General features: G+C 39.4%; 2 protein-coding genes across 6 annotated transcripts in view; both read right to left on the bottom strand.

Moving 5' to 3' along the window:
• Window positions 1-22,069: 22,069 nt before the first annotated feature.
• On the bottom strand, window positions 22,070-84,365 carry Npnt (nephronectin). 5 transcript variants are annotated; one of them, XM_070022397.1, is made up of 14 exons: window positions 84,133-84,363; window positions 82,155-82,255; window positions 70,890-70,940; window positions 60,017-60,109; window positions 54,889-54,981; window positions 49,907-50,026; window positions 48,351-48,470; window positions 46,538-46,672; window positions 46,120-46,242; window positions 44,490-44,885; window positions 33,685-33,771; window positions 33,131-33,229; window positions 25,161-25,417; window positions 22,070-23,536 (listed from the first exon to the last, which is right to left on the bottom strand). In XM_070022397.1, the coding sequence occupies exons 1-14, from the start codon at window positions 84,201-84,203 to the stop codon at window positions 23,441-23,443; spliced, it is 1,842 nt and encodes a 613-aa protein (XP_069878498.1). In that variant the 5' UTR covers window positions 84,204-84,363; the 3' UTR covers window positions 22,070-23,440. The 5 variants fall into 5 exon arrangements, with proteins under 5 accessions (XP_069878498.1, XP_069878502.1, XP_069878499.1 ...); XM_070022401.1 differs by lacking the exon at window positions 25,161-25,417 and having other exon boundaries at window positions 84,133-84,365; XM_070022398.1 differs by lacking the exon at window positions 70,890-70,940 and having other exon boundaries at window positions 84,133-84,362.
• Window positions 84,366-116,372: 32,007 nt separating this feature from the next.
• Gstcd (glutathione S-transferase C-terminal domain containing) overlaps window positions 116,373-128,579 on the bottom strand; it is a 75,893-nt gene continuing 63,686 nt past the window's right edge. The window contains exons 8-12 of the mRNA XM_070022396.1: window positions 127,526-127,654; window positions 123,967-124,100; window positions 123,439-123,469; window positions 121,111-121,180; window positions 116,373-116,984 (exon numbers count right to left, since the gene is read on the bottom strand). Coding sequence (XP_069878497.1) covers window positions 116,848-116,984; window positions 121,111-121,180; window positions 123,439-123,469; window positions 123,967-124,100; window positions 127,526-127,654 — 501 coding nt within the window. The 3' untranslated portion in view covers window positions 116,373-116,847. The remainder of the gene's footprint in view (window positions 116,985-121,110; window positions 121,181-123,438; window positions 123,470-123,966; window positions 124,101-127,525; window positions 127,655-128,579) is intronic.

The following is a 128,579-nucleotide window of genomic DNA, read 5'->3' as shown; positions in this document are numbered from 1 at the left end:
TGGCCTACGATTCCATGAAAAAGTAAGAATAGAGCCCCTGTGGGCTCCAGGTTGGGGCCCCGGTCTACCTGTGCATGCTCACACAACACAGCGGTGCTCCTCGGAGACTATGGAACCTGGGTAAGTTTCCAAGCCTCCCACACCCCATTCACTCAGCAATCAGGTGTGACTCCAGTGTGCATGTCTAGGGTCGTATGAGGATTGGAGCAATATGCACAAAGGTGGCTCACATACGGTGTGGGCTCATTGAACATGCGTGGATTCCTCAGGATGCTTTTGGTTGCCAGTGATGGAAAAATCCCAGGGCAGCTCATTTAAACAACTGTGCGTAAGCTGTCAAATAAGAAGACTGAAGCTCAGAGATTCCGAAGGGCGTGGCAACTCCCACATCAGCAGTTCCTGAGGATTTAACTTTCCTCTGCCAGCCTCAGACGAGAACCACACCTTGGGGGCAGGAATTTGAGTTTACCAGAGGTTAAAGGGATGTGTTCACATGCATCCAATGCAGTCATTCACTCTGTAACAGGACAATCTGCCGGGACATCTGGCAGGTCCTGTAGGGTCATTACTCAGTCTCCTCCCTTGGTCCACTCAGAGCACAGGCTAGGTAGCAAGTGCTAGCAAGGTTTCTATTCCTGTTTCTTGGAGCCATCTCCTTCTCCCTTCTTCTAAAGAATTTCTTTGTACAACTACAGGAGGAGGAAGAGGGGGAGGGGGAGGGGGAGGGGGAGGGGGAGGGGGAGGGGAGGAGGAGGAGGAGGAGGAGGAGGAGGAGGAGGAGGAGGAGGAGGAGGAGGAGGAGGAGGAGGAGGAACAACAACGACAACCCTTTGCCTCGCAGACTTCAACTAGGGTGCCCTTTGCTCCTGGAAAGTGCCCACTTTGTAGTGCCAGAAGATTCTGGCAAGGTGCTGCCCTTGGCTTCCCAGGGGAGCCAGCTAGTCTGCAGCTAAGCCATGGTGATGGGGAGAGGCACTTCCCAGGAGATCACGTCTTTTTGAAATTGTTTTCACCCAAAAACACCGATCAAGGTAAAAATTCCAGTCACCCACACAGAGTAATAGGATTCACATTTAAGCACTAGGAAACTGAAGTTTGTCTTTTTTTTTTTCTTGCATGCTTATCTTATCCTTAAAGCAAAAAAAAAAAAAAAAAAAAAAAAAAAACTCAAACCAGGAAAGTTTGAAGAGCCAGAAAAACAAAAATAGAAAGCATAGAGCAGCACAATGACACACTATTGAGAATTCTTTAATATATGCTAATGCTTCTGTTGTTGTTGTTGGAGTGCTAGGTAAATGTTATTCTCACACAGAATCGTGCCTTTTAGTCCGTTTGGTAACTGCCTGTTCGTTTTGTGCTAGCCCTAAGGCTTGAACCCACGGCCTCATGCTCTTGCTTGGCTTTTTCACTCAAGGCAGGTGCTCTACCCAAAATAAAACCTCTTGTTTTTGGTTTTGGTTTTTGCTGGTTCATTGAAGGTGTCAGTCTGTGTGAGCAAAATGAGCTCCCTTCCCACAGCTTAGCACGCTCCTTCCCCTTTCCACAGCTTAGCACGCTCCCTTCCTAGGCAACACTAGCCCATGTAGTAAAGGCAGTAAATAATCAATCTCCAACCCCCCTTTACCTTGGATGGCACTCCTCTAGGGCAGCTACCACCATAGAAGGAAACAAGAGCCCCTTAGCGTGACCTTCAGGTCTGGGCAGCTGCAGGATCCCTTATCTACTATTTGGATAGCAGCCATAAATCCTAGTCCGCCATGATGAAGCCCCTGGCCCACACGTCCACACCGGGGTCTGCCTCCTAACCCCTTCTAGCCCCTCCTAAACCTCCTAGGTTGCATAGATCACCTCAGACAATATCCCATGCTTCTTCTGACTTCTCCCTTGTGAGAGGGGTCTTGCTGGTCCCTTTCCTGGCAATAAACCTCTCTTTGTTCTCTGTGCCTGGATGTCTGCATGGTTTTCTGGCAAAGTCCAAATAATCTAACAGTCTGTCACAGACCTTCTGCCTGTGATCCTCAGGGCTTGGACTCTTGTGAAGCTATGCTTACAGGTGTGAAGCTCTGCTTACAGGTATGAACCCAGAGCCCAGCTTAAGTTAACAGCTTTTCTACCTAAGCAATGTAATCTAAACATTCTTTTAAGTGAATACCTCTACCTTTATTAACAAATGGATTTCAGTGGCCACAGATGTGGTATGGATATGGATATACCACATGCTTCAGAAAGTCCCAGTGATTCTACAGTGTCCTGTCACTGCAAACAGGTGACGCACATTCCTTTAGATCTCATCGTAAGAGGGCCTAAACTTTTGCCTATGCAACTGAATAAAGAAATTTTGTCTTGAAATTTGCTTTGCGCCCATTAAAGTGGAAATAGAGCCTGGTGCCAGTGGCTGATGGATGTAATCCTAGCTACTAAGAAGGCTAAGATCTGAAAATGGATGTTTAATGCTAACCAGGATGGGAAAAGTCCATGAGACTCTTCACCTCCCATTAACCACCCAAGAGCCAGGAAGCGGGGCTATGGCTCAAGTGGAAGAGTGCCAGCCTTAGGTGACATGTTAGGCCTCAGTGGGATTCACTCCCAAGGCCAAAGCACTTTAGCTATGGAGCTAGCGTTCCTGTCATCACTCCCGGGAACAGCTACCTTAAAATATACTAAAATGAGGGGTTCCTGTGTGCCCTCCTTCAGAGAACCCCTAATTGAAGACAGCTGGGGAATTATAATACAACTGCTTATAGAAGAAAATTGCTGGGATTAGAAGCTTCTTCCTCATTTGATTTTCTCCTACTTTCTCGATATCAAGTCCAAGATGTCTCCTCTTTTAGGGGCTCAGATGTATGGACAGGCCAGCTCATGAAGGCTGGCTTTCTCCTCCAGAAACCCCAGTGTGTGAGCCGACTTGGGTGCCCTGCGTTAACGTTTAACCGGCGGAACAAGCCATCAGTCTGTGTCAACGGCTGGCTGGCTTGACCTGGAATGTAAAGGTCTATTTATTTACCAGTTCTCTGCTGTGTGCGGGTTGTTACCAGGGGCCATGCTGTCTTGCTGGAAGGAAATATGTATACTCTGAAGCCAGGGCTTAATGTCAGGGCCAGAATATTCTGACTCTCTAGAGTGATTTTTTTCCCCCGTAACCCAAAACAGCTACAAAGATACAGCAGCAGCAGAGCCTGGAACATTCGACATTCACTTCCTGTGGTGGTGCCCTGGTGTTCACTCTCTCCAGCCCGCCCTCTCTCCCCTCTCCTCCCTGCAGTCTTGGGGTTTGAACTCTACCTGGCTTGGTAGGAAGAAACTTTCCCACATGGCCCACGTGCTCATCTTCTAAATTCCTTTGGCACTGAACAGAGGGTGGCAAACATGGTTGCCACTAACCTGTCTTTCCTATTAATGTTTCACGCATCTAGGGTTGGTCTCTCCAAATAAACTCTCTGCTTAAAAACCTTTCACTTAGCCAGGTGCTGGTGGCTCACACCTCTAATCCACGCTACTCAAGAGGCTGAGATCTGAGGATTGCCAATCCAAGCAGGAAAGTCTTGAGAGTATTATCTCCAATGAAGCAGCAAAAAGCCAGAAATTGAAGCTGTGGCTCAAGTGGTGGTGTTAGCTTTGAGTAGAAAAGGAAAGAGAGGAGATAAAGAGGAAAGAGAGAGGAAGAGAAGGAGGAGAGAGGAGGGGGGGAGAGGGAAAAGGGAGAGAAAGAGGAGAGAGGGAAGATAGAGGGAGGAGGGGGAGAGAGGGACACAGAGCAGGAAGAGAACGCAACCTCTGAGTTTAAGCCCCAGGACCGGCAGAAAAAAAAAAAACAAAAAAATAAAAACCTTCAAGCAAGCACAGAGTTCATATTCAACATAATCTTTGGAAAATTTGATTCCGGGCAGGACTGACTCTTCTTGTTCATATTTCAATTCACCAAGATTGAAGTTTGTTCAAACAATCAAAGATTGTTCAAATTTCAGTCTACCAAGATTGGGTTTCTATGTTCCAATAACATGTGTGTGTGCGTGCATGTGTGCTTGAACACAGGGCCTGGGCACTATCCCCGAGCTTTTCTGCTCAAGGCTAGCACTTTACCATTTAAGCCATAGCTCCACTTTTTACTTTTTTAGTAGTTGATTAGAGATAAGCATTTCACAGACTTTCCTGCCCAGGCTGGCCTTGAGTTGCAATCCTCAGATCTCAGCCTCCTGAGATAGCTTGGATTACAGGCTTGAGCCACCAGTGCCCAGCCTCTAAGGACTTTTTTTTTTCTTTTTTGCTGGTCATGGGGCCTGAACTCTGGACTTGGGTACTGTCTCTCAGCTCTTCAGCTCAAGGCTAGCATTCTACCACTGGAGCCACAGCGCCACTTCTGGCTTTTTCTTATGTAGTGCTGAGGAATTGAACCCAGGGCCTCATGCACGCAAGGCAAGCACTTTACCACTGAGCCACCTTCCCAGCCCTCCAATGACTTCTGAAGCCACCAAATAGGGCAGCATATACAACAGAACATAGCATATACAGAACACCAGGAAGGAATAAATTAAACAGAGAGCTGTCTGCCATGATGTATCTCTGTTATTTACTAGCATACTTTCCCATTCAGTGGACGTAAGGTTGCTTGAGGAACATAATTGCCAAAAGATACAGAGACTTAGAGGACACCAGCAGGAACATGACATGCATGACTCTTATCGCAGCACAGAAAGGTTACTTGTAACAGCAACAACAACAACAACAATCAGAAAGCAAGTGAAGGATAGGTGTCATGCTCTAGGTGAATGGGTGCTAATGACTCATCCAGTCCCCAGGGGATCTTTGCTGGGGACTGTCATCCCAGGCACCTGCTTGGCCACTCTCCCAGCATCCCTTGCGGCTCTCACCTCCTGTCTATCATACCTGCTCATCGCAGGATGCCAAGTTTTCACAACATACTGGCTCTGTAGTTTACAGCACATCTGAGCTTTTCCTGTTATGCAATGCTTTTTACTGGTGCAGCCATCGATATCACTTTCAAGACACATTGTAGACACCAAAGTGCAATTTTTTTTAGGGCTGGGAAAGGGGGAGGTCTTAGGCTTGAACTCAAGGCCTCAGTGCTGTCCCTGAGCTGCTTTTGCTCGAGGCTAGCTCTCTACCACTTGAACAGCTCCATTTCTGCCTCTTTTGGAAGTTTATTGGAGATAAGAGTCTCATGAATTTTTTTTTTACCTAGGCTGGCTTGAAACTGCGACCCTTAGATCACAGTTATAATATATAATATTGTACATAATATATAAGTATAATTCTCACATTGAAGGCCTAAGCTACCAGTGCCCAACCTCAATGAATATTTACTGTGCAAATAAACAAAAAGTACTTAGAAACAAATGTGTATCCCAAAACAGCGCAAAAAGGTTACTGATGGCATCATTGTCTTCTTTACTCTACAATTGTACCTGCCATACATTAAGATTAGCCTCATTTAAAAAAAAATGAATGGATAAATCTATGTCCTGCATCTTCATGATATCAAAGATTTGTAATTATAAGAGCTAAGGGATTCCTGACACTCTTTTCTCTTGCACAGGAAAGCTCTGGCCCAGAGACCATTTCCAGGCATCAAAATCACAGCCTTCTATGCATAAAGGTATCCAATTGTTTATATTCCTCAATAACAGATGCTATAAAAATGGCATCGCTCAGTAAATTACATGTCAGCCTCCATCATGGTAATAGACTCTAAGAATTTAATTCCTTAATTACATAGAAAATCGTGATTAAGAGTTTCTCAGGAATGTTTCATAAGACAACTCCCTATATGGTAAAGAATTCACCAAAGAAATAAAAGTTCACTGAAAGCATTCTCTGAACAGCCCCTCCCAGAACGCTTGCTGTGAGAATTAAACTCAGCCCTTTTTAAGGTAATACGAGATAGCTCAAAAGCCTGTCAGGCAACTGCTGATGCTCTCAGACACCTCCTGCTAGGTGGGACCAGCTGTGACAAACATTTTGTGCACCAAGGAAAACCATAGGGGCAATATCCACCGCAGGCTGGGTTTCTGGGTTGCACTGAATGATGGGTAAATACTTTGACTGTTTAATCTTGCAAAGTACATTTGTGCTATTCACACCAACACCCCATTGACTGAACCTTTGTCTGAGCTGAAGCTGGGGGTCGCCATTATGGAGGAAGTGCAGATCATGAGACCCGGAAGCTGCCCCGGAGGACAAGGCTCCAGAAACAGCCTGACATCTCTGGCTTGTGTAGGCAGAGAGATATTTCTGGATTTAAGTAAGACTTGATCCAGTGATACAGACACCACTCTTGATGACCTGGACTCTTTTCATTTCCCCACTCCTCCCCCCCATGCTGACAGTGAGGCCTGAATTTAGGGCCTTGAGCTCTTTTTGTTCGCTCAAGCTGGTGCTCTATCGCCTGAACCACACCTCCAGTTCCAGCTTTTTGCTGGAGTTACGTCTCTCTCAATTTGTTTTCTACCTGGGCTGATATTGAACCCTATCTTCAGATCTTAGCATCCTGAGTGGCTAGGATTATAGTTGTGAGCCAAGGGGTCAAATTTAGCCTGAAGTGCAAAAGTTCTTGTGCCATCTTTTAGACCGTCTAAAAGATGGGTTAGTGGCTGTCACCACTACCCCACACAGTCCAGGGGAAGGACGTCCCTGGGAATCTTATCAGCATTGTTGGGGGGGGGGTTGCCTGGAGGTGGAGGACACCCACCCATTCCAGAGAGCCAGAGAGGGCTGGAGAGTCCCCATCCTTTAAACCAAGTAGAGCCGACCCTCAGCTGAGATGGGGAGAATTCTGCCTAAAGCACTGGTTGGAAGGGGAGAGGGGGAAAGAGGGAGAAGTCTGCCAACCACTTGTCAAGAAAGAGGGACAGTAGAGGAGAGAGAAAGGGAGAAAGGGAAAACAGAAGGAAGAGGCAGAAGGGATTGAAGGAGGGAGTGACAGGAGGGGAAGGGAGGAGATGGGAAAGGGGAGGGGGGAAGGGAGGGCAAAACAGGGAGAAAGGGGCAAAGATGGGGGAGAGGAGTGGGAAATGGCTTAGCCTTGGCATTTACCCTCCATGGAAGGGAGTACAGAAGGTCCCTGTGCTACAGAAGATGTGTTTCACTCTAACTGAAGTGCTGGACGCTGGGGCGGCAGCCATCTGAGGACATCAGATGCCAGGGCTGGCGTCCATCCATCTCTATCCAACTCACCTATGTGTGCTGTGAAGCGCCTTCCACACACAACGCCAACATTCATAATACTGGCAAGGAGGCTCATGAGGAAAGGGTGAGATACTACCTCTCAAGAGAACAATCTGAGAGTGGACTCCCAATTTTCTATCCTTCATAGTGCATTGGGGAACTTTTGGAGGGAACCCCTGAACCTGCTAGTTCCCCGGACAGATGGCGGTGTAGCTCTGTTCTCTGCATCCGGCTGTGCTCTAGGGACAAGGGCAGGCTGGCCAGCATCCACAGCTGGCAGGAAGCCGCAGAGGCTAGCTGCTGTCATTTGATGACTTCCTGCTTCATGAATGGTGACTTTCTCTTCCAGCGTGTGAGGATCAGAAGCTTGATAGCCTTCCTGTGGAATGAAGGTTGGTTTCTTTTTTTTGGGGGGGGGGAGTTTTCAGAGAAGTCACCAGGAGAAAACCCCCCAGGCCTTGGGCCTAGTTCCCTTCCAGGAGGGTTTTGCCCCATGGAGGAATCTTACCTGTCCATTCCTGCCATATGCCACCAGTGTGGGCAGGGTTGTCGAGCCCACTGGGGAAACTGATTTCTGACTCCTCCTATGTGATTATGGACAAGCTACTCAAGACTCTCTTGAGTATCAGTTTCTATATTCACAGAGGAAGGTGTGGCGATGAATACCTTACAATATGGGTATGGGGAGAAGCTGAATGAAAAGTACTTTATTCTTGGATTAGAAGACTAGTAAAAAGTGGTTTTGTTGAGACCACCTTCGTTTATTGTATCTCAGGATTTGGGCTCAGAAAATGATACTCAGCTATCTATCAGCGTATCTGTCCTTCTATCTATCCATCTATCTATTCATCTATCATCGTTGTCCTAAGTGGTCACTCTACCACTGGGGCCATCTCTTTCTCCATTTTCACATTATTTTTCAGATAGTGTCTAAAGCTTCACATCTGGCTCAACATCAGACTACTATCCTCCTACTTATCTCTCTCAAGTAAGTGGGATTTCCAAGTGTACACCACCAGATCCAGCTTGATAGTATTTTCGATATGAAATACATTTAAGCTGAAATTTATTTCATGTTGTCTTAATAGTGAAGGTGCTCAAAGACCGCTCTGCAGGGTGGCTGATGGGTTGCAGATCAAAAGGATTTGAGTGTTGAATGGACTGCTCAAGAAGCCAGTTGCAGGATATTGAAGAAGAGAAAATCTGTCAGGTGCTGGTGGCTCACACCTGTAATCCTACCTACTCAGGAAGCTGGGCTCTAAAGATGATGATTCAAAGCCAACCTGAGCTGTGAAACTCTTTATTTCCAATTAAGCACCAAAAGAAAGTTGGAAGTGGAGCTATGGCTCAAGTGGTAGAGAATCAGCTTTGAATAAAAAGTCAAAGGGATAACAACCAGGCCATGAGTTCAGCACACATGAAAGAAGAGAATATCCAAGAGAGTGTGTTTAAGGGCATTTCCATACTTATGCATTATTGTGGTATTGTCTATAGAAAAGATCAATCATGGAGCTGATAGGATGAATAAGGACATGTGTGTGTGTCTGTGTGTGTGTGTGTCTCTGTGTGTGTCTCTGTGTGTGTGTGTGTGTGTGTGTGTGTGTGTGTGTGTGTGTGTGTGTGTGTGTGTGTGTGTGTGTGTGTGTGTGTGTGTGTGTGTGTGTGTGTGTGTGTGTGTGTGTGTGTGTGTGTGTGTGTGTGTGTGTGTGTGTGTGTGTGTTCTGAACTCAGGGTCTAGGGTGTTGTCCTGAGCTTTTGTGTTAAAGGCTAGCACTCTAACCCTTGAGCCACAGCTCCACTTCCAGCTTTTTATTTTTGGCAGTTAATTAGAGATAAAGAATCTCTTACACTTTTCTGCCTGGGCTGGCCTTGAACCAGAAGCCTCAGATCTCAGCTTCCTGAGTAGGTTACAGGCATGAGCCACCAATGCCTGGCTGTTTAGATTCTTTTTAGATCTCACTTTCCTCATCTCCACAATGAGAAAAACATTTCTTCATAAAATTGTTGAGTTTAAGTAGAACAGAATGTGCAGGCAGCTTGGCCCATTGTGAGCATTCAAATTGATGGTTCTTATTTTTGTGCTTTTATGGTTTTAGTTTCCTGGTTGTTGTTGGTTGTTGTTGTTGTTGTTTTCTTAAAGCAAAGGTTGGGTGTGTTCACTTTGTTCCTGTACTGCCTTTTCAAAATGAGGAATGTCTTAACTCATTTTTAAAATAATTGTCTTGCCCAGTGGGTTAATGATTTTAGTTGGTTCAGATGCCAACGGTCTATGCTCTTTAGGAATCCGAGCCTGTTCATCCCTGTCCAGTTAGGTTTGAATTCCCTAGGCCTTTTGACTCACAGCTATGTTAAGATGCTCCTCTTTCACAGATGAACAGTTATGCCCTTGTAACCTCTAGCCAGTGCAAGTCTCTGCCCTAGATCTGCTTCCTGAAGAGGATTCTTGTCACAGAAGGCCATTTCCACCTGCATTCTGCCTCCATCAGGGAGAATCCCTAAATCCTTTGTGTCTGATCTGTATCTGTACTACAAACACAGGAAATTAAAACCCAAATCCTATTCTTCTATCCCCACTAGTTGTAGAAAGGAATATTTTCACTGTATGATGATTTGGTCTGTTCTGAAAATAACACATATTTCTTATACATAATACATGTACTCGCTGCCCCCTAGAATAATTGGTAGTCATTTGAAGATCTTTCTCTTTGTAGTCAGGAAACTGGAATCTGTGGGAATAATGCCTATTTTGTGCCCCTCCTATAAATATATTGACATTAAGCAATTGAAATAACCCACACACGATACTAAAAGTACTCAGAGACACATGACTAATGAGCATAACACCTTCCTAATTAATAACGCCTTTTGTGGCCAATACAATATGCAAACAACTCTTCATTATGAACTACATGTAAATCCTGTCAAGGAAGTTCTGTCTCCCTTGCTTTAAGATGAGGAAAATAACAGCAAGACGATGCTGAATAGAGTGTCCAGGTCATGGAGCTGGACATTATTGGGTTGTAAAAACAAAGGTTGACCATGAGGGCCACTGATCCAGGAGGACCTAATGGAACAGGGGAGACACTGCTAAATAGATGTGAATGGGAGCACAGTTCGCACCAGAGAAGCAAACTCCTTTCCCTGCTCCCTCGACCCTGTCTCCACGGGAGCAAGGGTGGGGTGGGCCACAGGAAGGTAACCTAGGTGACAGGCCAGGGATTCCATCTTTGTGGAACGCAGAGGCCTGACTGAAGTCCCCAAGAAAACACCTGGACCTTGGGGCTTCTCCTTCCATAAACTCTCTCCCATGTCCAAGTAAGGGTATAATAAAACCTCGCTTGTCTTTTTCTTCCTCTTCCCACATCTCATCGTTCCTGAGCCAGACCACACAGCCAAGCGGAGCCAGAGGTTGGAGGAGAATTGTTCGGGCTGAGTATTTTGGGTGGTGCAGGACATTTCTTCAGGGGTGATAGTTCTCCATACCTGCCCATCAGCCATACCTCTTTCCAAGTTGTGCTGGGGGGAAGCCCTATGTCTTCCTTCTCTGTCATGGAGTCAGGGCTAGGCAGTCTCTGCATGCAAGCCTCAGTTTGCCACAGTCATACTTTAAAAATAATTGTTTTGTAAAGGTGGTGTACAGAGGGGTTACAGTTACATAAGTCAGGTATTAAGCGTGTTCCTTTTTGATTTAGACTATAATACTTGAGGGACACATGTGTGCTTCCGCTTCCAATGAACTGGAAAGCACAGGACTCAAGCTGAATCAGCTGATTTCTCAGGGGCCACAACCAGCTGTCCTCTTCTGTCAGCATGACTCAGAGACCATGTTCACCTTGGGTTCGCTTTCACTGGTCCCAGGCCACTCACCAGATATGGCCCGAGCATGTTTCTTGGGCCTGGCTTCCTGCCCAGAGTCTCCACCGGAAGTCTGACCTGGCTCTTGTGTTTGGCTGAAAGCAGGAAGAACTAAACTTAACTTAGTGGCCCTCATGCCAAGTGCCCTCATTTCACAGGACATCCGGGCTTTTTGTCTGCCTTCCTGACCAGGCCCTTTTGCCCCAAGTTCTGTGCCCACAAAACTCCTGTTCCCTTCTGTCATGTTCCTCTCGGTACCAGGAGAAGAAGAGAGCAGAGCCAGCTTTCTAACACTGGATTGATATTTGAGGATCTGGAGTCTTTCCTCTTCTTTTCCTTATTTTTAAATAAGGAATTAGCTGAAAAATAAATCCTAGGCAACATCCAAAACACTAGTTAAGTTACTGTGAAAGCAACCTTTGAAAAGCTGGCTTAGGCCTACAGTCAGGATGGCTCTCTACCCATTTACCCATTTACCCAAGTTATGGACTTGGCCAGAGCAGCTAGATAACGCCAGGACTTTTAATTCTCTCCCTCACACCGAGGCAATGTCTTTGGCTTCCATCTTGGAAGCCCTCCAGCAAACAAACAGGAGACCAACGGGAGGTAGAGAGGCTAGTGCTGCTCGCCTCCTTCCAACAGGGAATCACAGGCCAGGAACAGGGCTGTATAAAGCATTTGCATTCCCCTCTCCTTGGGGTAGGAGGAAGAGAGAGGAGAGAGTGCAGCCAGATCACTGATCCCTTAAAGAAGGCAGACATTCTGAAAGTCACACTGGTAGAAAGCTAGAGAATGAGGAAGGGACAGTCATCCCCCTCTACACACACTCCTCGAGAACCAACACCCCTACACCATACAGGGTTTGTGTGTTTGGATAATGAAGTCTCAAGAGCCTCATGAGAATGGGAGGGAAAAGTATGAGAATGTGCATGAATCAAAGGCAACTTTAGGAACACCCAAGGCCAACTCAGACATCTCAGTATTCTCCACCCAGTTCTTCACATTGCTTCACACTGTACACTGTGACCAGAGGAAATCAGAGAATGGTTGCCACTCCTTACTCATCCATATTCCTTTTCCTAGCTTTCCTCAGAGGATTTTTTTTTAAAATCACTGATACTGTTTATTGATGAAGCAAGTAAAAAGCCTTGTGGGATATAAACTAAGATCACACCTTCATTATTCAATTAGTTCAAGTTTTAAAACTCAACTAAAATATCTAAAGCCAGTTTCCATCTTTTCTTCTCCCCTGAAATGGTGGGAAGCAGCCTTGCCAGGTCAAAGGGAAATCTTATACTTGGGACAGAATAGCTAGTGATCTCATATCAAGAGCTGCCAACCACTCCCTCTAATGAGAGGATTTCCTTCTTACCCAGGGAAATCACGGGGTTTTCTATAGCGGGTGACCGGGAGGGTGGGATCCTAGCTAGCAGTTCACCCTGTGCCCTTGTCCCCCAGGAAGTTCGAATGAGTCCACAGAAACTCTGAAGCAGAAAAGAACTTGTTTAGGACAGCTGGCTAATCTTCTTGGATTAGTCAAGTTGGAATCAACTTGACAAGATACAGACCTGTTAAGAATAGCAGTGAGTACTTAGAATTCCCTCATTAATGCTATTTTTAAAAATAGCTAGAGACTTAACATTTTTACCAAAATAACTTGGGAGTCTGAATACAAGTGTGACCCACTTAGGGAGAAATTGATGGTAGCTCCATTCTTTGATGAGCTCATAAACAAGAGATACTTGCTTTTGCATATAGGGCACCAGCTAGCCTATCAAAGAGGAAACAAAGCCTTGAGCGGCTTTTCTCCAAAGACTATCATTTCCTCTTTGAAATCAGAAGTTTCTCATGATCCTGGAGGAGACAGGGGAAGAATTCAAAGTTCTTGAGTCCTAATTTGATTCTAGAGTTAGAAATTAAAGTTTATTTGAGGGGGTGACTAAGGACACTTACTGCCTGTTACAGATCAGATGTTTTTACATGGGACATTGTGTTATATATGTGATTGTGTTTTATAAGATTGTAATACTCATTTGTCTGGGTGTATTTCTCATGAAACTTTGAAATGCTGTTAACAAATGCCAATTTACCATGTAATTCATTTTATTTTATTTTTTTTAATTTTATTTTATTTGTGAACATACTGTACAGAGGGGTCCATGTAATTCATTTTAGATCAAAAGGATATTTGTTACATCTTTCTTTGTGTGTGTGTGTGCGCCGCTATTGGGACTTGAACTCAGTGCTTGAGCTCTGTCCTTTAGCTTTTTGTTCAATGCTGGTGCTCCACTTCTTGCTGTTTGGTGGTTGATTGTAGATAAAGAGTTTCACAGACTTTCCCGTCTGACTGGGTCCAAACATGGATCCTCAGATCTCAGCCTCCTTAGTAACTAGAATTACAGGCATGAGTCACTAGTGCCCAGATTTTTCATTCTTTAAAACAGATAACAGGGCTGGGAAAGTGGCCCAGTGGTAGAGCGCTTGCCTTTCATGCATGAGGCCCTGGGTTTGATTCCTCAGCACCACATAAACAGAAAAGGCTGGAAGTGGCGCTGTGGCTCAAGTGGTAGAGCGCTAGCCTTGAGCTGAAGAGCTGAGGGACAGCGCCCAGGCCCAGAGTTCAGGCCCCACGACCGACAAAAAAAAACAAAAAACCCCAGATAACAAACTTCTTTAAAACCAAGTCTCAATGGTCATTAATTTTCTTTGTTAGCAACTGATGTGACATGGACTGATTAAAGAAAAATGTCTGAGGCTCATTTTCTTTAGTCTAGATGGTTTTCTACCTCTGTAGAGCATGACTTGTCAGGTGAGTAGTGTAGACAGAAGTCTTTTGGAGCAAGCTTATACAGTTGCCAACAGCCCTGAACAGCCCATAATAATGAGAGAGGGCGAAAGGAGGAGGAGGGAGAGGGGAGAGATGGAGAGAGAGACTAAGACTCAAGGAAAGAAGGAAGGGAAGGAAAGGGAGAGGACAAAAGGGAAGGAAGTGAGAAGAAGAAAGGGAAGAGAATGGAAGGGAAAGGAGAGGAAGAGAGGAAGGAAAAGGAAGACAGGTTTATGAAGATAGGTATATAGGCTTAGGTACCTATATGTATAGAGAGACACACAGATGCCAAAACTTTAGTTTCATTTATGTGTGGGAGAAAAGTTGGCCAAGCTTTTATCTTAACTCAAGTGTAGTTATTTCATAGAACTTTGTTGCACTTGATTTCCAACTGGGGAACTGTACTTTGGGCTTGTATAGAGAGAGGCATCTAGTTAATTTGGTGAAATCCACCCTCCCTGTTCGGGAGAGAACTGAGTGAACTGATCAAGACCACCTTGAAACTAACAGGGCACTAGCGTTTATGCCCAGAATCCCTAAGGCTTTGCCAAAGTCAGATAAATCTTTGGAAGAGCACTGCTTAGAGGTCAAAGTACCAGCACCTGCTCAAAGACAGCCTAGGGGTCCCCGAGTTACCAACTAGCTCCAGCCCGCTAGGAAGCTACCCAAGTGTGGTAAGAGGAAGAAGTCTGCGGATGAACTGTATCAAAGGATGCTCTATGATGGGCCGGTGACACCAGCCAGCCACTGTGAGAGCTGCCTGAAAAGTCACTTGAGGAGCATCACAGGAGTGAGCCCGTCCCCCCCCCTCCCCCAGCCATTCCAACTGCTCATATTAAATGCACATTCTCAAGACTAACCATTGACACATTTCCAAGCCAACTAAGCGAAGATGTTTTCTTTTTGCTGATTCGCTTTCAAATATTACCTGAAATCCCCTTGAACCGGTGACAATGTTATAAAGAATTCACTCAGTATTTAATCCTAAACCACACAATCTTTGCTGACTTCTAGCATTCTTAAGAATTAGCTGGAACTGAATGTTATCTTCAAGCAAATCCAATTAGCAAAGACACCCAATCAAGCCCAGTGCCTGTGGCTCTTGTCTGTAATTCTAGTTCCTTTAAGAAGCTGAGATCTGAGCGTCCAGGTTCAAAGCCAACTGGGGAAGGAAAGTCTATGATACTCTAATCTCCAATTAACCATCAAACAGCCAGAAGTGGAGCTGTGGCTCAAGTGTTTAGAGCACCAGCCTTGAGCAAAAAAGCTAAGGGACAGCATGCAGACCCTGAGTTCAAATCCTAGTACTTGCATTAAAAAAAAAAAAAAAAAGATACCAAGTCACTTCAAGACCTAATTTCAGCTTAATTTTCCCAGGACTGTGATAGTTTGGCACTACTCTGGCCACGAATTTACCTAGTTTTGGTTCAGACATTCTGTCTTCTTTGCTAAGCTTCCAAAAATGAAGCCAAGCTAGCCACAAAGATATCTGAAGTATATGCTAATGCTCTAATGCTTTAAAACTTAGCAGGAGCTTAAGAGCAGCCCATGCAGACCTAAAATCTTCCATAATTGCCTTGCTAATTCCCCTTCCACGGCTGGCTGAGCTGCTCATTCTTTTGGGTAGTTTTTTTTTGTTGTGTGTGTTTTTTTTTAATAAAATACCATGGATTAAAAAAAAAAAAACCAAGATCCCAGTTTCTTTATGGTTTGTGTTTGTATAGGATCATCAAGTGCCCACGCCTGGCTTTTCTGACCCTCTAACCTACTGCACTACATTCCAGGCCTCCAGGGAAGGCTTCCATGCTTGGCTGAAGCAAGTGAGAAAAAAAATAGCTAGCAATGACAAACAGGCTGTGAACCATTTCCTGCAGCGTAGTTAGGTTTCTGGAATCTCAAAAGGGTATGTCTACAGAGCCAGTCCAAAGTTCCAGAGAAAGCATTTCATGTTTATGCTGTATCCATCCCATAGAAAACTATGCAGCCATTAAAAGGAAATCAAAAAGTAGGTTCCTCTTCAGCAAGAGCTTTTCATGAAGTGTTGCTAGTTGTAAGTAAACCTTTATCTACAGGTTTAGATATAATCCATCAAAACATTTCCTGGTTGAGGTCTGAGTTTTTCTCTTCCTTTCTTCTTCCTTTCTCAGTTTTCTCCATAGGCTACAACAAACATTCACTGTCTTTGTGTAGTTGCAAAGATGTTCATTAAGTTTCCTGAGTCCCAAGCAAAGGCTCAGACCTCATAAGCCTCTTCCTGATTCCAGCATTACTCCCCTCCCGTCCCCCCGCCCCACCCCTAGTCCTGTCAGGCCCTCAGGACCTGTCATAGGAAAGAGATGAAAAATCAGACCTACATTCAAAGCTCAACACCAGCACCCACTACCCAAGTGACCTTTGCAATGTAGTTAACTCAATGGCCCGCAAGCTTCTTGTCTAGGAAATATGGGACATGTGGATACCTACTGCCAAATAGGGGGAGTTATTCTCACCAAATGAAGTATTATTAAAGGAAAACTATTTGCAAATGACTACACGATCTCCAGCTGCTGTCCACACAGGACAAGTTCGTGAGGAGCAAGGCTGGTTTGGTGCGACAGCTCCTCGCCGGCTTAGCCGGGTTAGGCTCATTCACAAGCATCGTCACTCACTTTTGACAGAAATGCTATTATTGAAATTGAATTGCCTTGCTTGTCTCACTCATGGTCTTTCTAGTTAACTTCCCAGTCCATTATTTAAGCAAGAGCCTTCAAGAAACACACACTTGCTCTGAAATATGAGGAAAGTGGTGTACAAGGAGGAGCGGTTTAGAAAATGTCCTGCCAGGGAGCCCAATGTGGTCACTGGCTCCAGGGTTGGAGGATTATATAGGCCCAGGGTCAAATTGGCATGATGAAAGCCAGATTTGTGGAAATCCACAGGCTTGCTTGGTAAGAGACTGGTCTGCCTGGGGTTAGACTATAAAAATAGAAACTCAGAATTAGCCATCCCCCCCACCCCCACCTTCCCAAACCCAAGTTTGAACTCAGACTCTCACTACCATTTGAGCCACAAGCCTACTCCATTTCACTTGAGGCTCACTGTAAATCTCCATCCTTCCACATAGGCCTCCCAAGTAGTTGTCACGCATGTCCACCACCACATCCAGCTATCAAGATGGGCTTCCACCTAACTTTCAGCCTGGGCTGGTATTGAACCAAAAGTCTCCCAAAACTTCTACCTCTTGACTAGCCTGGATTATGGTACAGGTGTGAGCCACCATGCCAGGCCTAGAAATGTCCTTTTGACAGTGAATTATTGACCCAGGGAAGCATATTTGCATAAATGAGGAAGCTTTACTGCAAAATGAAAACAAACCTGTATCTTCATCTGTCATCTGTTCCCTATTTTCTCACATGGCAGGCACAGATACAGTCTCGTCAATTTATGAATTGATTCACAGAAGGCCTAAAAACAGAATACAGGGGGGAAAAGTAGATCTAATCTACTTGGACTCAGAGGTTACGTGTTGGTAATTTTCCATTTTTCAGAAAAGTCACCGCAAAAGTCAAAGATCCTTCATCCACATCCACCAAGTGTTACCAATTTGCCCTATTTGGCATTTTCTCAAATCTCCCAATAGTTGCTGCCATTATGATTAGGCATTTAAAAAACTGTAGGTTAGAGGTGTCTGTAACTCACTTTGTCTAAGGTTGAAAACATTTCAGGAGCGGGGGGTTAGCTGTATTTGAAACCTCTTGTAACTAGCTTTGAAAACAGCAATCAGACCCCTTAGCAATTGTGCATTTGGGTTCCAAGATCAGCCCAGTCTCTTATGATTGTGCCCTTTAGAGACTCACGTGAGTGTTCACACACTCACTTATATCTATAGCCCTGGATCTCAGTGAGGGCTAAATGAAGCCTCATGGAGAGCGCGTGGTCAATTGCAAATTTTCAGTATAAGAGCAAAGCGTCATTATGCATCGTAAAATAACATCAAGCTGAGTTCCACTAATTCTGAGTTGGCCCCAAAGTGCATTGAACGCCTCGGATCTCTTACCTTTAGGTGCTGCACAATAGCTTCAGCAGTGCTGGTACTGAGAGCTGCTCAGGAAACTGAGGCAGGAGCCAGGGCACTTTGGTGAGAGTCTGAGATGCAAAAACGCCTTCTCCAAAGTGTGGTTCTCAAACTAACAGTAGCAGCAACAGCAGCAGCTAGACGGCTGCTGATAGGGTGGGCCCCACCTTTAGAGCTTGATTTCTGAGGTCTGGGATGGACCAGAGAATCTGCATTTTTAACAAGCTCCCAGGTGATGCTCAAAGTGCTCATTCTAGGGCCTGGCTCGGAGTACCTGCAGGATGGGGGCAGGTTTGTTTCACAGGGACCCATACATCGGAGAAAGCCAAACTGGGTAGAAAATCTTTGTACTCTAATAAAGGAGTACACTGCAAACCTGGATGGAACTGGGAATCACCTAGGAGCCTTGCTATGTAATTGGCTTCAGCTGGCGGGAGGTGGGAGCGAGAAGCACAGGTGGTGTTTGTTGCTGGGCCTCTGGCCATGCTGACAAACAAAGCCAAGCATACAACTGGCAGCTGTGCGTTTGTGTCCCATTTGTATTCCCTGTTTGTGGCTCAGTCTCCCTAGCTTCGCGTTGCCTCTCAGCCACTGCTCTTCAAATAATTCAGTGACTTCCACCCTGCAAGAACCAAGGGGTTTTATTGTTGTTGTTGTTGTTGTTGTTTTATTTTATTTATTTATTTTGGGTCCGGTCATGGGGCCTGATCTCTTGGCCTGGGCGCTGTCCCTCAGCTCTTCAGCTCAAGGCTAGCGCTCTACCACTTGAGCCACAGCGCCACTTCCGGCTTTTTTCTTTTTGCTTATGTGGTGCTGAGGAATCCAACCCAGGGCCTCAGGCATGCAAGGCAAGCGCTCTACCACCGAGCCATCTTCCCAGCCCCTGTTGTTTTAAAATCTTTTAGAACTATGTAATAACCAGGTACCAGTTGCTCACACCTATAATCCTACCAGAATGAGATTCGAGGATGGGGGTTCAAAGCCACCCTGGACAGAGACTCTTATCTCCATTTAACCACTTAAAAACCCAAAGTGACACTGTGGCTGAAGTGAGCACAAAGAGGCCCAGGCTCTGAGTTCAAGTCCCACAAGTGGCACATGTATGTGTGTGTGTGTAATAACAGATTTGAAAGAGCTTGCCAAAATGCCCACACTATAAAAACAACTCTCTACTTGGCATCAATGGCTCTTACCTGCCCAAAGAGACAAAATGATTTGAGCATGACTGGTTACCTGCTTCCATCATGAAGAGCTGACTCTTTTCACTTTAAAATTAAAAAAACTGTTATCCACAATGTTTGTGAAGGGGTTGGTTAGAACTATTTCAGTGGCAGAACAAGTTTTCCAGGGGGCAATTGGGGTAGAAGAATGGTGTTGAAATTCAGTGTGAAGGAGGCCATGGTGATAATAGGGTCCTGGAACTTGCCCTTACAAGTCAAAGGGGTTAGAACGTAGAAATAACAATGAGACTTAATCTCGCACTGTGGAGTTGGTTATACCGCAGGTTTGCTGGGCCCTACCTGGAGTTTCTCATCTTCTAAGACAAACATGGAAGCCAAGGATTTATATTTCTAACACATTCCCAGTATTGATGTTGCTGGTTAGGGGAACTAAACGTTGTGTATTTATTAGCTTTTCATTACCCTAACAAAATCTCTGAGATAACCAGCTTTGTAAAAAGAGGAAAAGTGCATTAGCTCATCGTTTGCTTTTGGGCTCGTGGTGAGGCAGCAAATCAGGAGAGCGCATGTGGTGGAGCGGAGATGCCTCCCCCTTCCAAGGCAGGCAGGAAGTGGTGGAAAGGGAGCCAGGAAGGACTCCAAGTATCCTCTTCATATCAAACCTCAAATAAGGCCCCATCTCTTTGTTTTCCCCACTCCCCATAACACCAAGCTGGAGATCAAGTCTCTAACATGTGAGCCTGTGGGAGCTGTTCTAGAGACTGTCACTCTTTGGAAAGCATTGACTTAGATGAACTTTTCTCAGTGTTAGCACTATTGAAACTCTTGGTAAGAACACTATTATGTGGAACTGTCCTGTGCTTTATAGAACTTGTATTTTAAAACAAGATATAACATTCTACCCAAGTAGATGCCAGTACTGCCCAAATGGTAATAACCAAAACTGCTTCCAAGTATCGCCAAATGTTCCTTGAGGGCTAAAACTAGCCCAGTTGGGAGTCACTTTAGATAACATATTCGTTAAAGCAAGAAGATTCAGAGGAGGGGCTAATCTACAAAATGAAGATGGGCATTAACTCACAGAGCCCAGGCCCCAGGGTGGGGACCTATACTGTCAACAACTTAATGCTCAAAAATCTCTTACAAAATCAATGCATGTCACCCTGGAAGTTCATACTTAGCTAATTTTCCCACCTCACATGGGCTTTAGCAGAGGTTTAATGTCTTACCATACTCTGAAAACCTCAACTTTCTCAGATCTCTGAGGGATGATTAGGAAGAATCCTTGAGGTTAAGATTTCTTTTAACTTGAATTATTTATTTATTCAAGATTTGAGTCCCCTGGCCAATAAGAGCTCTCAGTTGTGAAGAAGGCATTGAATGAATTCTTTCTAGTTCAGATAAGGACTAAATTCTATTCTTCCATGATTTCTTGATGGTTTTTTTTTTCCATCAAGAAAAGGTACTGGAGTATAAATACAATGTTATAATTGAACACAATCATTAGTAAAAGCCTTTTCCTCTATAATGAATACATATTTGTATATTTTACTTTTGAATGATCTTGCCTTTCCATAAAAGAACTTGAAGCAAATGTCTATAATAAAATTATAAAAGGTAAGTAATGTGATAAAGAGGATGAGGATTGTACTTGAGGTCCATCAGCCTCTCTTCCTGGCACATGCACATACACACAACAGACAACGACTTTATTAACAGAGTTTTTATTTACAAAGAGTTGTTTTTATTTTGGCCATTTGGAAAACCACTAACATCTTTCACTTTAGAAAACATTAAATAATAAGTATGGTGTTATACAGTACTTTGGATAACTTCTTCCATCAATGTAGTGCAATGCATTATTGGCACCTTACAAGGGAAATTTTCAATTCTTTTCCTCTTCCATCTTCAGCTGTGCAGTTATATGACCAAAAAGGAAATGAGTCATTAAACACGGACCTAAGACCATATTTGCTGGCCTGTATTCAAAGGCCCAATGATTTATATTCCTCCTTTAGCCTTGCCTCTACCAAGCAAAATGACAAAGGACCTTCCCCGTGCCTTATTTCCTTGTGGACTTTGGGAGATTCTAGTTAAAGATTGATGCCATTGAAGTGAAGGGACAGTCCAGGGCTATTGTGAATGACAGACACTTTGCAGTAGCCAAGGTAACACATCATACACAAAGCAGAGAGAATGCACCTGACAAAATTTTCTCTCCTCTCTGTTCCTTGGTAGATAGAAATGGAGATGGGTATCTTAACATGATCTCTAGAGCAACAAAAGGTTTACACCTTTACTAAGGAGGAAAATAGTTTTTAACATCTCCTTCACGTAGGCCATTACTAAGATACTCAAAACCTGTCCATCACAACCTCTGTAGAAACAAATAGCTCGGGGGTCGGCTGAGTTTTAACAATTATTTATTTTTACTAGTGACTTTGCCTTTTAATACTGCTGGGTTTGCCATAAAGGAAGAGACATTTTTAACGAGTTGGCATTTTCCCCTTTTGCTGCTTTTCCACTAGCAGGTCAAAGGGGAAATGCCTAATTTAGAGTCTACCAAAGATTACTTAGCTCTGAGGACTTGCATTACATATTGATCACAGGGTCACAGGATCAAAACATCTGGAGGATTTTGTAACCTTTTACTTTACCTTGAGGTAAGCATGTTTTAAATAAGATTATAGATAGTTAAAGCAGAGGGAAAGCTGGATCTTCACTTTTCTTAGTAAAGGATTTTAATTTAACAACTGTCCATACCAGGAAATGCTTCCTCACCCTCTAGTCTAGGCCTGTTTCCTCTTGTTCTGTTGTCAGTACACACTGAGAACAGACGGTGGCCACGGCCCCTGTGCCAACCCTTCATATACTCGAAAACCATCAACGCTTTGCCCCTCAGTCTTCTTTTCTCCAGGCTGAATAATCCCAGTTCCTTTAATTTTTCATCATAGATCTTTTTTTCCAACCCTTTAATCAGCTTTGTCATTCCTGGCAAAAACAGCAGAAAATGGTTTGGATTACTTAATCAGAAATATAGAAAAGCCCTAAGGAGTAACTTTTTTAAAAAGCTGTGTCTTTTTTTAAAAAAATAGAAAAGCAAAATGTGCAAGGAGAATACAGAGTTGGGGTGCACAGACAGAAGTTGAGTGTGGGACTCTTAGCCCAATACATCCAGTGCCTCTGCGTATGGGCCTGCTTCATCTTCTAACTGGACACAGAGTCAAAGTTGGGAGCTTCACTGGCTGAAACTCGTGCAATTGAAAATTGAGTGACAATTGTTCTAGTGGAACTCCGGCTACACTTCCTCTCACCTGGCCTCCATAGATAGGATTTTTCTTCTGAAACAACCACAACATTTACAAAGCTGCTTAGAGATGATCAGATGGAGAGCCATGTTGTGATCCGACAAGCTGTTGGTGTGGAAGTATAACATGAAATAATGGTGGGTTTCTGTATTAACTACAGTCTCTTGTCTCCTGAAATAATTTACTTTCCTGGGTAGATAACATACTCAAGGCCAGTTAAACAAAATTAATCATTCCAAAGTTACAAGCTGACACTTCTGCTGGTTCTCTCCTGCTGCCAACATGAAGTCGTGGGACTGGATGAGATTTCACCATGGAATTTTTACCTCAAGCAATCACAAGCTGCCTTTTACCTTGCAACTAGCGTCTGTAAATATTAGGAACACGTAAATACTTAATATTAATAGCACACTTACACAAAACACTGTAATACTAACGGGGGATTCCATGCCCATTCTACATAATTTGTCTTTGAAAAAAAAGTAACAGGTAACAGGAGTAAATGCATTTTGATATGTTATACACACCCTTCCTTTATAAAGTGAATGGCAGTAAAAGTCAAAGTTCAGGTCAGGCCAGCCATGAGGAGAACAGATCAGTCTCACAAGTGCACTGTACATCCTATCTTAAAGTCAACACTACTCTTGGTACAACACTAAACAGATAACAATGGCTATTTGCACAGATTCCTTCTGAACACTTCTCCCATAATTTGCTATGAATAACAAACCAGGATGAAGGACCAATATAGGTCATCATGCACATCAAAGGCCTTCCTAAAGGAAACACAACACGGAAGGCAATACCCCCCATGGCCTGGACGTGGTTAGATGTCCCTATATGGGAAGGGTGGGGAGGGGGTGTCACTGTCCATTGGGATTGCACAGAAGCAGGACAATGAGATGAGGCTCACCATCCAGCCTTCCTCCTGACCCACTGACCCACTCTTCCCCTGGGCCTGCTAAGAGGGAAGAGAGAGGAGAAGGTGAGCATTGGAAAAAGAAGAGGGAGCAACATAGAGTTCTGGAGCTGTTTAGCGTTCTTCTGAGCAGTGGCCTTTTTTCAAGCTCACATCATCCAATCCAATCTCCCCAGTGTGACCACGCCTCTTTTCACCTTTGAAGATGACCTAGGGAGAGAATGCACACACCAGTCAAGCCTCCTCTTTCCCTTCCCCATGCCTGCTCATTAACAGGAAAAGGCGGCCCTTCCCCAACGCTAAATATTCAACTTCGTGGACAGGAGAAGTGATCAGAGCACACTTGCCAGTGGCGCCAGGGGCTTGTCTCTCCACAGAGATTTAAATTATCAGCAACAATTTGTTCCTCAACCACAATACTCTTAATGAGTTACTCTTTCAAAAAGCCATTCTACACTGTACACATAAACTGCTCTGGTTAAATGGCAAAAATTGTTAATATAGCACCTAAAATTAAGATACGTAAAGGAAGGGGGTGGGTTGGGAGGGGTGGGTGAGAAAGTTGAAAGGGGTGACATTGATCAAGAAGCACTGTATTCAGAAACTGCTTTGGCAAATGGCAGCTCCTTGGTATAACTACTTAAAGATACTAAGACTATTCAGAAATAAAAATAAGACACACATAAAAAAAGCCATTCTAAATTCTGGATGAATTAGAAGTGGCCACGAAGTGGACACTTTTGCCAAAGATAACCAAAGAGAAGGAAGTAGGCTGTGAGAGAATATAAGAGCACAGAAACAGAGAGCCGAAGATGGAGATGATCATAGTCATGCAGCCTCCGTTAGAGATTTCTTAATTCTTCCTCTGGATTAGTATAGATTTACTCATTGCCACAAATGAAACCAACTCAAACACTCATGCTGTCTATTTAACCTATGTAAAAACCAAATGTTTCCACTACTCTTGTATTGCATCTTCCGCAGAACATCCTTGGGCCATTTTAAAACAAGGTGAACTTTTCAGTATTATGGTCTGAAATGATTTATTTTCCTCCTCTAATTCCCCCAAGGAATATAAATAGTAAGGGGGGAAGCCTATGTTTTTTAAATCAAAGGGTAAAACAAAACCCAGGTGTTCTATTAAGAGCTGTACTAATGGAGTCTCTCTGTTTCTCAGTTTCAGAAACTATGTCAACAAACACAGATGCTTCTTTGTAGGAAAAGTTCTAAAATCATCAACATAAAGACGACAGGTTTCCAAACGCAATCATTGTTTGGCACCTCCTCCTAGATCATTTCTTTGCTACCGATCACTATTTTATTATTGAAAATAAGATGTATTCGTTCAATCAGAGCTTTCCCCCTTCCCATACGGGGTCCCCCTACCGGGGCTGCTTAGCTATGATCTCCGAGGAAGGTGGGGAAATGGACTTTATAGAAACATTTAAAACCAGAAAAAAAAATAGCCTTCTGCACAATAATGTATGATGATAAAAGCTGGAAGATGAAGGAAGCAAAGGAAAAAGAAATGCAGGTACAAGGAAGCATACCACCCACTCCCTTTGAAGTTCCTGTCAATTTTTTTAAACCCCTCTATTTCTAAATTTGATTTCTATTGCAATGGGCCTTCAATAGAGAGAAGGGGGGAGGGGGAGCGTCAAAGGTTGCAATGGAGGCAGATGAGGCAATGGATGAAGTCATCATGCCCAGAAAATCCCATGAACCTCTGCCTGTGCCTGAATTCACAGAGCAAGGCTTCTTCCAACTCACACGCCAGGGCTCTCCTATGAAAGGAAAACCTCCCCGGCGCTGCCTCCTTTCATGGACTACTTACGCTCTTGATGTCAGCCCCTCGCAAGGTGATGTGTGTCTGCCTCCAGCCATGGCCTCCGTTTCTTCCCCACAAGGCTGCCCCGTGAGCACCGTGTTTTCTCACAAACACTTGCAGTGTGCCGGAATGCAGCCCAGTCACCTTGTGCCTGAACGACAGGCACAGGTCCCCTGAATGCATGAGGTGGCCCAGAGGTAGCACCAAGCGAGCGGCTTTTCCCCCTGGGGCTTTGGCTGCAGATACTGTCAGATACTGTCCACCTGCAATGGGAAAAGCAGGGTGTGCGTGTGTGCGCGTGCGCATGCCAAGATCCTTTCCTCACACAAACAGCATGGGCAGAACTTTTTTTCCCCCTTTCATAATCTTCAGACTGTAGCAATCATTGGTAAAGAACTCTATACAGAGTTTGTAAGGAAATACACGTGATGGTGTGTCTGCCCATCTCTAATTCTATGGTGTTGACAGAAAACACTCTGCCACAGAGAGTAGACATTATGCCAAAGACACAACAATGAAGAATTGAAACCTTCCTGTGGATATTGCAATGAGCTACGATTGAGCATATTCAGCACCTTCTGATCCTTAACCAAATTATGACCATATTGTTCAACACCCCTGACAGGCTGCCTGGATAATCTGGTAGCTATCATCTTAATTTCTGGGGACAATTTTCTCTGTGTGGATCACTAACCTCTGGGAAGTAAAACACATTGTCATCTAAAGAGCAGAATATCTGTTTATTCTCTCTTCTTTCTGCTTAAAAATCAAACACACAAAAACCAACTCTCGGTAGAGATGTAATTCTCACAAGGGTGCACTGAACTTCTGGGTTGATCGGAGCCCTGAGAAACCCCCACACCGTCCAGCAGCATCTATTTTATTTGGAAGTTAGTGCTTAGATTAAAACAAATTTGTAAGTCTGTTTTACTCACAGATCCTACCATGTATTAGTGAATACAAAAATGGTAATAAAATCTTTCACTTTATGGAGGTCACTCTGCTGGTGTATCTTCCTGGGCCTAAGTGTTTCCTTCCCTCTGTTGTTAGGAAACTGCAATTTAAAAAAGAAGAAGAACAAGAAGGGTATCGGTAGCTTACACCTGTAATCCTAGCTATTCAGGAGGCTGTGTATCAAAACCAGATTGAGCAGGAAAACTTGTGAGTCTTATCTCCAATTAACTACCAAAAATGCCCAGGGGAAACTGTGGCTCAAGTGGTAGAGGGCAGGCCTTGAACAAAATAGCTCAAGGCCAATGCCTAGGCCCTGAATTCAAGCCCTAGGACCATCACACACACACACACACACTCTCTCTCTCTCTCTCTCTCTCTCTCTCTCTCTCTCTCTCTCTCTCTCTCTCTCTCTCACTCTCTCTCACACACACACACACACACACACACACACACACACACACACACACACGCGCGCGCATGCGCGCGGCTAATTTAAGCTGCTTCTTCTGAAGGGAAAGTTAGAAAGCTAGCAGAAGTATTCTGAAATGTAATCCAAGTACAAATGACAGTCCCTCCAGGCAGTTGTTTTTTTTGTCTTTTGTTTTGCTTTTAAAAAAAAATCTCAGCCAATTCAAAACACATTGTGTTTCAACCCAGATCTGTCCACAGGAAAAATGTGGTCAGTATTCTAAACATATCTACCTGCTTTTGTAGAAATTTCATGTACTTTTCAGTTAAAAGACAAACCATCTCTCTCTTTTTTTTTTTGATTGTGTGTGTGTGTGTGCGCATGCACACACTCACACACTAGTACTGAGATTTGAACACAAGACCTTAGAGCTGCCCCTGAGCTTTCTTGTTTAAGGCTAGGTCTCTACCACTTGAGCCTAATTTACATTTCTGGCTTTTTGCTTGTCAATTGGAAATAAGAGTTTCACAGACTTTTCTGTGCAAGCCGGCTTTGAACCATGATTCTCAGATCTCAGGTTTCTGAGAATCTAGGATTACAGGTGTGAACCACCAGCAGCCTAGCCCCCCCCCCTCCTCCTCCTTCTTCTTCTTCTTCTTTTGCTGGTCTTCGAGTTTGAACTCAGGGTCTGGCCTCTGTCCCTAAGCCTGTTTGTGCTCAAAGCTAGCACTCTACCACTTGAGCCATAGCACCACTTTTGGCTTTTTTGGAGTAGCTTATTGGAGATTAGAGTCTCAGGGACTTTTCTGCCAAGGCTGGCTTCAAACCATGATACTCAGATCTCAGTCTCCTGGGTAGCTAGGATTACAGACATGAGCCACCAGTGCCTGGCTCTCATCTCCTTTCTTAATCCTTCATTTATACAAGACCTGATAAGGTTCAGGATATCTTTTTTTTTTTCCTTTTTTAAAAATTTTATTTGTGAACATACTGTACAGAGGAGTTACAATTACATGGACAGGATAATGCATACATTTCTTACCAAGCATTGCAGCCTCCTCCTTTGTTTACCCTTCACCTCCCTTCCCAGCCTCCCCCCTCCTCCCCTACCCAATCCTTCCCCCCACCCCCACCGACATTGAACACCAAGTCACCTTTAGGTAATTACCATGTGCCACTGTAGGGAGCAACCTTATAGAACCAACCTGACCTAGCACATAGTAGGTATTCAAGGTCATTGTTACAGCAATGCTATTCCAAGAATATGTCCCCAAAAGAAAGAAAAGATCATCTTTTCTTCCCCCCCTTCCCTCCTCCCCTGACCCCTTTTCTCCCACACATGAATCCAAAACTACTCTAGGCCAAGATATTTACATGAAGTTTAAATGTCTACCTATAACTCAGGTTTTGAATCATCACAAGGACTCAGGTTAAGACAAAGATATAAGATTAGCAGTGAACCTTCACGTTCTAAGAAAATAAGGATTATCTTAAGTCCCTGTGGAATGTATACTAATATCATTTTGCGAGACACTGCACGCAAACAAAACCACCCAACAAGCCACCGTATCCTGAGAAAGATCCCAATAATCCTTTGTAAAACTCTGAAAGTTAGGTGGTGTTGATGGGACTGTAAATGCTCCACTGATCTGCACCAGGGGGTCTTTCTGTCACCAGGAAGAATTATTCTCTGTGTTATCAAAGAAAGTGTTTCCAACTTGGAATAGTAGCTAAAAGGAAAACATCCCAAATAACCTATTAAATTAAAATTTCACTTCTGATGCCAAAATGCTGGCTTAAATGTCAAATTTTATTCAACATTTTTTAAACAGTTAAAAGAATCACATCTAAAGCACAGGAGAAGTAGGTACAAGTACCAGGAAGTGGGAAACAACATGAAATCTTATCTGAAAAAATGGAAGTAAAAAGGGCTAGGGGTGTGATTCAAGTGGTAAAAGCCCAGAGTTCAAATCCCTGCTTCACCCCCCCCCCCCAAAAAAAACAAAACAAAACAAAAAATGGGGGAAGGGGAGTTGAAGTAAATTATAGATGCTCAACTAAAAAGCTTATCTGTTAAAATTTCACCTTACTTTTAATTCTATACTGGTTGGTATCTCTATAGTTTTGGTGGTTTTTTGTTTTTGTTTTTGTTTTTTTTTCATTTTTATGCCTGTCCTGGGGCTTGAACTTGGGGCCTGGAACTGTCCCTGAGCTCTTTTGCCTAAGAATAGTGCTCTACCACTTGAACCACAACTCCACTTCTGGCTTCTTTTTGGGACGGGGTGCTTAATTGGAGATAATAATCTCACACTTTCCTGTCTAGGCTGCCTCTAAGCAGCAATTCCCAACTCTCAGCCTCCTGAGTAGCTAAGATTACCAACATCAGCCACAGGGGGCCAGCTTACAGTTTTAATTTACAAAGAAAATAACCTACTATCCATTACCTTATATGTTTTCTGTGTGGTTAAAGATTCAGGAAATTAGACTAAAACTGTATTTCTATATTACAGTCTGGATAAGAAATTGCTCAGATAAAGTAAATCCTAATGCTGAACCCAAAGGTAATTTTCCTACGTAAATGCATGTATGTAAATATGCATTTCTGAGTGTGCAGTAGTCCTGGAGATTGTACTCAAGGCCTTTTGTTTGCTAGTCTTGGTCTTGTCATGGCTGGCCATTTCCCACCAACCACCTCTTGCATTGCTGGAACAACAGGTCTGTGTTACCATACTTGGCTTATTTCTGGCTGATATCTTGATAAGTTTTTGCCCAGGGTTGTCTTGAGACTCAGTATTTCCCATCTCTGCTGCTTGAATAGCTGGAATTACAAACTTGTGCCACCAGACCTGGCCGAGTATGAATTTTTTTTTTAAAAAAAGAACTACTATGTTTACAATTTTGTGGCTTGCTTTTTTTTCATTAAATATAATCACAAGTATTTCTTTATGTCAGGAAATAATGATACTTTGCATAGTTCTAAGAAAGCCATTAATTATTTAGCCAATTTCTTATTGGAGCATATTTAAGTTTCTAAATTTTCACTTTTTAAAAATAAAAAAAGCTATCAAAGACAAAAAATTTAAATAATTGCAATACACCAAAGCGGAATTTTTTACACAAATGAATTTTATAAACCCAATACTAAAAACAAAAGAAAAAGGGTTTCACAAACAATGGTTTTTAAATATATGAAGTTATGGCCATTGGACAAAAGGCATACAAATTAAAATTCATACTAGATGTCTTTTTACCTATTAGCTTCCTATTTACCTATAAGTTTTATGTTTGTGTTGATACGGTTCTGAAATTTTGTTGATGGGAGTAGAAGCTGCTACAACCCTATCAAAATTCAAAGTGAAAAGTCCTTTGGTCTCAGCAATTCTGCATCCAGGAATCGATTCTACAGAGATACTCAACAGCCATGCAACAATATTGGCATAGGGCTACTCACTGCAGCATTCTCGGTGCCTCAGTGGATGGCTAGTTAGATCCCCTGTGGCATTCAACGAGTTAAGGAAGTACAGCCATTGCTGGAATGAAGGTGCTCTGTATACACTGATCAGAACTGTATGGTAATGGCTGACAGCAAGGGACTGGAAAATCTTTGAAATATGTAAGTTTAGCAAACGCCATTGATTATTCCAATTTAAGTCATTTGCTTAAACTCATAGCTAATAAATTGTGGTGCTGTTTCAACTCAGGCATTCTGGTTTCAAAATATAGGTCTTCTCGTTAACTCTTAAGACCATATCGTTAGTTCAAACAAACAAGGGGAAAAAATTTCTTGAAGATAATGAAAAAAGTTTAAGTAAGTTTTCTGATCAACCAACCCTTATCTGATATTGAAACCTTTCACCAACATTTTGCCATAGGCCACCCAGTCAAGTGCTTCTACCAACAGAAAGCTCATGCCTACCATATCAGCCTGTCCTATTTTTAATCAATAACCATCTCCCCAGTTGTCACCCACTGACTCTAATTCTCATCCTTGTGTGATCACAGTGAACACTCTAACCCTGGGTCAATCATTTGCAAAGCAGCTCAACTCTATTATTTCTTTTCTAGGTTAAACATTCAGATTTTCTGGCTTGTTTCTCACTCTGCGATATCTCTCTATGCAAATCATTCTCTTCTGAATGATGTACAATTAATTCTATTTTTTTTTTAAGATTCAGATCAGAAAGAATCCCCCAAAGTGGATTAAGCACTTAACCATTTCCATTCTGGAAAAGTACCGTTTTTCATACTTAGTGCTTAGTCAGTTCTCCTTCGCACAGCTCTGAGGTTGGTTTCTGGACTATGAATTGTCACCCTCATTAGATTTTATTCTTCATTGTGGCCTATTAATCTCATCTTTTGGATTGTGGTTATGTCAGCACACACAATCACCTTCCTTTCTAGCTCTGAGTGGGCCCCAGTGAGGTCAGTTTATCTTCACTACCTAAGTTCAATAACTAGTTTATCCAGTAAGAACTTGGACCCACCCTTGAAAAGCCAAAGCAACTTCCAAGGGCCAAAAGCGATCATAAGGTGTCATCCCAACACCCAGGCACCTGCTACTTGCTTTCAATTGCCTCTCTACTAACACTATGCCATGATCCTTTCACAGTATTTTTTTATTAACTCTTCTGATTTCCAAATCAATTCTCATTTTTATAGCAGAGGGCAAGGGAAATTTGGTTCAACAAAAACTTAAACATTTACAAACAATAAAGGATACTCCAAATACTACATTCATTCTAAAATACAGTGTTTATCTTCTTAAAAGAATCACTCTAATCTATTTTACAAAGACCATCTACAAACATAGACTGTCTACATGGAACTTCAAAGAATTCTACTGAGTTTTGCATAAGTTACTCATTCAGAAGAGTTATTCATTATTGCCATGACTATTTTTCATGGTCTTATCAACCAGGACAACCCAGCATCCTTCTTGCAGCAAACTACTCCAGAGCAGTAGGCCTGGTATTCTTAATTAGAACAGGCATGACACCACATGTTTGGGACCATCTGCACAGTGATACAGATGTTTGGGCCCTGAGCTGCCCAGGAAACCACATGGGAAGTGTGAAAAGAGGCCTGAATATATTTTTGGAAGACTAAGATGCAACATTACATTTCACCATGCTTTAGTTCTACAGCCTTAGGAAACTCTCTGAGCATCAACCTTTCCTTTGTCCTGCTCAAAGTTAACCTTGAGTGAAAATAACTCAAGAGAATAAATGGCCGTGTACTAGAGGAGATGTTATGTGATATCTGAAAACCCATTAGAATGTACTGAATATTCATTTTTTAAGTTTACCTCAAATTTTTATCTTAAAATGCCTATCATGATTCAGAATTCAATCTTAACGTATCTAATAAATACAGCTGGGAGTAAGTATTTAATACCCTGCTACTCAATATGTGCTGAGGACCAGTACCATAAGTTTCCCTAGGAAGCCTATTAGAAATGCATCAAAATCTGCATTTTAAACAAGGCCCCAGATGATCTGTGTGCCTGTAAAAGTCTGGAGAATAACTGCTTTAATAAATCATAAGCTTCCTGAAATTAATTTCCATGTTTTTTGTTGTTGTTGTTGGTTGTGGTGGGCCTTGAACTCAGGACCTGGGAGCTCTCCCTGAGTTATTCTGCTCAAGGCTAGTGCTCTATCACTTTAAACCACAGAATCACCTGGAGTCTTACAGACTTTCCTGCCTGGGCTGGCTTCAAACCACAATCCGTAGACCTCAGCCTCCTGAGTAACCAGTATTATAGACATGAGCCAGCAGCACCCAGCTCCACGTGTTTGTGCTCTCTCTAAATAGCTGGCATAGTACTTAAGAAAATGGGCTTCTAAAGTGAACAAAATATTTTTTGTTTATATTTGGTATCTTTTATTCCTAGAATCTCGAGTCAGGAAAACAAAAAAGGAAAAGAGAAACTAAATTCCTCACCTTTCTTCTATTAAATTTACTCACTCAGAAAATATTTAATTACTGAGGGGAGGAAAGAAACAACATGTAACTTTGCTTCCCAAAGCTAGACAAAACATAAGTACAATTGAAGTGTCTATTAATTTTACAAGAGTCTATGTCTAAACCTGCCTTTCTGATAACTTTCTGCTATGGAATAGTTGGTGGCAATTTATAACTGCTTCTCTAACATCTAACAGAGATATAGACACAATTTTATACAAGTCTCCATTGTCTCTGTCTTCTACAGATCTTTGTTTTAAAAATTAAAAGGGCATAAATGTGACAGCCAGCAGGGTGATTAGCATGGCTGATTTATGACTATGTTACATATGCTTTATTCCTGGGAATGAGATATTACAAATGCCTTAAAAATTGCTTGCTAAAATGGGTCTAAATATTTAATTTAACAAGAGTTTTGAGACAAATAACCTAGCTTTCAGACTACGTACTGTATCCCATAATATAATTCTGGGAGACTGATTAATCAACCTGGTTCACTAATTGAAAGATGATAGTCTAGAAATACTGAGCATGATGTTTTTTGTAAACCACCTTTATTAAATAAACATTGAGGCACATCACAATATATTTGATTAGAAGACAGGATCAAACTGAATGCGTACTAGAAAGAGTTCAATGAGATGGGTTTTACCTGCTGGGTCTCTGATCGGTTCCCAGTGTAAGTCACTGTCTTTTTCCCTGATCCATCCACAAAGTCCATGGTCAAAATTACAGCTGTGTACCAGAACACCTACAGGAAATAACCAGAGCAGATGAGTAGCTATACACACTCAACAAATCACAACAGGTGATTGTGATCTAGGACTATCTGTATACCAAGTGTTCTCTCCTGTGCACACTTAATAACCCAGGCTTTTGATCCATGAGATCAAAAGGAAATTACATGAATCATTTCCCAGCACCATTGTGCATGCCTGGCTCAGCTGCAAAAATAGAACATGCAAGTGTTGCCAAATCATGGCCTTGTGACATTACCACTTAGAAAATATGATTTCCTTCTCACCATTCAAATATTACTTTATTATATCTTAAATGGGGATGACTCATGGTTCTCTTTGCTTAATTTAACCAAGTTGTGAAAAATAAATAGAAGACAATATATAATCTTCCAGCATAGACCAAACGAGGAGCAACATCCGTCATTTCCATGAAATGGATGGAACAGAACATTAGGAGAATTCCTACCTGGGTCATCCTTCGCCTCATCATCCGCACTGATTCCTCTTTCTATCTCAAATATTTCAAACAAGTCATTCGACGGCTGTCGTGGAACTACGAAAGAGAGGTGATTTTTATTCTTATATTTTAAAAAATAAAATCAGGTATGGAGAATTCAGCATTATCTTTAATAAGAGGCCGGGGGGAGGGAAACACCTAGATATTACATCACAAATAAAGAGGTATGAAATAATTTTAATGTTATAACATCTGGGTACAATTTGGACATATCATATACAAAAGATTCTAACAATTCAACATAAAATTTAAATAAGTCTATCTGAAAAATAAATTGTAAAAGATTTCTTCCAAAGAACAATTTCTCTCTCTGAATTCATCTTGATGGAAAATGTAAATTAAGGTTTTTTTGCTAATTGAAAATACTTATTGCTGCAGTGAAAGGTTGGGTTTTCTAAACACAGCATCTACTTCTTCCCAAAGGACACTTGCCCATTGTTGGGCACTAACACATGTGTATTATAGCCTTCATCTCTTAAGCAGGTCCCTGGCTCCTTTAAGATCAAACGCAAACTTCTCGCTGCAGGATTTACAACCCATCCCATCAAAACACACACTGCTATCCAAACATGCCATTCATTTTCATGTCTGTGACCCCAGTGCTGTCTCCTGCTAATTAACCTGCCAAACTTCCCCTTTTTTTTCAAGGCCTAACGTAAATAGCATTGATTCCCAGCAAACTCTCATGCCCTAGGAAGAAGTAAATTCTTTCTCCTTGTCCACCAACAGCTCTGTGTACACACCTCTCTTGCACGATTGCACGAAACTATAGTTATTTACACACACACACACACACACACACACACATGCATGCGCGCGCGCGCCTGTCCCCCAGCTAGTTTCTGAGTTTCTAGAGGGAGTGGATCACATCTTATTCATGAGGCATTTCCAGGGCTTGACCTGGTGACAGGCACTAAGTAAGTGTTTACTGAGTGAAGGCAAAGATCCTGTCAGAAACCCCTGTTCTTTGTCATCACACTCCCTTAAACAACACAAGTGGGCTAGAGCTTAAGAATCCACTTAACAGTAATTGGCTCATTTAAATCACATATTTATTCATTCATCCGATATATATGTGCTTCAGAGCAAATGCTGATGCCTGCGGTGGGTACTCGGGGGATGGGGTAAGTAGAGCCGGCAAGCCCAACAGGACATGGGTCAGGGCAGCTTGAATTGTGGTAGGAGACGCAGACATTAAATGTGGAGAAAGTGAATACTACCATCCTGAATTTTGAGACGGGCCAGGACAGAGACAAATGCCAAAGGATGGCGTGGAGCACTGGTTGAAGAGCAGGGGAATCTGTTGAGAATGTTCGGGGTAGTGAGGGACATTCTTGGCCACAGGCCAAGGAACACTCCCTTTTCTTTGCCAGACCTTAAATTAATTAGCTCTATTTTTATAAGGCAGGGAGTCAAAGATGTAGAATGCCATGAAACCCACCGTCACTCAAAGGGTTCTCTTCTCAATGTTCCTATTATTTTTAGCAAGAAGGGTTTCTTGTTGTTGTTTTGTAAGTTGACAATCCCATATTTGCACTTAGTGTTTTTAGCTTACCACTTCTGGTATATTGTTTTTTCCTTTTTATTTCAGAAGTTAAAATGGTGACGCTTCTGCCCATTTTACAACACATAGTCACAAAATATATTGTCACAAATTACATAGTTGTAAAAATACATTGCTAGAAGAAGAATGGAGAAAAACAGAGATACTAGGATAGAAGATAGACAAGCTCTAGGAACACACCTCTTCTAGTACTTACTGTACCACCAATGGCTAACCAACATGACACCCAATTACAGCTTTCCTTCCTTAACTTGGAGACTCTGAGAGGGAGAATATGTCTATATTTATGAGGAATATTACAATATTGTGGGGAAGTATGCATCATTTCTCATGACGTACAAAAACGTAAAAAAACATGAGAAAAAACATGCTTTTGTTCTCTTCTCCAGTAACATACAAATCATCTCTGAATATTAACAGCACAATTGTGGCAGTACATATTCTAAGGGCAGCATGACAGTTTTCTAACCCCTTTTTCTTCCCAGATGAAAGAAAGTTAAGTGACAAATAAAGGAAGGGGGTGTGTGTGTGTGTGTGTGTGTGTGTGTGTGTGTGTGTGTGTGTGTGTGTGTGTGTGTGTGTGTGTGTGTGTGTGTGTGTGTGTGTGTGTGTGTGTGTGTGTGTGTGTGTGTGTGTGTGTGTGTGTGTGTGTGTGTGTGTGTGTGTGTGTGTGTGTGTGTGTGTGTGTGTGTGTGTGTGTGTGTGTGTGTGTGTGTGTGTGTGTGTGTGTGTGTGTGTGTGTGTGTGTGTGTGTGTGTGTGTGTGTGTGTGTTTTGCTGGGAATTAAACCCAAGGCCTATGTACAACAGCCAAGTGCATAAATCTACCTAACACTGAGGTATGTCTCCCCCTGAGGTATGTCTTAACCCCAAACGATCTTGGTATGGATGAGAGGAGCGCATCGCACAAAGGGGTCCAGGCACCAGGGCTTATCCTATCAGAGGTGACCAAGGAGGCTCTATGTGAGTAAGAACCATTTACACTGAGCGAGGGAAGAATCAGAGGTTTCTGAGCAGAAAGGATAGTACTGGGATCAACTAAAAGGGAGGGCTTCAGGGAGCTAGTGTTGAGAAAGTGCTCTGGGCATTTACAGAAGGTGTTGATTCTGGCTGGAGGATGCTGAGATGGACAGAAAGGCTCAGAGGATAAGGTAGAAAAGACCGGAGAGGCTGAGACCAGACTTCTCAAAATGAACAAACTGAAAATATCCCCATGTAGAAACATACAAAGCACCAAATGCTTTGTAAAAAATATAAAGCTAAAGAAAAACCTAGTTTCCGACAGCTACTTAATTTGGCAGTGGCTGATCATGAATACATTTACTACAATTCACTGGGACACAATCTAAGGATTTTAAAGACCTGTTCATTATCTGTTACTTTGGGCACTGGTTTATTGGAGATAAGTCTCATGGATTTTCCTGCCCAGACTGGCTTTGAACCTTGATCCTCAGATCTCAGCCTCCTGAGTAGCTTGGATTACAGGTGTGAGCCACCGGTGCCCTACTGGGCTGTTTCTTTTTTTGTGGCTGCTGTCTTCCTCTGGGCCCTGAGTTCCATAGTCATGAAAAGAAGCTGAGTCCCTCAATCTAACATGTTGTAAACACACTGCCTGCTTGCTTTAAGAGCTGCACACTCCTATTTAGTCATGCAAGTACCTGAGAGGTGTAATAGACATGGATACTTTTTGGTGGATGTAACACTGACCAATAGAAAAATGTTGAGGAAAATTTTAAAGTATAGCAACATGTGTGTATATGTGTGCGCAAATGCATGCACATGCATGTATGCATACTACATGCCAGTATTGGGGGTTTGAAATCTTTAGACTTTTTTTTCAAGGCTGGTACTCTACCACTTGAGCCACTTCCAGCTTTTTGCTAGTTAATTAGAGGTAAGAGTCTTGAACTACCATCCTCGTGTCTCAGCCTCCTAAGTAGCTAGGATTACAAGTATGAGCCACTGACGCCTATCTTCATTCTTTATTTTGTTCATTTTAATCCTAAATGCCCCATGAGACCCACTTTCCTCTTCTTCTTCTCATGTTGCAGAAGAACGATAATTTTCACATGCATACCTGATCTTGTCACTCTGCTGTTAAAGCCCTCAGAGGTTTCCTGTTTCTGTTTCTGAGAGGATAAAGTACAACACACCAACAGGTCTGCATGCATCTCCAGTTTCATTTGGTGCACTTCTCATCCACTGCTGCTTCTCCTGTTAAGTTCTGCACTGACACTGATGGTTGTCTTTTCATTCTCCTGGGCCCTAGCTCACAGTAACTCATCTTTGATGTGTCAGTATAAGCAATAATTTTCATAGATTTTTCAACATTCATCCTCCCTGGACTAGCTGAACCAGTCCTCTACTCCCCACCCCATATCTGAATAATCTTATACTCCTTCTTCAAGGCATCCACTATCTGAGGAAATTGGAAAGTGTCTGCCTCTAGAATGTATGTAGATCCCATGAAGTGAACAGTATATTCATTGTTTTATAACAAGCTCTTTTTTTGGGGGGGGGGGAGGTCCAGTCGTGGGGCCTGAACTCTGGGCCTGGGCACTGTCCCTCAGCTCTTCAGCTCAAGGCTAGTGCTCTACCACTTGAGCCACAGCGCCACTTCCGGCTTTTTTCTTTTTGCTTATGTGGTGCTGAGGAATTGAACCCAGGGCCTCATGCATGCAAGGCAAGCGTTCTACCACTGAGCCACCTTCCCAGCCCTTACAACAAGCTCTTGAACTTGTACTTCATCCTAGTTGTTGCTGGTTTTTTTTTTAATTTAGTTACTGTTATTGTCAAAGTGATGTACAGAGGGGTTACAGTTATCTAAGTCAGCTAATGAGTTGCTGCTCTTTTTGCTGATTATACAAGTGGATAAAATGGAAGGAGGGAAGTATGGGACTTGGGTCGTTAGCATTGCATTTCTCGTGTGTGTGTGTGTGTGTGTGTGTGCATGTGTTTGATTGTGCCTTGAACTCTGGGCCTGGGCACTGTCCCTTAGCTTATTTGCTCAATGTTATTATTCTACCACTTCAAGCACAGTTGTATTTCTGGCCTTTTGGTGGTTAATTGGTGGAAAGTGTCTCATAGTCTTTCCTGCGTGGGTTGGTTTCAAACCTCAACTCTCAGCCTCCTGAGTAGCTGGGATTACAAGTATGAGCCACAAACATCCAGCTGCTCTTATTCTTCTTTGAATCTCTAAAATTAGACCTTCTGAATCCTATTAACAATCCAGCTATAAAAATATCTAATACATTTTAATGTGCATATTGTACATTTAAACTGAATATTAGCCAAAAATGTGCAGTATAGAATAACTAGAGAAATTGTGTAGCACTGTCTATCTCAATGTATTGTCTTTTCCCTTCTATTTTTGGTACTAGGGATTGAATCTAGTGCCTCATGCTTGCTAGATAAGTGCCACACCCCTAAGTTCTTTGTTTGGCATTTTACTCTTAGATATGATCTCACTCACTGTGCCTAGGCTGGTCCCAAACTCCAACCCTCCTGCCTCCACTTCCTGAGTAGCTGTGATTACAGGTTGTGTGATCATGCCCAGAATCCTTGTTGTATTTCTGTTTTCCGGCAAGATATCATTAATTAGTTAAGTAATTTGTCAAGGTAACAGATTTCAGCACACACAATTGTAAAAAGTAATAGATTTTAAGAAAAGTAATAGCCGGCACCAGTGGCTCATGCCTATAATCTTAGCTACTCAGGATGCTGAGATCTGAGGATCATGGTTCAAAGCCAGCCCAGGCAGGAAAGCCCATGAGACTCTTATCTCCAATTAAAACCTGAAGTGGCGCTGCAGCTCAAGTGGTAGAGCACTTGTCTTGAGCTGAAGAGTCAGGGACAGCGCCAAGGCCCAGAGTTCAAGCCCCATGACCGACCAAAAAAGAAAGAAAGAAAGAAAGAAAGAAAGAAAGAAAGAAAGAAAGAAAGAAAGAAAGAAAGAAAGAAAGAAAGAAAGAAAGAAAGAAAGAAAGAAAGAGCACGTCTTATAAGAACTTCTTATTAAATATATTTCTCCAAGAAATACGATAATATTAATATATAATCTATGTTCACAAAAAAGTTTTTTCAAATGCCCAATTGTCTATTTTTATCCAGAAGACTTTAAAAGTAAGCACAGAACAGAGAAGTAATGTAAATATTACCATATATACTTGCCACTGCCAAAATGCTTGCAAGAGCAATGATAGCAAACTGTAAGCACTATTTATTAAAGGTAGCTTTGCAAATTCAGTTACTGTTCTAAGGTAGTTCCTATGACATTATCCAGACTAGTTCTGGCATTTGCTGTTGGAATAAAATGTTACAGATACCACTTTCCTAAATACCTTCTAGACTTACAAAAAGAGAAAGGTCCATATGGAATTATCTTTACATTTGAATGGCTCTTTCAGATGAAAAACAAACCTAGAGTTTTTAAGACTACAGACTGGAGGATAGAGATGAATGATGGGTTTTATGAGACAGCATTTCCCTTCTTCCCTCCCTCCCCTTTCTCTCCTTTCAGATTTAGAACTTTTGCCGAAGAAAATGGGAAGACTAGAAATGAGCTTCTGTGATTTTTTTTAACCACATTAGAGGAAATTCTTAGCCATGTGTTGATTACTAGCAATAAGGTTCTCTGAACCCCACAGGAATAAGATCTTGTTATCGTTATTTCCATCCCATAGAAAGGATCTACAGAGTTCAAAAGAGTCCTTGCCTGGGAGTGGTGACAACTGGAAAAAGAATCAAATCTCTGATGAAAGATGGAACGCAGACACAGTTACGCAGTCACAAGCCTGATCTTCGTGACACAACTCTTGCTCCTTTATGTATTGTATATATCTTCCATAAATTCTCAGAACAACCCCATGGCACTGCCTAGCAAACATCCAGGAGAACAGGATATATAAATGATGCGTCTTCTCTAAGCATGACCAGAGGACCAGACTGTAACACAACTTCTCTGGTTCAAGAGGACATCCAACAGCCTTTTCTCTCTTTCCCAGTTCAAAACCAAAGGGAACCATGAGGGTTCGCTGTGCTGCTAGGACTAAGTGGTTACCTGCACACAGGTGTCATATCAACACTGTAAGGCTCTTGGACTGAGTACAGCACTAACTCCTTGGTGGGTTAGAAAGAGGCATGGAAGGTTACCATGCAATATGGATATCAAAGCATCCACAAAAAGAATATTTAATGAAGAGGGTCTGATGAATATCAGACCCATCGTATTTGTCATCTGAACAGATTCATTTCTGAGAAGGCAATTGTCATTATTTTCCCAGAAAAGAAGCTGAGGTGATAGTGTCTCTATTTTAACATCACACTTGCTTAATGTGGTGCTAGAAACATCTAAATGAAACACAGTGTTCCAATTACTTGGTAATAAACAAGGGACATACAAAGTAGTACATTTTCATATTTATTTTTTTCTATTCATTTAATAGCTCATTCTTGCAAATCAATTTGTCTCCAAAAGATGTTTATCCAAAAATAGTATTAAAGTGATAATGAGCCATAATAAAAAGCATCAGAAAATAAAAGGATGCTTAAGGGCTTGGAGTGTGACTCATGTGGTAAGAGTGCCTTCCTAGCAAACATGAGCCCTAAGTTCGAATCCCAGTACTTCCAAAATACATATACATATATACGTACCTTCAGATTACAACCCAAAGTTATTCTGAATGAGGAAATGCTATCCTTGCTATACAAATGACTTCAGCTTTACTAGTTCAACAGGAAAATAAATATTAAATCATGTGTCAAGGTAAGAATTTCACATGTACGTTTCCATCTAATTCATACAGCTATCCACGGAGGTGTATACCATCATGATTCAGGATTTGCAAATGAGGAGACCAAATGCAATACTTTATAGCCAAATAAAGGTTCAACTTAAATCTGTATATTTTCTGGACAGAAATGTGTTTTTTTCTTTATCATCCATTATAGGATACAATGAAAATATAAATCAATACAAATTTTGAAAACTTCCAGAATTCACAGCACTAGATCCTGACCTAGACGCAGTGACAATTCACTCCTTCAAAACACTTGCAGAAATGTAATCTTCACGGAGATGTCAGGCATCTCCTCAGGGTCTCTGTGGGCCTTGCTGTTTACAAGAGAACAAACTGGTTTAAAGACCTTTTCACCTCTTAGAAGAAACAATCTTTTCACTCATCACCACTGAGAATCAGAAATAAGAGACCACAGTATTTCCACAACTAAAAACAATGGAAACAAACTAGCTAGAGACTACAAACTCTGTAGACGGGAAGAGGGGAGACAATTTCATTGATCATGCAGCAAAGTACAAATCAGTAAAAAAAGAAACTTTTTTTCCTTCTTATTGATTGGTTCTTGGAATTTCAATGCATTCTCATGTTCTGCAATAATATAGCAACTGAGGCTGGTGACACATTTCCTCTAGTTTGTATGATTCAGATGAATATATGCATAGGCACATTGTTATATTTTACATCTACCTAATGCTGGCCTTTTAAACTTCTTTTTTTAAAAAATATCTTTAAGTCTTTTCTCAAAGGACAACACAAATGATAGAGAAAAACTCTATTTAACAGGCCTTTCACTGAAAAACATCCTCTTTACAGGAGCCTGTTAAATTATAGACATAATTCTAAAAACTTACAAAGCAAAGACAGCCAAATTCTTTTCTGAGATTTGAGAGTTGTGAAGGGTACCTTAAGAAGTCATCTGAAAAATAATCCTCAATGAATAAAAAAGTTGAGGTGAAATATCGTTAGGTTCTTTTTTCTGTTCACTGTGAATACAGACTAGTCATGTTTTTCTGAATTAAAAGCCCTTCCCTTATTCAGAATGCATGCTCTAACCACAAGATGACAAGTTAAGAAGTGTCCAGAATAGTTCCTTGTGTGCTCAACTTAATGAGCAGCTATGGCTGAAGATGAAGTGAGAGTGGAATTTCACTTCTGGCAGGCATGTCTAAAGGCAGCACCACTATCTGCGGCATGCAACAGCCTTGGCACAGGACCAAGCTAATCCTCTCCCAGGCATGTCTTTAAGATCACACTCTCTTACAACAAGTGCCCTTAAGAATCACTGAAACCCTGCATCTCCCTAAATGTATCCTTCTAACTTACCATTATGTGAAATTCACTTATGTGTAGCTCTGGATAGGAATAATGGAGAGGCTTTTAAAGACTAATATTTAACCAAATGATAAATGTATTTTTATGTTAGAACACCTTTTTACCTTAAATTGCCAAATAATCTAAAAATTATATTGATTCCCAGAAATGTACATGACCACAACAGAATTAGAGAATCTTTCATCTCTCTTTAAACAGACAAAAGCCTAAAAGGGAGAAAAAAATAAGGGTTTTATACATGTGAACGGCAGCTTCTATTTTTCTTTTTTTTAAGAATTAAAACATCAGTATTCTATAAAATATGAAAGGCACAAAATTTGATTCCACCATGGAAGGTCTGGGTAAAGACCAAGAAGAAACTGATATTATGTAAAAAAAAGAAGAGGGAGGGAGAGAAGTAAATATAAATACAAGTTAATAAAAATGAACAAAGTAATACAGAACAGAGGAATACATACCGGAACCAAACAGTGGATGAAAATACAAATTTTGTCTCTATAACTTCTCTTCTCATTGAGAATGTGCCCTCTAGCATGACCTCCCTTTTAAATGTGGGAGTCTTGGATATAAAGTAGCTCCAATCTAGAGCTAGTCACAATTGACAGTGAATACAGTGGGAGCTGTCCCCCCTCTTTTATCTCTCCAGGATGTGATCCTCTAAGTCACTGCCTATGCAAAAATGCTTCCTTCTTCTGGGCCTTTCTTGTGCTAGCTTCATTAACAAGGCCTCCATTTCCTCAACCCCCTTTTCTCCTATCAGGAAGTCTCCCTTCCCCTGAATAATCCATACCCAAAAGCTGACTGGATATTCCTTCTCTCCCCTCCCATAATGTCCTACAGGAATCTCATTCGTGAACAAAGTACCAGGTATTTCCTCTGTGATTATTTTTCTCACTGCACTATAAGTTTTTCTGTTTCATCTTTTCAAGTCCAATGCCTACTTTAAGATGTGGCACTCTAGTGGACAGTGGAAAATGTTCACTGATGCTGGGTCTGGTGGCTCATTATCTAATCCTAGCTCTTCAGAAGGTAGAGCTCAAGAGGACTGCAGTTCAAGGTCATCCCAGGCATAAATGTGAGGCCTGATTTTAAAAATAACCAAAGGAGAGGAGCAGAGGGGAGGAGAGGAGAGGGGAGGGAGGGAACTGGGTTGTGGCTAAAGTGGTATTTGCCTGACAAACAGGCAGTTCAGAGCCCAGTGCTACCAAAAAATGTCCACTGAATGAACATTGGATTAAAAGATACACTAGCCACTAGTAGCTCACACTTGGCATCCCAGCTACTCAGGTGGCCGAGATCTGAGGATTTGAGGATGGTTTGAAGGCAGTAAAGTCCATGAGACTCTTATCTCCAATTAGCAACCCATTTTTTAATAGTCATAAGTGGAACTGTGACTCAAGTGGCACAACACTAGTGTTGAGCACAAAAGTTCAGAGACAGTGTCCAAGCAATGAGTTCACACCCCCAGGATAAGCACACACACACAAAAGAGTTAAATAGTAAGTTTCTCATCGCTTAAGAATTTTCAATACATCTACCTCTGTTAGAATAATTCCCATATTGGACTACCCTATGATGATATCTATTAGTCTATCCTTCCTTTCTTCCTTCCTTCCTCCCACCCTTCCTTCCTCTTTCTCTCTTCTTTCTCTCTCTTTCCTTCCTTCCTTTTCTCTTTTCCTTGTGTATGTGTGTGTACACACATGTGCATATGCATACACCCGTGCGCACGCACGCGCGCGCACACACACACACACACGTGCCCATGCACTAGGGCTTGAACTCAGAGACTCATACTCTCATTTGACTTTTTTGCTCCAGGCTGGTATTTGAGCCACATCTCCACTTCCCAGTCTTTCCATTTCTATACACAGTCCTTCCTACTTCCTCAATTCCATCATTTCTTTACATAGTTCTTTATAATATTTATCAGTAGGGATATATGGCCTATCTAGCGTTTCTCTTTATCTGTTTCTTATTTAAGACAAGGCCTAGGATTGAAATGTCACCACAAAGAGCCTATTAAAAAAAAAAAAACATAGAAACATTTGTGTAACTTACTAAACACATCCCCTCTGGGTTTCTGAGGATCTGTCTGAATCCTGTTGTCAACTGTAATCCCACTTGATGTACTGGTAGCTGGCGCAATGGTTGTCACTCTAGTGGAAGGCCTCTCTGGGGTAGGCGGTGGTGGAGGTGTTAGGAATTCTGTGGGGAGGGGTGGTGGCGGTGGTGGTGGAGTAGGTTGTCGTGTTGGCTTTGGTGTAGGTCTTGTTGTTGGTTTAGAAGTGGGCCTGCTGGTAATGACAGGAGGAATATACGGTGTCTTCAGAGGCCACCTTGTACTTCCAACATCCGGAATCCAATTTGTATGTCCTCCATCACCCTTTAAACCCGTATTGTTTCCCATTGGTACGTGAATTGGACCTGATGGTTCAATCATGACTCTGGGAATATCTGAAAAAAATCCATAGATTTACGTTAGTATGTAATCATTTCTGTCTAAAAAGACATTATACTATAAAATGCATGCACCCACAGAGAAAGACCACATGCCAACTGGTCTTCCCACATTTAGATTATTACCTATTGTGGATCCTGTTACCTTCCTAATAGCAAATGTGTGGGTGAGAAATTCAATGTGTGCAAAATATACTGGGATTTCTATAAGGAATATGTATTACTTTTTGAAATACAAAATGTTTTAAATATTTGTGCAGTGATAACAAACATCAATTGACAAGATTTTGAACAATGCAGACATTACTAGTTCCTTCCAATCTAAGAAAGGTACAGAGTGAAGTTCACCTATGCTACATGCATATTATTAAATTGTGTTTAGAATTTTCTAAAGACTAATCCTTTTCATACCTACATTCATATAGATAGACAATTCATGACTAAATGTTCTACAGATATTTTCATAGTTGACTTTCCTTTCCCCTTACTAATTTATACAATTGCTTTCTACATCGAAAAATTCAGAGTTTATGATAATCATCTATGGAATCTTTTCCCTTGGCAATCTTCACCAAAAACATCAATATTTAATCTGCCTGGAATGATATACCTCAGCCTGGTGAAGGCTACATGACCCTTCAAAAGCCCCTTTAATCCAGATGGTTTTATGCCCCATGGTTTTCAGTAAATATTTTACTTAGGAAATTTTAAAAATTATCTAGTGCTATGTGAAATGTATGCTGAGTGTGGCCCTGGGTTTGTAAAAGCTTTCATCTTAGTGTGTATTTTTTTCATGTTTATCTAATCCACTACTCCAAACATAGCTTATAAAAACTTAAGCAAAGCAGTCTTGAATGTAGAGGAAATTATATTAGCATTATTTTTCAATAGTAGAGAAGTGTAGAATGAAGGAACAAAAATGAAGAACATATTCAAACTAGTATCATAATATATAGCTATTTATTTCTCAGGGAGGACTATACCATGCTTTTCCTGCTAAAGGAAGCAGCTGAGAGTCAAAAAATTCTATAATTTTAAGATCAGAATATATTATTGAGACTTTCATTTTAAAAATACTGTAGCAAGTGATTTTGCTGTTTTTAGAAAACATAGACTAATAGCTTTAACTATGAACATTATATGTCTTTGATAACTAATACATTCTTTATCTTCCCCAGCAACGGCATTTATGTAATCCTGTATTTCCTGCTGGGAAACAAGTGTTACTCACACACACAGTTCCATCCATCGCCTTCATAGCCATCTTTACATTTACACTGGTAGGATCCATGTACGTTGTAACATTGTGCAAAGCTGCTGCACTGATGCTGACCAAGAGAGCATTCATCTACATCTGCATTCGCGGGTAGGAGAAGGAGTAATTTCATTAAGAAATGGTGTGATGACATGCAAAATCACACACACGATCAAAAACGATTTTTTTCCAATGCAAAGGTCCACATAAATCCAGCAGATAAACAAGAAAAAAAATAGCATAACATTTGTATCCAGAACTACCTGGACATTGGTTGGTTTGTCTTAATTCATTGCCTATGCCCTTTCCCCATCCCTAACATCCCAACCATCACTGTGGCTCAGAGACATTCCAGTGATAGAACAAACACAAAACAATGATGGAGTTTATTTACCATGACATTGATATTTGCCTCCAATGTACATGAGGTCGAAGCCTTTATGACACTTGCAGATGTAACTTCCAAAAGTGTTGACACACTGCCTAAATCTGGGGCAGGACACTTTCCCTGTAGCACATTCATCAACATCTAGAAACATAAGTTAATTACATCTTAGTACGCATGAGGGCATGTTCAGACAGTGTAGGTTTAAGACAAATAACTGACAGCCACTGTTGCCTGACACACAGTAGCTCAAAAGCAAACACAAATTTCATATCTCCAAATCCCTGCATCCCGCTAATGCCAGCTGTGATTTCTCATACCCTGAATTAGAACATACACTGTGTCTACACAGTTGAAGCAAAGGTTTTAACTTCAAGGAGTCATCCTTTACAATCCTCATTCCCTTAACTCCCAAATCATCAAGTTCAGTTAATTCTACTTCTCAACAATTAATTATTAAGCCTGTGTAACCACTGCTATAACCCTATTTCTAAGCCACAGTCACCAGCCACACACAGTTGGAGGAATCTCCACACTGGTCTTCATGCTGCCAGTCTTACCTTCTCCAAAGTATTCACTACCAAACTATCAAAATAATTCCATTACAACATGAGGTCATTATTATGCTTGAAACCTTTTAAGTGTTTTATTCACTTTTTGAATTAAATTTATATTTGTCTCTATGTCATTTTGGAAGACCTACAATAAATATTCCTCATCTATAACTATGGCTTATGTCTCAAGACACCACCTACTCATGCTCTTCAATTAAGTGACTTACTTCTTTTCAAACCTCACAAAGGCCACGTGTGGCAGTGGACATTTGTAATCCTAGCACTCTAGGCTGAGACAGAGTCTCAAGAGTTCAAGGCCAGCCTGGGCTACTAAGTGTCTGTCTTAAAAAGAAAACAAAATAAATTTACAAAATCCACACTCAAGCCAACTTCTTTCTTACTGCCGTAGCCGGCAATATTTTCAACTGTTGGCAGATTCTCCATATGTGTAAGGGGCTTTCTTTGACCATTACTTTCTAAAACAGACCCTTTCTAGGGGGTTATTCTCATATTGCTTCATGTTAACATTTAGCCCTGAGCATAATTTAAGCAATTCTTATTTCTTTTGTCTAATCACTGACTAGAATGTTGATTTCATTAAGATCCACTCTATCATTACTGTATATCTAGTGAAATGCCTGGAAGGTAGAAGCTGCTCAGTAAATCTCTTGATTACTTAGTACCTTCATGTCATCTTGATCACATGCTAGGTACCGTACTAGTCTCTGAAGACAGGGTCTCATCCAGTGCCCAAAATGGTTCTGTACAGCATGACTTTAATAAAGAGATGCAAACTCATACGCAAGAAAGTTCCTTGCCTAACTAAAGTTACTTGTCTAGATCTAGCGGAGCCAGGTTTGACACTGTAACAGACTCAGCCACAGTCTATACTGCCATCTTAATTTCCTAGGAAATAAATCTAACCCCTGTGGTGTAATAGATAATTTAGCCCCATCAATCTCTTCAGCCTGGCTACTTCATTGTTCCCGCTTGCCTCGGACATTCTAGAAATACTGGGCTCTTCTTGACTTCCTATACATTGTACTTTGTTGAATCTCAGGGCCTTGGCACATGTGATTTGCTCTGCCCAGAGTTTCCTCCTGTCCTCCATTCCTGAGGAAACAAGGTTCCTATGGACCATTCACAGAGGTCCTCTGTGAATACATCTGGCAGCTAGTGTAAGGGAGTGTCTTTTCCCTTTCTTCAACCTTCTGTCTGCCTTTGTCCTGCAGAGACTGTGGACAGAAGGGCTTGCTTCTTCAACTTACCCACACAGGTCCGCCCATCCGGAGCCAGCTGCAGGCCAGGGGAGGGGCACTGGCATCGGACTTGTCCTTTCAGCACATCGCAACCATACTGACAGTTGGCCATGGAGCACGTTAGTGCACCTGAGAACAGAGCGACGGCTGACTCAGAGGGCTAGGAAACAATCTGTAATTTAAATAACTATGTGCTTCACCTGTCCAGAGTGAGTAACAATGAATAAATAATGACAACAAAGAGGCCTCCATTGACGAACCTTCTAAAAAGAGGGAAAATGGAAGGAGATACCAGGAGTGGAAGGCAGGTCAAGAGACAAGAGTGTGGGGGAAATATGGCAAGCAACTTTATATATATATATATATATATATATATATATATATATATATATATATATATATGTATATATGCATAGATACATGACAATATAATAAAATCCAATATTTGATGTGATTAACATATGGTAATAATTGTTTAATCGTTTAAAAATGAACAAAGGGCAAGACTTCCCATTTTGTAAGAAAGATTAAGAGGTGAGTTTATCATCACCATCATCTGGAGCAAATTCAAATGTTTTAAAGAATTTAAAGACACATATAAGACTTCGAACTCACATAGATTATCTGGAAATTTTTTCAGTGGCCAAGGAAAGTAGAAAATTGAGGTATCCTTCCAGATTACTCAGTCTAAGTGCTGTTCTTAACCAAAACATCCAAATAACTACCTTAATCATCCATGAAATCTCTCTGGAGGGCAGATGTCTCAGTGACTTGCTGTATCAGAAGGCTTTTGTGTTCCTGCCACATAGTGCTAAACACGCCATTCCAAAACTGTCCTTTGTTATATATAGAGAGCGATAAGTACAATCTGCCAGTCTTTTTTACTTTTTTTTTTACTTTATAAAATATAGCCTCGTTAACGGGTCATTTGATAAAAATAAAAATTAAGTCATTAATTGTTGAAGATGATAAAAACACAAGCTCAGTTCATCCATCAGCTAGGCAGAGTTGTAGATTATTGTCCATTTTACAAATGCATTCTAACATTAGTAGGAAAATCTACTTCTTTTTGTGAAAAATATACAGCAAATCTGCGTTTATGATATATGCATTTCCTTTGTTCACTTCTGAAACTTAAAATCTTCAGACTATTACCAAAGATAAAAATGAAGTGAGAAGGAATTTATGTTCATAAACACACAGCCGACCCGATAGATTCTCTCTGAGCAGTATCTCAATAATCAGTCATTTAAAAAAATTCTACCTATAATAGCTCTACATACAAGTAGAACACAGGGATAAACACATTGCCCTCAATTTTGCGATCTCTATTCTAACCATCATTTCCAAGTCAATTCAAAATCGGCATCCACAATAAAAGAATGTCACACATCTAAAATGGGTACCTCTTATTCTGAATTTCAGTTCCTTAGGCACACTTATAAACACATACACACATCCTGTTTGGACGGACCCAAGAGGCCATGTTCCCAAAGGCATGCTACCAGAGCATGCTACAATTCAAGCCCGAAGCCCTTAGAAAGCAGTTAAGATTCTTGACATACTTGAGCAAGAGCCATCCGGCATAAGCATATATCCGTTGAGACAGTAGCACTTGTAGCTGCCGAATGTGTTCATGCACCTGTGCTTACAGGGCCGGGGCTTCAGGCCACACTCGTTTAGATCTGAAAAGAATGTGGGTTGATGCAGAAAAACAAAATCACAACTCCTCAACACTAACACACAATATTTCAAATGCTTCCTGATATAGAGACATAAAGGAGAAAAGCAGTTTGAGGACTTTTCTGGAACCATTATTATGTGAGAGAAAGCTTGTTCACGCACTCTTAACTGTTCTCTATACTAATGGTGGCCACATGTCACCATGACCTTTGTGATTCTCTGTTCATAAAGGACCATTAGGAAGAATCTCCTGACCAGTATGCATCTGCCTCTTCACCCCTAGAAAGAGAGCATACTTACCTCCTCATGGTTAAAGGATGCTCTCTCAATCATATCTCCAGCTGCAAATATGCTAAAACTCCTATGTTCTACTGCGAGATCTGTGTGGGGGGGAGGGGGGATGTCTGGGGCTTGAACTCAAGGCCTGAGCATTGTCCCTGAGCTGCTTTTGCTCGAAGCTAGTGCTCTACCCCTTGAGCCACATCTCCTCCACACTTCCTGCTTTTTGGTAGCTAACTGAAGATTCTCACCAACTTCCCACCCACACTGGTTTTGAACTGTGATCCTCAGATCCCAGCCTCCTGAGTACTAGGATTACAGGGTGAGCTAAAGCCTGGCAAGATCTGTTTTTGATAATCATGTTACTTTCAATTTTTTTGTCTCTTTAAAGAAGTATTATATGAGTATAGTTTACATCACAAGGTAGCTATATTAAACATTAGACTGCTTGATAGTCTCAAAAAATGGCTATGTTTTTCAGAGGATAAAACTACATAAATTACAGTAATCATTATTGTGGGATTTTTGCGGTTGTTCAAATTTGGAGATTCTATACTGATCTCAGATTAAAAAGGAAAATTCAGTCTATTGCTTTAATATGCATTCAAGTTACAAAATAAATTAGGAAAAGAAACCTGTAATTTATTTTCACTATGTGGCAGTTAAAGGAGACTGTGGAAACACTAATGGACAAACATAATGGACTATCAGAATACATTTTTATGTTTATTGGCTTAAATATCAATATGAAATGGATTAATGAATTCTACATTATAAAAGTTTCTAACTCAAGTTGAACATTGCCTCTAATGAACATAAAATTCACAATGACATATGAACACTGACATAATAATGCCCATAATATAAACTTCATTAAAAAGAAATGTGACCACATGTTTATTTTGTCTGGAAACACCAGCATAAGTACCTGATTAGCATAATTCAATTATCAATTAATCCATGTCACTGAGTAAGAAATAGAGCCAATATATTTAGTTAAAAAGTTGTCTTCAAATTGGGATTGGGGGGGAGGGGGGAGGCTGGGAAGGGATGTGAAGGGTAAACAAAGGAGGAGGCTGCAATGCTTGGTAAGAAATGTACGCATTATCCTGCCCATGTAATTGTAACTCCTCTGTACAGTATGTTCACAAATAAAATAAAATTTTAAAAAAATAAAGCTAAAATGGGAAGAAAAAAAAAGTTGTCTTCAAATATAATCGAATTTAAACCTAACTTGTTCATGTTTAAAATCTGCATATTTTACTGCAGAAAATCACTTAGTTTCAATATGTTTTAAAACCACTAAATAAAGAATGGCTCTAAGAATATTTTCACACCATAATCACTTTCTACATGGTCTTTTTTTTCTACTCTTAACACAAATATAAGCAAATCTTCAGCTGGAAAAAAATTCTGGGAAGGTAAATTAAAGCAAATATTTTTGTTGTTTCTTATGCTTTCTTCAATTCTCTATTCTATTGTGCCTTAGTCAAGGCTTTTCAAAACAGAACATTTTAAATATTTCAAAATGTTTCCTTCATAGAAGGGGCTTTGCAGATTGCAGAGCCAAAAAAAAATAGTTTTCTCCCTTTGTTAGATCAATAATCCAGGAGAACTGACTGAGCAGAAATTCTCCTCCATTCTCAAGTTGCTCTACCTGTATGCAGTATTTATTAAAAGTATGAGTCAGAGAAATTTGTCCCATCTTCTCAGAGGAGTTCATTATCACCACTAACACTGTCCTGCAGTCATACCTGGCTTTGATCAATCCATGATTGATACTACTGGAAGTAATACTTAAATCTGAGTATAAGAGAAAAGCTTTGTATTTAAATTTTTTCTCTGCAACAAACAAAAATGAATAGAGTAGAATCAAGCAAAAAAAGATTAAATTGTAAATTTTTAAAGCATACTAATGGATTTTTGAAGTATGAATTTAAAATCCCTAAGCGTATTTTAGATGGTTCTAGAAACTTCTGTAGATGCCTGATGGGAACTAGTTAGATGTTTACAACTTCATGTAGCTTAGGAACAAGGAGTATTCACACTGGTGAAAATCTCTTCAGACACTGCTTCCTTTGGACTAAAGCTGACACCCAGTTGAGGCAGCTTTTTTACCATCTGGCTCCAATGTTAGCCAAAAACAGAGGCCCCTTAGCTACTGCTATGAGAATCCAGATTGGGGCTGCCAGTGGTCTTAGAGACTGGCTTTAATGAAAATGTATCCTGCCCTTCCCATAGGAAAAGCACTTTGGGGCTAGGAGTCTTGAAATTGAAATAAAAACCAACAGTCATCATTGGGAAAAATCTAGGACTTACTTTATGAAATGATATGGGAAATGAGTGCATGTAGAGATTTATTGGCTATTTTACCTGTTATTAAATATGTACATAAGTATCCAAACATATGGAAAGCAATTTGAGAAAGCGGCCTTCTAAGAGCCGTTGATGGACTGTATGACATTCCCTGACAGATGCATGGTATTAATATCCCCAGTGACTGCCATCATGGCCCATCAATCTCACACAAGTGTCTCCTAAAAACTGCACAATGACTTTTACCAAAACTACTGTAGCCATGACAAAATAGGATCCACAGTCATCCATGTTTATCGATATCTGTTAAAATATCAGTTTTCTTTGGGCACTCCAAAACATTATACACATTTGATATCCTGGTAAGTAACCTCACTGCCTGCAATTTCTATAATTATGTTACCTATTTTCCAGACCTGAAGGCTTATAAAATTGAATTAGGGTGTTCTGCTTTCGATAAATGCTATGCTTGTTACTACAATTTATCATACTATAAACTAGCAACAATGTGCTGTTATCAAAGTAAGTCAGAAATTGAAAAATGGCATCTCCAAATTACAGTAAATGATTGTATAAGAAGAAGGAAATAAAAACCATGAAAATTCTCCTTGATACACACTGTCTCAAGTAAATCTTAAAAGTGAGTAAGAGACCTTATACTCACTTTTAGGAAACAGAGGTTGAGTTTTTTTTTTTATTTTAAACTTACTTTAATCTTGCTCCTTCTGGGAGTTCATAATAAAGCATAAATCATCAGGGAAAGATCTATGATAAATTTAATAAATGCTATCAGGTACCTAGCTGACATCAAAGGATAGAAATTTACAATTAAACCACTTACATTCAAATATTTTAAGTATTTGAATATAAATATTCAAAGTATTCTGAATTCTCAATATTTGAATACATACATACATGTAGCTATATGTATGTACATATCTATGTATATATACACATATATACACATACACATATGTGTATATATACATATATTCCTAAGGAGCATTACCATCAGAAGTACATTTAACCATATTGGTAAATTCAGAGCTTGGTGAGAACAATGATGGTGGGGCGAGGGGAAGATAGCAAGAAAGGAGTTGGTTCACAACAGAATTGCAAGCTGCGTAGCATTATTACTCTTGAAAAAAGGATCAGAAATTTTATGAGCATGCCAACACTAAAAAAGTAGCTTGAAAAACACGGGAAGAGATCTGCTGTAAAAGATACCCCAATGTAATTTTAAGGACAATCTTTCAGTAATTTTAACACACCTAGACTTTTCTTTCTCTCTGAGGCATACACTTGTCAATATTTCAGAAAAATGATTTCAACTTTACCTTATTCGACAAAGGGAGATCATGGACAAACAGATGACAGTATGTCAACTGCCATACCTGGAATAAATTATAAAGGACTGAAACTAATCCCACTGTTCTGATTCCTTGGGCCAAACATGTATAACTATATCTAGTTCCCTATTGGGCCAAACATGTATAACTATATCCAGTTCCCTATCAGTAGAGAAAATATTTAACACAATTGTATTTTATTTCAGTTCTGACATAAACTGTTATAAGTTCTTAAACCTATGAGTGGATATGAAAATAAAATCTCGTAAAAGAACTATAATCCCACTTACTTTTCTACAAAATTTTCCTGCACAATGAAAACATTCATCATTTTGTGGTCCTACAATGATACTAATGCTCCAAGCCAAAAGGGCAAGAATTATTGTCCTGTGATGCCAATGAGTTTGCTGAGATCCAAATACTTTAAATGGTTTCAAATTAGCTATTTGAAACCAGAAATTAAGGTTTATTTTATTACAAGATGCATACTGAAAGAAGCTAAAGTGTAGTTAATTTCTAGATAAAACTAAATTTCTATGCCTCAGCAGAGGAAGGGGAGGAAAACTAAATTATGTCTAACAGCTACCTGGAAAAAGGAACCAAACCCTTCATCTCAGTTGCTTTGAAATTCCTCATTTCATCTACTTATCTTGCGACCCAATATCTGGATAATATTTCGAAACTCAGAAAAGAAGAAAAGTGATATATGACACAGTAAAAGGAGAGGAAAGGCTCCATGCTTTTCTGGGCACAGAGAATCAGCACTAGGTAACCATTTGGGCTATTTGCTTCACATGCTCAGGCTGAAGGCTAGCAACTCCTAGGCTAGTCTTCAGAACATTTGCAAGAAGTAATGTAACTGCAGGAAGCCGTGCAGGTGCAGGTGGGAAGAGCAGACCACCTAGACAATGCACGCTCACCCCTTGAAGGTAAACTTGTGGCTTGATGATCCAGGGGTTGGAAAACAGGCTGCTCACTGCCTTGGTCAAAAGAAGGTGGGTAGAAGGGCTGGTCTTCACACCAGGAAGAAGGTAATAAGAGTCAGCTTTGAACTGATGTCATTTTTAGCCCTAAAAATCTTCACAAGTATATATTAAACAATTACATAAAGTTGATAAACTTAAAAAAATAACTCTTTAGACACTTCACAATTTCCTTATTGTAAATTTCCTAAATATTTATGCAGTCATCTCGCTTCTCCAAGACTACATGAACATTATATGTGAATAGTTCATCATTCTCATATGATTTCTAAAAACAACAACAAAGAAAGGAGCACTTTTAAAGCATGATTTGGGTCATCAACAGAAAGAGAAAACAAAAGAGTAATATAAATATTGATTACAATCAACCTGCTCTGTTCAAGAATACTAAAGTCTTAAATGAGAGACTTATTTTTCCTGTATTGTTACAACATATAACAGTGCAAAATTATGCACCATTTTCTGATTTTAAGTTGAAGCATGACAGATTATCTATGTTTTCATTAAATAGAACATATGTCATATTTAAGTCACATTTAATTAGAACATATGTTAAGTCAGAAGCTTTATGCAAAATGTGTTCACTATTGCCTTTATTAGTTTATCAAACTACTATAAGATGAATCCAATTCAAAGCAGAGATCAAAGAGACAATCATGTTCTCTTTTATTAACCAGCAACACATCCAAATCAAATAAGCATTGGTTTCTGTGGTGGAAATCATTCATCTTTCAGAAAGTGAAGGGTATATGTAACTACTAAAGTTAGGGTAAGACACTTGAAGTTGTACCACTAAAACAGTCAAATTTTGGATGTGATGAGTACAACAAAATGTAATGTCTGATTCTATGCTACCAAATACTGATTCTTCTCTTAGAATGAGTAACTAAGAAAACGTAAGAAACATGCGAAACAAACTATGTGAAAACATTAGTAATTGATATTTATAAATTGTTTCTTTAGGAATCCTTGTTAAATATGTGGCAAATTCAGAAAATCGATTTATTTCTAAAACTACATAATGGTATATTTCATGCTAAAAATAAGCCCCCAGTGAGAAAGTTACAAAAAGATTATTATCCATAGCAGTAGTCACATTTTTTGGAAGGAGAAGACATTTATATGGGTAGAGATGGTAAATAAAATTACCAGAAAATGTAAAGCAGGAAACAAATGATTAACAATCATCTCTCCAAGTTGGAGTAGATTTTCATCTACTTTGAAAGGTATCATGGGCCTGACAGAGTAATGTCTAGTCCAAAACTATGACTTTATATCTGATCTTAGCATAACAGACCCAGAACTGACTCAGGGAAAACAAAGTCCCCAAGAGAAGCCTAAGCCTGTGGCAAAGCTATTAAATAAAGCCAGCTGCAAAGTGTGGCTTGCCCTCCTACTCTGGCAATGCCCCTGGCAGTTCTCAAAGCACTGGATAGACACTTGTCATTTATTTAAGCGGTGTTCTCTGCCAACTATGTTTCTCCAGGGTTAGCAGTTAAAAGTATGTAACTAGCAGAAACATTCTCAGCAAATACTTGCCTTCTACCCAAACCTATTTTTAATCAAAAGCTAATTTCCCCTTCTAGGAAATCATTTCCAATTCACAGCTTCTTGACATTTTCATCCTGCAGAAAACATATTCTGTTTGACTGTCCATATCTCTGAGGCATGTTTTCTACTTTATTAAAAACATAAGGGTCTAGATAAAACAAAAAAAAAAGTCTGATGTAATTTGTTATATAGTAGCCATGGACAATTTGCTGTGACAACGTTTATGGTCTCTCAGCAAGGTCAACACTCAAGTCATTCACCACAGCCACCCTCCACCTTGCAGGGCTTCCCCAGCCTATGAATCCAGAGACTGTCAGAGCTCTGGCACCAGACAGTTCCATGGAACCCTCTCAAGTTCCAATGGTATTTAGCGCCAACAACCAGGATACAAATCATTCATTCAGTTCACAAATACTTAATATGCATTTTGCCTATGAAAGTTACACAGAAATGGTTTTCAGAAACCCAGGAAAGGATGCATGGGCTTTCCCATCAGAAACATGCCACAATTGCTTGTTTTGTAATGGATGATTAAAACACGTGAGGGTGTTTTAACTTGGGATTGTGTTTTCAAGACTGGACTTGAAATTACCAATAATGTTACCACTATTGGTGCAGATTTTAAAGTCATTTGGTTACTAATAAAAACCCTTTTCTCCCTAAGGAATAAGGGTTGGGAGGCAAGGTTTTGACTTAGAATATTCTGTTTTCTTTTCTTTTCTTTCTTTCTTTCTTTTTTTTTTTTTTTGGTCGGTTGTGGGGCTTGAACTCTGGGCCTGGGCGCTGTCCCTCAGCTCTTTAGCTCAAGGCTAGCACCCTACCACTTGAGCCACAGCACCACTTCCAGTTTTCTGAATGGTTTATTGGAGATAAGACTCTCATGAACTTTTCTGCCAGGGTTGGCTTTGAACCGCAATCCTCAGATCTCAGCCTCCCTGAGTGGCTAGGATTATAGGCGTGAGCCACTGGCGCCCAGCTCTATTTTCTTTTCTAATAGAAAAATAGAAATGTGCTACAGGAATAAGAGTTGGTTTTCTGAGAAGAAGATATGCTGAGTGATGAAGCCTTGTTCCAATAATAACTTTAGTGTTTGTGTAGAATTAATATAGCTCCTGTAAATAAATTTAAGTAAGTTTTCTGTCATCTCCAAACGTGACTATTTAATAGCCTTCTTTAATATAAGTTCTCGGTATTAATACATCAGGTTTTATAGTGTCAAAACATTCATGAAACCTCTGATGGTTTTTATGTACCACTTTAAAAAATACACTAGGTTTTAATATAAACTTAGGCTGAGAAAAAAAGATAAAATGGATTTTTAGAAGATTAAACTGAGATAATAAAAAACACTACTTATTCCAGAGACTACCATGTTCATTTGATTAATTCCAAGTTAAAAATAGAGTGTCATAAGATAGAAAGAAACGGCTAGGCGCCAGTGGCTCATACCTATAATCCTAGTTAATCCTAGGTAATCAGGAGGCTGAGATTTAAGGATCATGCATGGTTCAAAGCTAGCCTGGGCAGAAAAAAGTCTGTGAGATTCTTGTCTTCAATAAACTACTCAGAAAAAGCCTCAAGAGACACTGTAGCTCAAGTAATAGAGCACTAGCCTTGAGTACAAAGAGGTTCAGGGACAGTGCCCAGGCCCTGAGTTCAAGCTCCAGGTCTAGAGATGATGATGATGATGATGATGATGATGATGATGATGATGATGATGATGATGATGATGATGATGATGATGATGTTGGTGATATAAAAGAAACTCAAGTTGGGGCTGGGAAGGTGGCTCAGTGGTAGAGCCCTTGCCTTGCATGCATGAGGCCCTGGGTTCGATTCTTCAGCACCACATAAGCAGAAAAAAAAAGCCAGAAGTGGCGCTGTGGCTCAAGTGGTAGAGCGCTAGCCTTGAGCTGAAGAGCTGAGGGACAGCGCCCAGGCCTAGATTTCAGGCCCCACAATCGAACCCCCCCCCCCAAAAAAAAAACAAACACAAAAAATAACAGATTAGAACATATTTTAAAATAATAGCTTCTCCTACTACTGGAATATGTCACATTTGGGTAGCATAGATTTCATCTAATGAATAATTATTTATATTTAAAATGTCAATAGGGAGGCTAAGGAAGATGGTGAGAATGACTACTGTCCACGTAGATTATTTGAATAAATAAAAATAGAACAATGAGACTTCTTGAAATTATTTTAAGAAGGGGGCTAGGGCAGAATGGAGAGTACTAAAGAAGATGAGACTGGATGAACTATGTTGTAAAAATGTGGCAATGTAACCATGATATTCCTCTCTGTATAACTAATGGAAGCTAATAAAAACAAAATAAAGGAGAAACAGGGTGGGGAAAGTAATAGAATAGATGAGTTTGATTTGAATATATTGGAATACATTGTTTACATTAGAGGAAATGTTGAAATGAACTCATGTGCCTATGTGTGTGAGAGAGAGAGAGAGAAACAGAGAGAGAGAGAGAGAGAGAGAGAGAGAGAGAGAGAGAGAGAGAGAGAGGAGAGATCTCACATCATCCACTTCATCTGACATTTAAAAGTGACAGAAAATATGATTTTATTTTTTAAAAAAATTTGGTTACCTGACTTATGAAACTGTAACCCCTATATAACCCCACCTTTATAATAACAACACATCTTTTTCTTCAAGTTATAAAATCTAAAGCTAACTTTCCTTTATTTCTAGCTTTTTTTATACCTAATAGTTGAAATTCATGAGCAAAATTAATCTGACTTGTTAGAAAAGTCAGGGGGTCACATTTCCAGTTGTATTTTCTACATCACAAACTAATATGATAGCAAGGCTATGGATTTCACAAACAGTAAATTTAAGTTGACACATCAGTTCTTTTACCAGCTAATTCTGTGAAACTGACCAAGATATTATCCAAAAGCTTTAATCTCTTCAACTGAAAAAGACAAAACAATTGATAAATTATTTATTCCTTGTTTATAATAAGGCCTACTGTCTAGTGGTTTATGATGATAAAAATAGATAATACATATAAAATTCCTATGAGACTGTATCAGATACAAGTTTGCTTATATAAGCAACTGATGTTGATTCTTCAAAGTTGTTTCTTAAGTTAATCTCAGAGGAGTATTCCTAACTCTTCCACATTGTCAATGGGCTTGCTATTGGAAGTGATCACCAAATTTTAAGTCAAATGCCCTGAGTTCAGTATTCAAAGGGAGCACAAACTGAGTCTGAAGTTGCCAAAGAGGACCCAACTCCTTAGTAGAAGAACAAGCCCAATGAGTGGTAAGAATCCTACCACTGCAGATAAAACGAGGCTCCTCTTCAAAACACATTTTAATTGGTGTTAGAGAATAAAGGGGCATACCAACATTCAATTACTTTTGAGTATTTTATAAAATTATGAACCAAAAAGTGGCAGCTCACATATCTGGGAAAAATAGCTCGACTGGAATGAGAATGTAAAACTTTATGTCAAGAATCAAGGTTTGAGATGATTTGCAGGTGTCTTCCTACCTTGGTTGCAGGTTTTTCCAGCATAGCCAGGATGACACTTGCACTTGTTTGGCCCAATACATTCTCCATGTTTGCACTGAGGTTGGCACACAGCTGTGGAAAAAGGATATTGTACATTATATTTAGGTCAGCATCATGAGACCCATAAAGCATTCATGCTATCATCTATGTGGTAATTAAAGAAAAAAAATGAACTTACAATGGAATGGCAGAAAGATATAAAGTCCTTATTTCCTACAGAACCTGCATACAGTACACACAAACATAGCATATATGTGTTTATGTGGATGTTTGGTGTAGATATCACTTGCGTATAAAAAATGAACAAGACGATTTATAAAGACAAAACTATGCACAATCCTAATTGATATTTGTCAACAGTTAGAACTTTACAATAACCTGCACATAGAATCTCAAACTCATTCTATCAAATATACTTCTAAAAAGTAGTTCCTTGCTCAAAGATACTGAGAGCACATGAAATTAAGATAAATGTCTGGGCTGGGGATGTGGCTCAGTAATAGAGTACTTGTCTAGCATGCAGGAAAGGCCCTGGGTTGGATCATCAGCAAAACACACTTACACGAAATTATATATACATATATATTTGCATATACATATATATGCATGTGTTTATGATTATATAACTATATATACCTAAAATTTAAAGCTTTAAAATTTAAAGCTTTAAAATTGATATGTAAAGATACATATATGTATTACATATATATTCAATTAATAAAACATATTCTTCGAAATCATATTCCAAGTACAAAATGATTCAAAGTGAAATATTGTTTTCACTGTCTTGGTCTTCATCCTAAAATGTACTACAAGGGCTCTTCAGTTTGTAACAGCTTTCTGTGGCTTACCAGAGCACACAGAAAGGTCTCAGTTCAACATGTACTCTATCTTCTACACTTCCCTCAGGATCTCAAATTACTGTATGTCACCTTAGTCCTTTTATTTTAAGCTACTCATTCTCTACTGGACATGGTCCTGTGTTTTGAAGACATTTGGCAATTTCTGGAGCCATTTTTGGTTGTTACAATGGGGAGCGATGCCAGTGGCTAGTGGGTGGAGATGCAGATGCTGCTCAACATACTGCAGTGCTCAGCTGTCTCCAGAACAAATGATCCAAGCCTCACTGGCAGCAAGACTGGGAAATTTGGCTTGGTCCTGCACTAGATATATATGTTCATTACATTATGCCAGATACCACAATAAACAAAAAAGAGATAATTGCACAGTATGGTTCCTGATTTATCTAGATTACAGGTTTGCAATCTAGATAAAAACAAAAGATGCTTTCAATTCAAGGCAATATTTATTAGCAAAATGGGTAGCACATATGAAATTTATGAAGAAATCACCCCATAAGCAAATCCATCTGGATTTGTGCACAAAGTCTAAGATACTTGTGTTAGACCATGAAGCATGCAGACACAGAAAGGAACTGTTACTGGAGGAGAAGTAAATTACTTAGCATAGTTGATCATAGATAAGTCAGAGGTCACACAAGAGACTTGTATGGGTAAAAGGGTGGATAAATGCTGATGGGAGGGTGATATCAGAAGATCCTGCTCCGGAAGTTTCAAATGTTAATATACAGTTCCTATGCAGGAAATGCTTTTTAAGTTTATCATCATCAGAAGAATTAGTGGATCAAAATGAAAGCTCTGGGAATATCAGCATAATTATATTCAGAATGGATGGAAAAACATCTAGAGGCAGAAAAGGGAGTTTAAAGACAAATGAAATCATTCACATCAGACATGAGGGAGGCATGGTTTGTGTTGATGACAGGAGGAGACGCGCTTCGGTGAAAAGCTGATAGGCCTTTGAAGACTCAGAGAGTAGGAGTTCACCATGGCCAAATGTTTCAAAGCTTTAGAACACTTGCTCCTTCTCCTATCAGCCATGCCAGCCTCCATCCTGGGATGTGCTCCCAATTTCCTCCATCTTTCCTTTCCTTTGAAAGTCTTGCAAGTTCACTATAGGTGTTATATTGTTTTCTAAGTCCCTTCACTCAACACTCACTAAGCCTCCCTTACATTTACAAAATTATGTGGTAATTTTACTTCCTGTCTGTTCCACCAACTTACCCCAAGTCCCTACAAATGCTTAAGATATAGAAGCTCCAGAAGTATTTGACTAAAAGGCTTGCAAAAAGGATGAACAGAGTACCTGATAGAGAGATGAAGTTGGAAAACCCTTAAGATCAGATTTTGGACTTGGCATTTAAAAGGAAGGAATTGTATTCAGTTTTGTGAGAAGAAATGAGCTGTCTCAGAGGGGCTCCAATATCACCTACAGTGGATTAGACACATGGAAGATGGTTTATACTATGGACAGATGTTTAAAGTAAGTTACAGAAACAACTACTCTATATGTAACATTCTAATCTTTAAAAAGGATAATACATAAATATATGAATGCAACTTGAATAATTAAATAACACTGAGGTACTCAGAACGCCATATTTTGAAAAATGAAATAGATACCTTAAATTTTATTAGCTATAAGTCACGGTATTATAGTCCTTTAGAATAACTGGGATTTAGAAATCTTTCTACAAACACGAAAAAGTAGCTCAGAATATATCACTTAAAAGCATGAATAAGTGCATTTAGAACACTTTGTGCAACAAAGATGATCCCCTCCCCAGGCTTTCTTGCCCTCTGACCCCTGACTAGCTCTATGTCCATCTATTTATCAGGTGTGCTCTGGTAACTAAAGAGTTTTGTTTTTAGTTCTCCCTCCTTTTCTTGTTATTTGTTCTCAGCAGAGTGCTCTAATCTTGGGCACAGCAAATACACACATTCCAAGAGGTCAAGCCTGTTAATGTGTCTTCAGTATTTTAAAGCAAACTGCTAACTGCAGAGTCTTCATTGAAATAACCAATAATTATAGATTGGCCAATGGTTATTCACAATGCTGAGTAGTTAGTTTCTTCCTAGAAATGGGAAACTTTGTAAAATTTTGCACAAAGGGCTTTCTCTTATTATCTTGTTGTCTTTATATCAGAGATAAAATTCGGTAAATATATATGGAATACTTATCATGTATGATGTATTATGCTAGACAAATGTGGGGAGAGTCACAGAAGTAATGAAAAATAAAGTGTGTAGCTAATTTAGTTTCATCTGTGACAAGGTAGGAGAGATAAAGGAACAAAGAAGTGTGGGTAATTACAGCTACAGATGCTGGAGAGGCCTCAGCTGAGACCTGTGAGCTGAGCGAGTGTTAGAGGTAAGAGGCAGCTGGGCTTAGAAGGAAAACCTTCCAGAATATGAGCAAAATGGGAGGGGGAGAAGTGAAGGGGCTTCTGGTGAGTGCAAAGTGTCTGTGGGCTGTGCTATAAAGTGATTCCAACAGCAAATGTATCAAAAGGAGATTGAGATAGATCATAAAAGCCCAGCTGAATTCTTTGGATCTTTACCAATATCGATCTTTCCCTTTTTTCCTGCTTTAATACACAATGACTTTAGTATTTTTATACTTTTTTCTTTAGTGCAGAATTCATTAGCAATGGGAAACTACATTTCCTATCCTCCCTGGTAGCTACAAGTAGTCAAATGACTAAATTCCAGCTAATTTACATGTAAGCAGAAGTAATCAGGTGGGATCTTTGGGATGGTACTGACAGGGGAGGGGGCTGACCTATATGCTTGCCTCTGGATTTCTATCTAGAACTCAAAAGGCATGGCTGAACTACAGTGGTATTTCATGATCATGAGACGATCCTGAGAATGCAAAGAGCAGCAAGAGGCATAATGTTACTCTGAATTCTTTGTGCCATTGTTATACCCAGCCAAGTATCTTTGAGCACTAGGCTGTAAAATCTGGACTTAATCTATGTATTAGCAAGCCAACAAAGTGTGTGTGTGTGTGTGTGTGTGTATACATGCTCACACCATGGATATAATATATATATATATATATATATATATATATATACACACTTATATATATATATGTGTGTGTGTATCATATTTTTCATAAACATATATATGTACCTATATTTACTATAAAAAGGTCCAAGTATAGAAATAGAATTCATCAAATTTATTTTATATCTACAATACATACCATACCCCCATGGGAGTATAAAGGAACTTCATTTCTACAGCTAACTAACTACATTAGAAAAGATGCATACCTATTTTAAACCATAGAAAAATGGCTCCTAACTTTGGGGTAAACTGGCCTTCCTTCTAATAAGTAATTTGATTGTAACATGGCTCTTAGAAACCAGCAAAATCAACCCTTGTAAGCATTTCTCTGTGAACAGAAGGTCATTCACCTGCCCTTAAATAGAAAAAAAAATTAAAAAGATGATCTATTCTTGTTTAGTAGTACACTTCTAAAAACATCAACTATAGATGATACTCTAAATTTGGAAGAAACAATGTGCCTGTGATTGCCATAAATTAATCAGAAAAAGCAAATTGTTTCTTGGCTTAATCAGAGAAATCAGAGATTTGGGCCATATTGATGGCCCACTATCACTAGCTCAGTAACTAAAGGCCAAGCTAAGCTCACAGATATGACAGTTTTGTTTTGATTTCCAAAACCAGTTACCAGAACTAAGCCCAAATAGATAAACCAAATTCTAAACTTCCTAACATTCCTGTAGCATAATCTCCAAGATGCCCTTAATGTAACCTTTATGTCATTGTTTTAACTAGAAAAAGAAACAAGTCTCAACTGGCAAACCAAACATAGCCCTTCATATCACATGTCCAAACTTCTATTTGCCTACAATCCAAAATTCTACTCGGAAAAAAAAATCCTAACAGATGTTTCTAGGAACTGCACAGTGTTTTCTACCTCAGATATAAGTACTAAGTGATCAAATTAGCTATGGAAAAAGTGAACTCCAACACCCATTCTACAGTGTTTTATAAGTAAGCTAATCACACTGGAATGCAATTGCCGAAGTTTGAAAACAAGAACATATTGAAAAGCCTGAGTTAGGGAGTCAAGAAAGTGACAAGGAAAAAGCCAACTCAACCTCAGGCACTATTCATAACTTGAGGAGGCATTTCTTCACATAAATAAAAAGTCTTCAAAATTCTAAGAATCTTTTGTAGATTTCTCAATTTACATAATGTTGTTTTCAGGTACAGTACTACTAAAAGCATAAATAAAGAACCTTGTCTTGCCAGGTGTTGGTGCCTCATGACTATAATCCCAGGAGGCTGAGAGCAGAGGATTCTGGTTAAAAGCCAGCACAGGCAGGAAAGTCCAAGAGATACTTATCTCCAATTAAGAAGCAAAATGCTGGGAGTGGAAGTATGGCTCAAATGGTAGAGTGTGAGCCCTTCGTGAGAAAGCCAAGCAAAAGTGTGAGGCTCTGAGTTCAGTGCCCAGTTTGGGGGAAAACAATAAAAGAACCTTGTCTCCCAGGTTATCTTGCTTTAAAAATAAAGTGACAGAGAAGTAAGCAGTGGTAGGGTAGAAGAATGAATAGATTAGATAGATAGATAGATACATACATACATACATACATACATACACACATGCATGCACACATACATACATGGATGCATACATACATGGTTGCATACATACATACACACGCATGCATGCATGCATACATACACACATACATACATGCATGCACACATATACATACATACATGGATGCATACATACATACATACATGGATGCATACATACATACACACGCATGCATGCATGCATACATACATACACACAACAAACAAACAGTACATCCAACTAGCACCACAGAATTCAGGGGCTAGATTCACTTAAGAAAAACAAACAATGAGAATATCTTTTTCAAAGAGCACAAGTGGCTAAAAGCAGCATGAAATAGCTCACTCCTCTATTAATAGGCCCTGGGAGCAGGGGCAGAGTTTTATTGGCATCCAGTGGAAAGGGCCTTAGGACAACACATCTTACACACAGAACAAGACATTGGATATTTTACTGTTCAATATCTCTATAACAGGACAATTCAGCTTCCCCCAAATTCTAGTGTCAAATTCTAGCTCATCCAAATCTAGGGTCAAAATTCTGTGTTGATTCTATGATGGTCAAATTCACAGTCCTGCTGTAGCGAAAGTGAGGAAGGGCGAAGGGGGAGAGGGAGGGAGGGAGGGAGGGAGGGAGGGAGGGAGAGAGAGAGAGGGAGGGAGAGAGAAAGAGGGAGGGAGAGAGAGAGAGAGAGAGAGAGAGAGAGAGAGAGAGAGAGAGAGAGAGAGAGAGAGAGAGAGAGAGAGAGAGAGAGAGAGAGAAAATTAAAGTGCTTTGGACCATTATCATAGGCTGCCCACTAAATGCTTCATGAACAAAACTGCAAACCATTTCACATGGCTGACTGAATTTATCCTTAAGGCATCCAAATAAGGCAGAAGTGAGCAGATGTTTCACCAGCCCACATGGAAAGCACAGAAAATGAAATCCAAGCTCACACTACCAGCTCCTCTGGTGTTCTGAAACAGAGCAGAGCAACCTCAGCAATTTGAGGGAATTTGGAAAAGAGGAGAGTAGGGTTAGAGCAAAATAATAAGCAGAAAAGGAGAAAGGAACTGACATTGGTGGCCTTTGCTTGTAATCCTACTCAGGAGGCTGAGATATGAGGATCACAGTTCAAATCCAGCCTGGGCAGGAAAGTCCATGACACTCTTATCTCAAGTTAACCAACAAAAATCTGGACATGGATCTGGGGTTCAAGTGATAGATCATTAACCTTGAGTAAAAAACTAAGGTGCAATGCCCAGGGCTCTAAGTTTAAGCACCAGTACACATGTGCACATATGTATGTATGTATGTATGTATGTATGTACACACACATACACACAGAGATAAAAAGGGTAGAGAATGGTAATTAAACCTATTTAAATTACATTCTCATGAAACAAAAGTTGCAGTGAAGAAGGGAGGGAGGGAGGGGGGCTAGGGAGGGAGGGAGAGAGAGAGGAAGGAAAGAAGGAAGGAAGGAAGGAAGGAAGGAAGGAAGGAAGGAAGGAAGGAAGGAAGGAAGGAAGGAAGGAAGGAAAGAAGGAAGGAAGGAAGGAAGGAAGGAAGGAAGGAGGGAAGGAGGGAAGGAGGAAGAGGGGGAAGGCAGGAAGGAAAGAAGGAAGGAAGGAGGGAGGGAGGAAGAGAAGGAGGGAGGGAAGGAGGGAAGGAAGAAAGGAAGGAGAGGGAGAGAGGGAGGAAGGACCTAAATAAGAGATGTTGAGAGAGAGAGAGAGAGAGAGAGAGAGAGAGAGAGAGAGAGAGAGTGTGTGTGTGTGTGTGTGTGTGTGTGTGTACACACACAGGACTTTACTCAGAGCCTGGACACTTGAGTCACATCTCAGCTTGTTGGTGGTTAACTTGAGATAAGACTCTTATGGACTTACCTACCTAGGCTGACCATCTGAGTAGCTGGGAATACAAGCATGAGCCGCCAATGCCTGCTCATCATCCTCAATGCTTAGGATGACATTCAGTACTACATTTAATGATCTGACTACTGCCTATCAGCCAGCCTCATCTCGAATCACAAGTACATACCAGCTAATCTGTAATTGACAGGAAGTAACCCTCTCTGATACCTCCACACAGTCAGAGGGAATGCCACTTGTCCCCTTCTCAACTGGAATTGCATCTAGTCAGGTTTCAATACTTATGTCAACCATTACCATACCAAGGTATGCTTTAGCTCCTTGTATAGAGTGTATTGTTCTCCCTGGTGATTTCATAAGCCTCTTGTATACTTCTTTTTTTTTTTTTTTTTTGGTCTGGTCATGGGGCCTGAACTCTGGGCCTGGGCGCTGTCCCTCAGCTCTTCAGCTCAAGGCTAGCACCCTACCACTTGAGCCACAGCACCACTTCTGGCTTTTTCTGCTTATGTGGTGCTGAGGAATCGAACCCAGGGCCTCAGGCATGCAAGGCAAGCGCTCTACCACTGAGCCACCTTCCCAGCCCCGCCTCTTGTATACTTCTATCATGAACTATATATACACATGTTGATATTTATACAAGCATACCTCATGCTACATATTTGTGGGGTTTAAATCCATTTCTTTAAATACACAATACCTCTTCTGGAATTCTTCTGACAAGGACAGCCATGACAGGTGTATAATGTATTAAAAGAATACAGAAGACAGAATTCCGTTACAGGGAAGGAGTGGAACAGAGGCAAGGAGGAATTGTGAGCTGAATCTTAAAGAATGAGTAGAAACTCACAAAGATAACAAGTGAAGAGACTTTTACTCAGATGAGCAGCATAAACAGGCAGGAGGAACTGAGGGTCTGGAACGCAATGGCAGGATACTGTGACATGGGCCATTCAACACCAGCAGCAGCAACAAAAATAACCATTTAAATAGAAGGCAGTTAGCCTGAAAGATCCTTGTATTAAAGAGTCAAGTGTCTACCGGAGGTTGTGAACAGCCAGCAAAATATCAACAAAAGATGGCACAATCACATTACACTTCTGTGTTTCCAAGAATGTAAACTAACTTCTTTTTAGAAGCTTAAGAAAGAGTTAAGATCCATGATATAGGATAAGGTCAAAAGACAGGCAAATACCTTTTCCCAGGAAGCTTCCTTTCCTAGAAACTATCAACCATTCATTAAGATCACATTTTTATCATAGTTTTTATTCCTTTTATATAGAAATGTACTCTTTACAAATGTACTCAACTGGCTAGGCACCAGTGATTCACACTTGTAATCCTTGCTACTCAGGAGTCTGAGATCTGAGGATTGTAGTTCAAAGCCAGCCTGGGCAGGTAAGTCCTTGAGACTCTTATCTCCAATTAATCAGCAAAAAGCCTGAAGTGGAACTGTGGTTCAAGTGATAGAACACTAGCTTTGAGCAAAAAAGCTCAGGGACAGCACTAGTAGGCCTTGAGTCTAAGCCCCAAGACTGACACAAAGAAAAATAAAGTGTACTAAACTGACTGGATATAAAGATGTGTTCTCCAGCAGAACCAATGATTTCAGTCCACCAGAAACCACAATGGAGAGCAGTGTGAAATAGGTTCCACTCAAGTGTTACAACAGGTAGAGAAGAGACTGTGAGAGTTAGGATGGCTTTCAGGAGAAAGCAGCAAGGAGCTATTTTAAATACATGTGAAGCCAGATACTGGTGGCTCACTCCTCTAATCCTAGCTACTCAAGAGGCTGAAATCTAAGGATCATAATTCCAAGCCTGCTGGGACAGAAAAATCTGAAGGAGACTCTCTAACTCCAGTTAACCTGCACAGAGACACACAAAGTGGCTATCCTTTCTTTACAAGGATTCACTCACAGTCAAACATTTGCCTAGAAATAACAATGACACAAAATAAAAAAACAACAACAACCAAAATGGACAAAAAATATACGGATTATAGAGATAATATTTTTCTCCAGCCCTTGATTTAAACTAATGTAGTAATCTCCTTTTTTCAACTGTGAGGCTAAAGGGTAAACAAGAATTTTTTTTCAAAAAATTACAATTATTTCATCCAAGGCAGACCATAATACTGTGGCAATCTCATGTTCTTCTATGTTTAAAGTCGATTGGATATGGTTCAAAATGTGGATTGAAATGATCAATGACAGTGCTTATCAGTGCTCAGTAAAGAGCAGAAAGGAAGCAACTATGCCCTCAGATATTGCTCTGGGATTCAATAACTTATCAAAGCTTTCCATTTCCAAGTTACACAGAATTGGAGTCATCACCCCCACCCTCGCCTGTGTGGTTCTCTAGCTAATCAAAGCACAGTTAAAGCTCATCAGGGCTTTAATTCCATCATCCACTCTCTACATCAGCACCACTACCTCTACAGCCATTTTATTGAGTGGGGAGGGGCCTGGGGGGACCTGAGCCACTCCCTGAGCTACATGCTATACCTGTTTTCTTATTGGACCCTCATTTTTTAATCCTATAAGGTAAGACTACATGTTACCAAATGTTATCAAATGTTATCTACATGTTACCAACATGAACTCAGGAAACTCAGAAAAGTTAAGTTCCTCAAAAACACAATTTGTAATGTCAGCTCTCTCTGTCCCATCAGTCCCCAGATCCTATGTTAATTTCCAACCTTTCTTTTTAGTGTTACTTACTCAGTTTCCTTAACTTTCATTTCTAGTACTATCAATTTTGATCCCAAATGTTTTCTATTAAAATTCTCCTTTAAAAACATTCTCTATGATACATATGATAATATCTTGCACCAGTTATACAAAAGAACATTGTCTTCTTGGAACCAATTCCATTTGAACATCAGAATTTCATGTACTGCACCAAAGTTTTCCACTGAAATGTCATAAGGTGATTTGTTAAGTGGTATATATTCACTGCCCCAAATATTTCAAACAAGGAATGCTTTACATAGCAAAACAATAGCATGTAAACATGTATGTGCTATTAACACAACGTGTATATTTTTATACAATAAAAATGTTTCTTACCTGAATTGTTCCATGAAGAATTAACGAATATGAAACACATTTCCCTCAGGTAAATAAGAAGGCTGCTGTTAGTAATTTCATTTGGTGGACTTAGTTTTTTGGGGGTGTTTTGTGTGTTTTTGCTTCTTTAAATGTTAAAAATTTAAAGTGTCCTTTAGGTTAGGATGGAGGTCAATTTATTAGATTTATAAAACAAGAGAAAGGAATTATAAACTGAAAGGGAAACGTATATTGTAATAGCTGAATTAAAATTAACTTAGTATAATTAAAAACAGAATAAACACATCTCTAAAGAGAACAGTCTCCCCTCCACCCCCCAAAAATGGAAGTGGAAAACAACTAAGGTTAAGTGTTGTTGTTTATAGCTTTAGAGAGTTATTATTTAGACGTTATGCCTTCAAGACATAGATTAGCCGAAGTATTTCAAGAAATAGGTTCATCTAACCTTTGAGCTGGCATCTTATCCTTGCTATTCTCTGCCTTAAGACGTAGAAAGCTGCAAAACAAATGTCCAAAAAAAGAAATTCCAGATCTTTTCTCTGTAAGGAGGCTGGACTTGGGTATTTATCAACTTGTTACATTCCCGGAGACTTACACACATTCAACTTTCAGTGCTTTCTGAAACAAAACAAAAAATCTAGGACATGTTTAAAATAGTAATATTTTAGTCACCATTTTGTTATTAAAAGCATTTTGTAACAAAAAAAATTAACCAATAATTGAAGTTCTGCTATTCTTCTATAGTTGAAATCCGAGTGAAATATCTCAGACCTTTGGTGACACTGGTATCATCCAATCAAATTTTTCAATTCCAATTTTTGACAATATTAAGTTTGGGTTCCTAGAGACAGTATCCTTTTATTTAAATGAGTGTTGGACAAGACATCTGAAAAAAATTACAATTTTTGAACAATTAGCAATCAGGGTTGGTAGTTGTTAAACTAACAGATCTTTACTTACCTGCCTCTCACATATTGTATTTTTCTTTTTCTCCAGCCTTGGGAAAGAACTATTAAGGTTGATTTTTTTTCATCCCTTTCATAGGATTTTCTTCTTGCATGGCTGCTTTGGTTGTCAATAGCAACAAGAATTAACCATGAAAGCTCAGCCACTTTACTTGAGGATGCATAAATAAACCAGTTACAGGAGAGGAAAGGGAAAAGACTTGAAAGACTAGTAAGCATGGTCAGTTTTCAACCTACCAAGATTCTTGGAAGGAAAGCAGTGATTTTATTGCTTCTCTTCTGGAATAATGCCTTCCTTCTATAAAATATGAAATGTCTACTTTAACATGTCATTTTTGTGTATTGATTTAATTTAAATATGTTAATGAGCATTGGTTGTAGGGGAAGCTAATAGAAAAAAATTCCATATCCAATTTGATTCAGTAAGCGTAATATTTTAACTAGTGATAGAATGATTGATCCATAGTTTAAAGGTATAAATGGCATATGCCCATGTTGGCTAGGTTTGCAACAATTAGTGGTTTTATTGCTGTTTTCCACTTTGAAAGAACTCACCATATCTTGGTATTGACACATTTATTAAAATGGAATAATGAAACAAATCAAATGCAATCTAATTATACAACTAAAAATGAACCGAAGGATAAATTACACTCTGGATCACATATTAAGGAAAAGTGTTTATGCATGGTAAAGAGAAAAATTATAAAAGGATACTGTTTCTTTACATTTTCACTGCCAATTTTGAATGAGCTAATTTATCAGGAAAAGTTTTACCCAAGGTAAAACAAGTATTAAAGAATAGCAAACATCATTATTTTCTAACTACCTATCTTAGTTCTATGGAACCAAACAGTTCTATATTGTTTACTTCCTTCTTATTCTTAAACTTGCATCACATTCTTCCTACCTAACATAAATTAGCCTGGACACAACCACAAATTTTACTGTGGAAATATGTATATCTGTTGAGGCTTAGCATAAAATTTTAGTCCGTGTCCCATATGTTAAAAATTTGCATTTTCAAGCTATACACAACTACATTTTAAAGAAATGTTAAACTTGGAACAGATTGCTTCCAGAAAGTTTCTATACTCTTTATTGATGAATCAGGAAATATCCATAGACCGTTATCATGACAATTTTTTGACAAGTTGCCAGAAATAAATGGGGGAAGGGGGGTATGAGGTGCCCCAAGGTAGAATTCATTAGCAACACAAAACATTAAAAAAATCAGTCCCATTTTTTTCCTAAAAATGTTTTTCTACAGCTGTGTTAGCTGGTCACTGGAGTCAACTCAGACAGCACTGTCAGCAAAGCTATGCAGTTACAACTTACGACTCTAGGACTCTCTCACACAACTGTCCCCAGGACCACTTTCGGGTTTTCTAGAACCTCCAGCTGATAATATGTGCTTTACTATTAATAAGCACTCTGATCATTTTATGAAGTTACAGCTCACTCAAAAATTAACAAGCACTCTGATAATGTTACAAAATTGTGACATTCAAATCAGAGAGATAAAATCATTCAGATTCATTTTCCTTGCCTCTATAACTAACTACAAGCTTATACTTTGGAGACAACCTTGAAGTTGGGACTACTGAAGAAAGGAGGGAATGTAGGTTGGTGATAGAGCCCTTGTCTAGAGTATGGGTGCCCCTGGGTTCAATCTCCAGAAAGAAAAACAGAAAAGAGTTATAGCTAGGTGTATTAGCTTACCTCAATACTACCAGCACTCAGAAGGCTGAGGAAAAAGAATTCTAAGTTTCAAGCCTACACAGTGAGACCCTCTCAAATAAGAAAGAGGGGGAAAGGGAATGAAGAGAGAAAGAAGATAGAGGAGAAAGAGGAGAGGAAGGAAGATAGCAGAGGGGGAAGGGAAGAAGGGAGAGAAGATCAGAGATCTTAAGGCATTAAGTCCTTTTCTGTATCTTCTTGGATATGGTATCATTTGCTGTAAAAGATTATAAAAATGGCCAAATTCTAGGCCAAGTAAAACGTTAAAAAATATAAAAGTGTTAAAAGACTGTGATGGCTGATGTAGTTACCATAGGACTCAGACAGAGGCATATGGCCTTTTAAGCAAGAGGCTCCTCCCCACAGGTGACAAATGCCAGGTACATACAAGAAAGGGAAAGCTCTGCCCTGACATGTCCTTCCACATGCAGCCCTCACTATCAGCTAGAAGGAATAATAAACAATTGCTCAATGTCTTAAATTTTATGCTTGTCATTGTCAAACATCAGTTGCTGTGAGTCTGCTAAACTCAATTCCTTACTACACAACTCAGTGCATTTGATAACACCAACCTCCACATTCAGGAAAACAGATATGAGCAGCATGCAAAGCGCTCAGGTGACTTCAGTGTACTCTTTCATAGGAATTAAAAGGCATTGAGGAATTCCTCAGACCTCAAAACAAGTACTGAACACATCTATAGTTACAGTTATTTTTTCATTTTATTCTTTTCTTCCCCAGAGTGTCTCAAAAACCATATCTGTCTTAGTTAGAAAAATATACATCAGAATATCTTAACACATAGCTACCCATTGACTTCAAGATACACTGAATAATTTGTCAATAAATTTAAAACCAAATCAAGAACAAAGGCTCTCAATATGCTGCTATCATTAAGAAACACTATGAAAATATATGAAAGCATGTGAATTTGGACCAATTTATCCACTAGAAACTATTAACATAAGTTATACTCATATACCATAATCTCTAAACACATATATTTAAACATACTGTGAATGCAGTCAGAATACTCAATGTATATATGTGAAGATGGAACTGGGAAAATTGAAGGAATTGGTGAGGTTGGGAGAGATGGGAATAATTATTGATCAAGATGCAACTGTACTCAAACTGACATGTTGAACTGAAACCCTTCTGTATAACTGCTTAAAGACAATAAAAAATAAAAAATAAAAACAAATGCTGGGCACTGGTGGCTCACGCCTGAGATCCTAGCTACCGAGGATCTCGGTTCAAAGCCAGACTGGGAAGTGAAGTTCTTGATATTCATCTCCAATTAACCACCGGAAAACCGGAAGTGGCACTGTGGCTCAACTGGTAGAGCGCTTGCCTTGAGCTGAAGAGGGGAGGGGCAGTGCTCAGGCCCAGAGTTCCAGCCCCACAATCAAAAATAAAACAAAACAATAAAAATACTGTAATACATAGTTGGAATTTGTTTTTCTATTAATGAGCAATGGAGTTGCCATTTGTTGCCATACAAACATTTGGTAAATAATTATCAAGTCTTTAAAAAATATTAGTACCAAAATAAAGTAGAAGGACCCAAAAACTGGAAAGATATTTTGGGTGACAGAAACTTAACTGTCTCTACCTGTAGAGACAGTTTCTGTAAACTTAGCCGCATTCTTCTTTGACCTTAGGGAACTTTCATTGCAAATGAATTCAAATCTCTTAATTTGTGCAAATAAGCCTCTTTTGAGGCTTTTGACAAAGTATATCTAAAGCTACGAACTGCTACTTCTGAAAATGTTCAAAAATCTGCAAATATTAATAAACACTGGCTGTCTACCAAGGGCTAGAACTTAGTAACAGAATGTTACTAACAGGATGTTAAAAATATCTGTGCTTGGGGTGACACTGTTCAAAAGAAATGCACTCATTACCCAACTTATGAAATGGTAACCCCTGTGTACAACAGCTTAACAATAACGATAAAATTATATTAAAAAAAAATGTCTGTGTGGGCTGTGTGCCATTGGCTTGAGACTATAATCATAGCTACTCAAGTGGCTGAGAAATGAGGATCAGATTCTCACCTTAAAAGCATAAAGGTAAGATGGAGGTTGGTGGCTCATACCTGTAACCTAAAGATCCTGGTTCAAAACCAGCCCAGGTAGACAACACCAAAAGATTTGATCTCCAACCAACCAGCAAAAACTAAAACTACAAAGGTCTGGTTCACGTGGTAGAGTGAAAAACCTAAATAAGAGTAGGAGGCCCCTAGTTCAAGCCCCAGTACCAGCGTGTGCACACACACATGTACACGGTGAATTCTACAGATGAAAAGCACCAAATATAAATGATGAACATTGGACATGTCACAGGAAGATGGGGAAGGGGGGAAGTACCCACCAGCTTTCAACTTGATAACTCATCAAAAGTCTTTGAGGAGCAGACAATGTTGTTCCTAGGACCCAGGGTGTACTTTCAGCTGCATAACCTTCTGTTTGTTCGAGGGCAGGATTAGCAGCTGAACTTGCAGGGACTTGGAGTGTTTCCCTTCCAGCTTGAGAAGTACTAAAATTTCTAATCCAGAAAGGTTAAGGGCTGCCCAGATTAACTGTATGAGGAGATCTCAGGAAATTAGTGGACCTTAATACTCTTATAAAAATCGATTCTAATCGGGCAAAGAATGAAAGAACAAAGTCATTTCTGTGAAACTTATCTTTGAAGACTACATATGTTCAAAAAATACCTGTTCGAAAAAGGTCAAGCTTCTTCAAAATGGCTTTTAGCTTGAATTCCAAGACCACTTGAAGTCACTCAAAGTACATGGTGTTCTTAAACAACCTTTCAAGGGGAAGTGGAAGTTGAGTAGTTTTCAGAAACTTTTATTTCCTAAGAGCTTAGGGATTCAGGTTCACTGCCAAAAGTCGTTATAAAATTATCATTGCCTTGCTTTTAATCATATCTCAAAAAAGAGTAAGTTCTGTATCCTCATTCCAAAATTAGAAAAAGAAACTAATAAACTTAGGAAAATGAAATATATGTATTTTTTATCAGTTGTAGGAGTTGAACCTGGCCCGGGCAATACCACTCAGCTCTTCAGCTCAAGGCTAGTGCCCTACCACTGAGCCACAGTGCCACTTCCGGCTTTTTCTGTGTATGTGGTACTGCAGAATTGAACTCAGAGCTTCATGCATGCTAGGCAAGCACTCTACCACTAAGCCACATTCCCAGCCCTTTGATATGGTTTTAAACAGCAAAGTTTCCCAGTTGCTACTAGGCTGTATACTACCATGTAAGTGTATATAAAATACTCATTCATGATCAACACAAGTTGCTATAGTTGTTGACTACAAAGTTGGCTACAAGTTATTTCAGTAGAAATAACTTCTCTGTGAGTGCAACAATACTCATCACCTTCCAGGCTGACTTCAAATTTTCTAATTTAAGAGCTAAGGTCGTAGCTTGGGGTTAAGAGTGCTTGCTTAGCATGCGAAAGACCCGTGGTCCTACACCCAACACTGCAAAGAGAAAATAGTATGGATTTACTCTCACTTTTAAAAAGAGAGCATTCAGATATAAGTATTAAAGTAGCCGGGCGCCAGTGGCTCACGCCTGTAATCCTAGCTACTCAGGAGGCTGAGAGCCAGTCCAGGCAGGAAAGTCCCTAAGACTCTTATCTCCAATAAACCACTAGAAAACCAGAAGTGGCACTGTGTCTCAAGTGGTAGAGTGCTCACCTTGAGCTGAAGAGCGCAAAGACAGCGCCCAAGCCCAGGGTTCAAACCCCACGACTGACCAAATAATAATAAAAATAAATAAAAAACAAAGTAAGATATAATCTATGTAATTTTGTGATAAGGGGCAGGAAGTCAATGTCTAGTAGACAGTAAATATTAAAAAATCATATTCCTTTTACAAGACTAAGCTTGGGAATCTAGGCAGATACAAGGAAATTAAGTGTGAAATTTAAATATTTCATTTACCAAATTGAAAATCTATGCTTCAACTAATGGTCTTTTTCATATAAAATACAGAAGGAATTCAATTACTTTCTCATCACTCCAACGTCTGCAACCATTAGCCAGCAATATACATGATCCAACTAAAATTACTAAACAACTCCCAAAATAGCTTCAGAATGAATGATTATTTCATGGTTTGTTTCATTGACCTATAAATTCATCTAAAACTTAAAAAGAATCTTAACAGTTTACATGGCCTCTGTACGTAGCTGTTACTTCCTGCAGGGAAGAGAGAGAGAGCAGAAAATAATGTTCAGAAGTAAAAAAGCAAAATCAGTCTGTAGCTGTAAGTTTCATACTTTTCCAAAATCTCCAAAAAAAATAACAAAACACCTTCAGTTTTCCTGGTATTACAGATAAAAGATACAAAACCATCCTAATTTATATCATTTCCTTAAGAAACCACAAATGTCTCACTGCCAAAGAACTCAGAAGGTGAATAGCTTCACTGAAACCTGAACTAGCTGAGATTTTATTCCTATTTCTTGAGAATGCTTTCAATTTTACAAATGCCATTGATATAAGTCACACATACAGCCAAATCTTGAAGTAAACAACCATACAGTAAATATAGTGTCTATATATTTTATATATTCTTCTCTCCATTAAAGAAGTTCTCTGATATAGTTTAGAGCTACAATCTGTCTTTAAAACCTGCTTGTAAAACAATAGTGTCACTAAAACATGTTAACTAGCTAATCAGGGAAAATGTCAAAGGGTAAACTCAGTAATCCCAAGTTATCTGGTACTTTTAGTTAAGAATTGTTTCAATAGTATACCAAGAGCCTTTTTAAATGAAATGTATAAACACTGAGAAATCTCTAGTACTTCATTGGTAAGAGAGAAAATGTTCATAGAATAAAAATGTTTCATTAAGATGATGAAAAATTAAAGAATACTTTGTGTCCATTACTAAGTAAGTAACTGAGGGACTGTGCATAGTAAAGATGCACCCATGAATCTGTGAACACATTTCATTTGGCAATAAAGACCCACATTAATATTAAATATTACTATTATAATATCATCTATATTAATAATTATAATAGTAATATTCAAGATTAAAGTGAACCTCCAGACAATCAGAAAAATCAATTCGAAAATCAAAATGTAAATTTTCAGCATTCAAGAGCTTTATGGATGAATCAAGAAGACAAAATAGAGAATCAAAGAGCACAAAGAAGCCAAGGGTATGACCTATGCGAGAAGTATGAAAACACAACCTACCTAATTCTGGAATGGGTTGTACTTCTCCAGTAATGCTGGAATGTGGGGACAGAATGCTGAGTGGCACAGGCAGGAAGCAGAAGAACAGACTTAATTCCCATTTGGGTTGCATCTCTGATCCCTCCTTCCTTAGTCCCAGAAGGATGGCTGGAAAGTCCCTCAGCTGAATATGGCCTTTGGGGCTAAACATAGTGACTCATGAAGGGAGGTTTCTTGACACTAGGGCCCTGCAGGTCTCTTCAAAGGAGTCCAAGAAAAGGAGACTAGCAAGTAAACATGAAATGCAGTATGCTTTGTGTACAAATGTATATCTGACTCACATGACTAGTAAGTCAAAATGGCTCAGAAGTGTTTAACCAAATGGAATAGACCCTCATCCAAAGTATCACTGCCCAAAGGCCATACAATCTCTTAGAGAGCACAATGAAGGCACCACTTTCAACCAGCCCCTTTTCTAAGGCATGGACCCAGAGGATCTGGGTACAGACAAGAATCACTTCCTTTTGTTTTGCTCTGGTTAATTTCTTTCACTTTTTTTTGAAGGAAAATTCCAAAGTGAGTCATTCAGAAGAAAAGATACCCAAGAACATCTTTGATAAGGAAGAACAGACCTCTTAGAAGAGAACTCTTGAGATTATTTAAGGGTAAGAAAGCTAAAATTATGTTTGATATTACATTTCCTAAAAGTTGTATGGAATTGTTGTTTGTAGCCCATTTCAGATTTAATTATTATAGAATGGCAAGGAAATTTTCCTTGAATAGATGTAGTTACAAGCTTGTAATTTCATGAAAGTGTTCTTCAAAACATAATCAGGAAGGTTCAATGTATTCTATTCACCTCTTTGGGGGGCTGTTCACCCCTTTGAGCTGACCTCTTGGCCCCACATTCCTCAACCTGTTTATATCAAAACAAAGAAAGTCAGGCAGAACTGAACTGACAAGAAACATTTGGACCATAAAGATTCTGGAGAAACACACTGAAAAACCTGTGAATCTTTCAATTCATTTTTTACATTCTTGCAATCTTCAATATTAGTGACAAAGCAGCATTTGGCCCTTTTTAAAATTTTCCAGGAATTTTATTTTACTGAAATAGAGAATGCGAGAAGTATTTTTAATTTTGGCAGTAAATATACAAAAAGTACACTTATCATAGCTAATGAACAAAGAATATAATAGCACAGATTTGTCCTTCCTCCAATACTGTCTTGGTAGCTGTATTCCTTTACTTTTTTTCACTTTTCTAAATATGTATGTAGTATTTACTCAGTACTGAGAATAGTCTCAAGTGTTCTACAAATTCTAGCTCTTTTAAAATGTGGCAGGGTCTTTGAGATATGTACTATTTTAGGTTGAGTTTAGAAATGAGGAAAATAAAGCATAGAAAAATTGAAATACTTGCTCTAGGTCAGACAGCCAAGAGGTCAAACTGGAATTTAGTACCATGCCATCTAGCCCCTCCACTATGCTTGCTCTCAGACCTTCACTGAATCTAAGATAAGCTGAGTCTTGTGCAGACATTGTACATATTTTATAATGTTACCATTTCAATAATTAACTTGTTCCATTTGGCAGTTTCCTCAGATTACTGAAGAATAACAAGATGGAAATGATAAATACTATCCAATATTGTAATCTCTTTGCATTCTATCAGAAACAAAATGAAGCCATAAAATACAGTATTCTATATGTTAGGAAAGCTACTACACGGAAAGTAAAATCTCTTAGATGATTAAATTTCTATAATGCCTACTGTAACTACAAAAAAGTCCCTGTACTCACTGAAATTCAGAATTGCCAAGCTAGTACATATTGGGGTGGGGTGGGGGGACTCATTATATGGTATGGAAATAGACAACAGCTCTGAGAAGTGTTTCCTGGGGAATTCCACAGTTGATGAACCACTCGTCTGAGGAGATTTCTCTTTGGAATTCTTTTAGCATACCTGGCAGACAGCCCCTGTGCCCCTAATCTCTGCCTTCAAGGGAAGATGTACTCACCATGGCTCCCAGGGCATTTTGCCAATGAAGCCTTCTCCTGGGTGGGGCTAGGAGACTTGTATAGACCTCAAAGCATTACAGCATTAGATTTGTGAGTTGCCTGCAAATTACAGGAGCAAGTAAGGAGGAAATTAACTCCTTACCTACAAAGAGACACCCTTTATCTTTTTCATCTGAGAAGGATAGGCCAAGAGAAGGATCCATTCCTCACTGCTTGGTTAATACAGGCTGGTGGTTCATCAAATTTCACACCTGTTAGCCTTTAGCTACAAAGACTTCTGACACTGTGATATAAATGGCAGAAGGCTACATTCCACAAGAAACTACCTACTCTTAACCATCTCCATTTAAAAATAATATATAATAGACTAACCAGTAGGAGTACAACAGCATTGCCTAGTTCTTCCACTTACTGGAAATGGGAGTTACCACATTCTCTTTAGCAGCAGGAGGAGTGCACCTAGTTAAAGGGTTTAGTCTAGAGACCTACATGAAGAACACAACAGTCAGCTTCACCTTTTCACCTTCCCATCCCCCATCAGAGACAACAGCATGTGTGCTACTCTCTCCACTTCACAAAGGGAAGGATAAATTCTCAAAAGCAAAAGTAGTGGAGGAAACATCTTTCTTGAGCATCAAACATCATCCATTCATGTCTAAGGTAGGTTCCTTCACCACTAGTTCTAGCGTCCTTAAGTCTACTTCTCTATTCGCCCCATCTCACCAGAAGTGTTCGATCTAATGATGCCTTGGAAATTCGATCATTTGGAGTCTTTATTTTTTCAAAAAGGAAAAAGGGAAGTGGGAGAAAAACAAGGGAAGGGGAAAACAATGTCCAACCAGAAATGTATCCACACGTTATATATAACTGTAACCCTTCTGTACATAACCTTGACAGTAAAATCAATTTTTTTAAAAAAGGGATACAATTTGAGATCCAGGTCAGATTTGGGAACAAACTTCCTAATTTCTCAAATATTTATAATATGACTATAAATTTTAGCATTAACATATCCATCTTGATGAGGGGGGAAAAAAAATAAAAGCCAGGGCACTGAGTACATGGTTTTGATTAATTACAAAGCTTGCAAATGATGTTTTTTTCCAGAGATTTTTTTTTCTCTGATTATCTTGTGTGGTCTACATAAAACACTGGAAATATAATCTTTTTCATAAAAATATTCACAAATGGAACACTTTATACGAGTTAGAGTGAGGATTTTATAAGTAAAGTTCACCTATGTTGAAAATGAACTATACAACTTATGGGTGGGAATGGGAGGTAAAACCAGAGAGAGAACAAGGGAAGGGGGGATATTGTCCAAAAGGAAATAGACTCATTACCTGACTTATATAACTGAAACTCCTCTGTACATCACCTTTATAATGACGATTAAATTAAAAAAATTAAGTAAAGTTCTCTGCTTATTTAGTGTAAATATAGTCTAGACTCATTATCTCAACTCCATCTCACAGCCTGGCATAAAGTAAGCCTTACAGAACACAGGAGTTAGAGATAAGAGGAGAAATGCATCAATGAACAGCAGTCCAGGTGGCTCTCCATGTGTGTCAACGCTGACACCTCAACCCAGGTGACTCATGGTAGAAAGGAGCCAACTAAGGGCTTGGGCACTGCATCTGAAAACCCGGGTCAGCTCTATCCAGCCAAGTTTTTGCTCAGTCATGATGAGCTCTCTGGTGTGTCGCTGCATACCAGGTCCACTGTGGGTCACTGTGGCAAGTCCCACCTCCCCCGGGGGAACAGAACTCCTCAGATACTCACGTTGACAATGTCCCCAGGACTGGCGGGCCCAGCCCCAGCAGCAGTCAATCCTCCCTCCATATCGACATAGGCCAATGGAGGACACTATTTGCCGGGGCCACCTAACAACAACAAAAAAAAATCAAACGAAGATACTTGAGATCAAACATAAATTTCTCTTTGTTATGGGGGGGGGGGGGAGAGAGAAAAATCACTCAACAACTTTCTCCAATCTCTTTCATGCCTGCAGAAACGCAAGGATAAAAACACCTTTGCAGCCCAGTTCTGCTCTGATCTAATTTCAAATTGCAGACAATTAAACAGACACACCTCCAGCACACAGGGGGTGAGGTGGGAGGGTGTGGGGGAAGACTCTTTCATAAGTAGAAATTGTGCCAAAGCTGCCATTCACAGGGTGATTTCTGAAGCTTGAAATAAAACAGATTCCTCAAAGACTCACACCTGTTACTGCAGGGTCAGGTGCCAGTTTTTAAGTGAAAAGTATTTAAGAGCAGTCAAAGCAAAAACAATCCCTGCCTCATATCGAGGGCCTATGGGGAAAGAGGCAAAAAGAAAGGCGGATCCTGAAAGAAAAAAAAAATCCAATGAAACAGGACCCTTTTGAGAGATACAACAGGAAAGAGAGGAGACAGAAACAGACATAGACACAGACACACACACGCACACACAAATCTAAATAAAACCAAATAAAGTTTTAAAATAGCTAAATCTCGAGTGTCCTCGTGGTTTGAAACGTGCCTGCATCAACAGTTCATATTATTTCCCTCTCAACGAAAATAGCGCCTAAAAAAGTAGATTTATCCACCAGATGACTCTTTGACACCTAACGTGTTAAACTGTTTCTTTGTTTAGATTCACACCTCAGTGGCTTTTGCCTTCCTCCAAGATCATTTTGTCTGTTTTAGACATCTATTGAAAGGGACACTGACACTGTGGTCCTATCTTGATGCTTTTTTTTTGGTTGTAAATGTGTGCAAGAAACGCACGATATATCCAAACGTGGACATTTTTTAAAAAAAGTCTAGTCTTTGGCTACTACCCACTTTTTCCTTGCTGTTTTTTTTGGGGGGGGGGTGGCTTTACCTGCCCTTCCTGCCCCGCCCCACCCAAAGTACAAAATAACCCCCAAGTGTCCGTCTCTGCCCAGCAGGTGGTGAATTCCTCTTCTCCCGAGTGCTCCTCCGGTTGCCCTCCTCTCTCCATCGCGGGATTGATGGGTTACAAGACTGCAGGAGAGGCAGGTGCGCCTGCTCCGGGGTCCTGCAGACATCCACCAAGGGGTGGGGCGGAGATGGGAGGCGCTGGAGAGGGCGGCGGGGCGGCGGGGTGAGGGGGTTAATACCCCAGCTGCGGCGGCGGCGGCGCGCGGGGTGCGCGCACCGACTCCCCCGGAGCGGACCCCGCGGCGGCGGGGCGGAGCCGCTGAGTGACAGGCGAGACAGAGCCCCGAGGTTGGGACCTGTCAGAGCACGCCGCCCCGCAGGCTCGGCCGAGGCTCGGGGAGTCTCGTGGTGCGCACCCCCTTTCCCACCGTGGCGCCCCAACTCTCAGGTCGCCCTCCCCTCGCAGCCCTTATCCCTCTGCTCAAGAAAACCAAGCGGCAGCCAACAGGTCCCCAATCCAATCGCTCGCGCCCTGGCCGGACCCCCCCCCCCTCCCTGCACGGTCTCCAAACACGGCTCCGGCCGCGGTGCCCTGGAAGGTTCTCCTCTGGGGCAAGGGGGGGAGGGAGGAAAAGGTCCAGGGTGCAGCTCAGACCCAGGCTCGAGACCCCCGCGTCGCCCGGCGCGGTGTCGGGTGGCGCGATCGCCCCGCCGCGCCCCACCTCGGGGCAGCGGAGTCGGGGCCGGGCGTCCCCGCGCCCGCCGCCCCGCCGCCCGCGCGCTGCCCCAACTTCTGCACCGGGGGAGCCGCCACCCCCGAGTGCGCACTCCGCGCGGGAGAGAGGCAGAGAGGGCGCCCCGGGGCCCCAGCTCACCTCCCGTCGAACTCGGCGGCCGCGGGCAGGTAGAGCGAGCCCAGGAGCGCCAGCGCCGCGAGGAAGTCCATGCCGGCCGGAGAGGCCCGAGCGGCTGCGGGGCAGAGCCGCGCGCGCGAGGCACACGGTGCGGGGTGCCGGGCACAGGGGTGCGCAGCGGTGGGGTGGCGGGCCCGCCTCCTCCTCCTCCTCCTCGGCTCCGGGAAACCCACCCCCCGCCCCAGCCGCCTCCGCCGCGGCCACTGTGCGGCGGGGCTGCGCGGCGCAGGTCTGCAGCGCGGCTCGGCCGAGCCCCTCGGTCCCCTCCGGCGAGGGGAGGCGCCGCCCGCGGGGAGGGGCGCGCGGGGCGCGGCGGGAGGGCGCGGGTGGGGGGCGCGCGCGCCGGACTCGCCGCCCCGGCGGCCGCAGGCGCCGGCTGGGGGCTCTGGGCCCCGCCCCAGGGGCGGAGTGGGGATGGGGAAGGGTGGGAGGCGGGGGGTGCAGACGCTCCCACAACTCCCGGGCGGGGCCGAGAGCCCTAAGCTAGGAGGAAAGTTGCCAGGCTTTCCCGGGAAAGGAAAAAAAAATGGGGTGCTCAGCAAAAAGTGGTGGTCCGGAAAGGCCAGGTTCCGCCCCAACAGGTGGTGGCTGCAGTGGCGAACCACAGCTTTCAGCCCCGGGCAGAGAAACCCGCGGTGGGAGACGCTGGTCTGTGGCTGGAGCCGAGCAGCGTCTGCAGTCAGCGAAACCGCAGCCGGACTGGGACGGATGAGCCAAGGCAAACCGGGAGTTCGTTTCTCCCGCAGAGTTGGCAAAGCTATAGATGTGATTTTTTTTTTAATTTTGTAACCAACCGAAAGAAATGTTTGGCTCTCCGGTGGAATTTTGAGGAAGAAACGTGCACGTTGTTTCTCTCTCGTCCAGTTCATCTACAAGCGCATTTGGGTAGGGCTGGCCCAGGGCTAGTAGTGCCCGCCAGAGAGGCCGGGTTGGAACTTCTGAGAAGTGTGTTGGTGTCTGATCTTGAGGGGATCGTTTAGAAACCACCGTACGTAACCATAGCTCTGTGGTTGCAGAGTGAAATTTAACTAATTAATTAATTAAAATACTACTTTTGCCAGACACTGGTAATCTTAACAACTCAGGAGTCCGGTTGGAAACCAGCCTAGCCAGGCACGCCAGTGACATTCTTATCCCCAATTAACCACCAAAAGCACCAGCCTTGAGTGGAAAATCTAACGCACAGTGCCCAGGTTCTGAGTTCAAGTCCCTATACTGGCACACAAATAATAAATAAATACTGTTTTTAAAGGACTGTGTTCAGATGAAAATCCACCACTGTCCTAAAATGCAAGTTCAAACTTGCTTCTCATCCAGTCATTCCTAGTCTCAATAGCTCTTCCTCCCACCCCCACCCTTGCCCTGCATCTTCTACCCTCCTTTTCTTTCCAGGCGTCCCCTTCCCTTGTGGCTGGCCGTAGACTATTCCTGCCTACCCTATTCTATTTGATGCATACCACTTGTCTTCTATCTTTCTGTGTAACTTGCTTATTTTTCCTTTGCTTTATTTTTTTTCTGCTAGAATGCAAACTCTCCCCAAGGGAGTTATCTTTCATACAGAGTAGTGTGCATGAGTATTTGTTGAATGAATTTGCTATATTATAAATATTTTCTCCTTCGTTTGTTCCTTCTTTCCTTCCTTATCCTTCCTTCCTTTCCTTCCTTCCTTCCTTCCCTCCCTCCCCCCCTTCTCTCTTTTGGTTACTCCAGCTTCAAATTGTAAATGGAAAGTCCTGTGGTGAGACTACCTTGCTAGCCTGATCTCTCAATGTGTGTAAAAATAGGAATTTTCTGTAAGAAAAAAAACCCCCAATGATAGTTTTCAACTAAAATGACTCTGATTTCCAAGTCGTGTTCTGTTAGCAAAACATGTTTCTATTTTAATCTTAGGAAACATCCAGGCCAATTCGGGCTTGGGACATTATTTTAGGCAAACAGCTTGGTGTCATCCATTTCAGATCCTTCTAAATGAAGTCCAAAAATGGAGGAGTCAAAATATTTTTCCTGCAGAAAATCAAATTTTTGCAAGCGTAATGTAGGCTTGGTTCCAGGCCCTACCGGCCATTCCTTTGTTGTTCTATTTGTTGGTTGCGCTATTGGATTTACAAATACACTCCATAGGAGCAGTGGGTGGTGGAGTGAGGGCTAAATTACAGGCTAAGAAGCTGAGGATAGAAGGGAAGGCGCAAGACCTATGTGTGAGAGCAGGTTGAATATCTGAAGTACAAATGCAATGTCCCATTGTCATGCTTCCTCCCAGACATATTTTCTTTGGCCTAGAAACTCCTCCATTCATCCTCAGTCATTTGAACAATCTTGACTTACACTTGGGGTCCAAGTATAGCTCTGCCCTTAACCAGAAAACCATTCCGTGTTTTTCCTTGGCTGATTCCATTATATGAATGTCTATAGTGCATACTCCAAGAGGAGGTCCTGGAACATTACTCTAATTGCCTCTTTACGATGCTGGGTCCCTCTACACATTAGTCTAGCCAATAAGAAAACAGAGCAGGACTGATCTTGTTACTATATCTCATGTGCCTGGTCCACTGACTGACACAGGCTTAAATGTAATCAATCGATTGGATTGAATTCTGCACGGTGAACTTTAGCTTCTCCCTTGACTAGCTAATTAAATCAGGATTGGTTTTCTTGTTTTTTTGTTTTATTTTAATCTGAGACTAGGACCCAAACACTGTTTCTGACACTTTTGCTCATTGGCTGGCTTTCTACCACCTGAACCATGCCCCAAGTCAGTCTTTATTGAACCATGGTGTGAGACTTAAGACTTCCAAGATCTGTCTTTTGTACTACATTTGTGACCACTACTAGCCATCATAAAAAAAAAAAAAAGCAGTGACATTCCCATAAGTTGGATAAGGGTCAGAATCCAACCAAGGCCACACGTGCTAGTCAAGTGCTCCAGCATTCCTATCTGTCTTAAACAAGCAAGAATGACATCAGATGTCTTGCTTGTCGCAGTATCTGTCCTTAGCAGATATCTGAATTTAACAGACACAGTGCGATAAGCTTGGGGTTAGGTTTCCTACCACAAGGTACCTTTCAAGTTATAATCCTAATTTTCCCATGCACAAATATTTCCTGCCTTTGGTTCACAAGGTGATACAACTAAATAACAAAATAGAATCAAACTAACTTAACCTCGGATATTTAGAATTTACAAGCTCTGAATTACTTAGTTTTTGCTAAATCAGTATCCTAACATGTATCAGACATTCTCAGGTTCTGGGATCTCAGCTAGCAACAAGATAAAGTCCTTCCATAAAATTATATATATATATATATATATATATATATTATATTATATTGCAGTGTGAGAGAAGAGAAGTAAGAAAGGAAGGAAAAGGTACAAAGAGAAGATAAAGGAAGGTGAAGGTGATAGGAAGCAATAAGCATGTGGGGTTTTGTTGTTGTTGCTGCCTTCGTTAGTTTTAGTTTGGGGTTGTTCTGGGTTGTTTTGTTTTTGGGACAGTCCCACTGTGCAGCCTAGGCTGACCTCCTAGTTGAGATCCTCACTTATGCCGGGATTACAGAAGTGCCTCACTCCATACTGTTATTTGGCTATTTCCAGAGAGAGGACATTTCAACAGAGACTGACATGAGAGAAAAAGACCGCACATGAGGGTGAAGGTAGATGATGTCCAGGCTAAAGGTAGGACCGGACACATTTTCTTTTCAGGTTCTCAATGACTTCTCACAGTGAGTTGACAAGCTATTGCTTACCACAATAGATTCAATGCGGTGGCATAGGCATGATGGTTTTTTTTTTTAATAAATAAATAAAAAATAAATTCCTGTTAGGAGAAGGTTAAGCACAACTGCTTATTCAAATCAATCTGGATTCTCACCTGAGCAAGAATTGAATTGAAGACTGCTCTAGCCGTGGAAGAAGGGCCTTGGTCAGATGTTAACCATACTTCTAGAAGATTTACTTTGTCCACAATCTTCCCTACCTGTATCAGAAAAGACTGTTGGAGTATGTAACCTGTTTGGGAACTATACATCACTCATAACCTTTTCTTTTTCTGTTGGCACAAATGTGAAGACCTGAGTGTTGTTTTAAGCAATGAACAGAGAGACATATTTCCAGGCCAGATTCATGGTTTCTGTGGCAACTAGATGTCCTTAAAAACTTAATAAGCTTCTGATCTAATTTCTTCCAGTCAGTTCCTTGGGCAGATAACCACAAAACTATTTTCTAACCCCAGTTCTTAGCTTTATTTCTTTGCTGCCTTATACGCTTCCATACTTTACTCTCTCATTCTAAAAGAGGCCACCTTGAGGCTTAGCTACAATCATCAGGTTCTTTCAGAGGACAACACCTTACTTTGATCTTTGCTTAGGAGACTTGGATCTCTTTCTTTGTGTGTATGGGACATCAAAGTGGCTGTCTTTTTCAATCCTGAGAGGACTTAAATTTCCAGCTTTCCATCCCACATCCAGCAGCTGCAGACATGCATGCCTCAAAAACTGTGTTGTGATCATATTCTCATTCCAACATTACACCACAAGCCACATAAAAAGCAAACACAAATAAATAAATAAATAATAACCTTCTACTCTTCTACTCTGTCCTCTGGCTTATCTAGATAACTATATGCTTGTCACACTTGCCTGGCCACCAGAAAATGCAGGGCTTTGGTAACTAAAACCTTGTGGTGAGAGTTACTTTGTCACTTTAGGTAAAAGGTCGAGATGCTGTGACAATGAGACTTTCAAAAATGTAATGACTTTTACAAGAGAGGAATTTATTCCTTCAGCATGTAATCATCTGAGATGAGTGTATCAGGTTGGGAGGCAGCTGTCATTCAGATCCAAGGGTGACAGTGACTCTTACCACCACCATAGTCCCTCTGAACTACTTCCACTCAAGCCAGTGAGAAGGAGGGAAAGAAAGTGTGGATGAAGTTCATCCGTTCTAGTAAAGAGCAGAGCCAGGAAACAATACTCTCGTCTCAGATACTCACTTTCACTGGGAAAAAAACTAAATTACACAGTCAGACCCAGTTGCAAAGGAGGCTGGAAAATGTAACATAGCCTTGTGGGCTTGTGTCCTTTTCTCTATGACTACGGAAAGAGGGAAAGCAAAATATGGAAAGCAGTGAATTATCTCCACTACCAGTTAAGTATGATATAGTTATAGATATTCAAATGGACAAGTTAGAACAGGCTGTAGGATTGGCAACTCTGGAACTCAGAGAGGTTGGGCTTGTGATAGAAATAAAGTTGATACTTACAAATGGTATTTAGATCCTACACATTGGAATAGAATGAGTGAATGTAGCAGTGCAATGAAGACCGTAAGGGAAGAAGTATAATTAAACAGACTAAGACTAGAGCCCTGGGGTACTCCAAAATTTAAACTTGAGCAAGTAGGAGACAGACATAGGCATTGAGTCTGTAAAAGAGATAGGGGGGTAATAGGAAACTCCTGGAAGCCATGGGTAGAAAGGACTTTGAGAATCTGTGAGTGACCAACTATGTCAAATGCTGTTGAGAAGATGAGCAGGATCAGGACTGAGAAGTGATCATCAGATATGACAAGAAGATCCTTGGTAATATTGGTAACAGTAGTTTTAGTAGAATGGTATGGAGACCCTGATTTTACTGGATGGAAAACAGAAAGAGGTGAACAAAAAGGAGACAAAGTTAGACAATTCTTGGGAGCAAAGAAATAAAGTGGCAGTTGGACTAAGATGTTTTAGTGGGGATTATCTTTAAAGGAGAAAACTATATAAGTATATTTTTATAGAAAGTAGCTGTAGAGTATTTTAGGAACTGAGAACAAATTATAGCTTCAAACACAATTATTACTGTTGCTATTTCTCCTCCATTTCTCATCTCATGCAAAAGAACATGCAAAACTATTTCAGGGGTGTTTGATTCTATTTGAATATTCCCTGAAGAACTGATATGGGCAAGGATGGCTGGGTCCCAGGTTATAAAGAAATCTCAAACATTACAAAATAGAGTCACAGTCTCCCAATCTTTAGACTTTTAAAAATCATGTCAATGACCTCATACAATTGTTAAAGCAAATTTGACTTGTTATTAATTGGTAAAAGTAGGAAGATTATTCTATTCTTATTATTGATAATGAGCTTTTAGTTTTCACTTCCAACATACCTCCTCAACATTTACAATGAAAACCCTTTTATGAGAGCATAGCATAATGCAAGGTTGGACATGACTCCTACACAACCACCTGCCAGTCACTACTCAGGGATCTGTGGTACTTCCTTCCACTCTTCTCTCTTCCTGGGGTCCACATGTAGCTGTAAGGGTAAGGAAAAGAACCCAGGCAGTCACACATGGGGTTGTAAGGTATACTTTTGGCCACAACCTTCCCACATGGTCCTTAATTAACTAGAACAAAACTGGAAAAATTTCTAATGCACCAAGGAGAAAAGCAACTTTTGAATGCATAGCATTGTCTTTATTATGCTCAAGAAACCAAAAAACTTATTATTTCTTTACAGCTGAAAAAAGATGAACATCACTAAAAACCCATTATCTTTGAAAATCATTTCCCAGAATTTATTTAGTCAATGATTTCTCATCATGGAGAAAGATATATACTTATCTGGGAATTTGTAACATAATACTCACCCAAGTAAATAAGGCAATCTGCATAATGTATGTAGCCCAGCTCATATTAAACACATGTTGATTGCCTCTGTGACCCAAGTAGAAGTTTTGCTGCTAGGAACCAAACACTTCGATCCTCAGGGTTTTCTGTAGCACGTACCTTAAGGTGTTTTTTTTTTCCCCTTGCTTAAACCAAATCTTGGCAGTGTTGACTCTCTAATCTCCATGGAGCTTTTATCAAAAGATTTGTAGGAATTTGTTTCCTCCAATATGCTTACATCCTACAGCCACATGGGGGAAGTACTAGATATGTTTTTCACCTTCCCTAATAAATTGTTCAATGTCTCTTTTTGATCTCTAAAATATGAATCTGTTCTCACGCAATATGGAAGACCAGTTCTTCAGGCAACACACTTGTATTCATAAAAATCCTTGTTAAAATACATGATATTTATAGAAGCAATCTAAGTAAGAGATGCTATCTCTCAACTCATTGTATTTCCCACATCTATACCTTGGATCCAGTTAATTGCAACTTAGAATTTCAAACCTGGAAATTCTGCTACTGAGCTTGAAGATGTCACAAGTTTGTTATGAGAAACAGTCAAATAAAATCTGCAATTGAACTTTCTGGAAAACTACTATGAATACTATTTGACATATCTACCTTACTCCTACAAGGTAACTAGTTGCTTATAGAATTAGGGCTAAAGAAAACCATTTCCCCTTCTGAGAAACTTTATGCCTTCTAAAGTGCATACCAAAAATCTATGGAGATGGTAGAAAAATGATCCATAATTGTCAGGGTCAGAGAGATGATTAATTAAAGGGGAACAAAAGATTTTTAGGGCAGGAAAAAAATTTGTTTCCGGTCCTGGGGCTTGAACTCAGGGCCTGGGCACTGTCTCTGAACCTCTTTGTGATCAAGGCTAGCACTCTACCACTTGAGCCACAGCACCACTTCTGATTTTTTAAAAATTTTTTTGTAGTTTACTGAAGATAAGACTCTCAGAGAGACTTTTCTGACCAGGCTGGCTTTGAGCCACAATCCTCAGATATCAGCCTCCTGAGTCTCTAGGATTATAGGCATAAGACACCAGTGACTGGTAAGAAGACGTTCTTTATGATAATATAATAGTGGATACATGTCATTACACCTTTACAAAACCCAGGGAGTGGGGTAACACCAAGGGCGATCTCCAATGTGAACTATGGATTTCTGGTGATAATGATATGTCAATATAGGTTCCTCAATTATTGTAAAGGTGCCATGTTGATACTCAGGTATGAAAATGTCAGTATCTCAGTTTTTCTGTGAACCTAAACTACTCTAAAAATACTATTTACTTTTTTCTTTAAAGTAGCTTCCAGGAAGCCTGGATTTAAATTCCATCACAAGTTATTTTACTTATTCATTCATCCATTTATTTATTGTGCCAGTACTCGGGCTTGAACTCAGGGCCTGAGTGCTGTCTCTTAGTATTTTTGCTCAAGGTTGGCTCTCTAAGTCGGACGCCAGTGGGTGGCTCACGCCTGTAATCCTAGCTACTCAGGAGGCTGAGATCTGAGGAAATCCTAGCTACTCAGGAGGCTGAGATCTGAGGATCGCGGTTCAAAGCCAGCCGGGGCAAGGAAAATACGTGAGACTTTTATCTCCAATTAACACCAGAAAACTGGAAGTGGCACTGTGGCTCAAGTGGTAGAGCCTTGAGCTGAAGAGCGCAGGGACAATGCCCAGGCCCAGAGTTCAAGCACCACGACCTGAAAAAAAAAAGGTTGGCTCACTACCATTTGAGTCACAGCTCCACTTTTGGCTTTTTGGTGGTGAACAGGAGACAAGAATCTCAGACTTAGCCAGGTGCCGGTGGCTCACAACCGTAATCCAAGCTACTCCGGAGGATGAGATCGGAGAAAGCCAGCCTGGGAAGGAAAGTTCGTGAGACTCATCTCCAATAAATCACCAGGAAACCGGAAGTAGCGCTGTGGCTCAAGTGGCAGGGCGCTACCCTTGAGCTGAAGAGCTGAGGGATAGTGTCCAGGCCCAGGGTTCAATACCCACAACCGACCAAAGCGAAAAAACAAAAAAAACAATGCAGACCTTCTTGCCCACACTGACTTTTAACCGATCCTCAGATGTCAGACTCTTGAGGAGCTAGCATTACAAGTGTAAGCCTCTAATTGTGAATTATTTTAACTCTTAGGGTGAATTAGAAAGACCGAGTAATCTTGATTTTTCTCCTTTTACCTTTATTTCATATCACCACTTCATAAAGTTTTTTTTTCTCCAAATTCATGTTAGAAAGAAGCAGTACTAAAATAAACTTGACAAAATTAAATACAGACTCATGAGTATTGACATTTGATTTGACCTCAGAGCTGCAGCGGAGTTGTTGTTTTAATATTTCTAATGTTTCTAATATTTCTAATATTTTTGCTTGTAACAGGCAGCTCTGGTCTCCAAAAAGTCTTTAAATATCTGACTGCACAATCTTTCCTTTAAAACAGTTTTACCTTCTTTATAACAGTTTAACTTTGCCCCTCCCTTGGTTAAGTGGTAAAATGTGGCTCCTACAAAACAGACTATCTTTATGTAATGGAGACACAAAGTACAATTCCGGTACTTCACAACTCTTCATTGGAAAGCTCTTTGTGCATAATCTAATTAGCTAGCACTATTTTAATTTGTTCTGTCCCAAGTAGTAAAGGCTATATGCCATAGCTTGGGCTATAAGACTTATTGACTGAGGAAAATTTCAGTTCCCAGTAAAAATACCTGGAAGTATAAAATTAATTGAAATTGAACAGGGAGAATATTGATAATGTTTTAACTACAGTATTTTCAATTCTGAGACATCTACATATTAATTATTCATTAGCAATTATACAAAGTCAACTCTTTATAAGTATTATCTATTTTAAGTAAATACTTATTTAAATATCTATTTAAGTAAATATTTACTATTTAAGTAAATATTTAATACATATTAAATACAGAATATCTGTTTAACTATTTAATAGATTTTTAATACTGAAATATATTTAAACATTATCTATTTTAAGTATTAATTTTTGTAAATATAGTTCTAGGAGTATAGAGGTATTTTGAGAACTTAAGGGAAAATTAATATAGAATAGCACCTAGAGTCTGGAAGATTTCAGATTTAAGCCTTCTTACAAATATCTACTTAACCTGTTAATCATTTAACTTCTCTGAACCTCAGTTTCCTTTTCAATTAAATAAGGAAAAGTAATTCTAACAGCCAGCATAAACCAACATCTGCATTACAGTCTATGCTCAGGCATATGTGAATATCAAGCTATGGAACATCTGAATTTTTTTTCATTTTCTACAGCATCTGGGACACAGAGGATTTCTGGACCATATCTCCATTTTTAATTAATTTTGATACAGAGGTTTCCAGTTTCTCTATGATATAAGCTGGAAGTGGAAAGTCCTGTCTTTTTTTTTGTGAATGTTTCTTTCTTTTTCTTTTTTCCTTTTCCCCCAGTAGTCAAGGATCAAACACAGGGCCTCACACATGCTAACCCAAAGGTCTGCCATTGACCTATACCTAAGTGCCCATGTCCTGTCTTTTCAACAACAGGTATGAATTGCTAAGGAATAATTGATTTTAGTGTTAAGAAGCATCTAGAGAAGAAAGGATTCATCTAAAGTAGAGACACACAGAGTTGATTATTTCCAATGAAATAACAATGGAAGTCCACATACCAACTCCAAAGAAGAAGACTTGGCTAGATTTGACATCCAGGATCACTGTCTAGGAACAAGGCCAAGTGTTCTGTGCCAGGCAAGAAATTGCTTCCAGCTCCTCAGTCCAAGTCAGTCCTTGGTGCAATCAGATCAAATGTCTCTATGGTCTAAAGGAAAGATTTATTTTATCTCACAAATAATTGAGCAGGTAGGGGCTGGGAAGGTGGCTTAGTGATAGAGCGCTTGCCTTGCATGCTTGAGGCCCTGGGTTCGATTCCTCAGATCACATAAGCAAAAAGGAAAAAAGCCAGAAGTAGTGCTGTGGCTCAAGTAGTAGAGTGCTAGCCTTGAGCTGAAGAGCTGAGGGACAGCGCCCAGGCCCAGAGTTCAGGCCCCACGACCGGACTCCCCCCCCCCCAAAAAATAATAATTGAGCAGGTATCTCTTCTGTAACATTTGCTGTATGTTCATCTAGTTTGGTTTGGTTTTCTTACAAGAGCAGATTGTCACCAGGCTTTTGTCTATTTTTATGGCAAAATGTCTTTATTCATCAAATGAGCATTTAGGTGTGGTGAGGGGAGGGCAAAAGGAGCAGGAAGAAAAGAGATTCAAAGGTAAATTCAGGAATCAAGGTCTCTCAGAACTTGAGTAACATCCTAGAGTGAAGGGGAAGTTTCAGAAGGTTCAAGGTAGAGATGATAAGATTTAAAACATCAAAGGGCATGTTAGCCTTGCCCTCTGTGATAACAGTTTGGATCTTAACGATATGTTCAACTTTTCCATTGACCTGTTCTTGCCTTGAAACCCCATTTTCCTCAGTAAACACTTGTTTGGCAGGCTGGTGAGAACTCTATAAGTCATTTTTTTTTTTTTTTTTTTTTTTTTTTGGGTCCGGTCGTGGAGCCTGAACTCTGGGCCTGGGCGCTGTCCCTCAGCTCTTCAGCTCAAGGCTAGCGCTCTACCACTTGAGCCACAGCGCCACTTCCGGCTTTTTTCTTTTTGCTTATGTGGTGCTGAGGAATCGAACCCAGGGCCTCGAGCATGCAAGGCAAGCGCTCTACCACTGAGCCACCTTCCCAGCCCTATAAGTCATTTTTTTAAAATAGAAATCTGCATGCTGCAATCTGAATAACAAGTTCATTCAATATATAACAAAAACAGGGGTGAGATTCTGTTTCTATCAATGGCATTATGAGCTACCCTTGTCTTACGATCTGTCAGGTTATCAGGAGCTAGGATGGTGGGATCCAGTGTGGGCACCAAGGAAGCCCAAAGACAGTAACAGGAGTGGTTCTGGCCTTCCGGAACCTTCACTCACTGCAAAATCACAAAGTGGGGGCTGGGAGGTAGTTTCCTAAACCCATGAAATTTAGTCTTTAGAGCTTTCCAGAAAATAGGGGTCTTGGGAAAGTGTCCAGGTGGCTAGCTGGAATTAACAATGAGTAAAGAAGCAGAAAATAAACTAGATGAGGCCTGATGATCTGCTGTCGGAGGAAGTGACTTACATCGCTATTCCTTTCCCTCACCCAGTTGCTTGCCAGAGGCAAGAATGAAATATCACAGATGTTTTTTATTTGTTTCTGGAATGGGATTTGAAAATCAAAATATGTAGACCCGGGAGGGTATATGGCTCAAGAGGGAGAGCACTTGCTGATAAAAGTGTAAGGCTCATAGTCCTAATGCCAATATCAAGAAAAAACATTTTTAAGCCAACTATAGTGGCTTAGGCCTATAATTCCAACAATTTGTGAGGCTGAGGTCGTGGTTCAAAGAACAGCTGAGATTTCCATTTCCACAAACAAGCTGGGGTGTGATAGGGCAAACCTGTAATCTTACCTACATGGGAGAAATAGGTGTAAGGTGTAGGTCTAAGGCCCACCTTGGAAAAATATATATGAGACCCACTATCCAAAAAGCAAAACCAAGGCTAAGAATGTGGCTTAACTGGTAGAGTATCTGCTTAGCTCGCACAAAGCCCTGAGTTCAAATTCCAGCACCACCACCAAAAAAAAAAAAAAAGATCTTCAACCATGTTAGAAGGATGATAGAAAGTAAGACTGAAAGAAGTACAGAGGACAATATAAACAGAAATAGTATTGCATTATTCTACTATAGGTACATTAAACATATATTATAAAAATTACAAATACAGTGTTTAAGAAATTGAGTTTAAGAGGATGCAATTCAATACTACTATGCTTGTCTACCATGTGTGCTGTCTGGCCTGAGTTTAATACCCAGCACCACAAAAAGAAAGCATGGAAGAAAGGGAAAGAGAAAGGGAAAGAGAGAGAGACAGAGAGACAGAGACAGAGACAGAGAGGAAGAAAATAATAAAGAGAAGGGGGGAGAATGAGAAAAGAGGAAAGAGTAAGTCTGAAGAATACACACACACATATCCACACACATGTACACATACATATGTACACACACATATTAGGCAGGACTGGGCTTGAATTCAGATCTTCATGCTTACTAGGTAGACATTCTCCAATTTGAGCCACACTCCCAGCTCTTTTGCTTCAGTTTGCTTTTCAGATAGGGTCCCAGGCTCTTTCCTGGAGCATTGTTGAGCCTCCACCCTTTTACCTCTGCCTCTTGAGTAACTAAGATTAGTCACAGAAGAAAATATTTCTATTGACTCACAGAGAACAAAAGGATAGGAAATATACAAAAGACTATAAGATGAAAAGTCTAACATATATGCAATTGTCATTTTAGGAAGAAGAGGCCAAAAGAGAGAGAATGTAGTAGAGTATTTGCTTACAATAACTTTCTTCAGAAAAATACATGATACCTGGGGGCTGTAGGGAGCTCAGTGCTAAAGAGTGCTTGCCTTGCATGCATGAGGCCCTGGGTTCGATTCCTCAGCACCATATAAGCAGAAAAGGCCGCAAGTGGCACTGTGGCTCAAGTGGTAGAGCACTTGAGCCTCTTCAGCCTTGAGCTGAAAAGCTGAGGGACAGCGTCCAGGCCCAGAGTTCAGGCCACACAACTGACAAAAGAAAAAGAAAAAACAAAGAAAGGAAGAAAGAAGGAAAGAAAGAAAAGAAAGAAAGGAAGAAAGAAAGAAAGAAAGAAAGAAAGAAAGAAAGAGAGAGAGAGAGAGAGAGAAAGAGAGGAAGAGAGGAAGAGAGGAAGGGAGGAAGGAAGGAAGGAAGGAAGGAAGGAAGGAAGGAAGGAAGAAAGAAAGAAAGAAAGAAAGAAAGAAAGAAAGAAAGAAAGAAAGAAAGAAAGAAAGAAAGAAAATACATGTAGGCACATGTCTTTTATCCCCAAAGTGAATTACCATGTCACCTATTTACCACAATTATTTTTGTCATTCACTTTCATTTTCTGATTTTTTTTTGGAAAGAACTCTTTTTGGTTTCCTTCCAAATACATTTTCCTTGTTCCTCATATTGAAAGACAAATGAACTGCTGACCAATATCAGAAATGATCCAAAATGATTAGCGACTTGAAAAAAATGCTAACACCCACTAAGGTAGTTTAGTGGTGTTTAGGAGGAGAAGAACCATCATGAGAAGGAAAGGCAGTAAATGTTAATGGATGCCAGGAAGAAAAGCAAAGCCACTGAGCTCCTATCATTCTTCTTCATCAATGAAAATGGAGCATCTTCACACTGAAAAGAGTAGGGGAAATGTAAAGTGAGCCATAAATTTTACAACTCACTCTCCGGCGAAGAAATTGAACTACAAAATACGATGTTCTGACTTTCTCAGAGGCAGTATATATCTAATTTGATGCTGTAATTAACATCAAGTTTAAATGTCGGTAGTCTCAGAAGAATGAACACAAATCTTGGGTGGAAGTATATTAAAGAAGATGTCATTATCAAATGTTCCTTTACTGTGGGTAGAATTAGACATGTAGAATTTTTAAACAGAAGATAGCTTCATTCTGCCTTAGGCTTTATATGCCTGAAAGAAACAAATCCATTCTGGCTACTTAAAGGAGAATTTCCTATACAGCAGATCCCCATGGAATACAAAAGAGGAAAGGCAGACAAGCCCCAGGAGAAATTACACTTGGAAACTGCAAAGTCTTCAGGAACTAGCATCTTTTCTCTGGTGATCTCACACTAGTTCTCCCATTTACATTTTTCTGTATTTCTCTGCCTTGTGAGATGCTTTCAGCAGACTGGCTACATGGATTTGTTCCTCTGGACATGGCCCTTGGGACCATCCTAGAGTTTCTCATTCTACATTACTTGGCATTGCCATTCATGCCAACACCAGAATTCTCAAGAGGAAAACAACCAGACTGACCTGGTTCATGGGTATCTAGTTTTTCCCTAATCAGTGGTTTGGTTTATTTGGTCCAAATAACTTAGGGCTGATGCTCTAATTTTCCGACTTAGAGAAGGGAGGGTATTTGGGGGTCATTTTGTGATCCTGGCGTTTGAACTCTTGTCCTTGTCCTTGGGTAGCCAGGTGCTCTATCACTTAAGTCATATCTCTAGCTCACTTTGCTTTGGCTGTTTTTCAAGAGGATGTCACTTTATACCTGGGCTGGCCTAGACTATGAATCTCTTATTTATAATACCCATATAGTTTGGATGACATAAGAGCTTAGCCTTTTATTGGTTGAAATAGGATCTCACAAACTTTTTTTGCCCTGACTAGCCTTGAACCACAATGGGAGGGAGTACTCTTAAAGAAGATAACTGGGAAGAAATATCAAAATGTGCCTCTAGTCACTATGATGGACCCAGTGTTTTAGTGTTTTGAATTCTCACAAAATTTTAGGCATCTACCAAGGCCAAGTTCCCATATAGAGGACAGGCTTGGGGAAAAGAAATATTTAAAAAGAGATATTTGTCTTTATTGTGGTTTATACCTGGCTATTGGAGATGAGAGGATTGAGGTTTGAGGAAACCAAGGCCACAAGGTCAGTGAGCTCTTACCTTAATTTGTAAGCTAGGCATCGTGGCACACACCTGTCATCCCAGTTACTTGGGAGTCTGGCCCTGGGCAAAAGCATGAGAACCTATTGGAAAAAGAACTGAAACAAAAAATGAACTGAGCACATGGTTCAAGTGGTGGAGTGTCAACAAGTATAGGATCCTGAGTTCAAACCCCAGGACTGTAAAAAAAAAAGTCTATGTGAAAAGACAAAAAAAAACCCCTAAGAAATAAATAAATGGTATAGTTTGTCTAAACTGTTCTCTACCAAGTGAGATTTAAGATCATACATTTCTCTCTAAAATTGAAATGAAATAGTTTAGTGATACATTGGCAAATTAAGGTGTTTTTTTTTTAGCACATATGAATGAAGTTGTGTTTCTACAATCAGCAGAATGGAACAATAGGTAGAAAACATTCAGTTCAAGCCCATGTAACAACCTACCAACACTTGATATTAAAACAAAATGCCTCTTACTGTAATATAGCTTGAGGGAGACCACGTGAAGAGAGGAATTAGCAGAGAAACAATTTCATGTTGTTTCCTCTGTCACCTTTCCCTAGATAGGTTGGGACAAACTAGAATGGGAGTTATATCAAGATTAAGAAGTCCCTGAAAGCCAGGCAGGTAGCACGTGGTTGTGGTATCAGCTACTTAGGCGGCAGAAGTAGGAAGATCATGTGAATCCAGAAATTGATGACCTACTTGAGCAATCTAGCAAAAGACCCTGTATCAAAAAAAAAAAAAAAAAAAAGTTTCTAGAAAGGTAGTTCCTGCGGCCACCATCTGTCTGTCTCAAACAGAATCAAAGTTTGAAAACCAGTCCTGGCCTACTCAGATTTGGGGGATGAGGGACAGACAGAGAGTTAGCAAGAATGTGTGGCTTATTTTTTTTCCAGAACCATCTTTATAGGATCAGAATTTATCTCCGGCAGCAGAGCAGCCTAACTTAAAAAAGAAATCTCAAATTTTACTAAAATTTAAATTCATTTAAAAGTTTTCAACTAAAATAGTGTACAAAAATCTGTCAAATATCAAAATGTTTATACCTACTTTAAATAAATAAATAAATAAATACATGGTTGTTCAACCTGTTCAATTGGAAAAAAATCATTTCAAGAGTTTTGAAACTGGATTTTTAAAAAAGTTTTCATGTATGATTTAAAAATAATTTTTATATATTATTGTGATGTTGTATTCTGTGTTAAAAACATATGGTTGCTACTCTTAGGAGAGGAGCACAAAGGCACAATGCCTCTGTGCATCTGATCATATAAAATGATACATATTTGAAACGAACTCCAGGAAAGGTTTTTTTCTTTGTTGCTGTTTTGTTTTGTTTTTCTTTTTTCTTTTTTTGTCTTGTTTGTTCAGCTGTATGTTTTGTGGAGGGCAAGGAGGGGCACATAAATGGAGGAACAAAGAGTGAACAAATGCAGCTATGGTACTTACTGATACTATGTTGAAAATGAACTATATGAGTTGTGGATGGGGATGGGAGGGAAAAACTGGGAAGGAGTGACATGGTTCAGGAAGAAATGTCCTCATTACCTGCTTATGTAACTGTAACCCCTTGGCACCTTTACAATGACAATAAAAAATTCAAAAACAAAAACATGATTGCACTTTTGGAAATCCAGTTTAATATGACAGTATAAAAGTCATAGTATAAACATGAATCCTTCACATCAAACTTCTGCATATATTTTGATGGCTGCCATTTTTAGCCAACAGCTAAAGAAAAGTAGGTATTTTTATATTCTGATATTTCTGATAGTTAAGGGTATGTTATGTAAATTTCAATTAGGTTTCTAATAGAAGACAACATTTTTCTGATTGGACGGTCATATTTAGCATATACTTTTCCCTTTATTTTTTAGACAGGAAAAGGGAAGTTGGGTAACTAAGTAGAGATTTTAGTTGCTTTTTCAGGAAAAACAACTATTGTGGTAGTTCAGTATTATCCCTGGTTTTCAATGAGGAACCTGAGACCTAGAAAGGTTAAGTAACTCACCGAAGGTTTTCTAGCCAGGAAGTGGCAGAGTCTGTTTTCTAATTCAGGCCTGACAGCTCCAAAGTCTGTATCTGTCCACTGCACCCCATGGTATGGTTTTTCACAGACTATAGATTCAGAGAATACATTCTAGAGTAAAAGAAAATGCATTCTTGAATTAGTTATAACACAATTTGATTTAAGAGCTTCATTCTGAATATATGTATATGCATTCTGGGATGGCAAAAGTGTTCTCATTCTGTCATTACAAAATTACATTCTCTGTAATATTATGACAACCTACTTTCCTCTTAAAAGGAGGAGAGATCAGTTGATAATAGATTGGCTACAGAACCTTGTGCGGTAAACTCTCACTGGGCTAAGCTATTTTAGCTAACGCACACTCACTGTAGTGCGATTACATGACAATGTAAAGACTATTCTACTCCTGAGTGTTTTGAGGTTGACGGTATTGAAGATATGATAAAAGGAATATAATTATCCGCCGTTGGATTTTGGAGATTTTTTTTTTACTGGAGAAAGACTTCAATGTCATTTTATAGCCAACTAGCTGAGAAAAAATGAGAAAGAACAGGACTGACAATACATCGAGTTATAGATAGGGCCAGGGTGAAAATTGTTAAAATCAAGACAATGTTAGAACCTATTACTCAAATGTAATATGTGTTTGATGGCTAAAGTAGTATAGTCAGTCTTGGGGCAGATCTCAAAGTAGATCAATAGGCACTTGACTAGAGGTTCAATTTCTCCTTCCTGATCTTCCTCAGAGTTCCTGTCTAGGGCTTCCTGGTTACCATCTTCCTCATAAGCATATTCCTCTAGAGAGAGGATATGTACACACCTGCTTTCATTCGATGGCAAAAGGTGACTCTAAAAACGAGAAAACATATTGTTGATATATGAGAAGTGTTAAAATAACTTCCTTAAATACTGAGGAAATAGAAATATTTCTGGGGTTAACTAATCTGTCATTTATATTTGTAATTTTTTAAGCAGTGAAGGTATTTAAATCAATGAACTAACTACTCGACTACTCTGAATAAACTTGTGATTATTTCATCTACATCCCTAAAGGTTCACATGTACAAATGGGACCAAAAGCAAACAATGCCACTGGAAAAATGAGGATTCTAGGATTTCCCATCAAACAGCTGGAGTTGAAAGTTAAAAATCTTGCATCTGCTAAGCAGGGGCTCTGTGGAGTGCACCACGCCCCCAGTTCATTTTGCTTTGGTTAGTTTTCAGTTAGGGTCTCACATTGTTTTGTCTGATTGGCCTTTAAATGCTATTCTTCTGGCTATGCCTCTGTCATGGCTGGGACCAAAAGCTCACGCAACCATGTCTTGCTTATTGACTGAGATATAGTCTTGCTAACTTGTTGCTCAGGCTGGCCTTGTACATCAGTTCGCCCCATCTCTGCTTTCCAAGTAGTTACAGGCAGGAACCGCTATTTCCAGCCCAAATAATTGCCTTTGACATCTCTTTTCTTCAAACATTTGTTTCTATTTCTCAGTAAATTGTGGGTAGGGAAAGAGTGTTAAGGACTTTAATAATGATAACTACAACTGCCACCTATCAATGAACTAGAAAAGTGAAGATCTGGAAGGGAGCATGTTACTGTCACAAAACAGCACCCAAACCTGAAAAACACATGGGATTTTTAATGTTGAGAAGAACACAACAGGCCTTAGTGATGGAACAGGTAAGGAGATGACCTTGTAAGTGACACAAATGTGAGCCTGACCGCACAACTCTTGCTTGGAAACATTCTCAGTGGTTGCAAGATTAACACCGGTTTTCATGTATTCTATTGACTCCAATTCTTCACCTTATATCCATTAAATGTAAATATGACTGATGGGGACAGACTTGTTTTTTGGGGGGGAGTGTCATTCCTATGGCTTGAACTCAGGGCCTGGGCACTGTTCCTGAGCCTCTTTGTGCTACTTCCAGCTTTTCTGAGTAGTTTAGTGGAGATGAGAATCTCACAGACTTTCCTGTCCAAGCTGGCTTTAAGCAGTGATCCTCAGATCTCAGCCTCCTGAGTAGCTAAGATTACAGGTGTGAGCCATCAGTGCCCAGAGGGACAGGCTTTTATATTGGGTAGTTTTCCATTTTTTTCCCCATGCAGTATTAACAGGGAACCAATTTTGTTTCACTCCTTGATCTCCATGTGTAGACACTCAAAATTGTTCCTGCAAACTTATACTAGTGAAATTCATCTTACAGTCACATTGTTTGAAAGAAACACAAATGGCTATTAATAGTTTGGAAAAATCCTGATGTTAAAACTCAAAATTAGAAGCTGAGCGTGATGGTGCATATTATAGTTCTAGCTATAGTTGTGAGGCTGAGGCAGTGGGATCACAAATGTGAGGCCAACCTGGATGACAGAGTAAGACCCTGTCACAAAACAAAACCAAACAAAAGCTAATTTGCTGAAGTATTTCAAGTGATAGAATATAGAGTTATTGGTCCAACGAATGCCTAGGTATAAATTGGAGGCTAAGTATTTAGGAAGCTGTTATTAGAGCATTATTTCCCTCAATTTCCCCAAATTAATATAATAGTTATTCAGAATGCAACTCGCAAAATGAAAGTATTTGCTTTGCAGTTTTAAAAGTCCATATGTAGTAAAAAAAAAAAATGAAAGCAGCAGAAATTGAAAGTAAACTATGTTTTCTCTTCTTGCATTCTTAGTCTGGCCTCCTCAAAAGTAAATACAAGCTTTGCCTGCCAGTGCTAAAGCCCCTTAACTTACTGTTAAGTTATACGAATAGGGTTCGTGAGAGGTGAAAACTCAGCCTCCATTCAAAGTGCATTCACAATGTCCAGCCTCACTGTCTCAAAGTGACTAACAGAGCTCAAGCAGTACATTTTTTTTTTTTGGCGGGGGTGGGGTGGGGTGGTGGTGGTCATGGGGCCTGAACTCAACCTGGGCGCTCTCCCTCAGCTCTTCAGCTCAAGGCAAGCACTTTACCCCTTGAGCCACAGCACCATAGCGCCACTTCTGGCTCTTTCTGCGTATCTGGTGCTGAGGAATCGAACCCAGGGCCTCATGCATGCAAGGCAAGCACTCTACCACTGAGCCACCTTCCCAGCCCTTCAAGCAGTACATATTCAAATACTCAGTTCTTAAGGAGGAAGGGAGGGGGTAAAGGCAAACCTGCCTTTTCCTCATGCACATTTCTATTTTATGAGAGGACACATGTAGATTTCTCCTTATCTCTCATTCTGAGGCAAGAACTGAATAGTCAATTGCCTGTCCATAGATCCATACTGCCAACAGAGAATGAGATTGCCATGACTGGCAATCGCCATCACTCATCAGTGTTCTATTAGCAAGATAAAAGGGAAGTAAATGGCCACCAGGTAGGTAAATAGCAGGTATTGCCAAAATAATAATAATATCTTAATATCTGCTCAGAAGTGTTCTAAGTGAATACATTATACTGTACAGTACATTATATAGCATACTATTATGTAATTATTAGCATAAAATGATTTTATATTGAGATACTTTGTGCTCATGTGGGTATTAAACACACATATATTTGTATATATACATATATATGCATAGATATGCCTGTTTATTTCACATGGGTTAAGTACATAGGATTATCATTTAATTCTTTTTATCTTTATTTATTGCTAGTTCTGGGGTTTGAACTTAAGACCTTGCATTAGGCTTGTTTGCTTGCAGCTGGTGCTTTACCAGTTGAGGCATGCCTCTAGCTTGGCTTTTTGCTGGCTACTTTGGAAATGTAGTCTTACAGACTTTTCTGCTCACAGTGGCTTTGAACCAGGATCCTATAGGTCTCAGCCTCCTGAGTAGCTAGGATTATGGGTGTATGCTACCAGTGCTTGGAAAATATGGAAACACATAGTAAGTGCTTTACCAGTGCTAATTAATTTTTACCATTTTGTTATTATTATGTGGAGTATTTGAGAAAGGAGGCACTCACTTTTTAAAGAAGTTAGATTTTTAAAAACATATACTAAATTCTGCTTTAGCACTATTTTTAAAAAGGATCCCATCATACTCTTGAAGATATCACTAAAGAGTTCCTTTGAAAAGATATAAGAATCATGTGGTCTGCAAAAAATTCCATTGAAACATGGTGAAATGGTTTGGAGAGTAACAGCGAGGTGACTAAATGTTTACTTTCTGATGATTATCTAACCACAAATATTTTCTAATCATGTTAATATGCAGACCAAAGTAAAAGGGTTGGGTATTAAACATTTTTGGTGTATTTGCACAAAATATCATGTTAGCAAGTGAATTTTAAATTGTTGACAGATTTCTAGAAGAACCCTCCTCCTTTTTTTTTTTGCCTGAATTATACTGCACAGAGGAGATCAGCGTAATCTGAGAAATTCTTAGGGAAGAGAAGGTCAATGTAGATACTTCAGTAAAAGCAAACCACTTATCTTCTAGTACTGGACAGAACTGGATAAACAACAGTAGAGAGAAAAGGAGTGAAGGAGGAAGTTTCCTTAGCCAACCTGTAATAGGATCCTGATCAAGGACCTAAGGTGGGCATGGCCAGAGTGAGCCCAACTTGGGATCAATCTTTGTTTGCATGGAATTACCCTCTTACTGTCCTTAAGGGCAAGTTATAAAATGCCTTGCATGTTTTTGGTAAAAACTATACATTTTTTAGTCTCAGTTTCTCATTGTTTGTTATCATTTATAGAAAATATGTGTTTCTAAGTATGAAAATATTATGATTGTATATGACAAGTTATTTAATCTTCTTGACTTCACATTCTTCAATTTCCAAACAAGAGAAAACTCTTCCAGATCTAAAATGCTAAGTTCAAACGAACCCAGTTTCTGAACATAGCTAGTCATCAGAAGCATTATAGGGGAATGTCTAGAAGGAAGCAGATATTCCAAAAAGATGCTGTAAGCTGAGGACAGCAGCTCAAATGTCCCTGCCTAAAAGAGGTCAATCAGTATTGGGCTAGATACCATTCATGTGATTTTATAAAAGGTTAAAAAGAAGGGCCATTCACCACTTCAAGAAGCACAAATGTCACTGTCAGGATCTTACATTCATCAAGCACAGTGATAAAGACCAAAAGGCAATTGGATCCAGAAGGATAGATGGCGCATCTATCATATACATATGTATCAGGATAGTAGTATTCCTTTCCCAAGAAAACAGTTTGGAAATATCAGAAAACTAGTGTCATAATTATGCTCATTGCATCAAAGAGTGGTGTAAGATTTTGCAGTCAAAAGCTCAATTTTCCTATTTTCCCTTTTTTTTTTCATGTATGCAAGTCACTGAAGTGGTAAGGCAGGTAAACAAAGTCCATACCATTCTAACCTACTTGCAAGTTACAACTTAAGGTAAATGTTGCCAATTTGTAGGTCTGCTATTAATTTCAAGTGACCAGAGTAAGCTTTATTTTATAACGGTTTCAGGCCTCCCCAAATATAGCAATTGGGTATTCTGAAGATGAAAGCAAGATAGTTGATGGCATGGGCAACTTCTATTGCCTCATTGTTCCCAATATCCCAGATGTACCATTACATTTTTCCTTTGAAACAGAGTATCTCACATTTCCTCAGCTGGGTTGCTAGGTTGATTTTTTTAAATCTATTTTAATTTGTGTTCGCTTATTTATTTCTGGTAGAACTGACATGATCTCTGGAAGCACTACTCTGATCCTCAAGGGTAAATTTATTTATATCTTTGTTGTTGTGGAATGTCTAACACTTGATTCAAAGTTTGCTGCAAATACATATTTTTTACACTCCTCTCTTTTACCTGGTTTGCTTGAATCTAAATAGAAGCAAGTTAAAGATGAAGCTTTTTCTGCCTTTGCAAAAGTCTAGGCTATTGCTAAGACAATGCTATGTATGATGGACAAGAAGGGGAAACAAAAGGGTGACTTTAAGGAAGGCCATAGGAAAGTGAAAATTTAACTGAGACTGGGGAATATCAGTGAGTACTTGAGGACCAGAGCTCCATACTCCACTGCTTACTCTTGGGAAAGGCTCAAGAGCTGTGTGGCATACCCTGTGGGAATGGATTTCATGCACAGAAATGCAGCAGTGATTTAAGGTTTTTCTCAATTTTAAAATGGCACTAGGGCCAGCAAAAATGGCATTAAATTAATTAAATGTCATAAACAACTTCTGACAGTCTGTTAATGTTGGATTAGGCAGCTCCATGATGAACTCTCTTAGGAATAGACTTTTTGTTAAGCCCAAGTCTTTGCTATTACTAGTTACATTGTGATATACTCCACAAGCCTTAATCTATGCACCTGTAAAATGAATACTAATTGGGTAAGGTTGTACATCTGATGTTGTGAATGACATATTTTTTAAAAAAAGATGAATTAGAATAGCTGAAGAGTGCTAGAAGACTCCCTACAGAACAGAGCATAAGAAACATTGGTCTTGAGTAAGCTATCCTATTTTGTTGATTAATTACTTTCAATTAATCATTTAATGAAGTGGCCAGAAAACATCTGACAAATGCAAAAAATGTACATAATTTATCTCTGAAGGTGACTGCTCTTGAAACCCATCAACGCTGTATTTTAGTACAAAAACAGCCACAGAAAAGAGCAGTCATAGAACACCACATAGCTGAGCATAATGGCATACATTTGCACTCCCAGCTCTTTGCTGGTAGGGGCAGTAAGATTATGAGTTCAAGGTCAGTCAGGGCTTAAAATAAGACCCTCAAAAATAAAAGTTAAGCTGGGCACTGGTGGCTCATGACTGTAATCCTAGCTACTCAGGAAGATGAGACCTGAGGATCGCAGTTCAAAGCCGGCTGGGACAGGAAAGTCCATGAGACTTATCTCCAATTAATCACCCAAAGTGGTGCTAAGACTCAAAGTGGCAGAGTGCTAGCCTTGAGTGAAAAAGCTCAAGGATAGAGCCCAGACCCTGAGTTCAAGCCCCACAACTGAAAAAAATAAAAATAAAAATCTAAAAAAATTTAAAATGAACAAGGAAAATATATAAACAGATGAACATGGGTAGGTGCCAAAAAAAACTTTATTTGCAAAATAAAGTGGGCAGGCTTTGGCCCTTAGGCTGTAGTGTGTAGTTTTGCCACATGATTTACTTTTTAAAGAGTAGTTATGAAGTAGTAGAAATCTTTTTTCCCCTCACTTCTTTTTTCAAGACCAAACAAATCCATTGTAAAAGAGAAGCAGCTGCAAGATTCCCTACCGTCCCTTAAAATACCTAAGACAAGAAACGAATGAGATGAATCTCCCTCCTCAACACATTTGATAAAAATCTTTCCACTGGCATTTGGTATCAACTGGCAGCCCTTCAGTTTTGTCATATCACTAGAAATATCCATAGATATTTATTACCAGCAACAAACTTATAGTATCTATTAATATATGACTGATGGAATGCCTAGATTATGCATTGCTGTGTGCCTACATCCTACCATATCTTAAGAACATATCTCTTCAAGAAAGAGACATGTCTGTTCAAGTTTTCATTGTATTATGTATTGTCTATTACTGTTTCTAAAATGTGTTCTCTTGCTGGTTTTCCTAGTCTCCAAGAACTACAGCTGCATGACTATAAATCCTATACACTGAATGTCGGTATATTTAAAAATCATTGAAAGAAAAAGCTTTCAAGCTTGCTGCCAGCTGCTAGCAAGTCTTCATGAAGAATACATACTGTCGGAATAACCTGAGCTACTAAGATCAAAGCCCCAGGTAGATCAAGAAAAAGGGATGGTTCTAATTTGTTTTGGCTCCAGGAAGGTTAGGTGATTCAGTTGTATGAAGCAATATATTTAGAAAATATGGTCCAGACAGTATAACTATTAGGTCAGAACACAAATTGCTAGAGGGTAAAAAAATACAAGATGTTTTTCAAAGTTGGTTAGCAGCCTAATTTTTTAAAAATAAAAAGCATCATGCAGCTAGAAGCATGGCTCAAGTCACAGAATACCAGCCTCACAAGCATGAAGCCTTGAAAACATACATACACATCCATGTAATTTGGAAAATTGATTTAAGAATGGAAAATCTGAATATGCCATCAAGGAAGTATAATAACTAGCTTACAAATGACTCTTCCCTTACAACCTCCCAACATACTATATAATGCATTTGAGAAACAGAATCCTTATCTTAGAAAATACATTTTGATCTTGATTCCTACGATAGGTCAAGATAACATCAGAAACAGGCATGAACAATAAAATTAAAATATTAGTAACTGAGAAACATTGAGAAAGTTTAACTTAATATTAGAAACTGCTGCTAATAGAATTAACCTCATGAAAATGCTGAAGAGAAAAAAAGCAGATGCTAGTCTCAAGGGATATAAAAGACTTTTGCAAAAATTAGGAAAATATGTGTGGTAAAATTGAACCAAATATACACAGTGGGTCAGAGATAAGAAGGCTGAATATTAGGATGTCATTTTTCCCACAATTAATCTCTAAATTCAGTGCCACTCCAATAATATTCTCTAAAGACTTTCATGGAATATGGCAAGCAGGTCCCAATTTTAGATAGAGGAGAGAATAGACAAGAAGAGCCAACACTATTCTGAGGAAGAATGAGACCTCTGTCTGCCAGATAGCAAACCTCACAAACCATTAGGTCATTATAGGAGTAAATGACATTCATTATTCTGTTACTCTGGAATAATACTGCGAGTTCAGCAATAACATCCAAGATTCATGGCTAGGGAGAAGGTAGAAATTATCCTAGGAGTAGAAGGGTGCCTTGGAAATTCTGGAAAAAGGAAATAAGAACCTCAACATAAAATTAGGAGAATTCAATTTGACAATAATTCTAACATTACTAATACAAATAATAATAAAGTTTTGTTTAAAGCAGTACTTTTGGGGGCGGGGGAAGTGGTAATGGGGTTTGAACTTAGCAGCTGTTGGAATCACAGGTGCAAACCATTGCCATTTGGCTTTTCTCCATTGAGATAGTGGAGTCTTGAGGAATTTTCTGTTCAGGCAGGCCTGGAACTACAATCCTCATGTTCTCAGCCTCCTTTGTAGTTTGTCAGGCATGTGCCCTTCCACCCCATCTATTGAGAAAGGGTCTTGCAAATGTTTCTGCCAAGTCTGGCTATGAACCAAGGTCTTCCCATTCTTAGCCTCCCAAGTAGCTAAGAATGCTCATTTAAAAATAGTAGTTAAAGGAGTAATACTTAAAGGAAAGTTACTTCATAGCTGTTGTCCCTTTCCAATGGCATTAGTACCCGGGATATATTTAAAATGTAGCATGTGGAATTTGGCTAAAATAGAACTGAAATAAAAATACACAAAAGATTTACTGGGAGAGGTTAAGTCTCTTGTTATGGACATCTTTAAAAATCAGACTGACTTTAATATATCAGGATGTTTGGGAACTGAATATATCACTTTGAAATTAATATAAAATATACACAATTGTTTTCCTAAGCAACTGGCTAATAGTAATTCATCAACAACATGTCTGCAATTAGTCAGTTGAAAGCCTGCTCAAAGAATATCAATGTCATCACTCTTAATTGCAGCTCACTGAGCTCCAAAGATTATAAAGAGCAGTTGCTATGTACCTAGGAATACATTTATGTATTTTTAGTGCCATTAAGCTCAAAATAAGTTGAGGTGATTTATGACATACCCAATGTGAACAAGTAGGTTAGCATCAAAGAAAAGGTATAACTTTATAAATTTTCAATGAAGTAAACCTGACTTTTGTACAAAAATGTCCTTTATTACTATCATATAAATTCCTACTTGTTTGTGTATATAAGCCAGTTTAGACCATCAATAGAAAATTTTACTCCTATAGTGAATTTCCAGGCATATCTAACAAGTTCTACATATGTTTTCCTGTAATTATTGACTTTTAAGGGACAAAGTTGTCCTTAACAAAATATATACTACTTGCCAAAACCATAGTAAGTCTTGCCTTATTTTCAGATCAGTGAGCTGGTTGCTCAAGGCAAAGAGAGACCCCTCAGCCACAGTTAGTGTGCAGGACTTCCAGGGCTCTGCATATGCATATGCTGAGATGCAGGCCAAGGGTAGAGCCTAGTTAGAGCAAGCTTCTCCCTTATCACTGACATCCCCCAGAGTGTACATTCCACTCTTTCCTTGATGGTCACTCCATAGCCATCATTCAACAGATCCTTATTAAGCAACCAGTTTGAACTATGCTGTATGCTGGGACATGTAAACAATGGTAACTATTAAACTAACATTTGTTAGTTTAAGCTATTCTCTTTTTCTTTCCCCATAGAGACCACAGAACTGACCAACGTCATTTTCAGAGGATTATTTAGAAGATTCAAGGCATTTAGCAACCACTTAGCATTAGATTTGTTTCCTTTTTTGGTAGTACTGATGTATGAGCTTGCATGTACAAGGACCTGAACCATGCCTCCAGTTTTACTTGTTTAACTTTGCAGGTGGTTTTTGTTTTGCCTCTCAGAGCACAATTCTACTACTTCCAGCATACCTAGGGTTATAGGTATGTGTCACCCACATTTAGAATGAGGCTTCGTATCTTTTAAGGACATTTAACAAATATAAACCAAAACAATGTAATATATGGTAGTTCTCACATATATATCCCCCATAGGTGTTAGGAAACAACTCACACTATGTTTATTGAATTCCTACTTAATGTGCTAGATGTGAAATTAAATACTGAACATATGATAGGCAAAAAAGGGCTTAATATTTAAATTCTTGTAATGAACTTGAAATAAACATATGCACAAATTACTGTGGGAGATAGAGGAACTGGGAGATACCGTTCTATTTATTTTTATGTTGTTGGTCATGTGTCTTAAATTCAGGGCTTGTCCTCAGTCCCTGAGCTCTTTCATTCAAGGCTAGCACTCTACTACTTTGAGCCACAGCACCGCTTCTGGTTTTTGAGTGGTTAATTGGAGATAAGAGTCTTGTGGGGACTTTTCTGACCAGGCTGGCTTCATACAGCAATCCTCAGATCTCAGCCTCTTGAGTAGTTAGGATTACAGACATGAGCCATCAGTGAGTGGCTGAGAAAGCATGATAGTTAGACAATAAGTCTTCTGCTAAGGAAAAGAAAATGTCACAGTATCTGACTCTCTGACTCATTCTGTGGAACCTCAAGGACTTTTTAGATGACTCATCCAGTAAATACACACTTGGTGCTGAATTTATTTCCTTACTTGATTATGTACGGTTACTATTAAAATCAGACAAACGTCCTAAAAACAAAAACAAGTGACCTGGCACTTAAATGCTATGTGTATATATACCACATTTTCTTCCATATCTTAGCTATGGTAAATAATGCTGTGATAAACATAGTTGTGCTGGTAGCTAAAAGTCTGGTCTTGTTTGTGAACATTCGGGTAAATGCCCAAAAGTGGGATTGCTGGGTCATAAGGGAGCTCTATGTGGAGTCTTCTGAGGAACCTCCATACTACTGTCCAAAGTGGTTGAACACGTTTACACTCCCACCAACAATGCAGTAGGGTTCCCTTCTGTCCACATCCCCTCCAGCATCTGTTGTTATTAGAGTTCTTTGTTAGGAAATGGAAAGACTTGGATAAAATTGTATTGAGTGAAGTAAGCCAGGCCCAAAGAAATATAGGCCCCATGGTTTCCCTTATTTGCAATAACTAGTATATGTCTGAGACAAGCAGAAAAGGTCAGGTAAGATGATGTTAAGTGAAATGATAAGGACACAAGTAGTTTTTTCTTTCTTGCTATTGTTTCTAATGTATTTATAAGGTACCACGTGATTTTTTTTTTTGTTGCTTTGTATGTCCCTCCACCATTGTATAATCTCTGTTTCCACTGTATTTGATGTTGGTATAATTTTGGGGGGGAACAAATTGTTTAAATAGGGATACAGATTGACCCACTGCAACAATGAGATGTACAAGATGCTATGTCGAAAAATGAACTTTACAATTTAGCCAGGGGTGTGGGGGGAGTAGCTTTGGAGATGGGAGGGAAGAGATGGTAAGGGAAAAACAAAGGAGGAGGCAACAATGCCTGATAAGAAATGTACTCATTACCTTGCTCATGTAACTGTAACATCTCTGTACAGTATTTTCACAATAAAAAACTAATTTTAAAAAATAATGCTATGAAAAAGAAGTCCTACCAAAGCAAATGATGACTGACTCTTTAATTACAAATACTAGAACGTATTTTAATATCTGGCTTTTTTTTTAAACTGGAGAACATTATTCTGTTATAATGTTGCTAAAATTTAGATGTGGAAGGTTTCCTAAAGTTTCACATGTTAATGATTTGCCAGCTTGGCACTGTTGGGGGATAGGAGACACTTAAATGGTTGGGTCTTAGTAGACTCACGTCATTGTCCTTGAAGGGGATGTGAACCCCTCTTCTCTTCTTTTCTCTTATGTACAGGTCATGAGGTGAATGATTTGACTCTGCTGTTGCCTCCTGCTGCCAAAAGCTCAAAGCAGGGAGGGATAAGGGGAATTCTCATTATAACCTATAACTGGGAGCCAAAAGAAACCTCTGCTTGTTACAAGTTGATTATATCATGCACAGGTTATAGTAACAGAAAGCTGACTAGCACAAAGGCTTTGCTTACTTTAGATTAGTCATACTTGATGTTGCTTTGGGTCATGAATCCTTCGGGAAAATCTAACTAACATGACAGTCCCTCTCTCAAGGAAAATGTAGAGATATTGAAATGACCAGATATAATTTCAGGAGGGTTCACACATTTTCTGTATCACAAGTCAAGAACAATTTACATGATTACCAAACATAAAATATCTTGCCAGCTGCCAAAACTTAATGCAAAATTTGTATTTTATATAACTTAATATATAATTAATATATACTTAATATATAAGTATTTATATAAGTGTTAATATTATATTATATATAAATATATACGTATGTATATACTTAAGTGTATATATATATGTATATATATATACTTAACACAATAAAAAAGTTACTATCATTTAGTGTGTGTGTGGTTCTGGCACAAAAACAGTAGAAAGGGGGAGATAAAATTCAATGCATATCCTATAAAATTAAGAAAATTGAGGAAAGAGGTGGGCTTGGGAGGGATGAGAGTATTAATAATGAAAGGGGTGACATTGATCAAGATGTATTGTATTCATAAACTACTTTGTTAAATGTGAACTAAAACTACTTAAAGTGAAAAAAAAGGGAACATAGTAAAATTTTTCAGTCTTAGGGCAGTGTTGGGTATAAAATGTTCCTCCAGGGGCTGGGAAGGTGGCTCAGTGGTAGAGCGCTTGCCTTGCATGCCTGAGGCCCTGAGTTCAATTCCTTAGCACCACATAAGCAAAAAGGAAAAAAGCCGGAAGTTGTGCTGTGCCTCAAGTGGTAGAGCGCTAGCCTTGAGCTGAAGAGCTGAGGGACAGCGCCCAGGCCCAGAGTTCAGGCCCCACGACCGGACCCCTCCCTCCCCCCCCCAAAAAAAATGTTCCTCCAAAGGTTCATGTGTAAAGGCCTGGCTGACAGTTGACAGGTTTTTGAGAAGTGACTGGATCATGAGAGCTCTGATATAATTAATAGACTAATCCATTGATAGACTCTCAATTTGATGGCTTTACGTGTGTGTGTGTGTGTGTGTGTGTGTGTGTGTGTGTGTGTGTGTGTGTGTTCCTTATGAAGTGATGGCTTTACGGGTGTGTGTGTGTGTGTGTGTGTGTGTGTTCCTTATGAAGTGGAGCCTACCTAAGTAGGCATTGAGAGTGTCTTTGAAAAACGTATCTTGTCCCCCTACCCTTCCTGTTTCTCTGTTTCCTGGCTACAGAGAGCTGGGTTGTATTACTTTGCTATGCCCTGTTATGACAATTTACTTCATCACTAAAGGCCCCAAAACAACAGAAACAGAAACCCTGGACTGGAGCCTCTGAAACCATGAGACAAACTAAGTCTTAGCTGCTTTAAGTTGTGTTTCTCAGGTAACCTTTCACCATGATGGAAAATGACTAACACAGGCAAGTAAAGATTTATTAGAAAGAACACAGACATTATCAACCATAAAAAAAGAGGTGTATTAAGTTTCATTAAAATTAAAACATTCATTAGAAATTGTGTCAAGTAAACCTTTGAAAAATATTAATATATCTGAGGAAAATACCAGATGTTGATAGATGAAAATATTCATCAGATATTTGAATGGGTTTGTGTAGGTATATACAGTTATCAAAACTTTTCAAATAGAACACTCAAAAACCTGTTATATATAAATTATATTTCCATTTAAAAAGGAAAGTCCAAGATGAAAGAACATGTATGTATGGACACTAATGACTAAAATAAGGTTGATGTCTAAATTTTGTTTTCTTAAATTTTATCCCAGAACATAAAATTACAAAACATTTCTCCCTCCCCATGAATATTGGCCTATATGAAATTATTCCTTTATTTTAAACCACAACAAGAGTAGTGAAAGGAATTTAGTGGAATAAACTAGGATATGTAAAGTTAAATCAACAGCAGCACATGCAAAAGGATGTGCTAACTGCATCTAAAGATGTTGACTGGTAGAAAAAAGAACTTAGGCAGAGAGAACTGTTCAAATAAGCTTCCCTGATCTGCATTACTCACATTCACAATTTATGCTCAGTGAGATTAAAAAAAATACAAATAAGACCATACATTATGACATAATGCACTTAACTAATTCATCAGTCTTTCATAGATGATTATTTTCTGTAAGCAAAGCACTGTCTCTTGCAATTTGTCTTTGTATTTTCAGAAAAATCTGGGTCTTAAACATTTTAGATTCCAAATTATTAGTTATATAGTTGAATTAAGTAATAATTGTGTTTATTATTTAGTTTTATGTCCCAAACCCATGGTTTTATCTGAAACTATTTTGAATCTCTTCACAGAAAAATGTTTCAACTAGTGATGATCTCATTTGACAGGTTATGGAAAATATATTAAAAAGAAGTATACTAAATGGTAACACCAGTCTAAAAATAATCATAGTATAATTATATTTCTAGATTTTTAAAAAATATATAGAAAAGTACAAAGGTAAAAAATACAAAACAATCCCCCACTGAGTTTAGTTTCAATCTCCAGGTGTGAATATCTAAAGGGTAATAAAGGCAGCAAATACATTGTTTTGAATTGAGTATCACACTGGCTAGATCAGAAAAGCCTGTGAACTGAGAAGCAACTTGTTATTCCAGTGATAGAACCTTCACTGGCATTATTCTTTTGGCAGCTGAAACTTCAGAGGATTTTAACTGTGAAAACCGTTCTAACAGCATTTAAGATACTTTGTGGGCAGCCTTTTCTTCCAAGATGTTCGTATTGCTTTCCCAATGAGTACAATAGGCTTAGGATGGCTAATGCTGTTTTCTAGATATACCAAGCACCACCAGGATGCTCCTAGACTTTCCTCACAAAGCCAATGGCAAACATCAAAAATAAACATCGCATTCTAAATGGGGACCCCCACAATCATGTTATTTTTGGGAGAGCAGCTCTCTGGTTCCATGGATATCACTTGAACAGAGTAGCCATGTTCTTCTGCAGCTCTTGCTCGGTCCAGATCCACCAGGCACATGCACTGTTTTCCTGAAAAACAGTCAAAGGGTATCATAAGACCCTTCTACTAGCAGTACCATTTTAGTTTCTTTCTTTAGAACAAATTTTACAAATCTATGCAAAATAGTGCTTACCCTTAAGTCCCGCTGAACGTCTTTCAATTTAATTCATGATCAATGTGTAAAGACAGCAGGCAACATTTCAAAGATTTATCTGCTAATAATTTAAAGAATGCTAATAGCTTCAAATGTATTTACCAATAAATGTCAAACTACAGATTCATTTCTTCTTCAGCTAAAGATCCGTTTAAAGATCTTTGCTCTGCATTCCTACAGAAAGACAGTGTGGTGGCACACTCCTGTAATCCTAGCTACTCAGGAAGGCTGAGACCAGAGGCTCATGGTTTGAAGCTAGCCTGGGCAGGAAAGTGCATGAGACTCTAATCTCCAGCAAAAGCCTGGAAATGGAGGTATATGCTCATGTGATAGAGCACCAACTGTTAGTGGAAAAGCTAAGGGACAGTGTACAGGCCCTGAGTTCAAGGCCGTGTACACCCACCCCCACACCCACCCCCCCCACACACACACACTTAACAGAAAAAGAAAACTATATTAGCTGTAAAGGGGAAAAATATGCCTTTGACTATCTAAAATAATATGCCAATAAACATCTATCTTAAAGAAATGTTACATTCTCTATCTGGAGTTTTTCAGGACTTTGAAGAAATAAAAAATGAAAAATACTAGAACATTTTCACTTGTGTGTTGATTATTTCAAGTAATGTTGAGTATAAAATCTTAATTTTCAGAACTCTCTGGTCCCTATAAAATAACTATATAATATTTCTTCTGTAATCTTAGTGAAACAAAAGAGGAAAACTGACTGGTAAACAAGGGAGATAATTTGTTTTCCTTTGGCAAATAAAACTTCAAACTTCAGAAAAATGAATTGAGGTTTAATCTGTTCAAAACCATTATTTACATTTATAATTTCAATTGTAAACTTCATGTAAGCTTCTTCATTTCATTCTTCTTCACTACTTATACAGCCTAATCATTATTTTAAATATCATAATTTACACTACTAAACTAAAACAGTTTCGGAAATTGAAGAAAAGTCGCTAAATAGAAAATGCATCTGTGAGAAAGAATCCTCACCAAAAACAAAAACAAAAAAACCCAGTGACATCAGTAGGTAAGAACCAACCAAAGGCTCAGATTTAAAAAGGTGATGTTTTATACTTTTTAGAAATTGTGAAAGTTAAAATTTAGAAGGGGTTGGGGATTTAACTCAATGGAAGAGTACTTGTCTGGCAAGTGCAAAGCCCTGGGTTTGGGTCTCAGCTCAGGAAAAAAAAAAATGCTATAAAAGACCAAAAAACAAAACAAACAAAAAACCAACCAAACCAAACCAACAACAACCCCCCACCCCATCCAAACCAAAGCAAGTAGAGACTATGAGGGGCGGGGGGCGGGGGCGGGGAAGAAAGCAAAACAAGAAAAACAAAAAACCAGAGCAACTAAAAAATGTGACATAAAGACATGTCTAGAATTCCATGTATACAAAATTAACCCATCTTCCCAACAGCTGTATGGCTGACATTCATTTTCTTCCCTTATAATATTGTCTTTCCTTTAACACAGCTATAAATGTTTTCTTCACCTACATTTCAGTTTAAAATGAAACATTCTCTGACAGTGTTGGAATGTTCTACATCTTCCAGTATCCATCTTGGGTTCACACTACAGGTCATTTATCCTTGACTTTGATCCTACTCAAGTCATATTTTTCCTTATCAGTAAGAAGAATGCTCTATTTTCAATTACAGAGTGTCACTGCAACTGGGATTGGTTGGTTGTTCTCAGTCCATTGTAGGGGACTGGTAGGCTGCTTCCTAAGAATGCTTACAGAACACAGAGATGACATGTACACAGCAAAAATGAGAACTGGCTTTGTATGAATCAGATTCTACCAAACCCTCCTCCCAACCCCTCTTCCAGTTAGCAATCTTGCCAAATATTCTTCCTTCTCTAGTCTAGCAGCTTTTATATCAGCCATTGTCCTTTGGTTTAGTGCTTAAAACTCACATCTACCATGAACACAACTGTCCACATATGAATTAATTTCATTGAGCTGTGATGGTTTAACTGTGTCCCCTAAAGAGCATGTGATGGAAACTTAATTCCCAATGTAACTGTGCAGGGACAAGGGACCCAATGAGAGGTGGTAAGTCTATCAGCACAGAGTCAGTGAATCAATGCTGTTTTTGAAGGAGTGAATTTATTATTAAAGGTGGGCTCCTTATGAAAAAGTAAGTTTGCTTGGTGCTCATGGCTCATATCTTTAACACTACCTAATCAGGAAGTTTAGACATGAAGAATCTCAGGTCAGAGCCAGCCCTGACAGAAAAAGACTATCTACAATTAACCAGCATGACACAAGCAAGGAACGTCAAGTGAGAGTGCAGGGCCCTGAATTTAAGCCTCAGTAGCAGAAAAAGGACAAATCTGGTTCCTTCTCAGACAAGCATTTCCTTCCATCTGTCTCTAGCTCTCTCTTTTGCAATGTGATACCTGCCACCATGTTATGATACAGTGAACAAATCCCTACCAGATGCAATCCATGTAGACTTCTTATCTTACAAAACTGTGAGTCAAATAAATTTCTCTTAATTATAAGTTATCCAGCCTGTGGTTGTCTGTTATAGAAGCATAAAATAGACACATCAGTCTAGTGGAATTCTATCAGATGCACATTTCACTAACTCCAAGTGTTGGGAATGGGAAAAAGAGCAGGAACAAGAAAAGAGAATGAGAGGTTTCAGATAGGAGAGAGCAAGTTCCTTCTGTATGTTTATGCTCAGAGTATGAAAATGAGAAGGCAACCTCCCACTCCCTCCATCTCTGGTCTTTCATGCCTCTCCAGATGTAAGCACCAGCTATACTGACTTAGATTACAAAATTTAAAAGTATTACTTATGAAACATCATCTCTAAACGCAGGCTAATTACTTCATCTAGTACTCAGCCAAAGAAACAGCAATATAGCATACAATGAACTACAATGGAATTATAGAAAGTGTGACATTGTCCAACATGAGGCTTCTCCGAATAGTGGTTTTTTTTTGGGGGGGGGGTTCGGTCCTGGGGCCTGAACTCTGGGCCTGGGCACTGTCCCTCAGCTCTTCAGCTCAAGGCTAGCGCTCTACCACTTGAGCCACAGCACCACTTCCAGCTTTTTTTCTTTTTGCTTATGTGGTGCTGGGGAATCAAACCCAGGGCCTCAGGCATGCAAGGCAAGCGCTCTACCACTGAGCCACCTTCCCAGCCCTCCAAATAATTTTTTAAGATTAGTTTTGATTCATCTATCCAAAGCCCAGATTTGAGAACCTAAACTTCTAATGATAGAACTTCTGAGTGTCGGGAAGCAGTACTACAAAAATGAATAGGAACTCAACATCTGGAATCAAACAATTTGAGTTCATAGTGGGGCTCCATCATCTATCAGATGAAGAACATCAGGTAAACCTTTGTGTTGGTAGTCTCATCATTAAAATGTAAATAATAGTACTTGTTCCTTAAGAACTTTTATAAGAATTTACTGAGAGGTCATTTAACTCAGTGTTTAAGTATATAATAACAGTTGCTATTATTTGTCTAAATTTTATCTCTTTTTTTCTAAAGTAGTCTTTGCTAAGTCATAAACTTGAAATACTTCGGTTGTCTTCCAACTTTAGGTAATGTTTAATATTACAAATGTTGAATAAATTATTCTAAGAAAGAAAATATTTTACTCATTTGTTTTCATACTTTTTATGCATCAATTCTAGCAAGCACAGCTGATTTTTCCATCTTTAGTATTCTTCTGTGGCTTTTACTAGATTCTGCAGTTTATAACAGTAAAAAAAGATTTAACACAAGGCTCTATTCAGTGTACCAACACTGAAGATGTATTTCAAAGTATTAACATTAGCCAAAATGGAATAAAAGTGTTATTATAGTTACAAGGCCCTTTTCAAGATAGATAGTTTCTTAGGAAGAACCCTTTTTAGTTTTCTTTTGATAAATTGATCAGTTTTTCCCATACAGACTTGATCCACTTATTCCTGGGTATACTGTGCACAATCTACTCAATAGCTGCTCTGTGAAAACACATACCAACGAGCCTTCGTTGGGGTGGAAGCTGGACAGCTGTCTGATCAGCAAACCTGCATAGAATCATGTGTTCCTGAAAGAAAAAGCAAGGTAATGTTGGTTCATTTAGATTTTCTGCTTCAAAACTGCAAAAACAAACATGAATCTATGTCATTTGTTCTATAGTTCAAAAGTGCTTAGTTGCATAAAGGTACTGGACTAAATACTTTTGAAAAAGAATGAGCAAATGGTATTCACTATTTCATTCCTTCAAGGATACTATTCTTCAAATATAATCATCAATAACCTACTCACAGAAAATCCTCAGAGCCTCTCTGCAAATTGCTGTTATCTGGAATCTGACAACATGATTACATTTTGAGATTACAATGTGTAAATGAAAAGACTAAAAAATTCACTTTTATTTTTGTTGATAGTACTTATTTGAATCTCATGCATGTTGCTTTAGGAAGACATACTATATTCTCATTCTACAAGAGGAAAAGAAGCCATAAAAATCATTGATTATGAAATTCATATGAGTTTCTTAGAATATGTCTGGCTACTCCTTAGCTTCTTCCAACTTTCCTCTTTACCAAGTCTCTTTAAGCATTTGGCAGTTTCTCTCACTCCTATAGGATGCAAAAGATATATCCCTTTCTGCTTTAAGACAAGCCATAAAGACCTAAGGAAATCAAAGTAGGACTGTTAATAATTTTAACTAAGATTGCATTAATGAGAAATAAAAAGTAAGTCAATGAGCTTATACTCTGTAACAGCAGTGCTCTTTAATCTGTAAGCAGCCAGAGAAAAGTGATTAAACAAAGGCAAAATGAATGAAATGCTTCTAGGTTAAATCAGACAGCTGTAGTGCCCAAGTGTACAATAAGTCTACATGTTGGCTAGGCAAACAGGTTGAATTCATATTTATCAGTTGTCCTCTTAGTAATTTTTCTTTATTTTTTAAGACAGGCCTCACTCTGTAGCCCAGACTAGTCATGAACTCTTGAGCTTTTTGCTTCAGTCACCTTAGTGCAAAGCCTTTCTTAATCAGTAAGTAAAATCGTGACAATGTGTTTTGCCTTTAAAAGAGATATCTTTGTCTAAAATTTTATGTATTACATTTTAATACTCATAAAAATGAATGACATTGGGAGGAAAAAATAGTTTGAATGAGCAACTTTCATTAAATTCTCATCAACTACCTATTATCATCCAAATTATATGATTTGAAGAGAAGACAGAAACTGCATGGCCTATGTCTTCAGGGCATCTGTAAACAAGTTTACTGTAAGTAAGTGAAGGTAATCACAACTCAGAGAGGGTACAATTCTCTTCTACTGCTGAGTTTTATCAGAATGACTGGTGAGTTTGCTCTCTTTACCTGAAGTTAGGTTGTAAAAAGTAACAATCCTCCTGATCTAAGCCTCATACATAGTTAGGATTATAGGTGCACACTCCCACACTCAACCATAAGTTGAAAAGGAGTCTCTTCTGTATGCCTGAGCTAGCCTCAAACTGTGATCCTTCCAATTTTACCTTCCCAAATAGCAGGATTACAGGTAATGAGCTACTGGAGTTCAGTTAACTAATCAAGTTTTAATAGGATTATTTATATATTTCTCAAATACTGTTTCTTAGATTGTATATATGCCTTGTTATTGAATGATTACTGATGTCAGAAACAACTATTTTGCTCAGACTGATGACCCAAAACTATGTAATATTTTAACTACTTTTGGAAGAAAATTCTCTGAGGGTCTCTTGTGTTTTCATGTCTCGAAAGTAGACACTGACTGCCACTGATCCAGACCAGAGACTAGCAAACGGGGGTAGGAAGCCTATGAACTGTTCATGAAAGCCTAACAAGCTAACTGTTTCTGATTTAAGGGGTTATAACTTAGCAATAATAATATTAATGATAAGAACTATGAAGAAGAACAAACATGTGGGGGATTTGTATGTGGCCAGCAATGCCTACATTATTTATTTTCTATAAATGGACTGTTTGTCCATTTATAGAAAAATGTCCCTCTGTTCCAGATTATACTTTCAAGCATATTTTTATAGTGAGTTGCCTTAAAAATTATAGTTTTTCTCTGGAGCAAATAGCAGGAATCACCTGCCCATTTCCTTTGCTTCTTGGAAACTGGGCCTTGGGGAGTCGGTGTCATCAATCTGTCAACTACTGGAAGAGTTCACCTAGAGATATATACATGAATGTGCTACATATTACATTTATAAGTGATTTAATGATAGCTACAGATCACTTAATCCATTAGAAATCTGAGGCAGAAAAACAAAGAGAACACAAAAAGTATAAGGCAGACACTTAGATCTTTTTAAATTTACCTTGTATGATAAAGTTTTCTTAAATTGTTCACTGAAATAGAGAGGAAAAAGGAAATAGTTATTCTAAATGTTAAGAATATTGAATAAACTAAATTATGAATAAAAATATCTATTGGAGCATTTTAAATTAAAATGTTGATGTAAAAATCATGCCTGAAATGTCTTTATAAAAAGATAAAAGCATATCTTATCATCAGTATGTTAATATAAAAGAATGTCTTTCACAGATCATTGAGACAGAGAAGAACAACTTGTCTCTTCATAGAAACACACAGTGTTTCACTCTAAGCTTTATTATTATTATTTCACTCTAAGCTTTATTATTATTGTGGGGCCAATAGATCAAGAGGTAATCAGCATTGAAAAGGCACTTTGTTCTTTCACAGTTCCTCAGGAAGACACAATTTATAAACAATACTTGCCATTGTGGAAAGTCAGGTATTCAAAATGAAATACTACAACTTTATATAAACACATCTGTACTAATTTATCTCCATATTGACATCTTAGGTAGAAGAATACAGTCACCTTTTGGGAAACTTAAACTTGGAAGTGTTCTGAATAAAGCCGTAACAGCAAGGGCACGTGACGAAGGAAGCCCGTGTTTTGATGCAGTGCTCAATCACCATGTCTGTTGCCACACCACAGGCATGCAATGCTACCTAGAAAGTAAAATCAGACCCTACCATTAGGTTCATTCTAAACTAACAGAATAACCCTTGTGTCTTAAAAAAAAAAAAGTGACTGAAATTGAAATCAATTGACTTCAAACTACCAGAACATTTGTTATAGTTTAACTAGTTTCAATTGGACATACCAGTGGCTATTTAGTTGTTCATATTAATTAAGAAATTAACTAAGGTTGAATGATTAAAAAGAAAATAGCACTGCAAATGAAGCTCAAGATTCATTGAATGGAAAAAAAAAGATTCATTCAATGGGAAATGTAATACAATCATAAATGTAGAAAATTGAATGTTTAAACTAGAACTTTCACTGATTATGAATTTACTTCAGTTATAGCACTGTGGCAAAAACACTGGACTTGAAGAAATGAAAATTTCTATGAGAATTTCTAGACTAGAACTCTAGGATGGCTCTGAGGCCCTGGACCCCTTAAATTTCTTGGGATGTTTGTCTTCTCAACTATAAACTACTTAACAGATATATTTCAAAATACTTTTCTGGATGCTATTGGAGTATAATCCAATCTGTCATGTATATGTAGCATCTTTCTAGGATTTTTCTAAATACAACAACTGTTAATACAGTGATAGATTTCACAGACTGATTTTACTGGACTTATTTTAAAAGGAAGGAATGGAATCATCAGAAAGCTCAATAGTTCATAAAAATAAAAAGTTTTAAAATTATTTCAAATCATATGTCACTATTATGTTTATACTAATTATAATCTAGAGTAGACAACTATGATCATTAGTAGGCTAAATAAGGCAAAATGGGATTTGATGAAGGAAATTCACATGTGAGCATCCTGAAAGATAAAATTATATTTTGCTAGAAAAATATTCATATCTTTATGAATCTCTCTAGAATACAAATTATATTGGGTTATACTTTACTTTTGAGGGATGGATCTCATCAACCTTAGGGTAGGGAAAAGTTCTGAAGATGAAGTGGAGCATTTTCCCAAAGTTTTGGATATAAAGTATGAAAGCTAGATTTTTCTTTTGAACGTTAGTTAAAAACAAGATCTCAGCTCTCAACTACCCTAAAATTTCCCTTCCTCGTAGGTTTACATGGGTTACAGAAAATTCAACAATCTTGGCTGGGCACATGGCTCATGCTTGATATCCCAGCTACTTAGAAGTCTGAGATCTGAGGATCATGATTTGAAGCCAGACCAGGCAGGAAAGTCTGAGATTCTTATCTCCAATTAACCTAATTGGAGATGTGGTTCAGGTTGTAGAGTACCAGTGTTGAACAAAAAAGTTCAGAGATGGTACATAGGCTCTGAGTTCAAGCCCCAGGATCGCCTTTCCCCACATGCACAGTAACAATCTTGACGTGGCTGTCAATCCACCTTTCCTGTTTCATGCTAAGAAAGAACCTACGAAGGCTGCCATTCAGGGAGGGCAACAACAACTACCAGGTAGTAAAAGTAAAGAACTTTGATTCTTCATCTGCCCCTTTTATTTAATCAGGCTAATTCTTATTTTTGTGAATAGCTAGAGAAAATCTCATGGCACAAGTTATGGATGCATTTCCCCTTTTAGTCACTGAGTGCCCTTTATGTGCAGCACTGTATTGGGTAATGGCAGGCTCACATCAGCCCCCAAAGAATGTCTCTATTATGTCTCTATATTAGAAGTGAGGAACATAAGGCTTGTATAAATTAAGACTTGCAACAAAACAGCTTGTGAGAGGCAGAACTTCAAAGCATGATCCCATGTATTAAGTACATCAGGGGCTTCTCCATAAGATAAAATAAAATAAACCCCTATTGAGGTTTGGAATAAAGAAAAGTTGAGACAGTTCTATTTCCGTAAGTCTCTACTTTGATTCACATTTCTTCTGCTACATATGAAAGACTGAATTTCTTTCCCTATTTAAACAAATCTAAGCTACTTATGAAATGGATTTTAAGTCTCAGATTTAACTGTACCACATAATCCTAATTTTATTGTCATCAAATGCACAGCAGATATAACAGGCAAATAATAAGAAGATGCAGACCAATAGACCTACTTAAATATGACAATTAGCATATCCAAAAAGTGGTATTTCAAACTAGGAAAGGTAGATTTTTTTTTAGTAAGTGATGTTAGATTAACCTGATAGCTCTATAAAAAATAAAAATTCATTTCTTCTCATCACATATAGAAAATGTCAAATGAATTAGAGATTTAAAATGCAAACAATAAAACATGGGTGAATTCTTCCATAGCAGAATTGTAAATACTTCCTAAAGATACAAAAGTTACATAAACATTAAAAGGTAAGGTTAATAAGTTGAAAAATATTAAAATGAAATATCTTGGTGGCACATAAGCTCTATTAAGTAAAAAGAAACAAATAGGAAAATGATTTAAAATTTGCAGCATATAAAGGCTTAATATCTATAATGTATAATAAGCTTCTAAAGATAATGGAAAAGCCCAATGATCAAGTATTAAAATATACAAGAGATCTGAACAGTTTACAAACTAAAACATGTAACTAATCCTTAAAAGTTGGCCAATATTACTCAAAATTTTAAAAAAATGCTAAACCAGGTGGCTCAGTGGTACAGCCCTTGCCTTGCATGCATGAGGCCCTGGGTTCAATTCCTCAGTACCACATAAGCAAAAAGAAAAAAGCTGGAAGTGGCGCTGTGGCTCAAGTGGTAGAGTGCTAGCCTTGAGCTGAAGAGCTGAGGGACAGCGCCCAGGCCCAGAGTTCAGGCCCACGACCGGACCCAAAAAGAAAAAAAAAAAAAAGCTAAACCACCTTAAGACACTATTTATCACATGGTAGTGTGGCAAAATTCTATTTTTTCCTAAAAGTACAGAATAAACCAAGGCAAGTCAGCATTATTTGAATTCATTTATTCAATCAATAACCTTTTAAGTACTTTCTATATGCCAAACATTGTTTTCAGCATTAGAGATTGCCTGGTAAAAGAATAAATTCCAAGCCGGGCACCTGTGGCTCATGCCTGTAATCCTAGCTACTCAGGAGGCTGAGATCTGAGATTTGTGGTTCAAAAGCCAGCCTGGGCAGGAAAGTCCGTGAGACTCTCATCTCCAATAAACCACTAGAAAACCGGAAGTGGTGTTGTGGCTCAAGTGGTAGAGCACTCGCCTTGAACTGAAGAGTACAGGGACAGCGCCCAAGCCCAGAGTTCAAGCCCCACGACCAACCAAAAAAATAAAATAAAATAAATTCCAACCTACTGGAAGAAACTTATTCATGAGGTGCCATGAATGAAATAATATTAATCAATTTGATACTTTATATGTGACTATAGAAAGTTACAGATTTTCTTGTTTAGGAAAGGCTATGAAACTACCTGCCTTATTTATTCTAAGTTTCTTATTTTTTCTTATGCGCTAATTAAATAAATTTAAATAATTTGTTTACTTACCCCAATATTAAACATTCCTGTAAAATACTCCATATTTGCTTGAATGAACCAAATGTTGCTTAAACCTAGTTCGTCACTTCTCTTCTTAGCACGAATTAATGACAATTCCTTGTTTTCTATTAATGTAACCTAGATTTTACCCAGTAGGAAATAGTAAATTCAGTAACATAATTCAAGTGTTAGGGTAAACATTACTAATATATTTCATAGCATTAATAATGCTGAACATATTACATTGATTATTTCTAGTCTATGTCAGGAAATATACCAGATTAACTTGTACAAAACAAACAACTCCTTGAATTGTTCTTCAAGCGTATGGTACAATGATATAAGTGAAAGAAGCAATAATACTATAGTGTTGAAGTGCTTAGTGGAAGACAATCTGGAGGGTTGGGACACAGCCAGACTAAGGAAGGTTTTCATCAGGAATTGGATATAACTGGGGCTTGCAAACGAAACAAATTTAGATAGGAAACTGAGGCATGTTCAATAGTGGGAAATACTGAGGTAAGGAAGAGTTTGGTGTGTCCAAAGAGCTAATTAAGCTAGTACAGCTGGACAGAATATGTGTGATGGTGATAGTGGGAAGTGAAGGACAAACTGTACAGAATGGAGATAAGGCAGGAGGAGTCAGATTATGTTTTTTTTTTTTAAACAGTACTGGTGTTTGGTAAGGAGCTTTTAGACAAGCCTTCTACCTCTTGACTATGCTCTTTTTTGAATTTAGTTAATTTTTCAGATGAGGACTCACACTTTATGCCTGGGCTGTCTTCAGAACTCTATCTTCCTACCTATAGCCTCTCTTGTGTACCTGAAATTATGGATGTGTGTCATCATACTCAGCTTTATTGACAAGATGATGTGTGGCTAATACTTTGCCTGTGCTTTGAACTTCGATCTTCCCAATCTCTACCTACTGAGTAGCCAGGATTACAGGAATAAGCCACCAAGCCCAATTTGATCATACACTCGTGATAAGAAGGTTCCAACAGGCTGGGTGCCAGTGGTTCATGCCTGTAATCTTAGCTTCTCTGAGGACTGCAGCCCAGGC

This window comes from Dipodomys merriami, unplaced genomic scaffold (genome assembly GCF_024711535.1).
Source record: "Dipodomys merriami isolate MVZ:Mamm:240054 unplaced genomic scaffold, mDipMer1.0.p SCAF_15, whole genome shotgun sequence".
NCBI lineage: Eukaryota > Metazoa > Chordata > Mammalia > Rodentia > Heteromyidae > Dipodomys > Dipodomys merriami.
Note: the sequence above shows the minus strand (reverse complement) of the source record. Positions and strands in the feature narration are given on the sequence as shown.

Excerpts from the sequence above, each read along its gene's own strand:
- Npnt (XM_070022397.1), bottom strand. The coding sequence starts at position 84,203 with ATGGACTTCCTCGCGGCGCTGGCGCTCCTGGGCTCGCTCTACCTGCCC. Across the intron at positions 82,256-84,132 it reads GCCGCCGAGTTCGACGGGAG|GTGGCCCCGGCAAATAGTGT; the intron begins GTGAGCTGGGGC and ends TGTTGTTGTTAG. Across the intron at positions 50,027-54,888 it reads CACAAGTTTACCTTCAAGGG|ATCTAAACGAGTGTGGCCTG; the intron begins GTGAGCGTGCAT and ends CATTCTTTTCAG.